This window comes from Rhyacophila brunnea, unplaced genomic scaffold (genome assembly GCF_057557595.1).
Source record: "Rhyacophila brunnea isolate RB1 unplaced genomic scaffold, BYU_Rbru_1.0 scaffold_8, whole genome shotgun sequence".
Taxonomy (NCBI): domain Eukaryota; kingdom Metazoa; phylum Arthropoda; class Insecta; order Trichoptera; family Rhyacophilidae; genus Rhyacophila; species Rhyacophila brunnea.
The window spans coordinates 17,371,080-17,504,726 of NW_028233350.1; the positions used below are offsets into that span (position 1 = coordinate 17,371,080).

General features: G+C 35.6%; 4 protein-coding genes across 8 annotated transcripts; 3 read left to right on the forward strand and 1 right to left on the reverse strand.

Moving 5' to 3' along the window:
• Positions 1 to 2,250: 2,250 nt before the first annotated feature.
• LOC147063984 (G1/S-specific cyclin-D2-like) lies at positions 2,251 to 52,056 on the forward strand. The gene is made up of 4 exons (XM_085958919.1): positions 2,251 to 3,002; positions 9,616 to 9,831; positions 24,491 to 24,647; positions 47,792 to 52,056. The coding sequence occupies exons 1-4, from the start codon at positions 2,769 to 2,771 to the stop codon at positions 48,073 to 48,075; spliced, it is 891 nt and encodes a 296-aa protein (XP_085815045.1). The 5' UTR covers positions 2,251 to 2,768; the 3' UTR covers positions 48,076 to 52,056.
• A 4,098-nt stretch (positions 52,057 to 56,154) lies between these two features.
• Positions 56,155 to 94,492, forward strand: tho2 (THO complex subunit 2-like protein). Of its 3 annotated transcripts, none has more exons than XM_085959001.1 (28): positions 56,155 to 56,226; positions 56,399 to 56,564; positions 59,501 to 59,742; positions 61,528 to 61,661; positions 62,335 to 62,582; positions 63,203 to 63,343; positions 65,457 to 65,641; positions 65,918 to 66,083; positions 66,748 to 66,917; positions 67,904 to 68,127; positions 70,560 to 70,794; positions 71,331 to 71,448; positions 71,990 to 72,277; positions 72,397 to 72,615; positions 73,211 to 73,417; positions 73,749 to 73,997; positions 74,684 to 74,904; positions 76,858 to 77,026; positions 77,463 to 77,661; positions 77,763 to 77,868; positions 78,477 to 78,597; positions 78,720 to 78,861; positions 79,737 to 79,777; positions 85,219 to 85,380; positions 90,913 to 90,970; positions 91,105 to 91,163; positions 91,462 to 91,517; positions 94,174 to 94,492. In XM_085959001.1, exons 1-28 carry the CDS (start codon positions 56,165 to 56,167, stop codon positions 94,205 to 94,207), a joined length of 4,422 nt encoding a protein of 1,473 aa, XP_085815127.1. In that variant the 5' UTR covers positions 56,155 to 56,164; the 3' UTR covers positions 94,208 to 94,492. The 3 variants fall into 3 exon arrangements, with proteins under 3 accessions (XP_085815127.1, XP_085815128.1, XP_085815129.1); XM_085959002.1 differs by having other exon boundaries at positions 78,732 to 78,861; XM_085959003.1 differs by lacking the exon at positions 94,174 to 94,492 and having other exon boundaries at positions 91,462 to 91,599.
• A 7,128-nt stretch (positions 94,493 to 101,620) lies between these two features.
• Positions 101,621 to 114,574, forward strand: ocm (over compensating males). 3 transcript variants are annotated; one of them, XR_015071988.1, is made up of 5 exons: positions 101,624 to 101,687; positions 104,944 to 109,058; positions 110,545 to 110,668; positions 111,625 to 111,779; positions 114,524 to 114,574. XR_015071988.1 is itself a non-coding variant. In XM_085958839.1 (4 exons), exons 2-4 carry the CDS (start codon positions 104,995 to 104,997, stop codon positions 111,679 to 111,681), a joined length of 4,245 nt encoding a protein of 1,414 aa, XP_085814965.1. In that variant the 5' UTR covers positions 101,621 to 101,687; positions 104,944 to 104,994; the 3' UTR covers positions 111,682 to 112,001. The 3 variants fall into 3 exon arrangements, 2 of the variants coding, with proteins under 2 accessions (XP_085814965.1, XP_085814964.1); XM_085958839.1 differs by lacking the exon at positions 114,524 to 114,574 and having other exon boundaries at positions 101,621 to 101,687; positions 111,625 to 112,001; XM_085958838.1 differs by lacking the exons at positions 101,624 to 101,687; positions 114,524 to 114,574 and adding an exon at positions 101,910 to 102,180 and having other exon boundaries at positions 111,625 to 112,001.
• Positions 114,575 to 126,723: 12,149 nt separating this feature from the next.
• LOC147063987 (uncharacterized) lies at positions 126,724 to 127,596 on the reverse strand. Its single transcript, XM_085959129.1, has one exon. The coding sequence runs from the start codon at positions 127,594 to 127,596 to the stop codon at positions 126,724 to 126,726; it is 873 nt and encodes a 290-aa protein (XP_085815255.1).
• Between the last annotated feature and the right edge of the window lie 6,051 nt (positions 127,597 to 133,647).

Below are 133,647 nucleotides of genomic sequence, written 5' to 3' on the forward strand. Positions count from 1 at the left end.
TTCAGACGTGTTTTTTAATTCAAGACATGACACAAAAACACGACCTTGTTATAATATTATAGGTCGGAAACCCATCCACGGACGTACGAAAACAATTTATAGCGAATAATAATAAAATAGAGTGTCTGTCTGTTTGTTAGATTATAAATTTAAAACTACTGGATGAAACTTGCACAACTCATTTTTGGTGCAAGTTAAATTGACTATTGGTAGACTCTCAATAGAAACTTATCGAAAAGAACGCACTTGCAACAATATAAGGTGAGGCTCAGATTACGAAATTATAACAATCATAGAAGTTATTATTATTAAAAAGAAATTTAAAATCCATCGCCATGAATCAACGTTCTGAAGCAGGGTAGTTTATGGCCTGACCGTTGGCGCCGACTGTTCTGAAATATCGAAAGCACGTTACATCAACGTGACAAACTAAAATGCATATTATTATGATACAGACGTAACTATTGAAAATAACCAGTGACGTCCCGTGGGGGTAGGCAGATTGAGCGTGGCTTGGGGGCAGCAGTTACTCGAAGGGCGGCAAATCGACAAGAATCATTAGGTATATGTAGAAATAGGTACATACTCTTAGTAATAATAGAAATATTTTTCCGTTAAAAAATTCACCCCACTGGTTGGAAACAAAATGTATTAATTAACATAACAAGTTTAAGGGACTGTAATATTTTTCGGGGTTCGCGATGTCTAATTTACTTCCGTTGTCCTTGGACGTCATGACCTTGATGACCAACAATGACACGTGCAGATTTTCAAATTATATTTGAATGGTAGGTACATACTTACCTAATTAAGTTATCCAAATATTTTTTGCCAGTCACTCACGAGTTTTGAAAGTTGTCAGGTGTATTTTTAAATTTACTTATCTGAAACCGTCGACTCGCAATATTGTCTATTGAAGTAGATATGGCATTTAAATTAGATTTATTTGTATACCTATATCTTTTTAGTAATGTATCCATAAAACACATTTCTTAGATATTGGAGTCATGAAAGGATGATAAAAAATAGTGTATAAAAAATGGAGTAGCATTTTGGCGCTGCCTAGGGGCGGCATTTTGTCTAGGGACATTACTGAAAATAACTTATTCTTTAAAACGTGATTAAGTTTATCCCATATTTTTCCACACTAGCCTATTATACCTGACCCAGTATGGTAAGCCAGTCCCCATTAATTTTGTGTTTCCTGGAAGCAATATAACATTTCTTTATTTTGTCTATGTGTTTCCCTTTACTTTCCGAAATTGCGGGCCTTCGCTAGTAACTAGGTATATACATATTTAGGTAAATTATTAGGTATGTATTGATTGTTCTGATTATGTTGTGTGATTCTGAAATATTATAATCCAATAATTGGCCGCCGTCGTGGTATTTTATCGGCACCCAATTACAAAATATTAAGTTAAGCTTCGAAATAATATTCAGCAACATAAACATTTATGTATAATTAACTATTTCTTTTATTCAACGAATAATTCTCAAGATTTAAGAATGTACCATTCTAATTATTGAACAAACATAATTTTGAAAAACACTTCTGAGAAAATATATTATAACCAATAGAAAAAAAAAATTTGAAAAAAGTAAGACACCCTGGCAGGGAATCGAACCCTGCATCTCCTCGGTTTACGCCCCGTCCGTGCATTATCCTCTATGCTACAAGGTGTCATACTAATTGCGACAAATTTTAACTATTGTCCTTTTTAATACCTACTCATCAGCGCCCTTCTAAATCAAGCTACTTTGGCAATCGGTTTTTGTTTATTAAATCAAAGTAGATACCTACTACTTCAATTATTAACCGACGTCTCGGATTTCTCCAATATTTTTATGATGTAACTTACTAACTTACTTGAACTTGCTAATAATTTATAATTAACTATTTCTTTTATTCAACGAATAATTCACAATATTTTCACAATATCACAAACTAATATTATATTAGGTAATATTGGGTTGGAGTAGGTTAGATTAGGTTAGGTTAGGTTAGGTTTGGTTTGGTCTAAAAAGAAAGTTATAAAATCTCATGATGGCAACTGCGGTACATTTACCAATAAAATTATCATTTTGGTGAACACAATACCTTTCACGTTGAACCACGGTGAACAGGTAGTTGCAAAGCTCCAGGTGTTATGCAAGCGAATGGAAGGGGCAATAATAATGTCATGTCTGTAGTTCGAAATTATTATTATCGAGGTGGCCACCCTGTTCCTGTTATTCGAACGAAACTCTTCGAACAAACGAAACGTCATTCGCTCGCGGCCTGTTCACGGCGTGGTTGCCTTGCGCGTGCTGCCAACTGCTCACGAAGTAAACAATAACATTGCAAAAACTTTATTGTCAAAATAATATTTACACCACGTTGTGATTGATTACTTTTTTAATTACAAGGATTCGCACTTATTTTAAAGCCTACCTACTTACGCTTCAAACATTCTTTTAGTTGTAGCAATTTCTGTATGTTTTGCAAAAGTCATAACAGTGAAGTTTTAAGATTATGTATTCTTTTAACTAGGTTTGAGTAAAGTGAACCATTTTGAAAAATAGTGATCGAACCAGTAAAAATACTATACTACAAGGTTCATACTAAACATTAACAGTGACTGGCAGTGTTTCACACTGGGATTTCTTTGAAGTGATAAGTTTACTTTTACGCATGACATTAGTAAAGTGATTATAACTTCTTTGACATTACCAATTTTAAAAGGAGCTTTTGGCTTCCTTTTTGAACTGTCAATCTGTGTTTCAAAATGGATCTCTCATGCAGTGAGGATATGGAAACTTCATCAGTGCCCATGAATATTCCACCTTCCTCTGACGTCCTCTACGCACCAATGGACCCAGCGTTTAGCACAGACCCTCGGATTATACCAAACCTTCTTTACCTGGAAAAGTTGTCGATGCCAAACTGCGACTATTTCAAACACGTTCAAGATGACATACAGCCTTTCATGAGGAAGGTTGTTACCACGTGGATGCTTGAGGTATATTTTCCAGGTCTACTGTATTCTGTATTGATATGTATTCTTGTTTGTTTCATTAAACATTTTCACAAATTCTCATGCTTAAAGAGAAACTTTAATGTTATTATCAAACTAAAGCTTTCTTCTACTTTCGATATTTTGATAACAGATAAATTCATTATTCGTAGGTAGTAGGTAACATACTGTCAGCTGTACATACTGTCAGCTGTGTATACTATAATACGATGGCGAATGAATAACATGAAGATAGGTAGGTACATAAATAAACGTATTTTGATGTTTATTTTATGAAAATATTCGATTAATTCCGCGTAAAAGTTGACGTAGGTATCAAAAAACTGCATTAAGCCGCGTTGACACGGTCCAAGTACACTTGGACCGAGTGCCATCCAAGTGCACTCGTATGAGACATCTTCATACTAATTATTCCTATCCAAGCTACTTGGACCGCGTCCTACTCATCCAAGGTAACTTGGATAGGAATAATTAGTATGAAGCTGTCACTTGGATGGCACTCGATCCAAGTGTACTTGGACCGTATCAACGCGCTTTTAGGTACCTAAAAACCTAAATAACAAATCATCCGTTTATAAAAACTTTTCATGTCGATATTCAGAAAGACAGGGCTGACACAACACCATATTTACATAATTTAGACCGAGGGGATTCCCCATTTCATTTTTTTAAATCAATACTTTTTCTTGGTAGGTACGCAATACTTTCGTTTCATTTATGACACTGTTGTAATACATAATTATGTACTCGATGTTAATAGCGCCTGTACACGTGCATGGATTGACTGGCGGCAATAGTGCTCATTTTAAACTATCATGACAATAACTGTTTATACGTAAAAGTGCTGACTGTCTCTCCAATTCATTTAAGACTGAGCGAGACGCGATGTTGTCATTTTATGTTGCTATTTCGTACTTTTTGACAGCTCGTGAAAATCGGTCAGCCTGAAAATTCATTTTTTTGCCGGCAGGTTCGCCACTATCGTTCTACTGCGCAGGCGCAGATCGAATGAATCTTAACTGTCACATGAAAATTCAGAGCTTCCAAACTTGTTTATTTCATGCATGCAATCTTGCCAACTGCAGGATAATACATGTTTACCCATACATTTTCTTACTGTCAACAGTAAATCCATGCACGTGTAAACGGGGTATAACTGTTATATTTATGTTAGTACTTACTTATTATGTCTCGTTAATTCAATATGTAAATGCAATTTGTACAACGTTAACAAAATAACATGTCAATAACATCAATGCTAGTTTTTCAATATAGGTACACCCTTATTTAATTAATGTATGTAAAGTTCATTTTTCTATTACGATATGTATACACTAAGTATAAAATATTATGTAGAATTTAATTTATTATTTTGTTATTCTCTAAAGCCTCCAACGTAGATTTGCTATATTAAGTAATCTAGGCAAAGTTGATTTGCAACCACATGTGTTTTTAAAGAAATATAATTTGACGAGCAAACCCGGATGTATATGCACTGGGTTATTATTATAAGGAACCTTTTATTTTGCACACAACATGCTGTGTGAAATAGTAAATGCGTTATTATTTCAATGTTACTTTTATATTTTAATCTACGGTATATTATAATATTTATTATTGATGGTAAATAATATTATGTTTACTTGTCTTTACATGGTATTTTATAATAATATACATACAAATCGTAATTAGGCATATCAATAAATTTGCGAAATAAAATGTTTTGTGTGAATTTAGACCATTCATTATCTATGATTGAATAAGATGTTGTTTTTCTCAGTGTATCTCTTCAGATAATCTAATCTAGTATGTTAAGATTTATTTGAGTTTATGAAACAAGTGATCGCACAGAAGGCAACCCTGACCGCGAGGGATTCCCTTCTTCCCAACGCAAGTAAAACAATATCGTTGCGTCACCTTGTAATACCTCGTATCCTACAAATGACCCCTGTATTTTAAAATAAACACCTTTTAAATATTCCTTACAAATATTAAGTTTATTGCTTAGGTAGGTACTGTGTTAGTATGTTTATAATGTAGTGATAAAACAACATTTTACATAAACTGCGATTGTGAGTAGGAAATTAATAATATTGATATTATCTTTAGGGATGATAATATGTACCGTGTGAGATACGAGATATTGCATGTCCGATTATTCCGCTGTCATGTATACACCATGCGTTGACCACGTGATCATATAAAATTTGCCATTGTTTCGTCGCATTTTTCTTATACTAATTGTTCTATGTATAAGTTGGTATGGTGACCATAATTTTATTGGAAAAAAATAAAGGTCAAACCTGAAAAGGGTTCATAAGATAATAAATCGAGCGTACTTAAGTATATTGTAGTCATTGGAATCCGTTGTATGATCATGTACAATACAAGAATATTTGACTACTATACAATACAATACACTAATATGTTTTACTAATTCTACTCATGATTGATTTCATCCGGTTCAAAGGGGCATTGTCAACATTATCACCAGTTGACAATGGTCACCGTTTTTATGCATTAACTGATTGATTACTAATAGTGATTAGATTACCTACATCTATTTATAGTCTGAAACATAATATTATGCCTGGTGAAATGACTGACGTAGTGTTCAGTTATATTTCTTTGACCGTATCCTATCATGTTAGGATAAAAATTTATGATAAAACACAATTGATCGTTTTTTGTCTTTTATTGTGTTAACTGTCAATGAATTCCTGGTGGAATAATGCTTTGTACTAATTAAACTAAAACACAACATTATTTAATAAGTAGGTAGGTACTAATTTCAGAGGGACATTGTCATACTACATATGTCATTATTTTTTCAACTGATCTAACAATACATAATATACTGGTTTTCAAACTTTTACGTTTCACGACGCCCTTAGTGTGTAGGTAGAGATTCAAGAGAAAGATTATTAAGAGCTAATTTTACATTTTACTGCTTCTTCTCCGAACTGGTAATCGAAAGTGTTCTTAGCAGAATCTAATGTACGAAGTTTTTTTCTCCATATCAATCTCTGTGCAGTATTGGGTATTTTCTAAATTCCGACGAAATGACGAAAAAATGGATCTTTTTTAAATAACTTTTGAATGAAGTTAAATCATAATGACATAGCACAAAAAATAAAGAACTGTCACTTAAAACAATGCATGAACCCACATTAGTAAGGGAGACTCATTTAAATTTTATTATCGCATGAAGAAAATAGCGCCCAACCAAATGAATCTATGTGGGCGTGCATCACCGGATTGAATTAAGAATGTCTGGAATTATTAGGGTACCCTTTGAAAACAAATATAAAATTCGTCCATACTTTTTACTACAGTTTGTAGTAGTTATGATGGTTATGAGTATTGCGTAAATAATATATTATATATATTCTACCTGCATAGGCAGTATTTCTACCAAGAAATCAAGCTTTCTACCTGTTTCTGTGTAATCTGCCCCATAATACCTACTTTGTGCACTTTACATTCTTACCTGTATAATAATGTGTAGGTACTTAAACACTAGGAGCATGGCCCCCACATCCGGAAGCGGGCCCTCAAGCTAGGATCTTTGGCGGGCCCCCTACCTATCGCTAAGGTTAAAGGCAGTGTGACAATACATTAATATTTTTGAAATTGTGTTTTAGCTCAAATTAAGGGCACCTATTTAGTGTATTATTAACGATTTTTGACACGAAATAATCAAAAATTACATCGTTTTACGACTTTTTTACTATTAAAGCAAGATTGTGATGTGTGTTTATCTTACTTATCTGATCAACCCGCCACGTCGGGCCCCCAGGCTAGAGCCCTGTTAGCCCCCCCTTGTGGGGGCCATGACTAGGAGGATAATAAATTTCTGTCTAGAATATAAGCTATGAACTGAATGGAAAGAATTAAGCCAAAAATGACAACTATCACATCATAATACCTAAAATAATAATGACTATAAACAGCTAATCAAATATTATTGTACTATCGTACACATCACGACATAATATACCTACCGTAAGTCATAGAATATACATACATATTATGTAGTACATTATGTACCTACTTCAAAAGATCGCTGAAAATTAACCTTCCACCTTCCTGTTTTTGTGCTAGATAATTGATTCACATGGTGGAGTAGTGGCATAACACTAATCTCGCGCCTGGAAAAGTGTCTAATAAAATCTATTTTATCCACAGCAAGGGCAAGCAATCAACTATTATTCGTAAATAAATCTTTTTTATTTATTACCCTACTCTGAAACCTCATAATATGCTTCGCTTACCCTCAATTATTATTGCAGTGGTACCAAACTGGCTTACGGTGGTGATGGTACCGCAAAATATTTTCATCGAACAAAAATCCTTCAGGTCGGGTTTAAGTTGGGGGAAAACGCTGATATGTCAAGGGTACCGCGAACCGAAAAAGTTTGATAAGCCTTGCTCTATCGCACATAACCTATTCCAACGTCACTTGGATATAGGATATAGGTAATCATAGAAGATTCAAAATCAGATTTAAATTATTTTCTCTTGGAGACTTACCGTCGTCTCAACAATAAATTCTTTTTATTACTTATCATTTTTCTTGTAGATTTCTTGATTTACTTACAGGTAGGTCACTTACCTTCCTCACTATTTGTATCCATAATTTTATTATTTTCGTCAAGCATCTGTAAAAATACTCGTCATGGCTGCTATTGATATTCGTCGATGTTATGTACAGTAGCAATTCATTCAACAGATAATAAATTATGGTTCGTCTTCAAAAAGGGATGCGATCCCATGGCTGCCAAAAAATGCATACATATTCTTTTTTTTATGTAGATTCGATCCAGTGCAATGACCCAATGAGTCTATTGGCACACAGCAGTTCCTTCTAAAGAGTATGTTGATTTAACATCCACTCTAAAGTTGTTAATATGCTCCGCTTATGAAAGATAATGGTAATCTACTTCATTTCTAACATCAAGCAATAACATCAGGCAATGCATATTATTCATTTGGCCTGACGGATATCTAGATTCTACATACTCAACTCATAGACATACAATTGTTCGTAAACTTTTGCGGTTCGCCGCTACACAAATGCATCTGTAAAATCATTTAATTGAAACAGCGCATTTCTATTGTTGTCAAATTGTGTAGTTTTAACAGTACATGTCATAAACATGTGAGCGCTTTAATTAAAACAACACTCCATAGTAGGTACTACGTTACTTCCGATGAAAGATTAAAATTTACCCACAAACATGTCCAACCTAGTGTATTTTTTATTATATGTGCACAAGTTTTTCATCCATGGCGGAGTACAAAAATAAACAGTTTATAAAGATTTTTAGAAGAAATGTTTTTAATCGGTTTTTACACATTGTCTATTTTTTATAATTGGATTTGTTTAGGGCGTACTAGGCTTATAAAATTGATTCTGTCAATGACAATGGTAATGATATTAATTTCCGTTTTATCAGATTTTCTCTAGGCATAATGTATTCACTTTCAAAACAAATTACGCGTTTCGATATGTATAGGAACTTTGAACCCTTTTTACGGCCATACTAAACACTTCCTTCGGTACGCTTTCCCTTCCTGTGACGTCATTGAAAACCCCACGTGTTGACTGTAAAATATATTCATTGTGAAGGTCGTCGCACATTGATCACTTTTTATGCCATGGAGCAAACAAAAAGTGTGCTGCCAGCCTTGTAATAATTGTTAACGAAACCTTTCTAATCAACTCGGCGTATGTTTTCTACGAAAGGAAATATTGATGCTTGTTATAAAAATGAAAAGAAAGTAACTGTGAAAGGATTCGTCGTTTATTTAGCATTCAATATTTTGCTGTCAATAAATGTATTGTTTTTAAATTTAATAACATATGGTTTTAAATATACAGTGCTTAGAAGGAATTATTATTAGGCTTAAATGAAGTGAATGATTTGCATATTAATGGAGATATTGGACAATAAATACGTGTGTTGCTAATTTTTCATTGTTATAATTATTAAATAAATGTATTTTGTCAATCTATTCACTTGCTTATAATTATTATTAAAAGGATTTTATTGTGACACCCTTGCATTGTAGTTGCAAACTTTTTCTTTCTCTCTTGTAAAAATTCAAAACACTAGTTTACTCACATGCATCCAATATAAAATAGCAAGGCAATTATTACAATATTCAATATTGATACCAAGAACCAAGATAAAACTGCGCCATAATTTTTATAAATCATTGAACCGATTAGGTGAACATACCTTGGGTTTGTTTTTTTTTTAATAGTGTCTTTACTAAATAAGCTGTCTCTAATAAAATATCTTAATACCTACCAGTCAATGTGAATATTATACATAATCATATTTTATATATTCGTAGTAGGCATGTCATAATACAATAATATGTTATGTTATGAATTTTATGATAGAACATATTATTTATATGGTATATATTATGCCCTGTTTAAGCGAAGGTAGTAATTTATTTTTAACTTTATTTATTGTATTTTAGATCAGGGTGTCATTCACGTGTTAATTTTTTTTTTGGTAATGTGTAGGTATTATATAATATTGATTGATGCACCATGTTAATGTTGTGAATACGTCCTATCCAGGTATGCGAGGAACAATCGTGTGAGGAGCAGGTATTTCCACTGGCTGTAAACTACCTGGACAGGTTTCTTTGCTCTCTCGCAATTCCCCGGCATCAGCTCCAACTCCTCGCCTCTGCAGCCCTTCTGCTGGCTTCCAAGGTCCGCCAGGGAGTTCCACTCCCAGTTGTTCTACTCTGCGCTTATACAGATAATAGCATAACTGTCGATGAATTAAGGGTAAGTCGATTTGGAATCCAGATAAACCTTCATTATTTTGTTATAATATTATCTAATATATTAATACTATCGACCAAAGGTACTTGATGGTATTTGAATTCAAATTCTAACGGATTTAAGTTTTGATTCCATAAAATGGAATAGTACCTACACAACTTAAATCCATTAGAGTTATCTAAAATGTTTGGCAGTTTATTGTTTGTCTATGATGAATGGAGGTAGGTAACATAATAATATGTTGGTTTACATTTACATACTATAATGTTATGTACCTACATAATTATTTAAAATGTCTCGTATATTCACATCACCTCCGCAAAATGATTGATTTCGTGCGATTCAACATGCAATACAAATTGACTTTGTCTATTCAGTCTAATCGTGCTAAACCCATTTGCATAGTCAATACTAATTGGTAATTACTACATCGGTACTAATTATTACCATCGCAGTTGTGATGCTTATGCAATTATTATGAACATAATGCCTTGTTTACGTCTGTCTGACCGTCTACCAAAACATTTCATAATGTAAAGAAATGCTTTCACCAAAATTTTGGAACAATATTTGCCTGTTCACTGTGTCAGTCAATGTTTATAAATAATATTACCTCACACTATCGATGAATCGATCTATAATGCGCGTGTTATAATAATAATATTTATTTCTCCAATGTCATTATTTATGGAGTATAAAAAGATAGATGGTCGGAGTATAACATTTCCTCCACTTATCAATACGTGCATCAAATTATCATAGTAATATCATAATGTGATTTAAAAACGATCACTGAGAAACCTGAATACTTGCATGAAATAAAATAGAAACTATGTGCCAAATCTTTCAACAAAAACGTTGTAAACCTGTAAAATTTAAAAAAAAATGTTATAAGATTAAAAAAAAAAAGATTATTGTTCAATTATAGAAAATAACTATTCATGGCGATTTTAGAAAAATACTACGTAATAATTATGCACTTTTACCTAAAATATGGACTAAGTGCCACTCGAATTCCTCAATGCAAGAAATATAAGCCATTTTTATACAACTGAGATTTGGTACTTAGTGCCAATTTTAACAAAACGTACGATACATAGGTATTTACAACGCCATTTTTTAAATTAAATAGAAACTTAAAATATTTCTTTTTAGAGTGTTGATTAATTTTTAATGCATTACCGATGGGACCACAGCACAGATTGATAGTTACTATACAGTACATTTTGAATGTGTGAGTGTCCTACGAAAATGTAACACACATTATGTATATACGTGCATTATGGGTGTCGCAACCTTCAATTACACCAATATTGAATGAGCGTCAGTGCATAAACCGAGAGCAGTTGTCAGAACGAAGGACAAGCTTAGAACGATCTCATATTCTTCCACACTTGAGATCGGTTGCCGGCTACTCCACACCCGATAGGTATTTCAGTTCCCATTAATTCTGTGTTCCCTGGATGGGACATAGATGTATATAAAACCTTTTTTTGGAATATTTGGCACATAGCTGTTTTTAGTATTTTACGTAATAATGTAAATTGTAAATGTAAACCATGTCTTATATTAGATATTATGATCATCCAATTTACTTTCATGCATTAGATTCGAATCGTAGTTAATTTGTGTGTCCGTATTATTACCCTTTATCTTTGGATCGTTTCCTTCCGCCATAGCTCCTTACGTGACCGCAAAAGAATTGTCCCTTATTTCCTGTTCTACTCGACTGACTGCGCAAGTACCTTCGCAGCGACCAGACTATAGCAATAATAATTATTTGACTTCTATACGTACTCACTTACTTCATTCCATATCACAGGTAGGTACGTCTTTGTCACCCAAAATAAATTGTTTCATTAATACACACCTTCTCAATATTTTATTGCTAGGTATTTAGAAATATGACCATTTATAAATATTTTTTTTTAAATCAGCACAGATTACTATACCCCAGTAGCGAAGGGTGGATGTAGGCTGAATCTGCCATAAATAGTGCACATTAAACTTTGTAAGTAATACGTATTTGTTTTTATTGAACTAAGCTACAATTTACAGATGGTGACGGTTAGTTTTTTTAAAAATTAATTAAACTTTGTCTAAACCAAGCCATAATAGTTTTGGTATACTTTGGGCGATACGACAAAATTGTGCACACGTTTTCACTCATACTTATTTGTTTTCATTGGATTTAGGAATACATATTAATATTAAGTACACATATTGTAAGTTCATTTTTTAAAATTCATTAAGCCCTGCGTAAACCAAACTATAATAGATAAAAATATTATTCTATCTATAAAATATCCAAAGTTATGTATGATTTAATTGCATAATTTTATAGATGGACGAGTATTTTTTTAACAGATACGTATGACTGACAAAGTTTAATGTGCACTATTTATGGCTGATTTTAACAGCCTGCCTCCACCCTCCGCCAATGATGTACCCAATAATACGTATATGGCCTAAATTCAGTAAGTATAAGCTTAATTGATGTCAGAAAACATATCTTTTATCATTCGAAATGTTTTGTTTTGAACGCATCAGCGATAATAATATGCAAATGTATTGATGCACGTGCACACTGCAGATTCGAGCACGTGTCAAAACAAAACACCCGCTTCGAAGACAGGAATACCCGCACGAGCGATTCGCTCTGTCGGATCCTTGCAAGAAAGTCTAAATAAATAAATAAAATAATACCTGTGTCAAAATGATGCAACGCGTGACCCTTCCGGCAGGATTCAGGGTGTTTGAGCAGGCCAATTCAAAACCCCACACCGACTAAACGCGGTTTTCCTTTCAAGGAAATATTCTTCGAGTTCAAAGCTTATTATTATCTCGTAATCATCATGGTAGGTACCTCTATTTAAGTAACCCTCCCTCACATAATAAGTCACCTTTTGTCACTCTCTCCTGATATTTCCGACCCTCTTTTAATCAACGACATGGATCCAGGTAAAGTTAATTGCGCGTAAATTGTTTTTATCTAAGCACCTTGCATAGTGCCTATTTCCTTCAAACAAACTCTTGTTAGTTAGTATGTATGCAACAGGTTCTTAATTATGTCCCATACCACACAACAGATTAATAAATATAATTCCGATAGGCTATCTATAGGTACCCCAATACACTACATTTTGACATAATGTTTTGAATGTGTGAGTGTCCTGTGAAAATGAACCACACATTATAGACATACAATAGTGTGTTGCCACTTTTAAATACACCAATATTGAATGATCGTCAGTGCATAAACCGAGAGCAGTTGTCAGAACGAAGGACAAGCTTAGAATGACGTATTCTTGACACCTGTGTAAGTGTATCCCATATTCTTCCACACTCGAGATCGGTTGCCGGTAACTCCACACCCACTTGGTATTTCAGTGCCCATTGTTTCTGAGTTCCCTGTCCCATACTTTCGTTAGCTCTCTTATCCATTTGATCGATATCGGTTAGTTAAATATATAATAATTACAAGATAAAAAGAACTTTTTATATACCACGTTTTAAAATTGTCTGTTGAATCATATAAACTTGACAATTCTATGTAGTAATAAATACTTTTTTTTGTACTTGATAGAAATACTGAATAAATATAGAATACTGAAATGTCATTTTGACATTTCATATTGATTTCCATATATATTAATAATTTAGTTGCTAGGATCCCCTTAGCAACCAATAATAGTGTTACATACAAACAGAATTAACTGAAAATGAATTCAATTCTGCTTAAAGATGGCCAATAGTATTAACAGAATGCATTGTCGTCGTGTTCTGATATATTCTAAAAGTTTCAAATGTGTAGCTAGTCGGGAAGTTAGTTAAAAATCTTCAATCGTCCAATACAAATCTTGGACAAACAAGAAAAAATTTGTACTGGACACACAAGAAAAAATTAGTACTGAACAAACAAGAATACGAGCTAATAAAAACGTGTTAAAAAGTACATAATAGGTACATTGAAATCTCGGAAGAATATCATTACTCCATTAGACTCTTAACTTGCATGGCATCACGGGATATTATATAAAATAAGAATTTTGACAAAAGTTCGCTTTCTTTTGTACGATTACGAGATCGAAACTATTCCAATGCCGTATTTAAAAATTGTAATATTTTTGATCTCGGGATCATACAAAAGTAAGTGAATTTTTATCAATTTATGTACTTATATTGTTTCCTTTATTTTAGTTTACACTGCGGTCATTCCTCCACATATCAAATTATTATGAACATTGTCGATTCCCTTATCTGATAATAAAAGGGATCGGCAGGTGTCGTCCAAGCCGGCCGCTCAATGAATATGTGAGACCTATATTAAAATACATAAATTCTCATGCGCCTAATTATTTAAAGTCATATCCTGTTTCTGGTTCGAATTGTTATTATTACTTGTGTTAGTTTTGATCAGAGTTTCGCACCTTGCGTTGGTCGCTTAATTACATCGGCCATTTTTAATATCGTCATATAATATTAATTGTGCCAATGAAAAATGACTTTCCTAATAATGTCGCAATGTGTATTTCAGTCCACTTTCCCACGGAATGTGTCATTCGATTGATATCTTCTCGACCCTCATTTTTATTGACAGGTTGCATTGTATGGCCTAAAAATAATATGATTTTCCTGGTGTTGTATTTTTACCACGTTTTTCTTAGCTCGTATTCTTGTTTGTCCGGTGGTTGTTAATCCAGTACAAATCTTGCAAACGATTTTTAACTAACTTTCCGACTAGCTAGACATTTGAAACTTTTAGAATATATCAGAACACGATGCCAATGCATTATTTTAATACTTTTAGCCATCTTTAGGCAGAATTGAATTCATTTTCAGTTAATTCTGTTTTGTTGAAAAGTTATTTCGGAAGAAATCCGTAATCCAATTCACTATTATTGGATGCTAAGGGGGTGGTCCTAGCAACTAAATTATTAATATATACGTGCGTTACTATGGAAATCAAAATGACATTTCAGTATTCTATATTTATTTTGTTTGTTGCAAAATAGCAAATAAATGATTTGTTGACAATTGCCTTATTTGTCCTAAATTATTAATAAATAGAATTGTCAAGTTTATATGATTCAACAGAAAATTTAAAAACGTGGTATATAAAAAGTTCTTTTTATCTTGTAATTATTTTTATTACAATATGACTTCATTTCTTATCCAAAAACGATGGTACTTAACTTCTTTTGTACGATATTACCATTTGAGGACATTTAAGTTAATGGCCTCACCAAACCACACCGCCCCGCATCACACGCAGTCTTAATCGGGCGTATCAAGGGACCCTACGTTTAGATGTGAAGCATCGTTTTTTTATGACTCAAGAATGGCTCAGGAGCAGTTGCCCAAGACAGGTCGCCATGCACTCAAGTGTGCTTTGACTGAATTTACATGATCTTACATTAAAACTACCCGTGGGAGATATGAGCACGTAGAGGCAATATTAAAAATTGTAGTAAGTAACAAAAGCTAATTACAAAACTGCCGAACTTTCTAAGTGTATAGGTCTTCACATTGGAAGCATGCCGCCGCGAATTTTCAAAATGCAATAAAATTGGCCTTTGTGGTGATCAGGTCAGACGGTCCGATGGGCCCAACAGCTGATTGAACCGACTTGAGCAGCTCTTCCCTTTCCGTACACATGTTAAGAGATTCCCAGAGGATGTGGTTTGCATCCTGTATTTCTCCGCCACATGGACATGTTGAACGGGTAACAAGACCAAGCTCAAAGAGCCTGCCAGCGAACCCACCATGTCCAGTCAAGAATTGAGTGGTGTAATGATCTGGAGTCAAAGCGGTTATCTCCATTCGCCCAATTACCATTTGAGGGCACGTGCTGTCAGCAACCACGTGTGGTTAAGACATATCGCAGTGACTGGCAGGTGACCATAGCTAGAATCAAACAATGGTGTGTCTGGCGGTGGGAATGTACGCGGGAACGGGTACAACTTTACTGTTACAACTGCGGATCGAGTCGCATGCCTATGTCGTATGCAACGAACCGTATGGGGGCATCGAATTCAAACAGTATGAAAATATAATCTACAGCGTGTGATTACTGATTACCACCGATGGCTGTGGATGCGTGCGGTGTAAGACTTTTGGTTTACAAAATGACAATACAAAGTGAGCTCTACAGTCGACTGATGTCAGATCAATAATTTAGTCAAGAATAACAAAATTCTTACGACACGTAAATAATACTCTATTACAGAGGGGGGCAAACTTTTTGGATGGAGGGCCAAATTCAAAAATTCAAAATGAGCGGCGGGCCGCAAGTCAAATACCATTTTTAGATATACACTATTCATTATCACGAAAACTAAACATTACAAAAAAATTAATGAGAAGAAAGAAACTGTTGTACATTTTTTTTTAAATCCAGGTGTTCATTTTGTAGTTGATATTCTCAAAACTACTTCTAAATGGGCATCGGAAATATTTGATCGTAAAGAATTTTTATTGAGGTTCATGATCGAAAATGTTTGTTCACATATATAGATTGATCCAAAAATAATGAACATTTTTCTTTCATAATCTTTAAGTTGGTCGAATTTGTCTGAATTAAGGACATTGTAAAATTTGGAGATTTCTTCACGACGATGCAATTCTCTTAAATCAGTGTCACACTGCAGATCAATAATCTCAAGTTGTAGCTCTGTCGGTACACTATCAATATCTATTGAAAATGGATCGCGTACTATTGCTAAACTCGTCTCAATTTTTCGGAAGTCACCAAATCTTTGTGAAAAATCGTCATTCAGAGCTTTAATAATTTTACCGTATTCTTCAAATTTATATTCTGGTATATTCAGCAACTTCAACGTTGGAAAGTGGTCCACGTTGTTATTTGATATTTGTCGAAGGAATAACTTGAGTTTTAATTGTAATCCATTCAAACTTTTTACCATACCATGGGCATATATTTTTTTTTCTTGCAACGCGGAGTTAAAAGTATTTAAATGTATCACGATGTTCAACGTAGAAAATAGAGGTTACATAGTGTGAGACGAGACACAAGGAAGACGTACCTACTGAGATAATACATTTACGAAACAACAAATTCTTCAAATTTTAATCTACTGTCAATATTTTTTAAAAAAATATATAAAAAAGTTATTCGTAATCAGAAGTACAATTAATGATGTCGGGCCGCAAAAAAATACCCGGCGAGCCACATGCGGCCCGCGGGCCGCAGTTTGCCCCCCCTGCTCTATTATATCAAAACCATTGTGTAAAAGCCATTTCCGTGACATATCTTTAAATTGTAAATAGTATCTAACGAACTTATTGTAAGTATATCGTCAGTCTTGACTAAGATTAAATTTTAGTCTTTAGCTTCTTCAGCATTAGGTATTCCGAATTATCAATATTTTTCTTGTGTGAAATATCTTTCTATAAAGTTTAAGTTTGTCCAAAAATACAAACTATCACATTTTTTTAAACATGCAGCTAGAGTTTTATCATTATTTGATGACGATTTTTTAGAAACTGTAAAATATTTAATTGTAAATTCTACCGTGTATTGATTATTAAATATGTTTACTGTCCGAATCAAAATAATAGTGGTAGGTACATATTATGTATTGTATATTATTTTATTGTTGACAATGTCGACATGAATATAAATTTGCCAATATACATTATAATGGGAAAAAGATATTCAAATATAAATTAAGCAAATGAAATGCTCGCGCTCTGCAAAAATCCCAGCGAACTTCTTGTGACTGCATTGTGAGGGGTAATTTATTCCCACGAACCGAAAGTAGGAAGAGGAATTTCAATGAAGATTTTTTGCGTTATAATAATTTAAACTGGAGCTCTTTATCCGGGTGACCCAAATCAGGATACGGAGATATCTATGCAGTCTAAAACCTATTGTTAATAGTTAATGCGTACTACATACATACAGTAATGGGGTGAACATGCTTTATACGTTACATCCGGAACTCCGTTGAAACTATCTTATATTTTCATAATTATTGCACATTAAAATTAACTTATTTACCACTTTATAAAATATGTGTGTTTATTTCAATTAATGTTATATAGGTAATGTACTTTTTCGACGTATCAGTAATATATTACTACTGTACACTTTAATTTTAGGATTTAGATTTAGGGATTGTACCTACTCCCGGAATTACGGGACTAGCCTGGTAGATTAATAAATATTTTTTTATACCTGGTATCGTACGTTATATGATTTTTTTTAAAACTTAAAACACAATCACTGCTAACTTTGTAATTACCTTTTAATTACCACATTTAAATAACATGCTAATTATATCTAATGGCCAATTACTCCAGTCGCGTTGTTAGCACCAAATGAGTTAAATGCAAATAATATTAATAGAATTTAAATTATCACTAATTTCGGGATCCCGGGATTGTAAATTCTATTGGATCTTCTAATTATACAATATTGTACTTCATGTACATTCATCAAAACAATAATACATAATATGTTTATTTTTTAAACAAAATTGTATTATTTACTAACATAGGTACATAATAATAATAATATATGCTTACCAGGAAACTCAGAAATTGTTCTGTGATGCTTACCTAACTGACATAATAGCTGTCAATTCTTTGTCACGTGCCTACCTATTTACTTTATTCCTTGTTGAACTAATTGTTTAAATTTAATGATGCATGTGCTTATGACGTTAGCACGACTTCATTTGTTTTTAAACTGTCTACGTCTTGGCAAACTCCTTATTTTTTATGACAAAATGACCCTAAAATAGATTAACTAAAATCATTTTAACAATAATAACACCGTTCCTCTTTCTTTATAATTACTTCAATTTAGTATTAGTTTAAAACTGTTCCTTAACGCTTCTATTGGAAGTCACCCCAGAAAAATTATATTCACGTGACAGTCGATAGTCAGCATTTCGAATGCGATGTATATTTTCTTCCCCACGATATCTTTTGGTCGCCCCATACAGCTAGATACCTTCCTAATTGTGCAAATTTGAGGGCAATTGCAGCTAGACAGACAGGAGGCCTATTCAGGGGGCATTCCCACGGCCCCCTGTCTTCGAGGGCGCCCCCTGCTTCACACAGAGGCCTGCTTGTTGTATCTCGATCATCTACAAGCCATATGCTGGTAGGGTCAAAGATACCTGTACGCTGAAAATTGTATAAATTTTAGTCGCGTAATTAAGTGTGGGACTTTTTTTCTACCCTGGAAGTAATTCGCCTGTTTTATTCACGATGTGTGTTATGTATGTGGGAATAAAATTTAGCATTCCTCCCTCAGAGCTTCTTGTCGTGTTAAGTTAAAGCTTTGGGAACAATTAAGTAGTAAGTAAGTTTGAACCATCCCGCGTAAGGTGCCCGACATGAATAAGTATTAGGTAAATTTTGGTTTGAAGTCAACACGATGATAATAATATTGTGGGTTTACTTAAACTCGAATAGCTTAGAAATCCTAGAAATGTTTACTGTTAACACATTAATTTACACAAATTTAACTCATTGCTCCTTACGATTTTCTCAATAAAAATATTTGCCCCCAACTCAATTGTAACTTAAAAATTTTATCTGCTATGTATTTTTCACATCATATATTTACTTTTTTTCAACGTCCACATAATATAATTGATACAATTATAATATTAAATATATAAACCCGAATGTAAATTATTGGTTTATCTTGATAAAACGTGTATGAACAAAGCACGTGTTATATTATTTATATAATATGGTGAATACCAAGTCATAGATAATCTTATGAACTGTTGTTTATTTTGAAGACAGCTGTTTTAGTTCTTGAGATATAAGTGAAAGTGTCGGTTTATTGTTGAGGTACAAAACAATAATTAAGACACATGAATATTCAGATACTTCAACAATAATTGTCTTCAAATGCCTATAAATCGAATATTCTTTAAAAAATAATGTAGCTATGTAATTGAAAATGTTCTTCTGACGTATATACAGTTATCCTGTTTTTTTTTTTACTATAAACTAACTATAACTATTAAACTTGTATTGTGTTTAGTTTAATTGATTGATATTTTAAATATACCAAGACCTTTCATAGTTTTTAACGGAATTCTTCTTTTAAAGTTACTCCCGTTGAGTGACAACGTGTTTCCACTATTTTCTTACGTAACGCTTTTACTGGTCGTATCTTGTCATCTACGGCGCGTAGGCCATATGCCGTCGAACGGTAAGAAAGAAAATGCCCCCTTTTTCCCAGGGCATGCGAGCGTGACCTCCGGCGACAGAAGGCGACCCAAACGGCAAAACTACTTCTTTACATCATCACTACTTTATATTTTATATGCAGAACCTGCCCTTATAATTCGATGGGAACATATAGGTTTATTAAAATGCCACGCTCTACCTGTGTCTAATGAACGAGTTGGGGCTGTTTCTTATTGAAATATGTAATTGCAGCTTGCGTTTTAGCCAAGGAGGAGGGTGGTATTGTTTTCTTTGCTCCTTACGCCATCATTATGCAACATTTGCCTCCCAAAGAATTCTTTAAGCCCGTATACTATTTAAAATTATTGATATATCAACGATAACATCTATTTTTATTTTATAGACTAACTCTTATTATTATGTGAATATCTATAATCTAGGGATTCCCAATTTTTCATCCCCCCAACCAATAGCCAAGAGATTGTGAAGATCCAACGTATAGGTATACTGCACATTAAACTTTGTCAGTTTGTTATACTTATATGTTTTCACTGAACTAAGAATACAACTTGTAGATGGTATTGCTTAGTTTTTAAAATCCCCAGTACTAGAAAATTTCCTGATTAATGTTCGCACCCTCGTATAATATTTCTAAAAAAGCTTTTAACTGAGTGAATAAAATGAAAATAGAAATTTAATGACTTTTTTATCTTTGCCTTTCATTTAAAATATCAGCCTAGTAAGCCAGGATTTGAGCAAACTTTTTTTGATTAAAATACTCAATAATCCAGATCGCATCCATGTTCATCCTGAAAAAAAAATGATTTCTTTGCGCGATTCAAATAAACGGGATAAAACTTGTCCTTGTGACAACCAACGAACTCATATATGTAACGAAATATGGACCCTCACAAAAACTTCGAAAACATTAAGGTAGCGGGATGGAATTAATGTAAATGCAAGGGATGAGAAAACATGTAAGAATATGATAGGCGGTAAAGTTCGCCAAACAAATGAAATTCTAATTTCTCGGACATATCTCTCGAAGAGGAGATGATTGCTGGACAAATCCCAACCCGACCCGAACCATCCCCCTTCTCATTGCGTACGCGCCTGCTTGGTGATGTTTTCATAAAGTCATGACGCCTGACGACGATGATTGTGTACTGAACATCGACATTTACATCTCAAAATCTTTGATCAACAAAAAAAGTGGTTGGTTAGAACTCTTTCGGTGCCGTCTTCTATGAAATATTGTCGACCAAATTACAACAGTAGGTACATTTCCATTTTCCTATACTGGGCCTGTCGTATCATATCACCAACGCCTTGGACATTAAGCCATTATGTATGTAATATGTAACCCGCCATTAGCGTGGAACCATTAACACCTCTCCTGTATAAATTGCATTACTAATTATTATGGACCATTTAATATTTTTACATCTTGAAACCGTTCCTGAACAAATGTCTACGCGGCAATGCACGTAATTACTACCTTTCATTTAATAATAAACATATCAATGTAATTTTCAATTGTTCGTGAGGACATTTTCTTTGGAACTCGGGCGAAACAAAGTCAAGGGGGCGAGCCGAATTGGAGCCGTAGTTTTTGTTTTGCGGCCCCCGGGTCACGGGGGGCACTCAGACGCTATTCGCATTATTATGCCCCCTATTGCACCATTATTACGTCATTTCATTAAGTGTACTAACCTTTAATAAAATATTCACGTATAAAATATAGCGCAATAAATTACGCTTGTCTTATTATCGATTTCATTTAATAAAACGCAAATTTTTATCGTACTTCCACTTTTATTTAAAATATGGACCGGTTTCATCAGCCTCAGAGGGACATTTTCAACTTGTCTTATTCTTTTAATATTTTATTATATATTTTTGGTGTATGGTGAATATTTTTAATTGCAGACATTTTGACAGAATAGAACCACTTTTAATATCAGCCTCATTTTCACCGACAATTTCATTGAAGATAATAAATATTTTATAGCTAGCCATACTACCGCGTGAGTTCCGCATACAGTGACCAAACTCAGTAAAAAAAACTATATTACATAATTGTTTAATATGCTATGATTATTAATTGTCACAAGTTGTGCAATTAAATTCTTTTTTTGAGTATCGCTTGATGTATCGCTCAAAAGACAAACGACATCTATAAATAGTATGAGTTTATTCGTAAGCAGGTAATGTTAATAAGAAATTGATGAAAATCACTGGCGCCGCGCAGCGCTAAATAAGCTAAGAGGCCATCCATGGACTGAAACCGTATGCGGTTTAGATCCGTGTACCCTAAACTTATGATTTTTGTTCATGAAAATATATTTTCACTAAATGTGTAAGTGTATGGTATAAACGGATACGATCAGATGCTTATAATATAGTTTGTGTAAACATATTTCCAAGAACAGGAAAGATAAACTTAGTATGGCACACGGTTCTAAACCGTATACGGTTTCAGTCCATGGATGGTCTATAAGTATCAAACATTTTCCAAACGGACCGTAAACAATTTGTAGTTTATCCCTTGAACACGAATATTTATTTATAGTCACCGACAACATCATAATGTTGTAGATATAAGTACCAACTTCTATATTATGAAGTCTCGGTGCTGCATGCATGTGTCACGTGATTTTTGCGTGTTTATACTATTACGTCACGTGCTCTTAGCGTGTTGACTTATCTGGCAGTATTGGGAGGAATTGAAAGTTTTTTCTGATTCTCTTTCTCACAATAGGTACTTCTACATTCGAAATGATTATCTTTGTTTATTTACGTAAAGGTTTAATTATTTTAATGTTAATTAAACTTCGCGCGATATCGAACACACACTAAATTATGGGCGTGGGTGAGGGTTTTAGTTCCAGAAACGACCGTGGTGACGTAGAAGACTTGATATAGTAGCCATACTGAATGTGTGTTCATTTATAATAATATGTATTTATTTTTGAACGAAAATTCACGTTTTTAATTTGTCTTAAAGTGTAATCAATTGTATCTATTATTTCTAACTATATGTATCGTCTCTATATGTGTCGTAGGATTGCGACTTTCCGAATCTTTACTATTCTTCTCCCCTCAACAAGTCTTCTTTGCCACTGAATGTTTATTACGGTGGTGAGCAGGGAAATCATCTCCGAGTTTTCCATTCAAATAAAACATTTTTTATCTAGTCGTCAATTGATGCCAGAGATTCGGTCTAGTGTTAAAAAAGTATTTCCATAGTAAGTATTTTTTTAAATCTCCCCCAATTTTTCTTTTCATCAGGGAGACGTCAAATCTTCTTCTTGCCGTGGTCGTATTTAAGTGCAAAAAAGCCTGATTATGCATTTAGAAACTCACGTATTGCTCACTTCATGAAAAAAAACATATAAACAAACACCTAGCGATATTCGTATCTTTTTTTTAACCCATCCGCGTCGTTTGTTATATCAATGGTATCGCGTGTATTGTGGGGTCGCGATGCATAGGCGGGTCTCCGGAAGTCTTGGCAATAGTAATAAAAAAAACCTTTACCACGGAGGAAGTGACGTCATAATGAGAGGTCTGTGGTTGTTGTGAGCCTATTTCTTCGCCTCGATTCTTGACCCTATCGTTGGTTGGCCTTTGGTAGGACTTCTAGCTGCCCCCTTCGGGGACCTGCGTGTTAGTGGGGTCAGGAGGAAATCCCACGTCAAGAAAGACAGTAATTTGTATAGAAAATTAGTATACTTAATTTTATTGTATTACCTACCGCTTCGAACTTTTACACTTGGGTTTCATTTTAAGTCAAGTGAATATTTGACATTGTTTACTAAACATTTAGGCAATGTCTTGGACATCTTTAATAATACATTTTTCTTAGTCATTATTAACTAGCAGTATAGAGCAGTGTTTCCCAAATTACATCATGTCAGTACCTACACCTTTTGAGACATAGATTTTAACCACTTTGACGGCGAATTATGTAAGTATATATGTTTTAATCGTCAACAAACGTTATGCGTTATTAGAACACATTAATGAATTTGAAATACTGATTCACCACATTACGATTAAGTCAATATTATAAATATTGCAACGATACCCCGATACCAAACGGTTTAAGGGGTAGGTACGATTCGTGAACTACAAGACTTCAAAGTCCATCGTTTCTTTGCTGTCGTGTAGGCAAGAATTGTTAACATTGCTCTATATATATATATATATATATTGCAATACCATACATTATGGCTCCGAAGCCGTGATGATAACCTCATTACTCATTCGTTAACTTTATAAACTTGCCAATGTATCATATTACTATGTCGAACTGAAAGTTCCTTCTCTATTTCACTACATATAATAATAATTATGCCCCGTCTCCGTTCTTTACAGCGCTATGAAACCGCAGCCATGACACTTGTTGTAGAATATTCGCCTACCTATATAATATTAATGTCATTTTCTAATCTTATGTTGTGTTTTTTGTTTTCATTAGCAATGGGAAATCCTTCTTCTTCAACGATTGCAGTGGATGACGTTTGCAGTGACAGTATTCGACTTTGTGGAGCATGTCATCACACGGACACAATGGGCCACCTGCCCCGCTGTGGTCAGACGACATGCCCACACTCTTGGAGCTCTCTGTTATATAGGTAGGGATATCATCATATTATTTTACTCTTACACTATTCCATTACTGTAACCATTACTTCTCACTCATGCCCCGTTGTACAGTAGTTAGTAGAGCGCCCGTCTCTGAAGTCCATTGAGTAATACTTCGAATTCTGCGTCCGGCTAAATTTATACGTTTTTCCAATGCATGCTTGACCCAAAGCAAGTTGTTTGAATGGCCGTTTGCACACTATACTTTTAAGATTAGCTTACTAATATATACCGTAAATAGGTACAAAATTTCAATATAAGGGTGGTCGCATTAGCAAAATATGTCAGATACACGAACGCGTATGTTGTAATGTGCACTGTTATTGCAATGTAGGTAGATTTTTCAAAAAATATTTTCTAACTATATATCCACCAGTATAAGTTGTCCGCTGAATGAGGGCGCCACATGCTAATATTTGACATAATAACATACAATACTTTTTATACTGTGATAGCTTAGTCATAAATTTGAACACTGGAAAATTTATATTGGTATAAGTTCCTATAATAAATACTATACAATTCATCTGCTTAGGAAATAATGAAATTTGTATAAGTAGACGCGGGTGTACGAAGCTCATTCTATTCTTTAGAGATGTAGTTTCCATACAAGTAAAGTAAGTGTTAGTTTGCCTTGCTTTTGCAGTCTTATCAAAACTCTTCAAGTTTTCACCATTCCAAGAAATAGTTAACATACTGCCTAAATTACACAATCAATCTATGACGTACCTATACGATGAGCAACTTCATAAAATGTCGGTTTTCAGTTATCCACCCGGATAGTGAGAGGCCATATTACATAATTTGTCACGTTGTCTCAATTCAATACCTACCGTAATTGCGGAATATATCGACAACAGCCTAATTTTAATTATGGTTTTTAATAAACTAATTTGATAAAAATTTTCATTGGGAGTCGAAAGAATTCACATATGTGTCGCTACATTTCAAAATCAGCCAAGTCCGCCTTTAGGTATTTTTGACTTTTTTTGTAAATTGCTGAAAAACTACTGCTTTCTAACATTTCTGCATTATCAAAATGTGGAATTTATTAATTTTAAACATTCTATACTCGAAATAATACTTTCAAAAGCTGTTTTTCTCCTATTCATCTATTATGGCCTTGGCTGATTTTGAAATCTAGCGATACATATATCCGTGCTTCTCACTTCCATAGGTAAAATGTATGCTTCATAACTTTGCACTCCGGCTTTAGGATGAAAATGATGTAATGTAGGTATTCTATAAATATTTTTTTTTACATATATTTGTTAAGTACCTATCTACTACATATTATTATATTAATACAAGTAAAAATCATTTGATCTAATTGTATGCGAGGTAATCAGGCAAAGAGGCGTATCAGTATAGTAAAGAATGCAGAAAAGTGCAACGTTATAAAACGTATACTCTACACTAACCTTTTGAAACTCAGTCAGAGCACACTTGAGTGCGTGGTGACCTCAGTCTTGGGGTAACTGCTTCTGAAACATTCTCGGTCACGTAAACGGTGTGGTGCGCGGTGGCTTTGGTCTGGTGGGGGCATTGAATTCAATGACAGATGAGTCTGACGTGTATATGTACTAGAAAACTGTCGTCCAATTCATATACTGAAAGGAATGTGAGAGTATATCTAAAAACACATCGCTATGCTCTGCATATTTTTTTAGGTAACCGAAGGCAATGCAACACCAAAATATTATTTCTATTCACAAGATAGTGTTCCCTAATTCTGCCAATATTTAAACAATCGTACGTCTCTGTTTTATTAATCTATACAGCTGCTGTCAGTCGCGGCTCGTGCCGTTTGACGTTTTTATCAGTTTTATTGGTAAAGTGACAAAATATCCCCAAATTTCTACACAGGTCGACGACTTCGATTTTTCATCTGTCGGTATTCTAACCTCAAACGTGTCGATGGTTCACGCAACCAATCTATTCACCCTCATTAGGGAGAGGACGTTCCATTTTTAAATTGCCCTGCCACATTTCAATAGTTTGATCAGCCATAAACAAGGGAACGACTAACGCGTCGCCCAAATGATAGTAATTACCTACCTAAAAATAAATACTAATACAACACACTAGTGTTGCAATAAAATCCGTCACTATTCCCAATTATTTTATTTATAAAAAATATCGACAATACGAATGGAATATTAACGAAATGCTTATGAATTTCGTATAAGCCATGAAGCGGATATGTGGACATCTTGGGGGAAAATAATACTCTTTACTATAAGTTTGTATTATGCATCTAACAATAAATTATACACATACGTAATATACAGTAATTATGCACATACGTAGTACGTAATAAAACTGCATAATGTATCGATACTTTTTGATGCAATATGCAACTAAAATACTACGTATGTACTAAATATTTAAGGTGACATTCGATGAAGATTTTGATCAAAATACACTTCTTTGAAACATTAAAAAGTCTGGAATAAATTGGATATTTTTTAATGTATCTTATTATAATAATACCCTCAAATGTATACATACAGTTTTGCATTCTTGATATTGATTAACAACAAAATAATACACATTACCGTTTCACAATACACTAAGTTATTATTGCGATGCTTTCTAAGACAAAGTCTATTTTGTCGTATTATGATAAACATCATTTGGCATAATTATTGCAAATTGATTATCAATTGTGTAATTCTTTAGTTTTATCTATGCTAAATAGACTCGTTATTCTTCAAATATTTTCACTGAAAGATGCATTTGCAGCCTCAAAATATTTTCGTACATACCTACCTACAACTTAAAATAAATATCTCACTTTCCGTGTTTATTAATTTACACACAATTGAACCTTCTACAGTAGTGCATTAATTATTTTGGCTATAATTTACTTTCGGATAATACCTATTTATCGTTGCTTTCTATGTACCCAATCAAATTTTGTGGCTGAACTTTTGAAGTCATCAATAAATTAATTATTATCTACAACTCATGTTTCATTATAGCAACACAGGCGGTCCTCGACTTTCGCACGTAATTGGTTCCTGAAAATGTGTTCGAATGTTGAATGTTCGAAAGTAGAGGAAAGTTAAAAAAAAACATCAAAAATTGTACATTTATCAATGGGTACCAATAATAAAGTTGATGAGGCGTATGTTAGCAATCAGGTGTTTTCTTTATAAACTTGCCAAGAGATAATTGAATACCACCCTTGTATGTATTTGAGAAGGTGACGGGGAGCGAAGGAGAGAAGAGCGATTACATGGAAGCGCACAGGTTTTGCATTATCAACAAAAATCAAAATTTTGAGAAAAGTACGCAATAGCGAATTATGCCAAAGTAGAACATTCGAAAGTCGAGGGCCGCCTATAGTTACAAAATTATTTGCTTCTTATAATATATTATATACTTATCGTACAGAAAGAAATAAAGTTGCACACTATCATTATATCAAAATACTAGATATTATTATATTTATAATGCAAATTTTAATTTTTGATGTCTATCAGAATCTGCTCCCAATAATTCCATGACACACCGCCTCAACTAGGTACCCTACTATTATAATTATTATTACTGTGCATGTCAATAAAAAACAACCCGATACTTAAAAGCACTCCAGGTGCGCCGCGTGTTGTGTAAAGTCGCATTATTTTTATTTATAAGCTGGTGCCTAGCATGGCTTTGTTTATCTAGGAATTGGACGGACATTTACCTTCTGTCAAACTGGATAAAGCACCACTCGGTATATCTGATCTGGTTTTTGGCAAAAGCTTAAGTGCATCTGTCCACGCGAGTTCGTGACCTCCCGTTTGCAAGATGGTCGGATCTAGTATTTTTTCATCGAGGCTTCGCAAAGCTCTGCGTACATACATAATAACGCTCAAGCTTTTTTAATAAAATCTTCTTCACACCATTTTCTCTCCAGTGTTAAAATATATGGTTTATTTTTCCTCATTATTTTTTAAAAATTGTATACTTATATGTCTCATGTTTATTTTTTTTATTTGATAGCTATTTCAATAGATAGCTGTTGTAATCCATCTAATCTCGATAATGTTGTTACATGTGAAAGTTGTGGAATTTAATATTATTTTTTTCGACCATGTCCGATCCTAATAAGATCATAGGGCCTCCACAGAGTGGAGGTTTGTATGTATTAACAGATTTTGTTTTTATGAGAAATGAATGTCAGCCACTTGCTCAACCTACTAGGTCCATACTCTGGGCTCATACACAAATTGAAAAACAATGTGTACTTGCCGGACCTACGGCATTGTAGGCCAACGCTTAAGCCGCGCACTGATATTATTTATACTTAGTAGTATATTGTCAAATTAAATTCTACCAAGTAAATGCTATCTCAAAATAATAACTGTATTCTTCTTCGTCGTATCGAGTATTCAATGGCTACAGTATGTCGCTCCAGCAATTAGAAAAAACAGCACCATTTTCCTCAGCTTGTAGGATCTCGTTGAAATGCAATTCCAGTAAGCATGTTTGTAAAAATGGGTCCTTTGCGTATCATATTGTCACGACTAAAGAATATATCGATGACCCAGTATTGAACGGTAACTAGTCAAAAATTCGACATTTCGCGATATTGGTATCAAAATACTCGTAAAAATGAGCTCTTGACGGTTTTATACAGAAACAATTCGAAAAAAATAATTTAGATAGGTACGTTGAGAGCCAAAAAACCCATATGAAATTTTACAAACTTTCAAACAAACCTAGTTTTGTACAGATCCATTTCGAATTGCTTCCATTTAAAACTGGCGATTGACCATAGGTTTCAATTTTGAATAGATAAATTCTGACATGTATCCTTTTAAAACTTGTCAAATCTTGTGTATTGTAAAATATTCAAAATATTAAAACATGATTATCTCAAAACTACGTGTTTTGAGTTGTTACCGTTTAATACTGGGTCATAGATATGTACCGAAACGTTTTTTAACTCAAAACTAATCGTTTTTTACACAATCTGACAAATTTTAAATATAAATTTGATAATAATTTAGATTCCTACTCTTTCCTAACTACGCATTAGTCGCTACCTAGTTTGAGAATCTCCGAAAGCTCCGCAATGTGCATGATTATAACAGCAGAGAGGTGTTTTATAAAGGGCTTTAAGCTCACCCTCAGGAGCACCTGCCCTCGCCTCCCTCCTCCCCTTTGTCCATTCACCCATTCAGCAACCCGAAACAATATCAAAAGTCATTATTATTACTCCACCCAATATGTATAAAGTACAATAAAAACTGCGTGGCGATACATTGGCTCGCGCCATTCAAGCCACGGTCCACTGTGACGGGTTGGATTTCCACAGCTGTTTCAGGTTTTTTTTTAAATATTTTATTTATTGTTCCATTAAATGGCTTTGTCGCGATTTCGATTCCTCCGAATTTTATTGCACCCTTGTTTTAAATGCCTATAAATGCACCCGTTTATAATTTTTATTATCATAGAGACTTCAATGAAAATGGCTTTACATCAGTAGGTAATGGGGTGACTATTTCAATCCAATTGATTTTTTCTGTACTTAACATGTCATTTAACCAAACTGGACAGTAATTATTTATAATAAAAATAAGTTGACTATTATCGATCATGTTAATTCTCCATTGTCATTTACCAAGTAGGTACATACTCACTTGACAAGCTTTAAGCTATGGAACTATTAAAAAGCACACAAGCTTTAGCCACATGAAAATTGATTGCAGCGCATAGTTCAATCTATTCTATTCTGTTTTTTTTTCTTATCGCTTAGTTCCGTGCAAGAACTTTTAAGTGCATGTCTATTTATTTCTTTTTTTGCCAAAAATAACATATACCTAATTACTACCTTCGCCTGAATATCATCTTATCCCAGTATATCCTTATAATATCCTAATCACAATCCGTGCTAAGAACACGCCAGGCGTGTGGCCATTAAATAGTTATACATTCACTGCTGACCAGTTAATTACAACATTTAATTATTATGCTAATTGCTTCACGCCAGGCGTTTCTTTTTTAGCATTGACCGAGTTAATTAACTGATCAGCAGTGAATGAGTTAGAAATTCTTCCAGCAAAATGTAGATGGTTTACCTACCTAATACCCAGTGTTTATTATCCACCCTTTTCAAAAGCGTAGGTATTACCGTAATTACAGCGCTCGAAATAGAAAATTTTACGAACCGGAGCGCTCGACAGTTTTCTGAAGAACAATATATAGTTATCATAGTTAGAAGACTTAGTTATCAAATTTTATGTGTATTTCATAAAAATAGGTGTGTTAGATTTTTTATTATATGGCCTATCTAGCTCAGACGGTCAAATTATTTTTTCCACGAGACGGAGCGATAATTTTACCGATTTCACGAACAGGAACGGCGCTCCGGTGCGCTACGGTCCATTTCGAGCCCTGTAGTAATTATTATGAATCACAAAAACGTATATGTCAAATCAACATCTGCTTCAGTCGCGTGCGTGTGTTTCCAACACATCTTAAATTAAAAGCCTTTTCTTGTAGCAACGATGTTCTCCGTCAATATCAATTATTACGGTAATAACGGTCCACCATTAAGAAGGAGGCAGAATGTAATTGTTGACATTTAGTCTAGTTCACAGTTAACCCCGTAGGCCTCACAAATAAATCGCTGCATTGTCGTAGCAGCGCCAGGACTTTTACTTCAGGCCGGGTGCTGCGAGTCTTCCAGTCTGCGAGGCCCTTTGTCGCCAAGATCTCCCGCAGCTGCCGACGGGACTCCCCGTTTCTTACGCATTTTATATTATTATTATAAATCTAAGCCATAAATAAAATGCGATCGCAACAATGGCGCGGGCCACGAATCGAAAATGAGTTTACCCAAAGATTAACCGGCGAATCCGGTTGGGAAAATCAAAGTGCATTTGGACGGGGAGCGACAGGGTGAATAATTAAACCCATACTTGATCGCTGACGTCGCATGATTTGCTAAATATTTACGAATTCATATTTAAATATTTGTCACCAATCTAGATTTTGATATAATATCAGCCAATTACTTATATTAATAATAATATGAAGGTGAACACGAAAAACCGGCAGGCACGCAACATTATAACATATACTTCTCTGAATTATTTCTACATTTTATCAATAGGCAGTATTTTATGAATCATTTTTTGCCATATTCGATTGACAAACGGCAAATTTATTTATCTTACTATTACTTAAAGGAATCCAAACAAATTGTTCAAAAATGTGTTCACATACGAACAGAAAAAGCGAAACAGTAAACATGCAAATAACATCAGGCACAATGACAGTAGTGTAGTGAAACAGTAATTATAATAGAAGACGTGACACAATCGAACACTCAGACTATGATAAAATCACATAAACATATTGTGACCTCACGTAAATCGAACCCGGAACCCCCGTATGGCCAGTACCCCAATGCGCACTAGACTTTGAGGGATTATGCACAATAGTATGTTACATAAAATTCAATAAGTAAATATAAAGATAAGATACAACTAACAAGATTAAATTCATTATAACTTTTTTAAATACATTTTTCTCTACATTAATGTTACTTAAGATGTTATAGTTTACAATTTAGCTAACACACAGTGTTTAGAATATATATAATTATTACGTATAATGAATTGGTCTATTTTATAAATTTAAAAGTTATGGGGTAGATAGTATAAATAAAATCTTGAAAAATATTTTACCTGCCCATTTCTTGCGCTTATTTGTATCTCGACAGCATATTTCGCACTCCAATACGATTAGGAAATAATATTTTCCAAGCTACCAACTATAATACATTACACCTAAAAAAATTCACCCAATACCTACACGGCTTCTCGCAAATAAAAATAATATATCGCCGTAATTGTAGCTTGTATTGTGTCACGGGGCAAAAAATCTACCCTCTTTGATATAAAACCAGCCAGTCTTAGGGGCTGTTAACAAAGGCTGTGGCACAATAGCCTCGCCATCTCGGGAGAAATTGAAAGTCTGCCATTGCAATTGCAACCCTCTTACGGCTTTCGTCTGACATCCCTTAATTTTATAAAAACAGGTAACCGGCTATTTTTGTCATGGCAGAAGAAGCATTTTTACTTACACTATCTGGTATTCAGTGCACGTTACACCAGGTAACAAAATAATAAGTATATCGAAATATCACATAATTTTCATATTATGAAAAATATTGTGTTATCTACTTATGCAAGAATATGCAGTTGATGGCCGCAATAATATATAATTACAACAATTATTATAATATTATTTATTTTTATTATCGGTTTTATAATTTATGAAGAATAAGCAAGGTTTAAAAATTCAACATTCTTTATTGACCACACATAATTTCGTCACTGTTCTGGCAGAAGACACTAATTCGAAAAAATGACATAGGTACTTATTGAGTTAGTTATACCAAAATGTTCCTTGTTTCAAACTTTACCGTCTGGAAACCTTCTTAATAAATAAACAGTCTTTATTTTAAAGTCATCCTTTTTACGATTACTTAATAAACTCGCATGATAGACCATTTCAAAAATTTTCACAACTTCAAAGTCAAATTACTCAAAACTAGTATTCTCCAGTCAGTGTTTTCTGCCAGAACATAGACGATTTGGTCCTACATTAATAACATATAATTTAGTCGCCTAGAGTCATAACTCACATTTTGCAATTTTTACATTATTGAGTTAAATATATCAAGTAATTCTAGAGACAAGAAAAAGAGTTAGGTATCAAAAGTCATTTTAAACCATGTGAAAATTGACAAAGTTGACTGTTGGTGTCATGAATAATGAGTTCTCGTCACCAAGGCTTTTCTAACCAATCAGGGAGTTCTATTTCTCAAAGTACGCTGTCAATTTGTGTGTGTCAGGTATGGACCTAATAGGTTGAGCAAGTGGCTGACATCCATTTTTCATAAAAATAAAAAAAAATCTGTCAATACAAACCTCCACTCTGTGGAGGCCCATATGATCCTATCAGGATCGGACATGGTCGAAAAAAAAAATACAAAAAACAATGGTCTGGTGATTTTTTGCGATTATCTCAAAACTTGATTTTTGGAATATGTGAGTTAGACTCTAGGCAACTCAATTATTAAAAAAAAAAACACATAAAGTTGGTGCCGAATGGATCTTGAACCCTCATCCATCGCAATCTGCAATCTTGGCGGTGGAGTAATCATCGATTAAGCCATCAGTAGATACAACTATGCATTTGAGTCGTTGTTTCAATGTTGTGTAATATATTATAGATTAATGGTTAATTATTGTTATGTGACTTATCAATAAGATATTTATTTGAAACAGAATACACGAGAGCAATAATGAAAATGGTATCTTATTCACAAATAAAAATGCCGATACATTCAACGCATAAATAACATCACCGGAAAAAGAAACTGAAGAGAATGACTTTCTCTATATGGCAACGGATCGTCAATCCGTTGAAGACACATCCTGACATGTAATACGTACTTTCAAATCTTCCAGGTGCACTGTTATAGTAATTCTCTTTCAATCAAATAGTCTTCCTTTTGAATTCAGGATGTATCGTACATTGAAAAGTTTATACTTATAGGTAGAGCTTATTCGGAACTTTTTTGTAATACTATTTTCATTATTCGTATCCGTTGCTATTCAAACAATGTCGGAGACATCAACGATGGGACAATAAGTTTCGCAACTTGCATCTATGAAAGCAAAAATATTAAGTACCTCCTAGTACATAATCAATGTTTTTTTTTCCATAACATATTCAAATTAATAACATTGTGGAAAGTAAAAATTGAAATCGATTCTATGTTTTAGAAAATATTCGTACCCTTTACATTCATAATAACGTATTGCTTTAGTTCCATTTTGACGTTAGTATGTAGGTGTGTTCGTCATATATGTAATTTGTGAAGAGTAAGTGCAAAATTGGTGATTTCAAAAAAGACACAGTTTAACTGGGGTTTTTGATCTCATTCGTTTGCTCAATCCACACCATTTAAATAATATGTATGTTTGATGGTTATAGAATCAACAATTATTACAATTTCTTCTCAGTCAACAGGGAGATAATATCAAAGGTCTAAACTCTTATATTGAACAATATTAGTTTCGCATTTATCCTAAATTGACCAAAGACCACGTGGTCTTTTTTGTAATTTCTTCCATTCATGAAATATATAATAGATAACATTATATTTGATTTAAGTTTGATAATTTTCAATTTGAATCATTTAACGCGCCCCGCGTTTCGCCTTTCGCCATCCTTAGGCACTGTGCATATTCGCCAATGGCGAATGTAGGTACCTACAACTGACATGACATTGTTAATCACCGTTGAACACAAAAATGATTAAAATGGAAAAGTACAAAATTTAAATTCAAATTCCATAACCCTCAGTCAATACTATTAATATTGTATCGAGGACATTGTTTTCACATTTTTGGTAGGTAGTTAAACACAACCAAAACTACATTTCGTGATTTTTTTCGGGATGCTAGCTAACTTCCGTACAATAAGCTATTGAATATTAATTAAACGTCCTACTGGCTATTAGTTACTAATCTATAATGGTTGAATGACAGTTTTCAAGCATTTAGGTTTGTTACTTAGTGTAATGTAGATACCGTTAATTTTAGTTATATTTTACGTATATGTGTCTCAATAGGTCTTACGAAATTATTTTTCTTACTTGTGGCGAACACTAAAGGTATCGATATATTTAAATGTTAAAACATTCAACATCATGACACGGACGCACGTTCGTATATTTTTTTAAACTCAACAAAATTGGTAAATACATACGTATTTATAGTTTGTAATAATTGAAGTTCTAGTAACACTATTTGCGTGTTTTCATTAAAATAACAATTTTCCTAAGCCATCGGTTAAATGAGGGCATTTCCGAGGGTTGTAGGTGAATGATACGAGGTGCTCAGCACATGTCGACATGTGGCCAGCAGTCAATTGCCGACTTTCCTGTCTTATCGACCGGGGATCTAGGTTTCATTTGAATAACTGTTGATATCACAACAGACCAGAAAAAAATCGGAAGTAACACGAAGGTGTTTTGTTATTATGTGATTTTATGTTGCTACCTACTAGAATTTATTTATTTAAAAAAAACACCACAATACGTTTAAATATTATTCAAGCATGCAACAGTTGTCAACTAACTAGAACAGATAGTTTTTTTTTAACTCTAAACCCTAAACTTCAATAATATATTGTCAGTAAAGTAAAATCTTTAAATAATATATTTTTTCGTCTTGATTGGAGATTCATTTTGAAGGCAGCTGTCGATTTCGATTACGCTATTATTGTGTAAAACTTTCGATAGGGCCCTTCGCGAACTTTATTGGAATAAGTGTCAAATCGAACCGTTGTTATTCTCCCCATGAGAGTCAACTAAATTCTCCCCGCTAATAAAGTATTAAGTACGTCAAGATGGCAATGAAGTTTCTAAGATCACAATGGATCCGGACCAGGCAGCTGTCGATTGAATTTTCTATTGTGAAACACCCACCATTATTACGCAAAATATTATTTTGGACATTTTAAGACGTAAGAAAAATAGAATACGAAGGTATCGCAAATATTATATGAAATTTTGACAATGGGATATAGATGGGAATTGGACCGAAAATAATTTATTTGATTTGTAATGTATAACAGAATATAATAGACATGGCAATCCCCTTTTATTTGAAATATTCTGATTAGTCTCCATTCAAAGCATTAATAATTTTCATTTATATTTATAAAGTTTTTATATCACTTTGTTTTCTCCTCATATGATCTTTTTTTATTTAAAAAGACACGCGTTTCGTCAACGGTAAATAATGGTACTACCCTCGTAGTCCAGTGCGTCAGGCGCTGATCTTTCATCCGGGGGCTACGGGTTCGATATTCGGTGACGTCGCAATATATTTTTTGTGATTTTCTCAAAGCTTGAGAGTTTGTGATTGTTTCTCTTCCATTATGTACTAATTAAACTACTGTTTCAATTACACTAATGTCATAATCGCGAGTGGCATGTTGTAGTGTCAAAATATACCAATATGTTTTTTTTACAAATATGTCGCCCACGTTGGCAGCGCGGCTTACGCGTTGGACTATAACGCCGTGGGTCCCAGGTTCGAATCGTGGGTCTGGCAAGTACCTACACATATTGTTTTTCAATTTGTGTGTGAGTCAGGGTATGGACCTAATAGGTTGAACAAGTGACTGACATCCATTTCTCGTAAAAAAACAAAAATCTGTTAATACAATCCTCTACTCTGTGGAGGCCCATATGATCCTATGAGGATCGGACATGGTCGAATATATATATAAATAATACCTATAGTACTTATACATGAGTCAATAAGCATAATAGTATCTGAGTTCACTGAAACAATTTATTTTCATGTTCCGACCAACCTACATATTTGTGCCGTTTTTTAAACATGGCAAAAAATCGGATGTCGCATGATGCTGCATATCGTACGGTTGACTTGCCTACTTACCTACGTTTAAGTGTTTAATGGGTTAACACTATGATTGTATTGTGATCATATCAAGCAATTAACTAGTTTTTCTTTCAAGTCTGTATTCTTACATTGAAGCCCTACGACACAAACAGCTGATTGACAACGAAATAATCAAAATAATTGTATTGAATCTCTTGATATAAAAACACTTATCCTGTTATTCCACACCCAGTCTGCTAGTCGAGTGCCATCCCAAACGTCTTTAGCACCACTTTCAGAATCGGCGCATTATTATTACCCACCCCTTTTGGTGAAGCGAAGTAGACGTTTTAAATTTAAACATTTCAAACCCTTATGAACAAGAAATAAAATTTTAAGCGTACTTGATTCATTCAACCAGGGATGCCGCTGATTTGTGAAACACTAAATTCGACGCGTAGACATCTTCTAACCATTGAGTAATTAATATCAAACGAGTATACTCAATATTAGTACCTATTTAGAATACTAATACAATTTATTGAGATATCTTTCAACGATAATCTTAACAATGATAATATAGTTTTGCACTGTAGTTATGTTTTGTCATTCCAATAATTAATTTCCGACTTATATTTTTTTCCTAACAGTATTTATAACGTAAGTTAGTAAAGTTGCTACTTCATAACTTTGCACTCTAGGATGACAATGATGCAATATATTCTGAAAATATATTTTTACATACATTTTCTATTTATTTATTCTAATTTTATGCGTGGTAATCAGGCAAAGAGACTCATCAGTGTCAGTAGTAAAAAGTGCAAAGTTATGAAAAGTATAGGTAAATCATTCTACAGTGGCACCATAAGCGACTCGCGGGTGTATTAGAATTGTTTTCTGAAATGCTTGTTTCTATGCTAGTAAACAATAACACTACAACCGCATGGTGCTTTTACCGTGTCCATGGTGCCACTGTATACTGATTTACCTGTACTCTAAGTTTGGTTTTTATTTTTCGGCGTATCTGTAACACGAAGCCTTATTGCAATGAAGTTAGAATTTCTTTTTAAACCACATTCTTCAGTGTCCATCTGTTTCGTGCGTCTTTTTATTCTTCTCCAAGTGTTTCATCCATAAAAAAGTAAAATACCTCTTCAGTCAAACGTATTATTTTAGCGACCTTATTCTCTAAAAAAAAATACGGCGATCTCAGGCGTATTAGGGATAGCCCTATTTTGCTATTATGAATTATCTGCATAAAAATGTAAGTATACAAACCAAACGGTAGTAAGTAGTTAGTTGTCTGGGGTTTTTCTGTATGACGTATAATATTCAAAATCTATTACAGTCCAACAAACAAGTTTTCTATTATCAACGACGACAGTATTGTATCGGTCAAACATCCTTCAAAAGGGGGAAAGAAGAACCTCGTGACGTCCTATTGCCGAACCTAATTTTATGTCTTGTTAAGCATGCGACTGCTTAAAATATTATAATATGTACTTAACTTAATGTATTACTGTAAATTATTTCTTAAAAATACACCAAGAGCGCAAGTTTATTCGGTATGTAGGTAGTTAAAACTGAATAAACAATAACTCTTGGTTGCGCTATTTATGAGATTTTAAAATCGGGCTCGCCTAGAGAAAATTTAAATTTATAATTATTAGAGCGGTTGGAATTGCATGAGGCAACGTGCAATATTCTACCCCTAGTTGTTCACTATCCGACTTTTGAATTATGTGTGTTTCTTTCATCTTCTTTCGAAAGTGTAAATAACTAGTGTGATTTATTACAATATTGTATTGTGTTACTAACGTAGTCGAAAATTTTATTCCACACAGTGTAGGTACTACCACAATAATTATTTATTATTATGGGTTTTTACTTAAGAAGCTAACGACCTTTCTAAGCAAGAAACAGTTGAAAGAATTTAAATGAATACAATAATAGTACCTACTTAGGTATGTGTACTTCTGAACGTGTATGCACTTTCACCAAAATTCAACTTAAATTATTTCCTAATTAATATAACGTCGAATAAAAATTGAGAGTAGCGCAACGAGGCATGGAAGGTTACATGTAAATTGTACGTAAAACATTTCACCGCGGCACAGTTCGCCGTGAGCTTTCTTATCAGAAAGAGATGACTGAATGAATTAATATGAACATTAATTCAATTTTCCTAGCTGATTTTGGCAAAATTCATGAATTCAAGAATGAAAACCTAACCTAACCTAACAAATAGGTAATCCAGTGTATCGGTTATTTTCAAAATTTGTTTGCTGCTGGTTCCTTGTAAAGTGGAAACTGACAAGAACCGTGTTTTATTTAGACATCAACTTTATGCCAGTACTCTACGACCCAAAGAGGTTGTACGGTCTTTAATATACGGCCATATATTTCCGATATAACATTTCACGGTGAAGTGTGATCGGCGAACCGCATACGTACAAGTTTCCGGACACGGGTATGGAAAAGCGTATGTTGAGAATAACGCGTTAAGGCCACAAAATAAACCAATGGGTAAGGGGCAGAAAAAATTACACGATGTGATAGAGGTGACCGAGCTGATGTAATGACAAAGGGCCGGGAATGTCCGCTGGAAAAATGTTGTCACACAGTGGTATATAAGAACCCATGGATCACTAAACGACCGTCAATCCCGATAGATAGACGAACTCAAATATATACGTCGCAACAAATAACAAAGTACAAATAAAGATCATGGGGAGAGATTTATCCAGCGGTAGATCGAATAGTGATAATGCAAATAGCTAAGACGTTGAATTTTCACAATAAGCCAATTCAGTTGGTTTCGCTGCTAAGTTCCGTATTAACCGTTTTCATACCACCGTCAAATTGATATCTACAAAATAATTTAAACCTAATCCAGACCAAGAATGTCATCTGTACGTGACAACGTTTTCCAGAATACAAAAAATGGACATTTGTATTAGAACATTTTAAATGTTTTTACGTTTATTTTGATATGAATTAAGGATTAAAATTACGACACGGAATTTATCGACATTGTTTCAAATTGCATTTCCATTCGTAATTAAGCAAAAATATTCACAACTACGCCCTAACTGTTCTATGTCTAACTGAAAATCAACCTGTTGTCCGTTAGGCGGTGAGCGGGGCTGGAAAACTAAGGGGCGAGGGGGTAACTCGGTTCTTAACGCCTGACCCTGGTTACCCTTGTTTTTTTATATTAAAAAACTTACATTACGTATTTACGTGAACAGGCCGCAGTGGTCGTCAAATATATTACATACTTACGTGCACTCAAAAATAAATTCTTGCTCACCAAAGATGCCAACCGGTAACTTATTCGAAAACACTTATGAAATCATAATCAATGCGATTTACTAAAGATAAATAATGTGGAAAGAATAGAATTTTCATTATACCGAAAAAACTTTAATTTGTATGAATTAAAGATCAAATCAACCCGTCGGCCGTCACTTATATATCTCTGTATTTAAATTTAAATTATTTGGCTAAATACTGATCGATGGAACTATTCGTACTGAATGATGTTTTGCCTTATGTGGGTCGCACTGATGGTTTCAGCAAATTTGCATCCGTACCAAGTGTTTTCAAGCAATTTACACGTAACTGCTAAAATCTTATATTAAATTAAATTATATATATCTCGTTATATTAAAAACCTTATATTTTCATATTTAGGTATTTTCTAAGGCTGCTAAGTAATTCCTACAATCTACATGTTTTGTGGATGTCATTATTCTTACACGAACAAAATATTCTGAGGTTTTGGTTCATTAACACAGACATAGATAAAATTCTTCTATTTTACCACGTTTTTCTTAGCTCGTATTCTTGTTTGTCCGGTGGTTGTTTATCCAGTTCAAATCATGCAATCGATTTTTAACTAACTTCCCGACTAGCTAGACATTTGAAACTTTTAGAATATATCAGAACACGATGCCAATGCAGTCTTTTAATATTTTTCGCCATCTTTAAGTAGAATTGAATTCATTTTCAGTTAATTCTATTTTGTATGAAATGATAGATTTAGATTTAGTATGACTAGATTTGTATGAAAAGTTATTTCGGAAGAAATCCGTAATCCAATCCACTATTATTGGTTGCTAAGGGGGTGGTCCTAGCAACTAAATTATTAATGTATACGTGCGTTACTATGGAAATCAAAATGACATTTCAGTATTCTATTTTTGTTTGTTGCAAAATAGCAAAAAAAATATTTGTTAACAATTGCCTTATCTGTCCTAAATTATTAATAAACATAATAATTGTCAAGTTTATATGATTCAACAGAAAATTTAAAAACGTGGTATATAAAAAGTTCTTTTTATCTTGTAATTATTTAACTCACATTACATGACCCAAAGTAATGTTGTCATTTGTCATTAGTAATAAATAGTAAATAAATAATTCAATTTTTATTGCTCATGGTTGGTGATCGATACGAAATAATTTACTTCTTCAACTTTCTAGAATTTGTATCTCAACGACCCTCATATTTATGCGACAAGACCAACTGTCCAGCAATTTTATTATTACACATGGTCAAAAGACACGCGGCTCCTGAGTGCACTGACCGTGTCGCTAAATTTCTTTGTTGAATGGATAGATGATATCATTATCTATTTCGTTTCTTTAGTGCCATAAATTATTATCACAATGAATACTGGAAACCAAAAGTTTTTTTTCGCGTATTCGGGACAGCTGAATTTTCAATCCCGGAATTACAGGATTAGTATTATTTTTTAAATCCCGGAATTGGGCAAAAAAGCACAAGAAATTTCGCAACTTATTTATTAGCACGTTTTTGATTGATAATTTAATAAAATCTAAGCTTTGTAACGATGCACATTTTTCAATTTCGTTATCCCGTAAAAGTTTGGAGATTAATAATATTTTTCAAATATTTCAATCTTTCATTTAGACCGTATTTTCTGGTGGTGTCGATTAGATTTCAATAAGTATAATAATGTTATAATTTTATAATTAATACAAACTGCAAATATCAATTATTATTGATTATTTTTCTATTTTACACATATTATATTGTTTCGTATTATTTTAAATAATATAATTGACATATTGAGTTCAGATTATTTAACATGTGTTTTTCAAATAACCTAGCTAAATATACAATATATATCTTTAAGATAAACATAATGATTATTTTCAAATATTTAATCAGCTGTCATAAAGAGTAGGTAAGCGAACTACATTATTTTTTCTAGCTAAATTTATCAATATATTGTGTAAATAATTAATTATAAGTGAATACGTTATTCAATTATTAATATTAGGATCAATGGTATCTTAAATATATATATATATATTTAAATACTGTAACGCATTACTAACAATGGCTTGACAAGATTGGATGGAAGACTTAAGAATTTTTTTTTTTTTAAATAGATCGTATCGCATAATAAGAATTTACTTATGAAATAACATATAAGTAATTGCTTGAGTTTATGTATTTTTTTCAGTTATTCAGTAAAAAAAAATGTGTTTCGATGTCAGTCAATACATGAAAAAATCCAAAGTGTTAGGTACATCAACAAACAGTTGATATTTATGTAAAATGCCAGTGTAAAATACAGATGTGCAACGTAAGGACAAAAATAAAATAAACACTAAATTTGATTATAAAAAAAAATCAACAATCAACCGCACAATAGGCAGCATCACACATCACATTTATCATAATGTAACAACATAAATAAAAAAGAGAATAGTGGAGGAGTCAATGAAGGACAAAAGTAGAATAAACGCTAAATAAAAAAAATCAACAATCAACCGCACGATAGATAGCATCACACATCATATTTATCATAAAATAACAATATAAATTAAAAAAAAAAGGAGAGAATTATTGAGGAGTCTTATTTTTTGTAATCATTCTTGATTGTTATATTTACGAAACACGTGTCCTAAAAATAAATAATATACCTAGTATTTAAACATTATATTTAATTACGTACCTACCTACCTAACTTACTGTTCAATAAATTGAAATTGTTGAAAATGATTGTTTTAACTAAATATGAAATTATTACGGTGATTCAAACTCGAAAGCCTTCGAGGAAAATTGTCTTGAGCGTCTATACTTCTTTTCGTTGGCGCATGGCGAGGCGCAAAGAGGGCGGCAGGTGCGCCGCGATAGCAGCTGCCCCTTGTCGTCCTGGCGCTCCTTACCCCGCGACCCCTCCGCGGCGCGGACCTCATTGTCTTGGCGAAACCGGGCCCCAGAAGTCGGAGGGGGCGACGCCCTCGCTTTTCTTTGCACCCTGCGGCTCAAGTACTCCGGTATACGCCGGAATTAATTGATATCGATAAGTATTAGATCGAATACATATTTTATTGTTATCGCGATAGGGGACCTTCATATTGTATAAATAAACATTTATAAAATTCGTTGCATGAAAGAACGTGTTTTTAAAACTATGAATTTGTATTGTGGCTTTTTGGGTATGGTCAATTCACGTGGAATTGTAAATATTATATAAATTAATAACCCCCAGGTTTTCGCGTTTTAAAATGTAACAATGAGATTTAAAAAATATCTTTCAATAATAATACACATCTCGATTTCGAAACCCTTTAAGTGGTCAATAATTTTATATCACATTTATTTATTTTATTTTCAGATGTATCCGTTTACTTTATAAAATATGTTCTTAAATGCTTTGTGGCGATCTATTTATTGAATCACATTGTTTTTAGAATTCGTTTGTATTTTTTATACTTTAAAAATCGTTGTATTCCTGCCCGTTTCTTCATTGCTGACGTCCGTGATACTTCTCGCAGCGGATGAACTCGTAGACGAGTATCTTACCGGTGATCATAGCTTCAGGCCAGATGTTCATTGCTAGAATCAAAACTCGGGCATCGGGAATATACCCGGCAAAGTGCAAGGATCCGCGATAGAAGGCGTGGTAAATGCGGTGCTCGTTCGCACCGGCTAACTCAGTAGTGGCTACCAGTTAGTTAGTCTCCGTGCCTTTCTCTCCCATGGCACTTTTTTTTTATTAAATTACGTCTTTCAGTAAACTCAGTCAAAGCTCACTTGAGAGCGTCGCGACCTCAGTCTTGGGTATCTGCTGCTGATCTGGAATAACCCGCTCCCAGGTGTAAACGACTACTGATGTTGTAGTGGTTACCACCGGATACTTATTACCCAATCGTATCTGAGCACAGAGTAATGTGTTGCATGTGACCATTTTCAGTATGTCATAATTTATTATAATATGATATAATTCAGAAATTTAGCTGGTTCTCTCTTCCTCTCTTCCGTTCTCTTCCTGGCTCCTTCCTTCTAGTATCGGTGTCCCCAGGCTGTCTCTCATGGCTAATAAATTTAATATTGTCGGCAGTGACTATTTTATAAATAGACTACATATTCATATCTAATATTTCACGCTACAATTTTTACAATATGAGCGACATAAATCTGCGATACACAATATAACTCGGATTCACAGAGAGACCGGATCCACGTTTTTATTCTTCCGTCCGCGCTGCATCCAAAAATCGACAGGTGCTCGCATCTCGCGGCCGCGTCCCCGTCTCGCCGCGACCCCCTCATTCTCAGATAAGTTCTGTTTATCTCGGATTTGAACTAAAGACTCCGAAAAGTTGTCCTCTCTATTGAAAAAAACGTCGCTTTTGTTAACCGGCTGACACCTGGCAAAAAGCAAACTTTACCTCGGCAATAGTCGAATTTAGGTAGATTTTCTAATATTCTCGTGTTTGTATTATCGAGAACATGTGAGACCTTTGATATTATTTCATACTTCTGTAAGTAACTATATATTTATAGATATTTTGTTAGAATGTGATACCGAACATTTTTTTTAAAGTCAGTTACTTTTTACTGACGCGACCATTATGACGTGCGAATTTATTGATATTACATTGGAATGTTATAATATTATGCTATACACACAATAGTAAAGTATTTGTTAAGATTTGATAATTTTATAACACTCACTATACCAGCGTTTCCCAAAATGTGTGCCGCGAAATATTACAATATTTTCACTGAACCGTTTAAAAGTTTATAAAATGCCTTTTGTTTTGTCGTCACAGGCTCAGTGCTGCCTAAGTACATACTTATTTAAGCTGGTCCTACACACTGTTCAGGACTTAGGCCGACTGCACAACCGTCGTCCGCGAATCTTTATCCCGAGCTCGCTTTTTCCAGTCGGTCACACGCAGCCTCTGCGTCTTTTCCATTTTTATTAATCATGCAACACTAAAAGTAATCATAAAATAAAATTCTACACGTGAATTATCAGTTATCATAGCACATAAAATTGCCTCCCATACCTACATATTTTTAAATCATAATAATCATCTTTAAGTAAAATAGCGCGCGGGGTACTTTTTTTTTTACTATACTTACTTTACTAGTCGACCCGCCATCCCCTTGTGGCGACCATGATTTACCTACTATCCAACCGCGTAGCAGAGGTTTAGCGCATTATCCTTATCGGTGCGTCACAGGCCCGAATCCTGCTGGCTGGATAAAATGAATGTATGTGGTTTTACAAGTTAAGGCAAACCTTAAATACTCGTAATTAGTATCGACTGGAATAAAACTTACTTACATGGTTAAATAGTCACCTGTCAACTACGAAACAATCAAAATTACCAATTATTTATTCCACTTGTTGGTATCACAACACGCGGCGATGTTTTGATCGGTTTGCCGGTAGCGGGGTCGGGGGCGGAGGGATTGTTTGGCGCAAGGTGCTTCGCCCTCGCGGGCCACCTGTCTCCCAGCATCTGTGCCCTGCGCACCTCAATTATTTTTATTAAACCCGATCGGCTACTCACCTCCATCTCACAACCAACACATGTTGTTTCGTGGATCTATGTACCTACCTGTATTTCCGACACACCTTTGCATTTATCTACCATTAATATGGTAGATAAATTTGCATTTATCTACCATTATATTGCATACTTTTGCAGGATCTCTGTAAAATATACTTATGTAGGTATGTATTCTAAATTCAAAATTGCTTAAGGACCCACATGCCCAATGTAGGTCAAAATGGAGATTTTATGGTATTTTCAAAGCATTAGCCTGAACATTCCTTAAACGTTGTAGATAATCTCTTCCTCATTTTTCTCATGTAATTTTCTTTTGTAATTTCTTTATATTTATGTTATTCTTACTCTATGGAAACTTTGCTGGTTGCAATAACTTTTCATTATTATATTTTAAATTTTTGTAATCAATATGTAACTGTTTGTTCAATTAATAAATAAAATAACGATAAAAAAAATATAATTTTGAAGCCTGATTATCCTTTATATTTATTTTAAACATTTGTTGACTGCATAAAGTATTTTTATTACATAAAATAGTATTCTTTTAAACCTCTCGATCTAATGTTTTGGAATATAGTCATATTTCAGTACATCCATGTGCAGTGGTGTTAAGATTTTTTAGATTTATTAATTTTTAAACGCATTTATAAAACCGTTGGTAAAATTGTTGTTAACTAGATAGAGAGGTTTAAAAGAATACTATTTTATGTAATGAAAATACTTCATGCAGTCATCAAATGTTTAAAATAAATATAAAGGATAAGGCTTCAAAATTATATAAATAGATTATCTACAACGTTTAAGAAATGTCCAGGCTTACGCTCTGAAAATACCATTAAATCTACATTTGCCGTTAATATTTCGATTTTTATACCATCAAATTTGGTTAGGTAATATTTTTGTTGATGTTGAAAGCTAGATTCGTGAGTACCTACCTACATTCAATTAGAGTTTTGACGATTCTTTAGCTGTCCTCACGGGTGCCGAACTGCAGACCCACCCCAAGTGGCTCTGCCCCCCCCTCCCTATACATAATGCACCCTCACTTTGAATATTTAAAAAAAACATGTGATTGTTACAATTAAAAATTATTTTTTTTCATAAATCTTGTTTCGAATAAACAAATTTAGTCATCGCCAAGGCCCAAGATGTTAGGTGATGGTAGTATGTATGCCGTGTATGGTGTATTCTATGACAAAGTGACAACTCCGCAATCTTTTTATAATTCTGGGTATGCTCCGCATCCACTGTATATATGGATCGCTCGCCACTTTAGCTATCTACTACGGATCAGCTAACCGAAAACCTATGAAAATGAATATAAAAATGCTTAAAACAATGTTTCTTATACGACAAACCATCATTATGGAATATTTATATTAACAATCACAAAAAATTACAAGCAGCATGTGCTATGCACATTCTAACCAAACATCAATACATGCCACCATTGTGTTTGTAGCCACCATTTGTATCCACCAATATAGTTATATATATTGAATTTTTTCTACGATTGCCAACTCAACCATATTAAAATCGTTTTACTGTTGTAATACAAAAAGTTCCCTGCTACTGAATTTGGACTGAAACCACTCTTTGGCTAAAACAGTGTTTTATCTTCAGTGGATATTTTGACCGTCCTGGAAAGCAAATTTGGAATTCATAGATGCTGTACTGCCTCATACCAAATGATTTCTTCCCTTTTCATAAGACTGATTTCATTGACATCAGTCAAAGAATTATTATTTTATTCTCTTCTTCTTATTGTTTATCTTTACACTTTATTATTTCTCCCAATCAGACACTCACTAATCGCCATTTTGTTAATTGAATTGTATTTCTCTTCTTTCCAGAAACCGACTTCCTACATGTGAGTCCATCTCTTACCGCGGCAGGATGCATCGTGGCTGCGGCTCGTGGTCTAGGAGCGAGGGTCACCATCGCAAACGGAGAAAGAGAAGACGCTCTAGCGTCAGTGTGCGACCTCACCGGAGCCTCCGAATCTGACACTAACCACATCGCTTATCTTGTTGAACAGTTAGTCACCAATGGAACGACACCGATCAAATCTCTCTGCCCGAAAAGTCATGCCGATCCACCAGGAACACCCACCGATGTACAAGATGTATTATTCTAGATGTAGGATAATGTCACCTATGTTATGCTGCCAATGTAATGTTAACTTTTCGTCTCAATTTTTTTTAAGACTGGTCGAGATGTCTATCATCTTAAAAAGGATAACTACTCTTACCTAATCATGTGTTTGTTGTTAGTCGAGCACACATGCCGGTATTTCTAATATTTTTATACTGGGAGTAAAGTCATTTCCAAAGTCTGAACTGTCAAATTTAAAATAACCATTATTGATTTATATCTATTTTCCACTGTCATAATGAATAATTATTATAACATGCATGCTTCATTTACCAGTTGGCAGGGCCGCTGTATGAATTTTTTGCATTTTCTGTATCACAGATTTATTTGTGTTTAACACATTAAATAAAAATAATGCTGTGTACCTATACAAAATAGTATATTGTGTAAATTTTGTCCGCCATGACAATATTTTACCTCATTTTTTTCATAGTCAATTCTACTAATTACAGCATTTTACATTGATACCAATTTAATCAAAATCACTCCATTCTGCCTTCAAGCTCTTTTCTCATGTAGAAAATAATATGATCCTTTTTATGGACAAAAATGATCCCACAGTGATATAAAACAAAGTTATCATATTCTACAATTCTACTTGTATAGATATAAGTACTTATGTTGAAGGGTTAATCTGACTGCTCCTAGTAATAATTTCTTTAATACTCTACATACTATCAGCAACTCACCTGAATACCGACATCATTCATTCTGGCATGCATGCACGTATAGGCACAACGTTTACATCATGTTCTATGACACAATTCACTTTTGCCTAATCAATTCTTAGTTTTGCATGACTTAAATTGACAGCAAAAAAAGTGAATTGTGTCTATGGATTATTTTGACTTCGTAAGTCATAATATTGATATTAAATAAAATTTATGTCAATTTTTATTCACCGACTTGGCAAAACACTTAACTTATTTATTACAAATTTGGTACGTAAAACCATATTCACCCCAGCTCTTGTCTGAGCGCTTTTACAGTTATATCGAGATTATATACCGCTGTTGTCAGTTTTAATGTTATTGATATAATTTTTATCTTCTTGTTGGACCCGCCATTGTTTTTTTTTGTGTGTAGGCTAAGTTTCATCTTTCGCAGACGTGGAACTGTGTATTATATTAGAGTACCTTTAAAATAGTGTTTATTCGAAAATAAACCGTGCGATTTTTATTAAGTGGTTGCCATTGTCTCGACATTCGACATGAAACTAGTTTCAATTTTTAGAAAATATTATATGTTAAGTAGGCATAAATTTGTATTTTATTACATTAGTTTATTTGAGTTAAATTATTTTATTATTGGAAACCCCTTAATGCCCCCAATGCATAGATTCAAATGTAAATTAAATTAACATATGTAATATTCCAAATGCTGCTATGAGGGGAGCCGTTATTGGGTAAATAATATAATTGTAATTATGCTAATTCCTAGATCTCACATTGTACAAGATTTAAAATTATTATTTATTATATTAAATTTCAGAGTCCTAAAAATCTTGATATAGATACCTATTAGTTAATTATAGTAAATTGATTTTTTCCCAAAGACTTGGAAGCAAAATCGCAGGTATATTAGGATTTTAAGAAGACAAAAAAGACATTGAAGGGCATTATGAAAAAACATTACTTTGCTCATAATTTTATATAATTTTCCCCACAATATTTAGTATTATTAAATAAATACTTACATACTACATATTCTTATATTCTCTGTACTAAACAGATATCTTCTCATAACATAATGATAGTTCATCTTTCTGTTCTTCGAAAATACTCAATAAATAACAATAATAATGTATTTAATACTTCATAAGTTCACATTTGTAATTTGTAATACCTTATATTTTTAATGGTAGCTTGTTTTATTCTGTATTTATATTCTGGAAATATACATACCTCGAGAAGAGTTGACTTGCTAAACTAAACAGTTTTATAAGTCTTCGGAACTGTATATTATCTAATATTTATCTGAAACTTCAATCTCATTCTTTATTATATAATTATCTGCCAATCTTGCCAATAATTAATACGTATATGTTAATTATACTATACTTGAATTGTGACTATCTTGTGATATTTTATACACAAGATATTCATCCGTTACAATAAAAAAATACATTTAGTTGAAATTGCTCAGTGTAATTCTTGTTATAATATAATTTTATATTTGAGTCGAAATTACATTCATCAAAACAAGAATCAGTTACAGTAAAATCGTCAACTTAAACTTGTAAGAGAAAGTGAAATGACATCAAATAAATTTTTTAAATCACCATAGAAAAGGATAGGATTGATTGATTTATTCAGTTACACACTATTTGAAACCAGACTGAAGTGTGCCGTAATAATTTATATTTATATTCTTTTTTAAGTTACCCTCCTTCATACTAATTGGACAACCTATGTATATCCATTTTCTTAGAAGATTAACAGATATTTGCACAAAATATTTAGTTTTGTATAGTATTCATATTTAAACATGGTTCATTTAAAACCATCTTTAGAACAGGTTGTGCTTAGATAATTTTATACTTGTAAGTACTATATAACGATATTAACTCATTTAGTGCTGACAACGCGACTGGCGTGTTCCCATTAGATACTATTAGCATGATAATTAAATGTGGTAATTAATTACTAATTAACTGGTCAGCAGTGATTTTGTAAACAGTACTTATTAGTATCGCTCTGACATTTCTGATCTCTTTAATTTTAATAATTGAAAGTAGGTACATATAATAGCGAATAAATATAAGGAATTGACAATATGATTATATTAAGCTAATCTTAATTATTATAAAATGTACAGATTCCTTTTTAATCCATTAATAGCTAGTTATTTTCAAGCATTTATATTACCATAATATAGATTTAACAAGGTCAACATTTCCTTTTCTACTTTGAAGAAGTATTTTATTCAATTTAATGTAAGTGCAAATACTTTTTTATTTGTACATAGATTCAAAAAACATTTCATTTACAATAAATCTATTCAAATTATTATACTACTATGAAACCTCGAACTATCAATAATTATTGCCATACAATCATTTTCTGTTTTAATAAAAACATTCTGTAAACACTGATAAAATAAATCTAATTTTAACGGTTTAGTGCACTTTTTTTAAAACTATAAATGTTTAAATGAGTACCTAAATAACAATTTATTAAATGAGATAATTTTCACAATTTATTCTTACCTAAATAGACATTTTAGAATTTAGATAATAGTTTGAAGTTCCATTGTGTAAACTCAAGTTTTACTGTAATTTATACATAAATGATAATTTTTTTTACATACTACATACTTAAGTCTCCTTTACTTGGATTACAAAAGTAGAGTTGTGTAATAATTGTTACTTTGCCATTTCCAAAGCTGTATATTCTGCAATAATCCGTTATGATATCGCTAGATATGTTAAGCCAAATAGTTTAATTGTAGACACATCTAAAATAATGGTCTCAGTGTCAGTGTCACACTTTTGCGACAGTTTCTCTAGTCTAACTGTATTATTATATTTATTATAATTATGATTGTCGAGTTGTATTTTTAAGTTTTATTTTTAAAACGAAATTACCACAAATCGCGCACATGCCGTTCACAACTTATTTTTAAAACTTGATAATTACCAAACTAACTGGCTGACATAGTTCCAAATAAATGTATGTTGTAAAATGTGTTTTTTTACATTTTCGACATATAAATAATTAAATGACGATATTCTCACCTACTTTTAAATGTGTATTTAGCAAAATAAGGGTTGTTTGTTATTCATAAAAGAGTAATAAGTATAATACGCATATTATGCCATTACATGTGCCTTTAAGATCCGTGTCTTATTACTTTGATAGTATTTCTGTAGATTATTGTGGATTATTTCTACTTTCTGTTTTCTTATGTTACGATTCCCTACGAAAGTTAACTGTGTCAAACATTTGTGTTGTTTGTGAATACAGTGCACAAAATAAAAATTAAAAAAATATTTTTATAATACCATCTGTGTTTTTATCACTCCACTTTCCTGATTTCCTTTGGCCCTCCTGTACACAAATGACTTTTAGACATGTACTAAAATGTTAGTTGTTAAAATATAGTTTACAGTTGAAAACTTAATGTTGGAAGCGTTATACATAATAATAATTTATAAAATATGATAAGTATTATGTTGGGTACACACACCTGTGATTCACCATTTTAGTATATAAGTGTATATATTTGCCACAATCAAAGAGATTGGACTCCTCCCACAGAGGGAGCACACAAATGTCAGTGCGTACTCGTTTTGTGACCCAAAGTTATATCTCTCTGAAATTAGGTAAACTTTGCTGCAAATAGGCCGTACTCGGACATAAAAACACCCCACTGAGTATTTTTTTTTTATCAATACTTCAGCTTACAACGAATTCAGCGCTCGAAATGGACTGGAACGCACCGGAGCGCCGTTCCGATTCATAGAATCTCCAAAATTATCGCTCCGTCTCGTGGAAATATTAATTTGACCGCTTGAGCTAGATATGTCATATAATAAAAAATCTAATATACTTATTTTTATAAAATACATATACAATTAGATAACAACGTTAATATTTTCATAAAATTATCGAGCGCTCCGGTTCGTAAAATTTTCCATTTCGAGCGCTGAACGAATTTATGATAAACGTATTTTCATTATAAAAAGTTTCCGCAATAAAAACTTTATAAGGATTCAGGGTAAGAAAGAATAAAGCAAATGGAAGTAAGTATTTTATTTTTGATAACACAATATTTTGAAAAATTAAACACAAATCAGTTAATAGCAAATGGGTAATCTTGGAATAAAAAATATGGTCTTGTTTTTACATATTGTTCTATATAAAATAACATAGTATTATTGTTTAGATAAAACTGTTAAATAAAAAACATAAATAATTACACAGTTAATTACAAACCCAAAAAAAAGTTTATTGTATTACCTACCTATTTACACATGTGTATTTTATGAAATAAAAATATAACGGGTTCGTTTTTGACATATTGTTTATAAAATTACTTGTTTATATAAACCTATTAGACACAAAATATAGGTAGGTATGTTGAAAATTTGATTATATAGTTAATTACAATATTTTGTCTATTTAACATAATATTATCAGAGAAGCCCTGCATATATAATATGAACATATTCATACAAAAAAATCGAATATTGATGGTATCGAGGACTCTTTCAGCCGGATAATGTGTCGACCTGTGATAAAATCATTTTCCAAGAAATGCTTCTCACACAGTAAAGAATATTGAGATGGCACCCAGCTCTCCTGCCCGACTGCATCAATCCACAATTTCCGAAGAACTTCATTTTTCGGAAGTATCAAATAATTTAATTTATATAACATTACAAAATTGCTACATATACTCCATTACATACTTCATATAAATACAATTTTTTGTTTGGTATTCTTAAAAATATATTTAACTCTGAAATGAAATATAAAATCTAAGCACTAACAGTTTTTACTTTGAAAAACACATTGAATATTTTGGGTTCAAAATAATATTATGAATACGGCCCTAGATTTTTCATAATAAACAACCATTTGACGTTTGATGTAAAAGTTGTGAATTGTTATTGTAAAAGATCTTTCAGGAAAAACTATCAATGCATAAATAATTAATATTATGCATATTTTTCCGAAATGCTGTTACTCATTTGTATTCTTCCATTAATAAACACTTTTTAGCCGAATAATAACGTAGAATAATACAATCCTCATTTGTCACTAAACGTGAAAAAAAATGTAATATTATTATTATAAATACCTGTGAAAAGGTATGCCGGCACTTCTCCTGGCTTTGCATCCTATTGTACTGCAAGAGACCATGCTTTTTTACTTAAAACGTAGACGAAAATATCTCACTTCTTTCAAGATCGAGAGAATAACAATATTATATCCGCCATGTTGATTTACGAGACGAACTTGAAGCTAGCAGCTCCAGTAATACCAACTGTCTTTCTCCGATTCGTAGTTTTTCGTACGTAAATGATGGCATGTTCCCTCTCCAGTCTTCAATCTCTTTGGCCACAATACAATAATTTATTATTAATAAACCTTTTTTAATACAGGTAACATTCTTTATTGAACATACATAAATTGGAAACACCTAAAGGGGTTCGTAAACAAGCAACTTTTTATGGCAATTGTGCTGCCGTTAATAGTTCCGCAAAACACGAAAATAGTAGTCTACGTTGCCGAAACATTCCATCTATAGCCCATGCTTTCTGGTAGCATGGTTGTTCGATATATATCGAATGCAATCGAAAATACCGCAATAATTCCTAGATAAATCTATTTCCTTCTTGCTCTGCTCCATATGCGCGTCTCTGTTTGACCTGCCATCGACCTAACTCACCCCTAGTAACTCCAAAAACATCGTAGTGACAGCCGATTCGACAATACATTATTATAATTTTTCGTCATGTCGCTATTAATATTATTAAAGTGTTATTATTAATCGTCAATCACTACTGAACAAATGGCAGGGTATTGGAGCATATTAATGAGGTTTATTTAGGTCGTGAGTTATGGAACTTGGAAACCAAACTATATAATGATTCAAATATGAAAAGGCCAAGCTGCACAAACGTCTGGATCTGGAACAATGTGAGCAATTGAAGAGTTGAACACCCTGAATATATACATTTAACTCCTGTATAACTCTCCAGTTGCCAAAAATCGAAGAGTGAATGGTAGTATTGTAGTAATCAGTTTTGCTTTCTTATCTACTTTCTATTTCTTTGCACTAATTATATTTCACAAATCGCGAGTGGAGAACTACAAGGTTCTAAGTGTTTGTCCTTGGAGAAACAAAAGTAACAATGAGGCAGCTTAGAATACTACTTCATTGTTGGGTTTATTTTTTCAAGGACGAACAGTTAGAACCTTGTAGTATTCGGCTCGCGAAATACCTACTTAAGTACTGGTTTATATTACTTATTGTTTCATGTTTGTTTAAGTGGGACCGAACACTGTGTATTCGTTTTCAGACATCAAGGAAGTCTATTGTACTGAACTAGGCTAGCTAGATCTATAGAAATGAATAAACTCAATTTAATTATTTGATAACTGAAGGTCGATTAGCGCCTTGTATAGCAGACCAAGCAACCCCTTTTCTGAGATTTGTATGATAATGTTTCCTGTGCGCTGTGATAGTAGGTACCCGAGTTGTACTGGACACGATACCTATACGAACAAGTGAGGGAGAAATTATTCGAGTGCCTACGCACTACGCTATATATTAGATAGGTATTTATTTTAGATTTCCAAGGTTAATATATTTTAATCTAAGTACCTACTTTTTGGCTAATTTTATTTAAGCATGTAAGTACCTAATTAGATATCGAGGGCATACTGACAGAAAGCATTATCTCATTAAACAAGTTCTGAGATAATCGCAAAAAGGACTTAAATTTTTTTTTTTCAAAGCTTTGTCCCACGTAGATTTTTTTATGATTTAAAAACATTTTTTCTACATACCTTTATGGCAAACACAATATACGACATGTTACAAGTCCTGTATTTTGTATACGCAGAACGCATTAGGATAAATGTCATTATCATGCTTTCTATCAGAATAAAAAAATAACAATATGATTTTATAATGTTTCTATTTTCTCACCATTATATCCTATGCCTTTGTGCGTTTTATCAGGATGTAGAGCGTAAAATTATATACATTTTGGCATTTAAAACAGAAAAACAGCAAAAACTGAAATAATGCATTCTGTCAGTATACCTACCCTCGATATTATTGTAAATTTTAAAGACCTGAATTTATATACCTAATTATTGTGGTCTAATTTATTTAAACAGTTCTTTTTGAGAGGTTTGAACTCTTGCCATTATGTTCATGCTTGATTTTGTAAATGTGGAAATTATGGAAGTTTTATTTAGGAAATCCGTTTCTCTCTGTGATTTTATTACATATTATCTATTATCTATCTAATCATAGATAATAGATCTTGCTATTATCTATGACCTTGCGGTTGGCATATGTTGGCAACACCATACTGACTTTTGTTGTTAAAAATGGCTGCCGGCTGGAGCCCGGAAATATGGAGTACATGGGATAAATCTGGGAAAGTTGAATTGTTAGTATAAAAAATAAAATAATTTGACGTCTGAGACTAAAGAAATTCTTCCAATCTAAAATTATGCAATTTCTGCATATTCAGTCATATATCTATTGCTTTCATCACGTGTGTCATACACTTCCATTGGTTAATATTGATCATTTTATTTAATTTCAACTGTTTCTTTCAGTTTAAAATTATTTGAGGCAGCAACAAAAGATGCCGGAAAAACGCCGTTACTTAGTAAAACAGGAAAACTGACCGGTATATCCAGAGCGCTCTATGAGTTGTTCAGCCAAGGAGTACGCGGCAATCTCAAGAAAGATGCCGTTGTTTTGGTGCTTAGCGAATTGAGTGTAAGTTTGTGTGTATTGTTCACTACTAAATTGTGTAGGCTCCATTTCGGGTGCATCTGATAAATTACGCATAGTCCAGCTGGCACACATAAAAACAGTATGTAAACAAGAAACGTCAACAGTAGCATGGTACATAATTCAAAACAAGCCCTAACCGGAGATGTCATATCCTATGTAGGTACCTACTACCAATATTTGCGAAATATTACTCATCACGGGTCATTTCTAAGTTTTAAAGTAAACGGTAGCCTCTCAATTATATGGTAAATTCAGAAATTGTTGGATGGGTACATGCATACTGTTAAAATTTAATATAGGGTCTGCATGCTTATTGAACTATAGTAATATGACTATTCTTTATAATATTGTACTAAATTTCGCTTTAACAGTAAATGCAAGCTATAGAACTGCATATCACAGATATTTTGAATGCCCATTCTGTAGGTATGCAAGTAAAAAAGATGGCGATTTTAACAAATCTAACATCAGAAATGAAATTTCAAAAGGTCCCTCTTTGTCTATATACATTGCTGGCACCAATTTCAGTCTGTCATTTTCTTGTTTTTATTCGCAACTTTAATAGATTAGTGTCACTAAACAAAAATCAAGCTGTTCATAAAAAGCAAATTATATGGAAATAATACAAATAGCATCTGTACACGTCCATGGATTTACTTGCACGAATAGTGTGTATTCTAAACTATCGCGATATAACTGTTTACACATAATATGTTGACTATCTCTAATCTCATTCTACACGCGTAAGTGAAAGGCTATGTTGTCATTGTATAGAGCTATTTCTGACAAGTTCATAGATATTCTGTGCGGCATAGTTTGTATTTCTTCCGGCAGGTTCGCCACTAACGTTCTACTGCACATATGTACCCAATATACAAGTAGTTACCAATTATTTTGTGAAAATTCAGAAGCTTCCGAACTTTTTTAACCATGCATGCAATCTAGCAACTTGCATGACAATACGTGTTTACACATGCATTTTCTTATTATGGCTGCGATAATACGTACTGTCAGTAAAAAATTCATACATGTGTAAACGGGGTATAAAATTACTTATAATTATTGTGTTTTTTCGTATAATGGCTTAATGCAGACGAGCGTTTGTTTTGGCGTCAACACAATGTGATTCATACAAAAGTTTCTCTTTTGCTATAGCGATAAACGTGTCATAATTTAACAATGCATAATATTATGTCTGGCACAACGTTCCCTCTAATTTTTCTATTGTGTGTGCGGATCATCGACACATCTGAGCAGTCGGTCCGTCAACCGGTGCGGTAACCCTCCCCCCCCACGAATACATACATACAATTTTAATTAAAACTTATATTCTAAGGTATTTATTAATTTCAGTGATTTTATATAATGATAACACTAACAACGAAAAATTGTCTTGTAATTTATCCTGTATCAATATTTGATATACAAAATTAGCATTTTTGGCACAGATAGGTGTTGCTCATATATCCGTACTTTCATCAACAATTAATGTATGAAACCGAGACTTCCGTAATTTGTCAAAAAAATCTTTTTTAATTACTGCAATGCATTCGACAAATTCAAATGCATAATTTTTACTTCACCAGCTTTCAGAGAGGCATTCCAATTTCAATTTATCGCAGGATTTCTTCTTAATGATCGCATTTGAAATATCCCATTCTATCCTTTTTGACATTTTTATGAGTCGAAGAATTGTGCATGTGAAAGTTTCGTGCATTCGTGCAAAACTAAAATCTGGCAAAGGAAACTTTCTTTTACAATATTTTTGTGTGAGGACTGTGCGTGTGATGAAAACATGTGTGCGGACACATTTTGGTAGGTGTTCGCGCGCACACACCTTACAGGGAACATTGGTCTGGCAGTGATCCATGTTGTAGCTGCGACCGTGAACGTGGCTGCAAATTTTCGAACGCCGGCCAATGCATCAATCCAACGCCACATTGATGCAGCTGCAAACCGGGTTACTACCAAATGTATGCTTGGCTTGTGTCTGTGAACAGAAATATCCCTTCATGCTTGATGTTGAAATTAATGGTTTCGGACAGTTACTTTTTAACTTGAGTAAACTATACCGTTTACTGTAAAATTACCAGCCTTTTGAGTGCTCACTCCGTAATTATGCCGTTTTCCAATAAAGTTTATTTTAAAAGTTCTAATGGAATACCTTATCCAAAGGCTCTCTATAGTCAGGTCATGGTGTGAAATTGTGAGTTCCGGTTGTAGTGCTATAAACATCCCACATGAGCATGAAGTTAGCTAGTGTTGGCAGAAAATATGACGTAGTTAGAGCGACACCAAGTAAGGAGTTAACAATCCAATAGGATTCACTTAAGAGCAATTAGAAATAATAGCGGTAACAATAATTTAATTTACCCTCTATGTAATTCGTGCACAGTAGAAGAAATCGCAATCTGCGCCATTTCAAGGTTAAGTTGTTCCACTATAATTATTGTTTATATTTCAAGTGCAATCCAGTACCTTATAAATGTTTGCAGTGAATAAAAAAATATAACATCATTTATATTAATTGATGTGTTATCATTTTCAAATCAGCTCTACACTCCGATGAGGATCTTCAACGCCTCAGAAGAAGTTTCTTAATTTAATTAATCTACTTTAAAGTTACTACATCTTTTTCAAGAGAAATGGATTTTAGCCACTTGTTCAATCTATTGGGTCCAACAACATGTGCATCTATCAGACCCCGCATTTGAAAGCGAGACCCACGATTCCATTATTGAACACTACGTCTCGCCCATCGCTGGCGCATTCATTATGAGAATATGAAAATCATTTTCCTCGTGCAAACAGTTAACAGCATTGTATTTGAAGTGTAAACAATAGCTATCACTATTATTGTAATTCACCATTTCATGTTGCATAATGTAGTGGCGTATTAATGGACACACTTGAAACAGGCTCTTCATCCCGACCTGCCGTCCATAATCCTCGATGTCGCTTGCATCATCGACTCGGAGACGTGCTCCGATGGTGAGACGGAAAGCAGAAGTAATTTCTGCTACATCTTAAAAGAGGCCGACAAGTTTGTCTCCGAGAAATTGCTGAAAGAGAGATTAGAGATAGATACTCTGCAGGATGTTGGAACTCTGAAAAACAAAAACTTCTACACCAAGTTTATCAAGATAAAAACAAAACTATAGTGAGTATTATAAAACTATATTGGTTATCTTTATTTTTGTGGATCCATAACAAAGTACACTAATTATTTTACAGCAGAGGTAAGTTCCGGGAAAGTTGGCTGTAAAGTGAAATGTCATTCAACAAATCATTTATTTTCATACCATTTCCAAAGATTCGGTTTTTATTTCAACACCATATTTGCATCGCAAAAATAAATTCGTTCGTCATGTTCAAACAGGATCTTCTTTCCTTGTTTGGACTGAGTAAGTGGTTTAGACAGATCCTTTAGTGCAAGAACGTAGTGGTCGCGCGGGGGCAGCGCGGCGGCGTCTTGCGAAACTCAAACGTATAACCGTTTGTAAAATGTTCATAGACAGTGTGTTTTTTGGGGCATAATACACACGGTTATACGTTTGAGTTTCGCAAGACGCCGCCGCGCCCGCCAAATGACTACGGACGAGCACTTAAAGTCAACTGTCAGTTGAGTAGCTCTAATCACAATATGGCATTACGCGAGTGCAGAACATCAACGTCTTAATTATTTATTTTTGGCAAAATAAAAGTAACAATGAGACAGTTTAGAATACTACTGCATTGTTACGTGTGTTTTGTCAAAAATAAACGCTTAGAACCTTGTACTATTAAGCGCGACCCAAATTAAGGTGCATGTCACGGTGCTTGTCGCCTACTGTCACGGGCTGCCGCTATGGGGAAAAAAATGTGTAATGTCATTGTTCTTGGTGTTTAAAATGTTATCAGACTGATGCTACCATCCCGTAGCACATTTTGAACCTTTAAACGAACATTGTCAATTGGCAAAATCTGCCGTAATTACTAAAACAACAATGAGGGCACTTCACGTTGAACTGCACTGCATCGGCACCTGCATGACGTTTTGAACGTTTTTATCATATTCCACATGGCTGCACTTTTCGAATGTCATGTCAAAATCACGTTTTTTTGTTTTTAGCGGTTGGCACTGTATTTTCTATGAGAATGTTGTCTATCATCTATGGTCTGCAAGTTGGGTTCTATTAAAAATATTATTTATGGATGTCATGTCAAACATAATTTTAACGTACGCACACATAGAAACTGCATGAACTAATTGAAATTAGCATGAATAATTAATAATAATTCAAATTAGTAATACATTATAGTAGGCACTCTTCATCAGTGCCATTCTTCAGTGATTTTACGAGATGGTGCAAGTTCAAAATATTCTGCAAAATGATGAAACCATAGACTACATTTTCGCCACGACAGCGTGACAGTAGGCAACATGCACCTCAATGTGGGTTGCGCTTTAGGCTCGCGTTTAGTCGAAGTATTTCCAATTGTTTATTTTATTTGTTCACTTTTTTATGAGTTAAAGTGGCCATATACTGAGATATAAGTGTATGTATGCCACAACAGATTTATAAATAAAAATGTAAAAGCCATCACCATGAATTAAGGTTTTGAAGCAGGGTACTTTATGATCGTCAGGTCGTAAAACCCAGATATAACAAAGTGTGCTGATTGCCCTGAATATTGAATGCACGATGCATTTACATGACAAACTTTAATGCATATTATTACCATACAGACGTAACTATTGAAAATAACATATTCTTTAACTTTAGCACATGCCAAGTTTATCCCATATTTTTCCGCACTCGACATCCGTAACCTGTGACTTTGACGGAATGTAGTAATTTATAATTAATTAGTCTAATGTTTTGTCTAATTTGCACTTAATTTATTTAATATTCATTAGAGCTTGGTACAACTGCCAATTAAAAGGATTATTATTTTTTTCTAGCTATAAACAGCGGAAGTTCAATTTATTCAGAGAGGAGAGTGAAGGCTATGCCAAGCTTATTGTGGAATTAAATCAAGAAATTACAGGGAAAATAGATTCTAAAAGTATTTTAGAAATCATAAAATCTTTAATAGGTGAGTAACATTTGATTTGGGTTTTAAATCATTTTTGATTGACTTTTTCCGCATTATGCATGTTTTTCCATAGAGGCAATGCTGGAGCAGTCACAGCATAGTTTCAATATGGTTGAAATACATCATAACATTTCACACATCTTTCATTTGATAAAAACTATTACAAACTGTGTTATGTACATTACAGTAGCAAAGAGTGTAGGGAAGTAGATGATGGGCAATCGAGAAAAAAGGACTGGGACAGTCATACTTACGGGGATTCAAGTTGAATAAGGTTTGTTGTTTTGGTCCCGCGGGGTGGGCTGGTCACAATCTAATTATATTATGGTTCACTGGAGAATCATACACAATTCTTTATTATTAGGATGACATCACCGTATGCTTCCATCTTTTAATTCGTCGGAATAGGCTGCAATATTTCATTGATTCAATGTAGATAAACAGATGTCACTGTGCACAATCTTAAATTGCCAATATTACATATTATGTAACGTGAATAGTTTGCTATTTAGTTTTCGCCACTGATATTTTTTAAGTTAAGCGTTAAATAATTGTCTAGTATAGAGTCTTTTCCATTAGCATAATATATTAGTGGTAAATAAGATATTCATTCTGTGTAAGTGATACATATTGTAATAATCCATTCATGATTGATGTTATTGTTAAAATATAGGATGCTTCAATTTGGATCCGAACCGTGTCCTAGACATCATCCTGGAGTCTTTCGAGTCTCGGCCGGAGGGAGAAGATTTCTTCGTGCCTCTGATCCGCTCGTATATGGCCGATCCGCGCATCATATGTGAGGTTTTGGGATTCAAGTTCAGCTCGCACTCAGAAGACAGCACTCCTCGCGGGCTGTACATCATCACGGCTCTGCTCCTGCAGCATGGCATCATTGCTCTTGATGATATTTATCCCTGGGTATGTAAATAGTTTTTTTTACAATTTATTGCTACGTAAAGCATTTTTGGAACAGCAGTGTGCGATACAATTGAATTTCAAGGAATTCGGTTTCATGTCTATTCGTTCATTGGTGATAAAATAATTTTAATACACATTTTATTGATTGAAAATATCGAAATACCATATTATGTTGGATGATTTAAATAGAATATTACATAATAAACTACCTTCCAAATTGCTTTTCTTCATTAAAATCTTTTTTTTTTGAATTGTACAAATTTCACATCTTGGGTTTTTTCAATTGTTATATTATTGATACAGGTTATGTTATATGCTACATCCCTCAATAGGGATTGAATGAATTGTTACTAAGGTAGATAAATCACCATTTCTCACTGTTTTTTTCCCCATATATGAACAGACTTTTTTGTGTTTGCGTCAAAAAGAGGTATATTCTGTTGTGCAAAGTGTCAGCCCCTGAAAAGAATTGTAATTATTTAAAATACCCTTAGAATGTAACCTAGTTCAAGATAGGAATGTACTTCAAAAAAATATACAAGGACAGCATTTCCTGTTCTAGTTAGTACCAAAGTACATAATATTATGTAGTTATTTTTATCTTAGTTTTACTTGTATAGTTGAAGCCGGATGACTCCATCATGTGGAAAGAGTGCGAGCGAGAAATGCGAGAGGCTCATGAATACGTTCGCCGGCTTTCCATCATCTGCACCAACAAACAGCCATCAGATGCCGAACAGGAAAGCAAGGAAAGTCCTCAGGTAAATGTTCACCCGTCCTCTTAATATGTAGGTACCTTATATTATTATAAGTAAAGAATTTCATTCTCTTCATCATTTTAGATGTCGAAACTATCATCTTTGTCTTTTTAAATCCATCCATAAATGATTTTAAAATTTAAAAAAATAGCAATTTAAGGAAAATAATATATTTCATTATTTTCGAGGAAACTTTAATTTTAATGACTGCTTCATAATATATTACAAATTGTTGCAATATTTGTTTATTGTGCCTGCAGTGGAATAGTGCACAGAAGTCTGTAAATCCATGAGTCACAGGTTTGAACCCTGCGACTTGGATCAAATTCACAACCTGCTGTTTTCAATATGTGTGTTTGGGTCCAGAGCATGAACCCATTGGGTTGAAAAAATGGTCTACAACCATGATATAAATTCTATTTCTTAAATCTCCACACTCTGGGGATGCCTATACTTTGAGCGCATATGAGGCGCCCAGTATCGAAGTGGGCCAAAGGCACTTTTCAGCGTTGTTTACATTTTAATGCCAAAAAATTCTTTATATCAATGTCTACCACTCTTATAATTTTCGTGCATGAAAGACGGGCAGAACCTATGCTAAATTGACTTTTAACATGTGCATGAATATCAAAAACGGCCAAAGGATTGACGAGCCAATCACAGGCCTAAAAATATAAAAAATCTAATGGCCGCTATAATACATCTTTCGTCTGCAAGACCTGTCATGTACAGTACACTCTCAGTAATCCGCCACCCCATAAACCAGACAAGTGTCCAATTAGTGAAAACGGTGGATTATAGTGCATACATACAAAATAATATGGTAAAATGGGATACATATTTTGTAAAAATAGTTTTTTATTGAGAAATTTGTACTATGTAGCAACTAGGTATGTAATGATGGTTTTCTTTATAATCAAAATCAAGTAAGTATTTATTAAATAAGCTAAGTTTATTCCTGCATGTATTAAACCCTTGGGCGGCCAACCAATATTGTACATTTTAGCAATCACAGTAAATGAAGCACCGCTATCTATCTTTCGTAAAATTTCCAATTTTTGTTTTAAAGTTAATGTGTCATGTTTACGCTTTCGAGAAGACTCCATTTTGTTAACTTATTCAAACAAAGAACTTGGCAGAAGAAACAAATAGAAACACATGCGACAGTTGCTAGAATACACAGCGGACTAACCTATGGGACTAACTGAAAGAAAACGATAATATTATTGACTCAGGCTAAATTTAATGGTCAACGGACGAATGGCGGACAACTCATAAGAGTTGTAAGTCATAATATTGGCACGTGGCGGACTATTGAATTTTACATACGCATACCGGCAGATTATAGAGCTTGGTTTTGTGCTTTCAACTAGTAAAAATAACAGCGGATTGTAGTAGTTGTCGGATAAGCGAGCGGAGGATTACTGAGAGTGTACTGTATTACAAAAGATCATCATTTATTATCAAAAACGGCCAAACTGAATAGTCGGTATTAAAAGTGGCCGAGAGCATATTTTAGATGTCAAATTGAGCTTTGTTAATAAAGTTACACTTAAATTTACTATTTAACAGTATTCAGGAAAGGTTATTATAGTATTAAGAGAAATATAATACTTAAATATGCATTGTCAAAAGTATAACTACAGTTTTTCGCCCTTCCTGTAACAAACATCAAGGTACCTTTGGCCCACTTTGATACTGGGTACCTCATTTGGTAATTTAGCTTAATTTACATTAATGTACCAATGTACATACATATTTCTCCTCCAATTTCTTTTTCTTTCGACCATGTCCAATTCTAATAGGATCATATGGGCCTCCACAGAGTGGAGGTTTGTATTGACAGATTTTGCCACTTGCTCAACCTAATAGGTCCATACTCTGACTCATACACAAATTGAAAAACAATATGTGTACTTGTCAGACCCAGGATTCGAACCTGAGACCCATAACGTAATAGGCCAATGCTTTAGCCGCGCGGCCATCGTGGGGTTTCTCCTCCAATACATAAGTAATAATATCAGTTCACCATTCTGCATAATAATTATGTAAAAATGTATTGATTAATTATGTATATTTTAATATAATATGTAAATCTGATTTTAAATTTGAATAGGAGCGCGTCGTAGACATGGACAACCAGAAATTGAACCTGGGCTCAGCGCTACTCGAAGTTGGATGCTGGAGTGTGTTTAATTCTTTGGCGGCTCGCTTGCCCGAGTACTATGCATCTTCACATCCACCCGCCGCCAAAGCTCTCTGCGGTATACTACATGCCACAATTGATTTGCTTTACAGAGAGTAAGTATTAATCATCAATAATAATGCTCGATTCTTTTATACATATTTTGTAATGGCAACATCTTGTATAACAAATTGAAAGCTGTGGAAACAATCACGTTGACTCACAAAGTTAGAAAAATGTAATCTCTGTCAGAAATGTATTGACCAAGGTTATAGTCAGTCAAATAATGATGAATGAAGGTAGTTTTAATTCCCCAGTAAATTATTTTCGATTTACTTTGGTAACATTTTATAACAATTGCTATGTTAATATGTATTGGTTTCTTTCAACAGATATTGCCCGATTGCACCAAAAATTAGATCAAAAGTAGTGAAACCTTTGAAGAGCAAACTGGCTGTACCTCAAGCAAAAGTATTGGAAGACCTCAAAGATGTTGTTGTTCCCGGTCTAGCATCCTTGGGACCCGCACTGCATATAGATCCTGTCCTCATGTACAAGGTATAGCAAAATGTTATAACTGAAAATATTGAAGAAAATCTTCTTTAGACGGAGCCTAAATATATAAAAGTGAAGCTGAAAAATAACTCATGTTCTAATGTTTATATGAACTGTGATTCATTTCATATTCCCGGGTCAAGAACTGCTAACGTTTCGACACAATTTTAGATTTACTGAATCATTCAATTCCATAAATTCTATATTGTTATGCCTAGTTTGTGATATAATATTATTCGGCTATTCTGAAACATAAATTATTATCAAATGGCTTTTTAAATATGGAATTGAATCATGATTATTCTTGTACTATTCGAGTTCGTGGATTCAACAATTTATAATATATTCATATATTTGTGATATTTATATGAATTACACAAATATGTCAAAACGTCATTCGTATCAAAAAGCGAAAGCACAGATGTTGCTTGTAAATAAGTCACCATATTTCAATAATTCCAATCTACCATCTTATAAAATGTTACTTATGCTCTGGCTATCAAATCTACCACACTAAAACATTCCAGAAATCAATTGTTTTATCAATATATAATACCAACTCCTCTTATTATAGTCAGCCTTTTTTTCATAATCAATTTTCTGTTTCAATTTGAGTTCAGTGATTCATACTTCTACTATGTAGTCAAATATCTCTATTGTGTTCCAGGTTGTTCGTTTATGTCGTTCAGCGAAGGGTGTGGCGGGTGATCCTCTCCACCACGAGATCTTGTCAATCCTTGATTCTGCCGTACTGCCCGCCCTTTCTTACATGGACTGCAATTGTTGCATGGCTGAAGAAGTCTACAGTCTATTGAAGCTGTACCCTTACCAGTGCAGGTTAATTAATGCAGCATAACCTTAGTTACCTAATTGGCGTTAGAGAGGGTCCAGATATAAATTAAAGATAAAAACTTGTTTAAAATATCTTGAAAATTTCATTATTCATCGTTACCTTTTTCTGATATGAAACTGATGACATATAGTGAAATCTGCATAATCGACGTTCCATTATATTGGGGTTTCGCAATCAATGGTACAAGTGTTCAACTGTAATTTTGAAAAATCGTTTCATCATTGTAATTAACACAGACAAGGCATAACAGAGCGGGAGATCTGTTTGTCTAACTGTTAATTTCTATTACATTTCTCTGTGTTGTTATTTTCCTGAAATTCATTCCAAATAGCACATCGCATATTATAGACTATTTCGCAGTCTGTTTTTATGTGACCCCTTACCGTGAGGTTTGATAGTTTTGATACAAAACAAGTCAGTCGGAAGAAGAGAAAGAGGCACAATATTGTTGATTGTAAGTAGTCAACAATACCAACCTTAATAACAAGCGCATTTGCCCTGCACATGAAGGTAAAATTGCTCCACTATAGGAAATGAACGTTTTTCTCACATATGGTGTTTGCTTTGCGATTTGACCGAGCATGAATTTTAGACAATTTTTATACATATGTATGAATAAAATTGTTATTGTATTTAGTTTTTGGCTGTCACAGTGTATTCTTTCTTCTCATTCTTTCCACCACGTTTGAGGCTCGTTGCAGAGGCTATTCTCAAGAAATAATGTACTATTAGGTGTATGAATGCGAATGCTGCTCCATGAGATCCCAGATCAGACATTGGATTTTACCAAAAGAAGCAGAAGCGATAACGTTTTCAGACATAGCTCGTCATCCCTATAAATATTGCTGATGTATTTCAATAGCTTCCTTTACCAAGTGCGAACACTACCGTTTGTTCTAGCAAATAACAACTGAAATTCTTGAGCCGTGTTCATATAATATATTATAAACATGAAACTGTGTGCCTGCAGGTACTGTCTGTATGCCCGCTGGAAGAATGAAGCACCGTTGAGGCATGCGGCCTTGCTGCGGCGTCGAGCGGATGCGCAGCGTCAGGTGAAGGCCATCATGAAGAGGGTGAGCAAGGAGAACGTCAAACCGCAGGGCCGTCTCATCGGGAAGCTCAGCCACGCTGCCCCCGCTTTCTTTTTTGACTACGTTCTACTTCAAATACAGATATATGACAATCTCATCGGTAAGATGCTTTTTCAAACGGTTTCACCATTACAAGAGAGAGCTTTATGAAAGTTTAGTATTAAAATACTCATTAGCATTTCTGGAATGTTTTCAATACGAATGACATACACAATATTTGAATGCTCATTTTAATATATATCTTAGTAATATCTGCAACATTTACTGCTGAATCTGCGAACCTCCCTAAAGCCTCAATGACATTGAGCTACTTTACAAGCTGCTTGTTGGCAAATTTACAATCTGCTTGTAAACTCGCCCAGTGTCATCGAACAAGCTAACAAGCGGATTATAAACAATCTACAATCTAGAGTTGAAAGTCGGTCAACTTTACACGCTGGTGTGTGGGCCTACTGCGTCTGCGCAGTAGAGCGATGGTAGCGATCTCCCGGTAAAAAAATGAACTACTCAACACGTCCTGTCAAAATAGTACGAGGGTGGGTCAATAATTCCTTAGAAAAAAGCATTAAAACAGTTTTGATTTTTGTATTTTTTTTTTATTTCTCAACATAATCTCCTTGGAGCTCAATACACTTGGTTAGACGTTTCTCATTTTTTTTTAAACCGTCAGAAAAATAAGTTTTCGGAAGGTCCTCAAAATAAGCATTTGTCCGATCGATGACTTCTTCATTTGAAAAAAAACGTTGTCCACTTAGCCATTTTTTTAAGTTTGGGAAAAGGAAAAAGTCACTGGGGGCTAAATCTGGCGAATACGGTGGGTGGTCGACCAATTCGAACTTCAATTCTTCAATTTTAGCCATTGATCGTAAACATGTGTGAACACGGGCATTGTCCTGATGAAAGAGGATTTTTTTCCTGTTTAAATGAGGCCGTTTTTCTTCAATTTTGTTTTTTAGCTGGTCCAATAAAGATGCATAATAATCCCCTGTTATTGTTTTTCCTTTTTCCAAATAGTCAACGAAAATAATTTCACGTGCATCCCAAAATACAGTAGCCATAACCTTACCAGCTGATTTTACGGTTTTCGCCTTCTTTGGACATGGTTTGCCTTCGCAATCCACTGCTTTGACTGTTCTTTCGTCTCGGGAGTATAGTGGTGTATCCATGTTTCATCTACAGTCACAAAGCGACGAAAAAATTCATCCGGATTGCGTTGCATGAGCGACAACAGGGCTTTAGAGACCACCACCCTATTGCGTTTATTGTCGACTGTGAGCAAACGCGGCACCCATCTTGCAGAAATATTTTTCATGCCCAATTTGTCATGTAAAATAGAAATGACGCTACCTTTTGAGATCCCTGTAACCTCAATTATCTCACTCAACTTTAATCTTCGGTCACTTAACACCATATCGTGGATTTTATTGATCATTTCTGGTGTAGTCACCTCTACAGGACGTCCTGGGCGTGGTTCATCCTTTGTTGATGTACGACCACGTTTAAATTCATTTAACCAGTTATAAATAGTTGCAAGTGAAGGAGCAGATATGCCGTGAACTAAATCCAACTCATTTTTTATTTCCTTTGCTGTTAACCCTTTTATATTAAAATGTTTAATAACAGCTCTAAACTCAATTTTCTCCATTTTCCATTTTTCCATTTTCCACAAGCAAATTTTTTTTTAAATGTACGAGAAACACAACAACCCGACCAATCTGATTGAAACTTCGCAGCATACTGAATCGGTAGTGCCGCTGCATGAAAACAAACCGCTTACAGTACTAGTCGCGCCACCTGTCGGCTTTTCTAAGGACTTATTGACCCACCCTCGTACCAAAAATGATGGTTTCAACTCACTAGCTAGTTGGCTTCTGAGCGAGTGGAAAGTTTTTTGTGTTATCATCACAATCGCATTAACTGACTCGCCCGCTTTTAAATTCGCCAACAAGTAAGCTCAATGTCATTGACGCTTAATATGTGAGTGATTACAATTTAATTCTTCTATCTGAAAAGCCATTTTACAATTCATCTTTTACCCAATTGTTTCAGGATAATTTGTTTCTCAGTTTTGTTCATTACTGCGTATCATCATATTATTCCGTTTAAAGTTAAAACTACACCAATTCAACGATTTCATGAATTGGGAATAACAATACATAATAATTTATTGAATTGTCGTGTTTTTAAGAATCTACAATTGAGTTAAAATGCTTGCAGCTTTTAGAGATAGATACCGGCAAAAATAATGACGCTTGCTGACAAATGAATCCATAATTCAAAATGAGTTGTAGCCAATCTAGACAGTTGACTTTGAGTCCTTTTTTCAGCATTACTTTCATATATTATTTAGACTCTTCTTCAACGTCTTTGCTTTCTATAATATGTATAATAATTATGAAAAACGTATTTACATCATTATGGATAATTACATTGCACAATCTAGTGAAAGACAAGGCTAACTGATATTAAATGAAAAAAATTTAATGTCTTATAAATAATACGGGACATTATCATTTAATGTATGGTTTATAGGTCCCGTGGTGGAATCACTCAAGTATCTGACGTCCCTGTCATACGACATGCTAGGCTACTGTCTAGTGGAGACGCTGGGCGGGGGACGGCGTGCCCGTGTACAACCGGACGGCGCTAGTGCCGCACCCTGGCTGCAGGGCATTGCTGCCTTCTGTGGAGCCGCCTGCAAGAAGTATGCCATCGATCTAACCGCCCTCCTGCAGTTCGTCGCAAACCAGCTGAAAGCGCAGAAGAGGTACACCTCATTTGGCTTCCTTCATCCTGTCTTTTGATATCTTGTCACAGTCAAAATATTGAACATAAAATTCTTGAAAAATATTTTCTCCATAGTCATAAGACTAATACATTCACAACATGACATGAAAAAATACAACGAAAAATATGTCAAATTATATATCATATACGATGTATGCATGGATGTATATAGTGCCATAAATAGACCATACACCTTAAAATTGATAAAACAACATACTCCAAAATACACGCTCACACAAGTGGAATATCTCAATATCCGAAGCAATTTGGTTGAAACACGGCTATTGCCTTCCAAATATAGCAACAATGGCAGAGGTACATAACCCCGAAAGAAATAGGCTGCTAGTCGAGTTTAATATTTGTGGTTGCAAATGCTTTCTGTTTTGATATTTCATTGAAGAGAATCCTTGCTGGCAAATGTAAGTGCTTCCACGTAGGCTAATAAATTTCTCTTCATTGTATCATTGTCAGACGTCGGTTCCCAGAGTGATCTAATAATGTGAGTCTCATTTTCAGCCTGGATCTTCTGATTCTCAAAGAGATCGTTCAGAAGATGGCGGGCATTGAAGCCGCCGAAGAGATGACTCCCGAACAGTTAGACGCTATGGCTGGCGGAGAATTGCTCCGTGGAGAGGTAAAACTACCTCATATTTGGTTTCTAAAATAGATATTATTACATCACCTTGGTGGTAAATTTACATATTCCACATCTGTAAATTTCAGATTGTGAAATTTATCACATATTTTTACAGAATAAGTTCCATAAATAATGATATTTTTAATCGTTCAAAAATCTTATATAAAGTCAGTTCACTGCCGATACAGTATGTACAACTTTTATTCACAATCACTGCCCACAGCCACACACCGCAGACTGCATTTTTTCCATTCTATTAGATTGCGATGTCTGCACATACTACTGTACAATGGGGGCATATGACTCGTGGAGTTCGAAATTCCCTCAATTAGCTGGGGTGACTGACCACTCTCACACTTTCCACTATTTTACCGCTAGTTGCTTTGATTCTAGCAATGAAACTTTAACTTACAATCACAGGTGGGGTATTCACCTACCGTTCGCTACGATCTGTCATATCAGTTCACTTTTAATTTCTAGCTAAAAATAGCTTGATCAGGTTAAAAATATTAAAATGAATGTTTTGCACATATTACAGGCGGGTTACTTCAGTCAAGTGCGCAACACGAAAAAATCGTCTCAACGCCTGAAAGAAGCCCTGGTGAGCGGAGGCGACGGCTTGGACGTTGCTCTGTGTTTGCTGGCCGCCCAACAACGTCACTGCTGCGTGTATCGAACGGGCGGAGCAGAAGGTACACAGAGACCGCATCTTAAGCTGGTGGGCCGCCTGGTGGACCAGTGTCAGGATGCTCTCGTTCAGTTCGGAGCTTTCCTCGCTGCCACGCACACTCATGATGAATACGCCCAAAGACTCCCGCCTCTTGAGGTGTGTTATCTTATCCTTGATTGAATTTCTCATCTCTGACCGATTGCATATAAGCATAATAGACCATTCACTTTTTTTATTACAGACATATTATAAACACATTTCTGGATAATTTTCAGAGCATGCTTTGTGAGTATCACATCGGAGCAGATGTAGCATTTTTCTTGGCGAGACCAGCTCTCTCGTGGAAAGTGGATTCCCGTTATGAGAAACTGAGGCGAGAGGGGTCAGACGGAAAGCGTGCAACCACCAACACCAAACTTCTGCGGTACGCGGAGGCTGCCGCTTCAGCCATGGCACCTGTCATTACCTCGGTTGCCACCACATTGCCTCCCAAGGTAAATTATTATCTGTTTGCTATAAAAATTCTTATTTTTAACGCATTTTGTTCTGTGTGCCCTACCAAGTGTATGACACACCCCTGTCTTGGGTAACTGCTCCTGAGATATTCCTAATCCCAACCCTCGTAGTTCAATGCGTAAAGCACTGAGGCCTATCTGAGGGTTATCTGGGTTAGATTTCCGGTAAGATCACTATATATATATTTATGTGATTTTCTTAAAGCCTGGGTGTTTGTTTCATTCCTATTACTACACAACGGTTTCGCTACACTACTGTCATTGGGTCTTATGGCCCGTTGAAGTGCTAAATATTTTATATAAAAAATACTGATGCTTCACATCGAAATGAAGGGTCAGTGGTCCTCCTGATCAAGACCAAGTGGGGCCATTAATTTCAATGATCTATCTGCCCAAATTATTGAACCTTTTATACATTTTTAATTACCCTAGGTACTGTGCAAAAACCATGCATGCATTTATATCATTATTCCAATTACACTATTGAACGTTGACATATATATGAATTTATTTTTATTTAAATTCTTTCTTACTAATCTAATTCAACATTTTCAACATTTGTGGTGTTATTCAGGTTTGGGAGGACATATCACCTGGCTTTTATGTGACATTCTGGTCGTTAACAATGTACGACCTGCACGTCCCGGTGGAGAGCTATGAGAGAGAGATGGAACGTCTGCGTGGTCTGGCCAATGCAGCCGCAACTGAAGGCGGAACCGCCGCCATCGCCAAAGGAAGGAAAGAACAAGAGAGATATCAAACGCTCATGGATAAACTGCAGGTAAGGATTTGTTATCTCACTAGAATAAAAGACGTTTAGCTGATGACTTCTCTACAAATATAGCCTAAAGAAATGTAAATTAAGTTGAAAGAAGAATTCATGGTCTACTTAGTTACATTTTGCATTGGGAATTCATTTATAGCAAACTTCACTATTTCTGTCTGTATCAGTCAAAAACTTCAAAAGTTTCAATGCAATATTAGATTCACTAAAACAGTCAATACCATAACTTATTATTATTATTCAAGAAGTTGCCGAATCCTTATAGTTAGTTTTAGCTTTAAATGGCTTAATCGAACGATACACGCTGATATGTGTGCATCATGTGCAGGAGGAGTGCCGCAAACAGCAGGAGCATGTGGAACGTGTGATGCACCGCCTGCGGCAGGAGAAGGACGGGTGGTTCCTGTCGCGCTCCGTCAAGTCAGCCAAGAATGAGACTATCACGCAGTTCATGCAGCTGTGCCTGTTCCCGCGCTGCATCTTCACGGCCATGGACGCGCTCTATTGCGCCCACTTCCTGCACACCATCCACTCCCTCAAGACCGCCAACTTCTCCACCCTACTGTGCTACGACAGGGTCAGTTCACCATTCTACATTTTTTTTGTAATTGGCTCTACAAACCGGTGTGGTTCAAATGGATGTTAACCACACATTGAAAAAATATGTGAATTTTGCCAGACCTTAACTCTGCATACATCTCACATTCAGTACATGAAATAGTGGCAGACTTAAAAAATGCATGTGGCATTTGTCAAGTCAATTGTATTGCACACAGAATTCAATCAAATAATGGCATTGTATTTCAATTATTGATACTTAAGATAAAATTAACATGAACTTCAATTGAAATTCAAACAAAATACTACACTTACATTTTTTCAATTCGGGCCTATTTATTGGTGTTGCCACTCACTCATCCGCCAGGCCGCCTTACGTTTAAATTAGAAACATATTACCATTATGTCACATGAGCTCATATGCTACGACCATCAGAAAATTCAATAATAAAAACTGACAACCTACAACACACGGGAATTTATAAACGTTTATATTGTTACCATGTCAACAATATTAGAAACGTTTTAGAATCTCTGTCATAAAGGAGTTTGGTAAGCTCATTCATTCTCTGTTAGTCCTAACTCTTTTTGTTAATGTGATTTTTTCTATCCCTATGAGAATTCAAATACCCCTCACATGGATATTAAGATCACCAATAAAATAATATTGGATGATGAAAGGTTATATATGTTTTGTGTGTACAGCTGTTCTGCGACATCACTTACACGGTGACGTGTCTGACTGAGGGCGAGGCAGCGCGCTATGGCCGCTTCCTGCGAGCCGTGCTCTCCACCGCCATGCACTGGCACTCCGGCAAAGCTACTTTCCAGAATGACTGCGCTGATTACCCTGGATTTGTCACCAAGTTCAGAGTTTCCAATCAATTTTCAGAGGCTAACGATCACGTGGGATATGAAAATTACAGGTACCACTCGGAAATTTATATTTCTTTCTATTTTAATCAAATCATGAATTCCTTAAATTCTTCTGTCTAAAATAGGCAACTAATAATCAAAATGATTTCTACAGTAATGAAAAAGAAAAATCAAATAAATTACTATCACATCTAATTATGGACCAATTAGTAACAAGAATAAAAATCAACTACAGTATAACCCCTATTTTACGTTTTTTAAGGGACTGAAGAAAAAAAACCTAATTGGAGGGAAAATGTAAAAGGGGGGTATTGAAAAAAAGAACATTTAAATTTTGTTTCTAAAAAAATAACCTTTTATTAAAAAACAACATTCAATTTTTTTTATTTTTTATTAAAAAAATCATGTATATTAGTTTGTTGCATTTTTGTTTTTTTGTTATGTAAAGACCAATCACCGTGCGCCGTTCTAAAGACACGGAGTTTTCCCTCCAAACACCTTACGCCGTTCGAATGCCACGACCCAATCATTGTCAAGCGCGCATAGCTCGCATATTTTGAATATTTCCGACGTAAATCGCGGGAAAGAAAAACGTAAATGCGGGTATTAAATGTACTGAAATACATCGGGACTGAAAAAATTACACGCAATTGCCGGGAAAACGTGATTTCCGGGCACTTAAAAACGAGGTTATACTGTATTTCAATATTGAAAATATTGTTACCTATAAAGTTCTGTCTTATAAAAAACCAGCCACTAATGGTACGTTTACATCTGACACTTATACCGTTATACTTATTTTATGTGTCTGACATAAAATTTCACTTCCTGTTTACACCTGCATGGATCTGACATAAAATTCTCGTATACTTCTCGTTGAAATAAAGTCTCTACACTTTATTCAATACAACATTTGGAATAAATATATGCGGTGTTTACAAATGGCATTGTAACTTATTCGGACACTTATTTCGTATACTTCTCAAAAACGTTATATCAGTTGTCAGTTGTCAATATGGGAATGTCAAAAAAAAAGAAAATAGCAGCGAGTCTTTTGCCAACAAAAATGAGGAAAAAACGGCTAAATGGATGCGGGAATGAATTCGGCTACGAGAAGAACTAGGTGCTTTCCGTTTAATGTTTAAAATCAAAGATCCACCTCAATTTGTGAACTTCAGTTTGCATGATTGGACCTTTTGCCAAAAAATAAGACACATAATTTAGAATTGCCATAAGTGTAGAAGAACGATTAACTGTAACATTGCGATATCTAGCAACTGGTAAGAAGTGAATCGTCATTGCATATTCAATATATTATCGTAATACGACTGCAGTTGTGGGCCAAAATGAATTAATACCATTTGAAGTGCATTTTTTTCTTCACAGACTGCATCAGAATTAATCGTATGTGCCGAGAACAAGCGATATTTTATTTTCGCACAAAATCCATAGAACATGGCACATCCGGTTTATTTCTCACTATCTATGATTTTTGACAGATCGCTACAGTACATTTATTTACGTAAGCGTTGGGCATACATTCACGATGTATGATAATAATTATTTGTCAGTCGTTTTAGAAATACATATACCTATGCACTTCACTACCTGTCAAACTATGAATAATGTGTCAGGTACTTGACATAAAAGTAGACGGTGGCTCAACTTCGGTGATATGTCGCTGCAAGTTCGAACTTGTCGTAAACGCGGTGTTTACATTCGCGTATATAAGTAGATTGAATAAGTGACAGGTGAGTGTGTCGCACACGCGAAATAAGTGGCTGGTACAAATATAATTACTGTTTACACTTAGTGAATATGGTGTCATACGATATAAGTGTCAAATGTAAACGTACCATAAGATTTGAGATATCTATAATAATAAACTTTTCTTTTTAATTTTCTTCTGAAGATGTGATTCTAATGTTTTTCATATTGTATGAAAATTAAATTGATTTGCGTTATATATTCAAATATCTAACGAAAATGTCTCGTTGTTACAGGCACGTTTGTCACAAATGGCACTACAAGATAACAAAAGCGATGGTGGTATGCCTTGACTCCCGTGACTACGTTCAAATAAGAAACTCCCTCATCGTCCTCATCCGAATTCTGCCGCACTTCCCCGTGCTCGCCAAACTCAGTCAGATCATTGAGAGGAAAATAGACAAGGTAACAACTAGATCACCTGCTTTCAGATTGACTTGACGTCTTATTATATACTTCTGTGAATGTTTCTGTCCTGAATGGACCTTAAAAAGATTTAATAACTAGATTGTAATGTTATTGTGTTTGTTATCCGCATATCCCAATGTCTCAATGTGTCAATTGAGACATCTTTTACGTGGCCAGACTTGATTTCATTGAAAGTTCCATATGCCATGAAGTATTAAATTATAGCCGGGCATACTTATTGATATTCCCATGACTTTGCTACATTTTGACGCCTTCCTTATATCCTTTGATCCATTATAGTATCATTATAAAACACGATTACAAATCAGCCAATATATTGAAGGACAAACTACCCCCTACAGTCAGTGAAGGTTTATAAAATTTATCTTCCGAATAGTGTGTTGAAATAATATATTATGCTTTATTCAAATAGGTACGAGACGAGGAAAGAAACCAGCGTCAGGACTTATTCATATTAGCAACCAGCTATAGTGGGCAACTGCGAGCCAGAGCTGCCAGTATGCTCAACGAGGCTGACTTTCACCAAGTGACTGGCGTTAACGACGGCTCCGGCGCTAACACCTCTGCTACATCACAGCCTTCGGAATCTGCTAACGGAGACCAGCGACCGGGTATTCAATTGTTTATTGCATATAATTATGAAATCTCTTACACGGAAGACATTTTTGCTGCCTCATCTTCGTGCAGTTGATTTAGTATTCATTATTTTCAGAGAAGGAACTGAAGAGGGAGGCCAGCGGCAAAGAGCGCAAATCTAATAATTCCAAAACCGGAGAGGCTGGCGGAGATAGGGAGTCAAAGAGAGATTCTAATCAACAGTAATAACTTCTTCAAATTATACCTATTCATACTTCAATATGTAATAATCAGTTACTCCGTCATTTAGTATTTTTAAATGAGCTTTGAAACCAGTCATACAACAGCCAATAATTGAAATAATGCGGGCATTCTGCAATATGTCGTATTTGCAAATTAACTAATATTACAGGAGAGCCAAAAAACTAAATTAATCATTTATTTTCTATGAAGCTAAAAGGTGGTTTATCAATGGCATTGAGGTTATGTAATTTTTATAAATTTAAATCTTATTTTTCCCTCAATCATTAATCTTAACTGTGATGCAGATAATCAGATTTTTGAACACCTATGACCAATTATAATACACACTATCCGTGGTCCTCGACTTTTGTACATGATTGGTTTCTGAAAATGTGTTTGAAACTAGAGCAATGTAAAAAAATGTATATTTTAAAATATTTTGGACAATGAGGAAATAAATTCATTTGCAGCATCTTTATCTGCGCTGTATCTGACATCTTTTTAATTTATCGTCTATTCATGATAGCAAAGATCTCTTCATTTCAAATTGAAGATATTATATTTCCACAATTTTGAAGAAAATGTATAAATACATTTGTGTTTTAAGGTCTAGGAGTGGAACAGACCGTCGCTCAGGTGGGGGAGAATGGGGAAGCAAAAATTTATCCCGTGAAGAAGATTCATCCCGCAGAAACAAAGACAGAACTTCAAATGAACGCGTATATCGGGTTTGTATCATACTTATTGCATATTCACCTCTATTGAATGTCACAATAAAAGTGACTTATACTTGAAAAAGTTATTTACCAAGATTTGACACTGTTTCTTTACCGTGAATGTGATGTTTTAGCATATTATGCAGGATGACCAGAGGTACTTGGAAGCTGTGAGCCCACCCGCCACTGCCGCCGTCGAAGAGATGTCTTCGCTGTCCAGCAACAACAGTAATGGATCTCTCCGAGGACTGCACGCGCAAGATTCTTCCGACCGCGGTAACTGCCACTATGATTTTTTTTATCTCGGGCGTAATTTAGAATTAATCTCTTTCATATCCAATTCTCAAGTCTATATCTTGTGTAACTTTATGACTACCTGCAGAAAGACGGCCGCAGCAGCATCATGGGAAAGGTCAAATAGTTACTCAATAATACTCAGTAGCTTAACTGTATTCCGGGCATAACTGTAATAAAATATTTTAATGGGTTTTAATTGATTTTATTCTTTGTATTTAAATCGTTACGTATAAGATTAATATGGTCGACCGTTTCGTTTACCTTGAGTCACTGAGAAAATGAACAGCAGAATCATGTCACGCTTCTGTCTATTAAGACACTTTTAGTCCCACTACTATCTCACTGAATTAAAAACCCGCCTTACAAGGCAAAAGCTTGCCCCAGAAGCCTGGATATTAACTCTGTGGAATGGATGAGTTCTGCAAATTTTTGATAAAAAAATTTTGAGCTACAGTCTACAATGATTGCAGCAGTTCAATCAACGAAAATTGAGAGATTGCTCTGGCTAAGCCATGTTCACTGTATGAACGACAGTGAACTGGTAAAGGATTAATGTCACGCAATCTAACACGCCGTAGAAAAATAGACAACCCAATAATTTTGTTGGCCGGATGGAGCTACTGACGACTGCTGTATACTTATGGTATCAAACTGGAATGGGCTGTTCATAGAGACAGCCGGAGAGAGTTGTTGAAGGAAGCCAACTTGCCATGTGTTGTCACGCTGCTGATAATGATTAGTGTCCAATCTATCTACAACTCCGTATGTTGCAACAACCACTCCATACTTCTATGAGGGTTAGTTAATGATTGTTTTTTCATTTTGTGATTGATTTGTTTTGATGTTGCTTACAGAGATGAAGAGACGGAAGTTGGAAGAGAGTTTGTCAGTGAAGGTTAGTATGAGAGGAATTCGCTCGCTGACGACAGGCGAGGCTTTTGGAATGGAGATTGGGCTGACCTGAACCCTCAGCACTTCGCATCTTTCTTCTGAATAGATTCACAGTGTCGGCACGCTGAGCGCCGGAGTCTGCGTTCACGGACAATCGTTAAACGAATGTAATAATACAATAAACATTGCGTTAAATAACGAAAGTATTTGCTAATGAAAGTGATCAAGATATATTGTTTTCGACGTGGAAGATTCGACGCTGATGTTGAGGGATCCCAGAAGAAGAGCGGAAATTTTACTGCTGCGAAGAAGACATCATGAGTGCTGCTGCCAAAGAGAGTGGAAAATATATTTGAAAAAAATATGAAAGGATAAAAGGAAACAAGCATATTTCGGACATATCTATCTTACATATTTACCATTTCCAATAAAGATGATTAAAAGTTAATCAAATATCAAAAAGATGAAAGATAAAGAGATGAAATGAATTTTATGAAAGCTTTTTACTGTGGGGTTAACATTCCTGGACCGCTGAACAAAATTGAAAATCACTATAAAAATAAAAAAGGTATCAATGATTATGACAATGCAGCAAGTCAAGAAACAAATATAAAACTAATCGATTCTTCGGATTTACTCACACCGGCTATTTCTGAAAGATATTGGAAGCATTATGGAGTTCGACCGCATAGTTTGTTAACTGGATAAAGCAATATTATGTCCATTACCTAATTAGATATTTATTTATTCTATCAAGATGTCAATAAAATGATGGAAAATTGTCCCATGGATTGCAAGTTAAATAACTCCCGATTTATAACATGTTTCGAAAAGCAGAGGTAACAATTGGATAATAGCGTTACGGACCAACAATCAACAGAATGAGCGAGGAGTTCGGAGGCAGCTAAGGGAGAACTTTGATAAATCTTTTGAGTGGATTGATAATGGCGACATAACTAGGATGGTGAACGATGTTCTTCAAAACTATATTACTGCACAGAAACAAAAAGATGTTAGCCTACAGAAGAATTATTGATATTGAATGAAATATATCTCGCAAAGAAAAGATTCCAACACCACTTCAACATCACTTCGGATCAGTAATAATTGTTTATTAAAAAAGAAAAAATAATCAGCTGAAGGATGAAGCGAGTTATGAGACAGTCAAATAAAATTACATTCAAATACGAGAGGATAAACCCAGCATTGGATACTGACTACTGGCTGATAAAATAAGAAGAATTGAAAGTATAATATAATGTCGGTTAATGATGACATTCTTCTAAAAAATAACTGTTTTTTGACATCAGATTTTTGGAAAACAGTGAAAGAGAGAAAAGGCTATGTTTGGATATGTCTATATAAACATTACTTGAAGAATATAGATATATATATATAAAACAATGGAATGAAATAGATGACACCATCCCCACTATGAGAGACGACAACTGGAAGTATCTCATTTAACCACCACCAGCAAATCACTTACGAAGTGTCTGTAATTGTTTGAAAACACAAATAATTAATTCAACAGAACACCACATCTTGCGAAAAAGCAATCCGACTCTTAGATGTGAATATTAGAATATTATCTAACGGAAGCCCAAGTTATCATCGAAAACTTAATATACTCCTTACCAAATACAAATCACGACAGATAATGGCATTCTTCAAGGCGTCAATCAGCATTCGCAGGAAATATTTTTTAGAATAATTGTCATTACGTAATTACCTCGTTAAATTTAAACCAACTATAATTTTAATAACGGCAGTATAATTAATCGAATGCTATCAAATTTCTCATGCTCATATAAATTGTTTCTTTAAAAATAATCATTTAAAAAAAATACAAATATACAAATTCCCTAAAAAAAATTTTTTTAACTATCAAATGTTGTGTAATAATTTTCATTCTAAAAATAATGCCTAATAAATCCAAAGAGAATTAAATTTTAAAACAGTATGTATTAAAACCATGAAGAACAACATAGGGTTTTTGATGAAGAAAAAAGTGCTAAATATTGACTTTAGTATACCTATATTGTATTTGAATGCAGTTTTATGCAAGTGCACATATTAAAATTTACAAATGTGGTAAAATCAGTGAGTGTAAAGTGACTTAAAAAGGATCATTCAGCCCAATCTTCTTCCATACTGCCGATTCAATTTATTTTATCATTTTCACCACGTGAGTATCCATTTCCAATCTTATTTCAATAGTACGTCCCTATTTTCATTCGTAGGATAATACAATCCCAATCTTTGGTATATGGTAATAATTTTCATTAACAACTTGCCCCAATTTTAATGGTACATAATAATATGTAACTTTCAAAACTTACTGAGCAATAGTTGCCAATTACGATTACGTAATTTTTGTCAATGACATTATAAAATTTACATTGACAACATTTGACAAGCGTATTGTGTTGATTTACGTTTCACAAGAAAAATAGGAGTCATAACCTAATTACATTAGACTCACAATTATCCTGTGCGATAAGGAAAAATTTACAGATTAAAAAACCCCAATAAAGATTGGAAAATTTTATCATATCACACAATCTCATCTGCATTTATCGATTTTTTTTAAAAAAGTTTTACTATCCCAATTGGTGTGACCCAGGATAATTGAGAGTCTACTGTATTTGACTAAAATATACTAATGTATTGCATAATATGTTTTTGAGTCTGACAAATTGAATCATTAGTATGTATTAATAATATTATGTGCGATGGTAAGTAGGTGGCCTTTAATTATTCACTAACTATTTTTTAAATTTGCTTAAATCATGACGAGATGTTAACTTGATTCATTTTCAAATTAAGAATAATTCAATTTTACCACAAATTAGTTGCTTCTATAATAGACGTTATTCAAGTTTATTCATATGTTGAATGATCACCATCTCTATAAATTCAATGATGGGAGAGTGCCAACTCTGATGTATTAGTATTTTGAATTATTATTCATTATTCATGCTAATTTCAATTAACCTTAACAGTTTATACGTGTGCATATGTTAAAATTGCTTGCAATATTGCATCCATAAATAATATTTTGAACGGAACCCAACCAGCATACCATAGATAATAGACATAAACACCAGACAAAGATAATAATTTAATAGAAAGCCACTAAAAACAAAGAACGTGCGAATTTGACATGAATCGAAAATGTGTAGGCATGTAGGAAATAATAAATACGTTCATTGAGTCATGCGGTTGCCGATGTATTATTGTTCTGGCGATTTCGGTAGGTTTTGCTAACTGACAATGTTCGTTTAAAGGTTCTAAATGTGCTACGGGATGGGAGCATCAGTCTGATAACATTTTAAACACCAAGAACAATGACATTACACACTTTTTTCCCCGTAGCGGCAGCCCGTGACAGTAGGCGACAAGCACCATGACATGCACCTTAATTTGGGTCGCGCTTAATAGTACAAGGTTCTAAGGGTTTATTTTTGACAAAACAAACGTAACAATGCAGTACTATTCTAAACTGTCTCATTGTTACTTTTATTTTGCCAAAAATAAACAATTAAAACGTTGATGTTCTGCACTCGCGTAATGACATATTGTGATAAGAGCTACTCAACTGACAGTTGACTTTAAAGGATCTGTCAAAACCACTTACTCAGTCCAAACAAGGAAAGAAGATCCTGCTTGACAATGACGAACGAATTTATTTTTGCGATGCAAATATGGTGTTGAAATAAAAACCGAAGCTTTGGAAATGGTATGAAAATAAATGATTTGTTGTATGACATTTCACTTTACAGCCAACTTTCCCGGAACCTACCTCTGCTGTAAAATAATTAGTGTACTTTGTTATGGATCCACAAAAATACAGATAACCAATGTAGTTTTATAATACGTCATTACACACTTTTTTCTCGTAGCAGCAGCTTTCTGTGACATCACATATCGTGATGATAATGTATTTGAAGCTCATGCTTATGAGTAGAGCCTCATGTGTAGAGTTAGGATTACCGAAATATATTTTTCTTTGATTAACTATGAATCATAGGAATCAAAACTCACGTCACCTGCAATTACACCACTTCCAAAATAAATATGTGAAACATTATTGTCCATATAATGTTTTTATTATATCTGTACCTATACAGGTAACCATCGTTCATTGTGACCCCGGCAAGTGCGAATTTCTTATATCACATTTGAATTTCAATTATATTGTTTTGCCCCACACTTATTTTGACACGTACCATATGCCAAGAAGAGTCATAATTTAGTGGAATCTCTCACGTACAACCAAATTATTTAATAATTATCAATAAATTTTATGTAGGAAGTACAGACAAGTCAAACAGGGTAAAGTATGCACATTGTTTATTTTGTTATTAATTTTGTTTAGTTTATTAAAAAAGTCTCTATATTCTAAATTGTTGTTTTTAACCGTGTACAAAAAGTATCACCCTGCGATCAACAGGAGTTACCTGTATGTATAATATGTAGGAAAATATATCCTCTATAAATAATTTTACTCTATCCATTTATGATGTCATCAATGAATTAATGTATTTGATTAGTGGATAGTACATTTATTATATAATATATCTAGTGATTTGAAAATTGTTGAATCATGTGACATTGGTTATTATTATAGTCAAGACTCAAGACTAACATGTAATAACTGCTTTGAGATGTTTATGATAATTATTTCAGTTACTTTTGCACAATATGTAAATCTACAAAGAACTGTGTAGTGGGAAGTAACTCATTTCATTACGTTAACCACATTAATTGAGGTAAATAATTTAAACCCTTGCTAACCTATACCATTATTTGCTATTTTTAATTATAAAACACACTCCCAGTTTATGTTTTACAAATTAACATTTACACATGAGAGTTTTTTATCACCATGGAAAAGTCTATAAAACAAGATATATTATGTTTTGCTTGTAGTGTAAACTAAAATGTGTAGGTGTTGAGATTCAATTGCCATTCACTCCACCCACTAGGATTAAACACACATCGACAAAACAACATGTGAATGTCTGACGTGGGTTTGAACCTGCTACCCACAAGTTCATAGATCAATAATTGATTAATTCATGACATTCATATATTGTATTATACAATTCAGTTCTATATTTTATGTGTTCCACACATATATACAAATATAGTAAATATCTACCACTGAAAAACTATTTTTTTTTTAACTTAAAAGATTGATATCAACTAAACACTAAATCAAGAGATAAAATTTAGCTTACTATTGATTGGCCATTTTTACTGAGTTGCATGTTGCACTATAATATTGTTATTTTGCATTTAATATTCATACATTATTTATGACACTATATAATAGATAATTCGGAAGACATTGTTATACTGTTGACATACACAATGGAGACCCTCACAAAATACACAGCGTAATACATTTGCGGACATGCTTGATTGTGTCTGTTGCAGGGGAAAGAACGTGATTCACCGCCGACCGAAAAGCGCAATCGCAGCACGGGGAAAAGCGGCACGGTCATCGCAGGCAACACCTCTTCGCAATCCCGGAGCAAACTTCCCAGAGCCCCTGAAGATAGAGAGGCTCGGAAAGAGAGAAAACTCGGTCGAAAACGGGTATTTATTTCTCATATTATGACATTTCATTATTTTTGATGTTTGAACCATGTTGTCATCCCGTAACTTTGTAACTCAACATTTCATCAACAAATTTTAGTGTAACCAGAAAAAAATAATAAGAGATTGCCAATAGCCAATCTCATTTCTCTGAGGTACACAAAACATAATAGTAATATTAAACCTGACACTCCCAACGATAACACGTAACAACGTAAACATTGACATTCTACTTGATACCAGTACAATGCCAAGAAAGTTGCATTATTCACTCTTATGCACACAGATACAATATAATCCATAGAGTAAACCCCAAGTGGACACATTGACGCCAGTAGATGTGTTCATAGCAAAAGTTGGGAAATGCCAAACTGCCAGCAAGTCCCATCTGCTGGCCTCCGCGGCGACCTCCGGGCAATGCAGCGTAAGCTGTAGCTAACAGCAGGGGGCGAAGGGCGAGTGACTGGCGCCATAAAACTGGCCTTCTGGCTAAGGAAAGGAAATCCCCGACAGAAAAACCTGGTCGAGCCGACCTTCAGGGCCATCGTGGCTCAGGCCTCGGGAGCGCTGGGCTAATCACCTTGCCTCCTTAAACGAAACAGATTAACAAAACACCTACACAGCAGCCTCGGACGACAACCGGCTCTGTAAAACGACGACCTTGCATGGAAATGGACAATGAAACAGGTAGAGTAATCCTCTCTAACAACTCGAGAATGGGCATTGGGACATATAATATTCGCACCCTGTGTACCCCCGGAAAGGACCTGCACGCCACACGCATCATGCACACCTACGGTGTGGACATCCTAGGGCTGAGCGAAGTGCGCTGGAAAGGAACCGGGAGAAAGTTGATTGAGGGTTACTCTATTGTCTACTCAGGTCACAAGCAATATGCTCGTGAAATGGGAACCAATCTCGGAGAGACTGATACGTGCCTCCTTCAAGACGCCTGGTAGCTCCTTGACCGTCTTTCAGTGCTACGCTCCCACTGAGGATGCCAACGCGCAGATAAAGGATGCTTTTTACGATTCTCTCCACGCGGCAGTCTCCGCCATCCCCCGAAGAGACCACGTGATTGTAATGGGGGATTATAATGCGAGAGTACGAGCAGACCCGGTGCTTGGCCCCACGGTGATGGGACGACACGACCTCGGTGGCCAACGATAATGGTGAGCGGCTCGTAGAATTCGCCACTTTGAACGAGTTCGCAATCGGAGGCACTGTTTTTCCCCACAAAAACATTCACAAATATACGTGGACGTCTCCTGATGGACGCATGAGGACGCAGATTGACCACTTCTTGTACAGCTTGAAGCACCGAAAGGAACTTCTCGACGTGCGTACTTACAGAGGCGCCGATATCCATAGCGATCATGAGTTACTTATTGGAAACATCCGAGTAAAACTCAGTCGCCAGGCGAGGCCTCCAAAGCACGAACGAATTGACGTTGAGAAGCTCCGACGCCGAAGAATTCGGATCGACTTCGAAACTGCTGTACGAGATAGTGTAGATCGTATCTACGAGCGGCACAAATCTGAATCCGACTTCATTGAGGCGGACTGGAGCCTCATAAAGAGTGCGATTGTGTCGTCGGCTCGTACAGTACTTGGTACCAGAAGGAGTGAGCAGCCAAAGTGGATGTCTGACGAAACGTGGGTTGAAATTGGTGAACGAGCCAGGCTGAAAGCCCTGAGAGACGAGGAGACAGACCCCGACCGAACCGAGGACCGCCGGACTGACTACCAGACCCAAGACAGGGTAGTCAAACGATCCATGCGGTTGGACAAGCGCAATTTTATGAACCGACTCCCGGAGCCATTCGTGGTCCCAGTGGAGCAATAGAGTCTGACGCAGAATGCGTCAAGAAGATTTGGAAGAATCATTTCTGCGGAGTGCTGAACCGCCCACCCCCTTTGAATCCCTTTGACATATCTGCGGAAGCTTTACTTTTGGACATTCCCCGAGCGACCGACATTTCCGATTGCCCGCCCACACACACCGAGATAAAATCGGCTGTGAAAAGGCACCGGGGGGAGACGGGATTCATCCTGAATTCCTCAAGTACAGCTTGAGCGCAATCCTGCACCGTATGTTTCATCTGAAGACAAAGGTGTGGGAAGAAGAGCGCTGCCCAAGGGACTGGGTGAACGGTGAAATCATCACACTTCTTAAAAAAGGTGACCCTCTAAGCTGCGACAATTACCGAGGCATTACGCTACTCAGTGTTCCGGGAAAGATTTTGGCAAACATCATTTTGATGAGAATAAGGGACCCAATAATCCACGTCCTCAGGAAAAACCGAGCCGGGTTTCTACCTGGTCGAGCGTGTGCAGACCAAATCCACAACCTTCAATGTCTTCTCCACCAGAGCCACGAGCTGAACAGTCCGATGGCTTGCTGCTTTGTGGATTATGAGAAGGCTTTCGACAGTCCGCACCACCCCTCCTTCTGGATGATACTGGGAGCATACGGGATCCCTCCCAAGATCATTGCCATAATCAAAAGCCTGCACGAGAATAGCAAATGCTGTGTCAGAATTGGAGACACTGTCACGGAATGGTTCGGGGTCACGACCGGAGTCTGACAGGGTTGTGTCCTTGCACCTTTTCTCTTTATCATTCTCTTTGACTTCATACTACGGAAGTCAATACCACCCGACCGAGGCATACCTGTTACCCCCACGGTGAAGCTATGCGACCTGGAATACGCCGATGATGCTGTCCTATTCGATAACTCAATCGAGGGCATTCAAGAGACAATCGACAGGTTGCATAACAACTCCTCTCGGTTTGTTGTGCGTTGGTTTGAAAATCAACGTGAAGAAAACCAACGTCTTGTGCAATAGCACCTGTCCTGATCCAGATTTCCCTCTGATTAGCGATGGACAAAACATCGAGAGCGTCGACAGCTTCAAGTACCTGGGGGTACACATCACGGGAGATGGCATTTTACAGAAAGAGCTCGCTATCCGAATGGGAATGGCTGGAGCAACATTCAACTAGATGCGAAATGTCTGGGACTCACGATTGTACTCGGTCAAAACCAAATGCCGTCTATTCGACGCTTGCATTCTGACGGTGCTGCTTTACGGTAGCGAATCATGGCACCTTACGAAGGCTCAGAGCAACCGTATACTGAGCTTCGAAAACAGATGTTTGCGACGAATACTGGGTGTGCGGTGGTATGACTTTAGGAGCAACGAGGAGATAAGAGAACGCACCAAGCAGCCTCTCATCACGCTGAAAGTGAAGAGGCGACGTTGGACCTGGCTCGGCCACGTGCTGCGAATGCCAGAAGAGAACTTTAACCTGGCTTGCCTGTTCTTCAAGCCGACCGGATTCCGGCGACCTGGAAGGCCGCTAAATACAATCTACAGTGTATACGGCGGAGCTATGGGATGCTGGTTTGACCTGGAACGAAGCAAGAATACTGGCGAGTGACAGGGATTCTTGGAGGCGCCGCGTGGTGTCCATATGCTCCAGTTAAGGGGCGGATATGGCCAAAGAAGAAGAAGAAAAATTTCAAAATATTCACATCAGATTATCGTAATTGTACATCAGATAAAAAAACAATAATATTTTATTGGTGTTTAAAATAGGTACAATCCATTTTAGAGTATTTCAGTCCAAAGTTATTATTCGTTTAACACCACAATAACTATTAACTCAATGAACTCAACAGTATGGACAATTTTTATAGTAGTATTTATTATATATAAATATACTTTAATGTATGTGGGTAAGTGCTGTGCAATATATGTTTTCAGCCGTTCAACAAAATAATTTATTTTCCAAGTTTTGGGAAATGGGGAATAAAATCCAACGGGATGCAAAGTAAATAGAAGACATTTTGTCTTGTTTGCCTTTTGTGAAGCCAACAAAGTGCTGATTGGTTAAAAAATATATTGGAATTTATCCCGATAAGTGTGTTGGAAATGGACATCCTGATGAAGACATCACTTCAAGTGACTCACTTAAAAACATAGGGTAAAGGAAGTTACCATCAAAATCAGAGTTGTACGATTATTTTACGTTATACGGAAAAACAGCATTAAATTTGTTACCGTATATTTTATTATAAACATGGTGGTTTATCCAATAAAGTTTTTTTGTTTAATAACCCATGTTCTCAAGTCAAACTACTTTTATTCATCAGAATTAAATATTTTCGATAACGGATATCTCCACAACAACCAACTGAAAAGTTTAACTGGCAATATCTTTGAACGCCGTTTTCAGGATAATGCTCGTTTTCCAGATATGGGCTCAATCGCAGAGGCAATGATAACGATGAAGTACTCTAAAATGTCCTTGTAAAAATGAACAAATAATTTCAACTTTTAACCTTTTCCACTCGAATTTTTTTTTATAGGTACATACCACCCACTTGAGACTTTTTTCCGCACAAAGCATAATTTCAATATAAAACATTTAATTGGTGAAAAAAATGTAAAAAAAAATTTTTTTTTTTTATTCTGTAAAATAAATTTATAATGAATATACTGTACTTATTTTTAGTTTATTTATAATTCTTCATTGTGTGGTATTTCACAAAGCAATCTCCAATATGTAATCCTGGCTTATCACAGAATCGTAATGAAATAGCGGTATGTAGAGAACTGGCTATAAAATGTAAATCGTCCATTATGACTGTAAATATGATACAAATGAATTGCCTTCAAATACACTTGTAATATAAGCGGCTGTCTCGTAAATTTCCTAAATTAGTTTCGGGCTCATAACAACTCATTCCCAGTGCGGTACACATTATCAAAAGATTTCTCAAAAAATAATAAATCGATACGTAATAATTTTCATTTGACTCATTAGAGTATTTCACATTATATAGGTTCCGAATCGGCATAATATACTAGTAAGTATTGTCATCAAAAACAGTATTCAAAAATAAAACTGTAAACTATACGAGACGCCCCTGCGCAAGCGAGAACCAATAAAAAATATAAACACACTTCAAAATCATGCGTGACAAACACTTCACTCTAGTCTGGGAACGTTCAATAAATAAAATTTATGTGACAAAAAAACATTGCTTGCAAGCGACGACCTACGAATAAAAAAAGAGAAGATTCCGATAAAAATACTATGTTGAAATTAGGCACGCAGTATTCTTTTGCCGACTTCTTTCTCAGATAAATGTAATAACCTATTATTATTCATTCTAACTTGATTGAAATCGCATTATAAAAATTTATGAAAATATTACAAAAAATGACTTTAGAGGCGGTGCCGCCGCTACGGCGGCACTCGAGTAATACGGCAAACTTCTAATGCCGCCGATATGGCGGCACTCGAGTGTTAAGGGTTAAATGGCAGAAAATGTTACGAATAGTGAATAGGTTAGGGTGACAATTTGTATTTAATAATTTTAATTATTGTCCCAATTTGAACTCTACATTGACTGGGAATAAAAAGAATTAGAAACCTCACTATAGATTTTCCAATTTGAAATGCATATTGGCCATTTTGTGAAGAAATTTAATATTGAAAATATATTTTAAATCATTGCAGGACCGAGCAGAAGAGGCATTGGTTCTTGAACAAAAAAAGCGTCGAGAGGAATTAAAAGGTAACAAAAAACCTACAACAATTTAAATAATTTATGCTCTTGGCATCATAAGAAATGCATATTATTTGTAGTACTAGGTGTTGATAAAATATTTTTTTCTTTCAAAATAGCGTGACCACTTTTTTATATTTCAGGACATCCAAACGGTGATCAAGATGATCACCACAATATGGAAAAACACCATCATAAAAGGGTCAGTATCATAATAATTATTTTGTATGTTCCTGTAAATGACCTTACAGTTCGCGAGTGGAGAACTACAAGGTTCTAAGTGTTTGTCCTTGGAGAAACAAAAGTAACAATGAGGCAGCTTAGAATACTACTTAGAACCTTGTAGTATTATGCTCGCGAGTTGTCTGCCCGGGTTTTTGAATTTTACTTCAAAAGGTTTTATACTATTCACAAATTTATTTACAATGGAATTACGAGATATATATATAATATATGTTGTAGGTAGGTTTATATTTAATTAGTGAATATTTCTGTTCTAGGAGAAATCCCCTTACCGAGACAGATCACATGAACGACAAGAGCCAAGAGACAAACAATATCCTTTTTAAATCATTCTCTAAAGAGAAAATCAATTTTTTAGTACATATATAACTACAGGTAACCCCGTTCATCGCGGAGGATACGTTCTGGACATGGTCGCGGTAAGCGAAATTTCGCGATCAACAGGGGGGATTCCCTTGTTTGGCCTCTTCGTTTACATATTGTGCAAAATTTGCAATTACTTTCAAGTAATGCATTACAGCCACGTTTTACAGCATTCACTCGATCGTGATCTTCGTCGTTCTCTTCTAACAACTCCATGCATTGATTGTGAGGAGGAAGGGCCTTTTCAGCGGTTTTAACACTTAACTTTTGCACGGGAACAGGTTCGGGGACGTCATTTTCTAGGGACGTGTGGCAGTCCATTTCCTGCAGCTCTTCATTAGTTAAGGGTTTGCCGTGTGATTTTAACAAAGTCTGAATATCATCGACATCAACACCTTCGATGTCTCCGGATAAAAATATTCTCTTGATGATATTTTGAATGTCATTTTCACAATTGCAGTGAACTTCAACAATTTCACTGAACAACCTTTTCCAAACACCCTTCAAACATGACTGGGTGACTTCATTCTACGCTTCGTCAATATTTCTGATAGCTTTCGTAATATTAAATTGTTTCCACCAAACCCGCATGGCATCTCTATCACCTCCATCAGTTTCTTCAATGAGTTGAGAGAAGAAGAAGAGGAAATAAACGTACGTGTTGGCATTTGTTTGCAATAGAGTCCCGTCTCATCCACATTAAAAATTAAATTTGGTGGATGATTTCCACTTTCCACAATTTCCAATTTTAAAAAAAGATCACGATATAACGAATCGGCACTTGCCGGGGTCGCGATGAACGGGGGGTTACCTGTACATTAATAATATACCTACCTATTAAATTTTGAGATGTGGTTTATTAAAATAATGTTGGCACATATTCCTATATTCCAGTTTTTAAATCTTAACCGCCGTATGCATATAACATCAAATTAGCTTCAATCTAAATACTGCCAATTTGCATGCATGAACGTAAATATTAGTGACGTCACAGCCTTGTTAGTTCATGACGTCAAACGCGTGACACGTTAGTATTAAGGCCATTTTTTTTAAATATTTATTCCCGTATAATTAAAAAAATTGAAATTGTCATTAAGTGTGGAATTAGTATTATCATTTATACCAATACCCTATGACACTATTATTACCAGTGTGATTGTGACTTTCGCCTTGTTTATTACAGTTTTATTTCGATCTTATATCAAAATAGGGGAGCATTGTACTTATCTAGATCTGTGGTAGCCAAACCATGGCGCATTGGATGATTACAACTGGTGCATTGATATTACTAGCCAGCCCGATCATCTAAATTTAAAAAGTACAAGGCAAGAATAAATTATTTCCTAACTTAGTAAATAGCATCAGTTCATTTAAAATGAAATTAAAACTGTTCATCTCTCATTTAGAAAATTAGGATTTGAGTCAATCACTTAGGATCATGTGAACAAGCGTTTTTATCCATAAAATTGATTAAAAGCAAAACAAGGTCGGGAATAACAGATTCAAATTTGAAGAATTCTCTGCTGCTCTCAGTAACAAATTTAACACCAAACTTTGAAAGACTAGCGAAATACAAAAGCTCTCGGTGCTCCATCCCGCTCATAGCTCTCTCTTTCATCACTTCCAACAACTGTGGTCCAGAGTTATCTTCACCAAACGAGACTCTCCGGCAACTGTAGCTGCGGGGTCCACGACAGCGATCACCCTCTCATCCAAGAGATCATTTCTGACTATTGTAGGTTGGTTGGTGCTCCATTAAACGTGTGTTTTTTGAACTGTCATAAATTAATTAATTAATTGCGTGATTGAGTTATTCCTTTTCCTCCCCTAAGCAGAGCAGATCCTACCTTTATCCCTATTTTCCAACACCAAATGTGAACGTAAGAAGGTAGAAAAGGTGCTTGAGTTGTATGGCGCATCTGAACTAGTCTGAAAAAATTGGCGCATGGTATGCAAGAGGTTGGCCACCCCTGATCTAGATTCTAGACCATGGATCAAAATTGTACGTATTTTGTAAACAGCACGAGTAGGTACTGTTTTTAAAGTTCGCAAATGTTTTACAGAGTCTTACATAATGAACGAGGGCCTCAAGAAAACATTTTTTGTAATAAATCCATAATTACAGATTATATAGTGACAGGACTGATAGGTAGCCATTTTGAATATTCAGTGATGACATCACATTGCTTTCGTCAGACAGTAGATCAAGGTAAATAGCAGAACATCGGGTATTTAGCTTGTATTTTGGAATTTCATGCATATGGCAATGAGTCACTAACAATAAAAATTTATGTGTTCTCTGAATACGATTACATAGTGTGCCAGCTTCGCTAAGGGCTATTTCTAGGTGTTAGTGTATTTTTACTGTTCTATATCACTTTACTAAAAACAATATAATGAATATTTTGTTACATAGTTCTCTTGTCCAAAATGTCGAGAGTTTTTTTTTATTTCTAATCTAATTAATTTTTCTTTCATTAATCTGCGATTTAGCAAAGGAATCTTCAGTAAAAATTTCTGCGCTCTAGAGCTTTCCATTTCGGAGCCTTGTGTTTTATAGTATTTTTATAATTATTAATATTATGATCCTTAACCGATTTGAATACTAGACGGTCCAATGACAGCAAACTCCGCAGGTGATTATGTGCAGACTTCACCACTGACCAAAAAGGAATCGTTCCGGCTCAACATATTTTTTGTCTCCTATATTTTATTATTTTTTGTTTTTTTAGTAAGAAATAATTTTATAATTTTCACACGAATTTCTTGGAATATTTTTACCGCCTCTTATTTTTTATTATGATTTTTGAAATTACCTAATGTGAATTATAATAGATAAGACACCTGTCGGTGTACAAAAGAAACTGTATTTTAATTTGACTTCTAAATATATTATTATCCCTTCATTTCATGGAGGATGCCATATGTTGTGTTTGTACTTATTCTTGTCATTTCATATCCCTATCTGACAAAACACACATCACCTTCCAAGAAAAACGATTATGTTGAAGTATAAAAAACATCTGATTTGATGTGATAACAGAAACCACCCAATGGAAGTAGATAGGTGTTAACTATTCGATTCTACTTCTTCAACGGCAATACAGCCTAAATCGAGTCATTCCTCCACAATGCTCATTTATCATATATATTATTTAAATAACTGACTTATAAATCAAGAATATATATGCAATTTCCGTAGAATGAATATTATGTGTGCGGTTATATATTTTTTTTTGTATTTCATTATTATTACGAGTCTTCGTATTTTTAGTTGTTCACAAATTCCTATATGTAGTGTGTTTTGCACAGATAAATACAACTACATAATGCAAAAAAACACATTACTTTGGGGACCTTGTAAGAAATAACAAGTACCAAGTAATGGAACTGATAATTAAAGGGATTTAAGGCCATTGGACCTGTTTTTTCCTGTCTTCTCGGAATCGCGGAAATGATAAGCATGTTTAAAACGAATTGATACACAATAAACTCTTTATTTATTTAAAATATAATAAATAGTATTCAACTAAAACGTTCTGTGTCATTAAAATTTTTCGAATCGCTTTACTTTTTAAAATAAATGACAAATAGTAAGTCCTGTTTTCGAAATTGGTCAAAACGACTGTCACGCCACAATGAATGTTGAACTTAATAATAGTTTTGCAGGTATATATTGTATGAGAGAAATGGGTAAAACAATACATTTCATTGATTAACCCACGTACTTTTTTTAATTTCAGAAAAATAAAGATTTTAAAGCCATTTTAGTTTGAGTATACATCAGCCAATTTTGAATGATTTTTTCTCACAAAATAATATATACTGCACAATAAAAATATTTTTTTATTATAATATAACATTTCCGTTATACTATAAATAATAATTTATAATAAAAAAATAAATAAAACCCCATAAATTCGGTACAATTAGTGACGCTATATTACCAAAACACGTCGTACATTTTCATGTATTTATCCTGTTTTCAGACAATTTAGAAATATAATTATTTTGCAAAATTAACAAAAAGAGATCATTTGATCGATTAATCCATACAGTTTTTCCAATTTTTTATTTCTAACGTTAGTAAGATCTGGAATTTCAACGGGTAAGGACGTCTTTTTTTTCCCCAAAATTTAGTCCGAAGCAATATTACAATGACGTTCCGAAATGTTCCGATAATGTTCCGAAATCCTCCGCGGCGACCAAAACGTACTGCCGTCAAATACACGTTATTATAATAATGGTTTCTTAAATCTTGATTGTTGCGTACTAAATTTAAAAAAAATTGTGCCTCGACAAATATTCATTGAATTGCTTTCTTTTATGAGTCATGTTTTTATAATTCAATAAAAACGCAATAATAACAGACATCTTTTATGCCATCTTGTGAATGTTTTAAACTTATAATTTGTAATGTTAGCTCATGAAAAAATGAATAACTTTTGTATTCATACACACCGATATATATAAATAATATACCAATTTGAAACACCTCAGAAACATACATAAGTATTAGATTTTTTTTTGAAAAATATTTGGACTGAATTTGAACCTACAATATGATAGGTTCAAGAAAAGGTGTCACTTCACAAATTCAGCATATCAATAATATGAGGTTCTTATTTGGAGGTCTATTTTTATTATTATAATTTATTCTACCTACCACAAAAATGTTTATAAAATATGTTAGAAAAAAAAATATTATTAATTCAACACTTTTAAAACCTCTGATTTCGTATCTACTCCTGGAGACGCGCTGAGCGAAGCGATGATTTTTGTTGTTTTTTTACTATGGCTAATTGTTGAGGCGCTTACATCAAATTTGATTCTTACGAATGAACCCATAGGCCTTAAGTGCCAATAGGACTAAACAACATTCAGTTCAGTTACAAGAGCGCAAAGGATGATGTCCGATTCGGTTGTCTCAAGGAACACCGCCGCTCAGTGATATTTCAACGAGATTTTTATAGGCAACACTAATTTAAAATTTTAAGGGAGATAAATATATTGTTTAAAGCAATGATACTCAACCTTTTGTTTCTTCGGGCCAAATACATATATTTGTAAAGTAAGGCGGGCCGCATCACTACTCTGCCCTTCCTAGGAAGAAGGCAGTAACTCGTGAATTTGAGTTATGAATGCCATCCGTTAGGTAATTTTGAAAGCTATATATTCTGTTCACTTTAAAATCAGTATTATCACTAAAATACCGTTAAAATTCTTAGTGAAAAAATGGACATCTGCTGAAATAATACAAATTTCTTAGCAAAAAGCCAGTAATTGCACCTATTTATTGCAGTTACTGCTTGTTTATTATTACTTTATTTGTATTTTAACATCATACTAATTAAAACTATCACTGCTTTTTATTAATTCACTGTATATAAGTTAAAAAAAAACACATTATGTCAGAGTGTGAGATTCAGTTACTGCCTTTTTCCTAAGAAGGGCAGTTAACTGGTGTGATGAAAAAAATCATGAAACCCCCCCTTTTTTACAAAACATTTTTGAGATTTTAAAAATTACGCGTGTTTTTTAAATTAATTGTGTGCAATAACAACACTCTTATACCAGATCTGATGTGGACCATAATGACAAGTCAAAATGAATCTCTATCGCTGGTCTAAAGAGATGATTGACCACACCACCGTAACACGAGGTGTACACATTACATTAGTGCTACTTCTAGTCTACCTTCAAATACTGTTAGCTACATCTAATTCGCATAGTAATTATTTTCAATAAAGATGTGTCTATGAACGTAGAGTGTAGTTAATAATAATGTTCTCCCTATTCCTAGTCTGAATAGAGGTTGAGTAAATGGCGAACAACCAATCTCGTAAGTGTTAAATAAAATATGTTCCACATTGTGACGATTCATATGTTGCAACTTGCAACTTAAACTGAAATGGTGACTTTCCAAAGGGAATCGAACCGAAAAAAATATATCCATGCGAGTAGGATTGTATGAAGAATGCTTGGTATCATCATTGCAGGATTATTTTTTTCAATGTGAAAATATTTTAAAGCTTCAAATTAGAGGCGTTTTTAATATACCTATATAGTAGAGGGGGGACCTGGTATTGTTAAAAGACAAATTTTATAACTGATTTTGACAGTTTTTCCCGCTGATTATGAATCTGCCGGGTGCCACTCTGACACCCTTGGTAAAATGACGACCAAAAACCGTTGGGTGATATTTCAATATCCGTTATCCTCACAGAAATTTTATTCGGAGATGAAATAAAGCTCGTGAAATTCTACACAAAAAAGGTATCTTAAATGTTTTTGGTAAATTTAACAGTTTTACCACAATTTGAAAACTTAGTGTTAGCATTTAGCTGTTTTCTTGATTTGTATTACTAAAATAAAGCAAACAATCATGTTTGATTCTTTGTATCATCATCATTACCTAGTCTGTTTCAATACATTGCTAGATGATGATCTCCTTAAGTTCAATCCACTCTTCTCGGTTCCATGTTCTTACTGCCGTGTTCGTAAAAATTTTCATTTCGAGTGCTGAGTAAACAAATGTATCTTGAGTTGTGTGAAAAAACTTCAGTATTCTGTAAATTGTATTGTTCATGTAACATTATCTCAAGATACAAGTTTTATAATATTTATAAAAAAGTCTTTTATTGTGATATTGGCTTTTTGTAATTGTCATAATGTTATTAAGTATATTTTGAGATACATATGTGTTAAGTCATTAGACGCTAAAGACGCTCCTAGCGCATAATGATCAGGTGGCCATTCAATATAATTAGCATGCTATTTAAATGTGGTAATTAAAAACTAATTATCTAGTCAGCAGTCAATGTGTTAATATTCTTTAGTTGAAAAAGACCCAACGATATGTGAAAACTGATCAGCTGGGGAGGGAGGAGGCTATCCTTATAAACGGTTGCAGCCTGTGAAATATCTAATATTGAATTTTAAAAATTACTTTGGCCACACTCCTGCAATTGACCATGCAGGCACACATACAAGGGGTGGTTTTCGGCTCCAGACCCCCCCCGTAGAAATGGAAAAAAATGTCAACGGGATATTAGTCTGCTTCTTTGCTACTACCTCACGATTAAGGATCGTGACCCGAATGACTTGGCTGTCAAACTGCCTTTTCAACGGGTTAGCCCCACTCAGCATTTTACGACTCGCTCGCAAGGTTTATGACCACTTGTTACTCATAACTATTAACTCATAACTCATACTTACAGTGTAACTATCTGAAGAACCAATGTTCGCTTTAATATTCCGATGTGGGATGCCTATAAGACAAAACAGCACAGATGACACAAATGGACACTTAACGACGCTAATAATAATTATGACTTTAGGCCATTCGTGGATGTGGGCCACTTCTGGATGCAAGAGCTCGCGCCAACACGTAGGTGAACACCCATAGTTTTGCCTGCAGGACAGGTGATTATTGGTAGAAGTGTGGAGTGTCAGGTATGATGAATCTACCTAGAAAATACGGTATTCTGCAGTTTTACAAAGAGAATGTATAAGTATGAGGTGGGATTAATATGGAAGTCGGTGGCACCTGCTACATTTTGTTATCTGTGTGGTCTTAAAAATCAGTAAAAAATTATAAAGATAATTTTACAAAATGGACAAAATAAATTTTTCTGCGCCTGCGACCAAGTGATAAATTTGTTCAGGTTTATCCAACCTTCTAATTGCATGCACAGAAAGCAACAATTATTAATAAAGTAAACAGGACAAAACAGTTTCACTATTCAGAGTCGTATATAATCCATAACCCTTATAATAAATTTGAAGGTAAGTACGGTGACGTCCCTAGATAAAATGCCGCCCCTAGCTAGCGCCAAAATGCCGCCTCATTTTTTATACAGTATTTTTATCATCCTTTCATGAGTCCAATATCTAATAAATGTATTGTATGGATACATTACTAACAAAATATCAGACTAATTATTCGCAAATCTGCACGTGTCACTTCTGGTCACCAAGGACGTCGAAGGGCAATGGAAGTAAACTAAATATCGCAAACCCGATAAAACCAGTGAGCTGATTTTTTTAATGGAAAGATATTTTCGTTATAAATAAGTTTATGTAGCTATTTCTGTATATTCCAAATGATTCTCCTCGATTTGCCGCCCTTCGAGTAACTGACGCTCAATCTGCCTACCCCCACGGGACGTCACTGGGTAAGTAGGTACTTCTACCTACATCAAGGTGAATAAGTCAAAGTTCATAATTTATTATACTAGGGATGTGTTGTATTGATTCCTCTGGTAGGTATCATAAGAAGTGTCAATTTTAATGATCCTTTGGAATTTAATGATGGTGAAAACATTAATACTTTTTGACAACACTAAATGTTGCTTCCTGAAATTGCCACCTCTATGATGTTGCACAGACCCGCCCCGCCGCAAGGAAACCAAGAAGCAGCCCCCCCTCACTGCAATCTTAAAATAAGACAAGTCATGGTGTTTTTAATGTGAGATGGAAAATAAAAATGAATAAACATTTTTTAGTCAGTTACTAAACCATTACCTAGTAAAATAGGTAATACCTATTCGATATTGATAAAGAAATATGTTTTGAAACAATTTTTTTGTTTCGAAACTATTATAATTGGATTCTATTATTAGTATTAATAAGTCAAGTATTAATAATTCAAGAAAGTATCAATACTTTTTTAATGCCCTTAAAATCCACCATTATAAGGCAGCTCAAATTAAGAAATATCTTTTCGTTTGTTTTAAGTTCAGACACTAATAATATTGTTTCCAATAATTTCTCAACATTGATAAAGAACGATATGACGCATGGCCCCCATAAAGCGGGGGCTGACAGGGATCTAGCCTGGGGGCCCGGCGTGGCGAATCGACCAGATAAGTGATTTAAACACACATCAAAAATTCTCTCGAATAGTAAAAAAAGTCTATTTATCTTCAATATTGGTATTATTTAAAATTATGTGGTTGTACGATACAATGTTTGATTGTGTATCGATACTCACCATTTGGAAAACGCTACTGTAGAGCGTCACACTGCCTTTATCTTTAGCGATAGGTAGGGGCCCCTTCAAAGATCCTAGCCTGGGGGCCCGCTTCAGGATGTGGGGGCCATGATATGACGTGTACATAGGTAGTTACAATAAAAACGAAACAATAATGCGGTCGGTCGATAGTGTGCGTGTGTATGGGGAGCCGTGATAAATGCCTGGCAGCCGATGACTGCGTATTCGTACATAAATACAATCGACGTACCTTCTGCATCATTGTTTCGTTTTTACTGTATCTTTACATCAGTTCATATTTCCGATTACTTACCTACTATAATAAATATTATAAGTGAGAAAATACCTAGGTACCTACTGAGAATGAATAAAATCAACGTAGGTGGGTACTTTACCTACCTACCTACTAAAAACTTTCGCTTTTCTCATGAGAAGGTATGTGAAAGTAACTACCTACCTATGTAGTTCAAATTACGAAGGAATTGTTCAAATACTCAGTATAGATACAGGTAAGTAAAGTTGAGGTAGGTACCTAAGTACACTATTTTGTAATTTTATTGTCCCATTGAAAAACGATAATCGAATTTTCCAGTCAAAACATATTGTGGTTTTTACAAATATTATCTATGCTATTGGCAGCTGAATGTTGAAATTGACATAACCTTGATTTATTATAAAGGAAAGTCAAATACGTTTATTTTAAATAATTATCCGATCCCTATTGTTAGACGACATATCATAATATTCCAGAAACTTTATTTTGAATGGAATATGACAATAAATTATTGATATCCTAATAATATTAATTGTAAACAGCTGATGAAAAATCAATTATTGTACAGATAACAGCTGACAACACCAAACACAAATTTTAAATTAATTTTACTAACAATACTACCTATACCAAAGAGATTGAAAGACTCCCACATCCACCATAAATCATTATGATTCGAAACTTATAACAATATTTTCATTATTTCATTGTCATGTTCATAGAGTTGTCTGTCGCATAATTATTATTATTTGCTATAAAATAATAATCTTTTTTATAGCTTGGTAATACCAATATAAATTCTCAACCATACGAGTGTCGATTTTATTTTCTCTTGTTTCACATTTCTTTAGGTCAGTAAATTGCTTTATATTAATGTTTCTAATACCTACCCGGAATAAGATAATATATTCTTAAAAGTGATATCTTGTTGATTGTGGACCAAATCACGAAAATAATATTCATTCGATTGTGTATTGTATTTAAAGTCGTACATTGTGACAGTTGTTCGGCAGTCATGTTGTCATAGACAAACATATTTCCGTATCCGCAAAACTTCCGCCATCTTTATTTTTCCATGTGTTGTTACTCGTTCAATAGTCTTTATTTTTAGTTGCCTACTATCGTAGTTAAACATAATGATTTTAACAAAATAAGTTTAATCCATATACTGTTATCAAATGTCGAATGTCTCTTACATCAGTTAGGCGTCGTTTATTCAGATTTAAAAAAAAATGATTGAAAAACCAAATTCCAAAATGGCGTCGGCTTCGAATAGCATAGTTACGTAGCGTGGTCTGTTGGAGAATCTTGGATAAGCTCCCATCAAGAAAGAAATCTAAAAATGTAATAAAGTTTAGTATTGTGATGTTTTATAAATGTGTTTATGTTGGTACAGACATCTGAATATCCATAAATAACCTTCGAAACCAGTTATTTTTTGACGTTTATAAAATTTTGAGGTTATACATGCTTGTAATCTATTTTAACTAACCTAGTGTCAGCTTGCTATATATTGACATGTATGTCATGGCGCTGTTTGCGATTTAAGTGTTACGCCACGCGCTTTTTGCATGCATTGCAATAGCAACGGTTTTAGTTCCACAAACGGCCGCGATGACGTGTACGTCTTGATATAGAAGCCGGACTATATTACATACCTATCATATTAAATTTCTAGTTTATTTTGGTGCTGCGCCCAAACTCAAGTTATACAAAAAATGAAAAAATCGTAAACTTATAAGTACCTATCTACCTAAGTAGAAATTACTATTTGCCTACTAATGGCTGTCTTTTTCCAAAATTTATTTATATCTACCTAATAGTGTGCCTTCATTTCAAAATAGGGTGACCATGAGTTCCACACTGAACGGGACACTACATTTTTGAACCCAATTGAATACCAAAGAAGTTGAAAAATCCTTTTTTTATTGAGATGGAACCTAAATATTTAAAATTTAAGCAAAAAAAGATTTAGTTAGCTACAAGTGACTTGGCATAGTAGGTTCATTTACAGAGAACTTCACACTACTACTTCTGTCCAACAAGAACTTCTTGGCTACGTGTTAAAACTGTGAACTACCAAGCTCCTCCCATTTTTAACCGCACTTCCATTATAAACTAACAAGCTCCTCCCATTTTAATTGGACAGTATATTAAAGAAAATGATATTAACACACCCAGACACGATTGGTTTATTTATTAAAAGAAATAAGTTTTCATTTAAAAAAAAATCGCAAGCCGTAGAATATGCTCGCAAAAAACTTTGCGATCCTTTTGTAATGAATTGGTACTATAACTTGTCTTATTAAACAGTACAATCATAAACCTGAATTTAAAATATTGTCAACAAAGCATATAATATAATGACAAAACAAGTTTTTCCCATGATCCTTCAAAAAGTAAACTCGTTAGTCGCATCGGATTTATGTTAACTACCGAATAAAAAATACATCGTTTTTGTTTCGGCACATCACTAGGTCTTCATACATTAGTATGAAACACTTACCCCAAAAAAAATGTTTTAGTCCATTTTTGCTGAAATTCTATACTATAGTTTTAACTCAAGACTCAATATCCATTAAATGAAATACCTATTACCTTTATATGCATGTAATACGTTATGGTTTTGAAGTGCTTTTGGAAATTACACTTACCCCAATATTGGGGTAAGTGTAACAGACTGACTAGTAATCAAAAAATGTCATGTTATAGTAAGATATACAGTGGGTTCCTCCCGTACATATTGTAATGCTTTTGTAGATCTACGGTAAAGTTTTCAACTGTTTAAAACACACCTATTCATCATGAACCAGGTTGAAATTCATGTCATTAGATTGCCTTTATAGTGCCTATTTTTTAAAAAGAAGTTCTATTCATAGTTATTTTTTTATTAAATGTAAGGTCTATAATAATTGCTGACTGAAATTGTATGTAATTATACTTTTTTCTTCAATATTCTATTCGATATTCTTGAGCCGTAATACACTTGGCCATTATTATTTAATTGAAAAATTCATGTTAAATTTGTGTAAAACTGTTTATAATACTGTGATGATGAATATAAATTGTTGATGAATGGAAATGTTAAAAAAACTCCTAAATCTTGAAATGGCTTCACTATATAGAATTGAATCATTAGTATTCACGAATTCTGTGCAGAGACAAACATGACAAGTTATTAAATTTGTAGAATGATTAGATGAATAATTATGAATACGTCAAACATTAAATCGAAGATGGCATATTATGTATTTGCATACGTATAAATTTACAGACACGTAAAAACATTCCACAAAAAGTTTTCAAACATTTTTAAAAACAGATCTTTAAATTCAGTCTGTAAAATAACCTACAGTCGAACTCGGTTATTACGATCTCGGACATAGCGAGATCTCGGATGTAATGAGGAAACGTTCGTTGACATTTGGCTTATGATTTTCTCCATACATTTCTTCACTGTTATAACGAACAACTTATCAGATATACCGAGCAAAAATAACATTTCAACCCTAAGCAATAAAATCCGATCGGACAGGATGCCGCCGGGGACAGATTATGTTTATGATACTAGTTAAGTATCTAATTGTCGTTTACGCCGACAATAATGAAAAAGTATCCACGCACATGGTTGAAAAATCCAACGTTTGTGAAGTCCGTAGGTACCTACCAGCGATCATTACAGTAAACAACTTCTTTTGTAGTTTATGAAGGCCATGCTTGTTTCGGGGATTTTTACGATGGTTTTCAGATTTTTTATTTTCGACTTTTTTTGTAATGTGACCGCTAATTTAAAAATGCCTATTCTCTGATATAACGAGCAAATTCAGTCGGTCCCATCTTCCTCGTAATAACCAAGTTTGCCTGTATTTTAACAAATGTCATTGGATATGTGTAGCTGGGGTCACTGTTATTACAGACACCATCTTTTTTTTTCTTCAATTATGTATGTCACATTATGTTCTTAAATAATGAAATATCCGAAGACCACCGAAAAAGGTGCTCTACTGACGTCCTGAATATTTAATTTGAATGCCTACCGATTCAATGACACTAAAAACGATAAAGTATCTTCATTATTAATTGGTTCTTTGATGTTTATATTTACAGATTCTTCGGAAGCTCATTCTATGTAAGACCCGATTAACTAATAGGTGCAAAATGGATAATATCTTTTTTTCCACTGGTAAACTGGATGGTTTCCAAAGTTTCATCAATAACAAAGACTTTGAAAGTCTTTTTCAAATTACTGCATCACCGTCAGTAAGTAAAGAAAACAGTTTGCAAATTACGCCCGACAGCATATTCAACCCATCGACTTCGTACAAGAGTAATTCACAAAAATATGAGACGCGCGGAGGCAAAGTGTCCACCGTCAGCGGAATAAGGCAACAGTATGAATGTGAGCAGGCCGAAACGTTACCCAAATGTCTCGCTGAAATAGAAAAGTGCATTGAGACCTATCTCATCTCAAATGAGTCAAATAATATTCTAAAATCTAAAATTGAAACATACCTATTGAAAGGCAAACCACTGAACAGAGCGAGTTTTAAAAATATTTCAAAGATGAATTTGTATAAATTTTTGTATAAAGAGCAGTATCTCGAAGTTGATGGGAAAAAAATACTTCTCTCTGGAAGTCTCGGAGGAAACATCAATCTCGCTAAACACGTTGACATCGTTTCAAATAAGAAAAATCTCTTTGATAGACCGATACTTACCGCTCCCATCGCTGGGAAACGAAAAAGCAGTCTACTGTCATGCGGTAGCACCAAGTTTAAGCCCGGCCCGCTCTCCAAAAAGCCACGCCTGAATTGCATGGATCCCCGTGCGAAAATTGAACTGATGGAAGCTCCCGCCGTCTGCTTGGAAGTGTATCCCAAGGTAGGCTCCAGACTCGACTCCACTGCCTGTTTTTATCTCGGCAACCTTCTCAAATCGGACGCGTCGATAAGCGCAGACTGGGCAGAGTTCGCGTCCTCTCTTGTCGCTCAAGACAAATCGTCGGATCCATGTCCCCCTTCCGCTCACAGGTTCGTTTTGCCATACGCGAATAATCAAAATAGAATACTGATGCAGAAAGACCTCGATTGGATCGAACGCTATCATATCCGAACCGAAGCAGACTGTCACCGCACCCCGGTCGATCTGTCAGAGTTGGATTGTGAAATGATAAATTTATCAAATTACAATCCTTTGGATGATGTCGGTATCACCGTGAAGTCCGTCATCGAAGATATGGCTCGTGCTGTTTGCATCGGACTGAGTCAGGACGGTCTGTGGAAGTACGACCCCGACTATGTTCCTGTTGAGAAGACTTCTTTCGAGATAGTGAAAAAAGACAAGTTGCCCATTAAGAGAAAGTACACCAACGAGCTGAAGCGACTAGATGTTACCATCATCGACTACAACGAGGCTGGCGAGGTAGGGGAGGGATGTTCTAATGAACACTGCAGACTGGGGTGTGTATGCGCCAGCCTACGGGCCACCCATTCCCTTAACGATCACTGCGGCCTGGCCGCCTGCATGCTCCGGTGTGTCTGCAGCTTCGGCCGGGACTTCTCCAGTAAGGCCTACGGACCTGAGCGCAGTTCCAATATATCCAACTTCACAGTGGCTAACCTGCAAAATCACATGAATAGGTTTCTGGCCAAGGAGGAAAAGAAATTCCGCCGGACGGTCATCCGCTCTGGTGATGGGACGGTCGCCATTGGCGCATCTCGGAGGGGATCCCGCGTCCCTCAAAAGTACCGAGATTTCATTCTCCCCGACGCTGATATACGGGAGGTAGCAGATCGAAGGCAAGCCGGAGTGACCCTCATGCGTCTCCCAGATTGGCTGAAATTAGAACCATTGTGTATTGTGCACAACCTATACCGATGCTTTTGCAGGAACGTTTTTACAAATGGCCTCCCGTACGCGTTCAGCCACAGTGTCACTAAAATGAATAGGGGCACCGTACACGAGCCGACGCTTGCTCGCATCGAGGCCGCTCCTTCATCCAAACCATGTAAAATTGTGTCCCCTGACCGTCATGGAGTCGGGGATAAGGCTTTGTTCAGCCCAAAAACAGTTCCAATTGCATCTAATAAGATTGATCTCACCAAAACGTTTCCCGCAAAAAATCCTTCTCCGGGATCTCCTCTTTCGGATAGCAGTGACGGGGAATATACTGTAAATGTTCCATGCTCACGGACCTCCTACAACCAGAGGTACATATTGAGGAGTAGGAAAAAAATGTGCAAACTCCAGGAAAAGAACGCCCGACGCCGACGGGAAGAGGAGAGCGACCCTGCGCGGAACAACCTGCTGGACTTGCTCATTGACCGTGCCTACAGCACCGTCACCATCACAGGGGTGGATCCCGATCCTCTTGATCTGTGGAAGTCTTCACCGAATGGGGACATGCCAGCCTCCTTACGACAAACTGACCGCCCCCTGGAAACCAGCGGCGATGAAAAGAAAAATAACGTTATCTGTCCCGCTGTCACCTCGATTCCACTGAGTGAACAGTCTTGCTTGACCACGTCCACTTCGATTGACAGGAATTGCCTCGAGTTTCTGTTGAAGAATCCCACCCTGCTGAAATCTAAAGTTCGGAATGAGAACCTCCCAGCTCCCGCGGTCGGCGACCTGACCATATTTTCATGGGAGACATTGATTTCTCAATTTTCAACCGGTACTGTGCAAGTTTGGGGGAGTGCCAGCCTGCCGTACAAACTATATGTGACAGATGCCAACGCCCCTTGTCCGCACAGATGCATTGCTGTCAATAAAAACAATGCAGAAATATTTAAAGACTATCCACCCATTTTCAAAGATATTTTAAGTTTCGACGGATCCATAAACACTCTGATCGTCTTGTCAGGAACGTCGTTTGCCTGGGAAGCGGTGGCGAAGATCCAGTCCAACCCCAGAATTCCCTCTTTGGAAAATAATTTGATCCTGTCAGAGAACCTTGGAGAACAGATGAATGCGGATGGAAATCGTGAAAGTAACTTACCCGAAATCTCTTCGATACAGGGCAATTACACCGGAGCCGATTCCGAGAAGGTGATACCTGTCGGTGCCAAAGTCCATCCGCTCTGCATCCACAAATTTAAGTGGTTCAATCTGTACCGCGTGAACGATTTTGAGATTCTCACCGTGAGATCCAGGAGGATATCCTTAAATAGGGAGAAAATAAAGAAGGCCATCGAAATCAGTCGCAGATCGGGGAAGATAGTGTCCATCGTGGGGCAGGTGCAGCTGCAGAAGCGTCACGTCTTGCCGCATTTTGGTGTGTATATAGTACCTAAGAATAAAAACTTCATTTCAGAAGAGTTCCAGAATAGTATTATAATAGGACCATATAGACTAGACGAGAAACCCGGAATACACACATTTGCGAAAGACAATCCTGTTCCCGTTGTGCATGGTGGCGCCTGGCTGAAGGATGCCATCAAGTACTCGAGTGACACTACTTTCGGCGGACGGGTCAGTGCCGAAAGCTTTCACGAAACTGGCGGAGTCATTAACACCGCCAATCTTAACGGGAACATCCTCTACGTCAGCCTGTCCAAGATGAACGAGACTCCGTCTTTGAGCTCCAATATGGTCTCCAATCCTCCAGTCACTAAGGTTAGAGTGACAGACACAGAGCAGAAAGCGATGAGATACAGGTTGGTAAAGTGTCTCAAAAACGGCCAGACGTTGCGTATCCTAGCGCAGAACAAAGGTAACCCTCCGATCTCACTGTTGAAACCCGCCCAAAACGATGGAGAGCTCGATGCACCATCTGAATCAGAGACAAGGGAGCAGCTCGACGACGATCCAAAGGATAAAAGCACCAATATCAATGACCTTGTTGAAAAGACTGCGGAAAGTGAAAGAAATCCTTCTCCGAAATTGGGGAATGCGACAGAATCAGAAGGCGAATACACCCAGATCGAAATGCTTGATGAAGAGTTAGAGAAAGAGGAAGATGTGAGTGAGCGAGCCGAAGGAGAGTCAGATGTGGACGACGTCATATTCCTGCCGCCTGTTAACGAGGTGCTGGAAATATCTGATTCGGAAGGGGATGAAGCCTGTCCATACAAAACTGTGTGGTTTATCTGCGACAACATTCCACAGTTGGGCTACATCCGGGCGCACCTCCAGCCCGACTGCTTCGTATCGATCCCATTCAAAAATCTGGGCCCTGTGTCTTGCTCTTCTCCCATAGCGGCCACCATAAGGATCGACAAGTGAGCCCATTTTAATATTCACATTCTTCTCACACCTATTCTTTTCGACCACCTCTTCGTTACATGTTTATAACCCTTTTTGGTCTCATAAGAATCAGATTCAACATTCATTTTATTCCCATTGTTTCTGTGTCGAGTTAAACTCAACATTGCATCGTTTTTTTTTTTTATGTCATTAACTCATGCCGGATGTGGTGTTTTGGCGATATGATTCTTCCGAACAATGAGTGATTGTTAGTAAAATGAAATAACAGTCAGAATATCTTAAATTACAATGGAAATATATTTTTCAGAGAAAATCGTGAATGATTATGACCATCAATGATTGGTGGCCATTAGATGTAATAATTAACGTGTTATTTAAATGTGGTAATTAAAATGTAATTAAAAGGTTAGCAGTGATTGTGTTAAATCAATCACACTAAAAATGCCTTCAAATATTTAATTACTAAAATCTTAATGCCACTCTTGTTATAATCAATCTCCTAATATTATAGATGTACTCATATAAAATTATAGTGTTTTTGGCATACTGTACTATACAATACAATATACAGTGATGGCGAACCTATGGCACGTGAGATGATTTTGCATGGCATGTTTTATTTTGAAAAGAGAAAATAACACCAAAAAAAATAGATAAAAGTGTTACAATATATTATATAATATTAAACAATAATGACAATATAGCCATGCATATTTTCTTTGATTTTTAATATTATTTTTACCAATCGATACGCAAACGGAAACAAAAAATGACAGATCTAATTGTATTAAAAATAGCAGGCAAATAAATACTCTTCAAGAATTAGCATTATGTTTAATCTAAATATATAATTGCATAGATTGGTACTTAGGCTTTATGCGTTACAAACAATAATATCACACTAACCACATCAGGCGGCGGGGATGCCGCTCCGCAAACCTCCGATTTAGATGTATTTACAATGCTTGAGACCACTGTAACGAGAGATTGCCTCATCTGATCGGAGCTATGGGCTTAAAGAAATACGGTACCAAACAATTTCATTGCTACCCACAAAAATGGCTGTAGTCATTCAATTATAACAGCTGCTTGTTATTTTGTGTCAAACATAATCGCTGAAAATGGAAACCGTTCAGTGATGGGGAATATATGAAAGAAGTGTGGTTAAAATGCTCCCATGATCTCTTTGAAAATTTTGAAAACAAGAAACAAATAATCCAAAGAATAAAAGATATGCCTTCGAATAGAAACACAGTGAAACATAGAATCTCAAGAATTCAATTGTATTTTTTAAACTTGAAACATAGTTATAGAATTCTTTAAAACTTTTTTTTTCATTTTTTACCGCACGAAAAACTGCTCGCACGTCAGGCAGTTGAAAAATAATATTTGGGAAATTTTGGCTCGCGCACATAAAAAGGTTCGCCAACCCTGCAATATAATATAATATTTGCATAACACTTTGCATTTTAGGTAATTCATAATGTGTTTTATTTCTAGTTTATTAAAAAAATACGTGGGCTTCACACGGACATATCTGAACAGCTCATGGCGATTAGTAACGGAGACAAAAGACATCAAACACTTGCAGCCGTTTGATGAAGAAAAATTCAACAAGACTTATGTAAGAGGAACTGTTTTGTTTTACCTAAATTAACGCATATAGATTATAGATTATGAAATCGCAAACCATTTATGAACGGTGTGTGTATGAACAAAACAGTTGTTTACTCATTACATTTAACATTACTCTAAACTGTATATAAATTAATAGACAACTTTGCTAAAGAAATACGTTGCAGAAAACTGAGGCAAAAGAAGGACTACCTTCAAACTGGAACTTGTTTTAATAATTTTTATAAGTAAACCACAGAAGGCTCCTTCTGTAAGAAGATTCAATTTCTTTCCTTATAAACAGGAAACACAAAAATAATGGGAAGTAGATTAACAAGGGTGAAAATACAATAGCAAGTAGAACAAGGGTGAAAATACAATAGCAAGTAGCTATGTAAAAAAAATCTTGGAGCAAAAAATATATTGATGGTGCTATAAAAAAAATCTATAGAAAAAATGAAAAAATTTACTCTTAACGGCCGACATGACCAACGTAGGTCAAAATGGAGATTTTATGGTATTTTCAAAGCATTTTTTGAAGCCTTATTGTCCTTTATATTTATTTTAAACATTTGATGACTGTATAAAGTATTTTTATTACATAAAATAGTATTCTTTTAAACCACTCGATCTAATGTTTTAGAATATAGTCATATTTCAGTTTATCCATGTGCAGTGATGTTGAGATTTTTTAGGTTTATTAATTTTTAAACGCATTTACAAAACCATTATTAAATTAATGTTGACATTATATAGTGAAATATTAATGTAGAATGTAGAGGAAGATTCGAGAAATGCTGCAATTGCCAATTTTATCGTAATTAAGTAGGATGCAGGTGGCTAAATGTGCATTGGCCAGAATCCAATGGATGCGGGTCTGAGTCCTGCCCGGCACAATACTTTATGTTTATTTCTGAGTTGTTTCCGAGTTAGGTATATATATTCATGAGGGGTTTTTTTTTTCAGATCATTTCCGAAGATGGTTTTCAAAAGAGATCGAAAAAAAAAACTTTCACCCTTTAAACGATGATGATTACTACATACCATGGTTTTCTAAAATCATTTGTCGTTGTCGACTACTGCTAAATGGAGACCTCCCATTGTTATACGCATACTTCTAGGTATGTTTTCGTTAGCTGCCATGGACTTTCGCCAGCATAAATGGAATGTTACTGCTTGATAGGCGGCCCCACCATTTTGTGCCTCTCATTGATACAGTTGATTTTCATCTTCTGTAGTTTTTTGTGATCTGCGTGTATTATTTCGAGTATGCACTTTTGGTGCTGTGTTATGCTACTTTTTAGTTTTACATATTAATTATTGTAATAATATTGTGTGCGCTCAAAAAAAAAGAAGTTATGTGGAGTGATTTTACTTATGCAATGATCGCAAATTGAATACCTGTGTACATTCGAATGGCAGTCGTTTACTCATATGATGAACTGCTTGAACAAATGCACCTAGCTTCAAGTACAAGCGGAATCACCATTATACACGTTTGCTACAGTTTTGTCGTTTAAGCATAAAATAACTAAAAGCCGGTTAAAAAGATTCATTTGATATCGACATTGTTATATATTTAATATTTTTGATTATCTTGTGCAAATTGTATATTGTGCTTATTGCATTTAAGTATTTTGTTAAATATTCCTCGACCGGTGACAATTGCCCAAATGTAAAAATTTACATTGTTCTTTCTTTCTCGTTTAGTAGATGGGAATGATCTCATCTTCTTTAGTATTTTATGTTATGTAATCATAACCATATTATTATATTACTTAAGAATAATACATTCGTAATATTAGAAATGTAGTAATCGGTTCAATATAATCTCCGTTATGAGTTTTTACCTAATGTATGTCACATTTTAATGTTAGAAAAATTGTACAGAATTTGTTCAATTCATTATTTTAGTAAATAAGTATATTATATTATATTCAATATAGAAGACTTTAGAAATTAGAAGAATTAGGAGCCATAAAGATTGAATTATAATATTCCATCATTACATATCTTGACAAAAAATATTTTTTAATTCTCCTAAATGTTATTAATGTAATTTTTATTGGTATAATAAGAATCCATCCATATTCAGAAGAGTATGGTATTTTATTTTCATGTGATTGTGATTATTAGCTACGAAAAATGTATTTTATTATAGTGTTTTTATAATAAGCTTTATAATAAACATATTATGCTTTTGTACTTACAGCTTATTATGAATTGTTTTATTGAATGATGGAATTCAAAAAAAAAATATCTAGCCACGTTGACCATGATCGTGTTTCTCTATATAAGTTGCACCAATGTTAATTTTTTAATGAAATCTCTATTCGCCTGATCTTAATGGTACTATGATTAATTTTATTAAAACAGGTTGGCAATTGTAATTCATTCAACACCTCCTACGTATATGGTTGGAACTTAAATGTTGCGATTGACACCACAATGTTATTTTAAATACTTCAAATGTAATTTTTTGGTTATACCTATAAAATATTGTTTGAATATTTGTTTCTTTCAGGTATCATCGTTTTATTATCTATTTTTTTTATGAAATTTCAATTATTTATTTGAAGTTATTGAAAATTTATGAAATTTCAGTTATTAACAATTTTTTCTTTACTTTTTGAAAGGTAAATTAAAACATAATATGCATCTCTTGCGATTCCATACAGTTATACCTTTTCAATGTCTCAATATAAGTCGTAAGTGATAGAACATACTATATACACGGGACAATTATTGGGGTATTTATAATAATCTGAAGATAAATCAGTATTTGGGATTTTTTGTTTAGGCATTCTTGATGTTAATTTACTATTATAATAATTATTATTAACTACCTATATTAACAGTTTAAATTCTAAGGTGATTATCTTTTGGTCACATTTTTCCTCGTTTATATAGGACACATTCCAGGAATTTACCATATTGACAGCTTAATCTGCAAACTGGCTACCTCCATTTGGGCAAATTATTCAAAGGAGAAAAAAATTAATAATTCAACTATCGAGCGAAAATTAACAATTCCAAAAAAAACCTTTTTTTTTGACAAATAAGCTGCACTATGAATTAATACAGTAATGCCGGTCCATTTAAAAAAAGGGTTTTTTGGCTGCAGCTATTTTCCTTGATACCTCATAGGAGGCTCTCAGACCAGCCTTAATGCTCTGCGACCAGATTCTTGTGTCATCAACCATCTTTGGTTATTGAGCTCGGATGCTAGTTTCGAAGTGTCTCTTTGACTTGCTGGGTTTAAGAGAAGTGGATGCCAGCACATCAGAACACAAAACATACTGGTTTCTCTTCCCCGTTCGACTTTATTACAGTAAAACCATATTTTAAATATGAAACGTCATATCTCATTATCTTTTTTGGGGGCATTATAAATCTGAAAAAAAAATGATAACGCTCCCGGTAAAACTAAACGTTATATCTTATACCCAGAATGAATGTCGAATAAAGATCTTTATTCATTTGACTAAATAATACAAAGGTATAAAAAATATATTTGGGATAAATATGACTCACCTGTTACGTCTTCGGGGCTATAATTATTAAAATATAAATAGTATAAATATGAGTTATTCGCAGTCCTACTGAAAATGCTTCGCGGACCCCAGTTTGAGAGCCGCCTGGTTTAATGTCTTCGAAATACAATATAATTTTTCACTGTTAATTTTATACACATCTTTGTATCCTTAAAAATCCAGTTCCGTAGGAGGTGTCGATTTTATCGTCTTTATTTTCATTTATTAGTAATATGCATGTAACTATTATTTTAAAATGATTGAAAGAAATGTTCTACTTTTGTACAAAATATAAACATGATCATGCATGTAAATAAATAATATGTTTGCAGAATCTCTGAAGAAAACCTCCACTACTACATAGAGCCTATGAAAGTTAAACAGAAAAAAGGATCCATGACCTAATGCAAGTCATTCTGCATTGTGTATTCATCTGTAACAGAGTTCACACTATTTCTGTCCGCAACTGTCAAAAACAGCAAACTTTTCAACACAATTCTAGATTTACTCAAATAGTCAATTCTATAAATTATTTAAGATGTAACTATCTAAGCTAAGATCAATCCTGGAACTTTGTACGAATTCGTTATGAATGGATGCTATTGTTGTATTAATGAATTACCACATAAGTTGACCATTTCGAATATGAACTTTGACTTGTACCAGAACTAAAGAATTCACATTATAATACAAATGTAACCAGAATTGCAATAGGGCTAAAGGGTCCAGAGCCTCAAAACTGGTAGCGGTCTATAGCCTGACAATGTCAAATATTCATAAATATACAGCGAAATTCACAGAACTATCATGATTTAGAATATTAACATAGATACTTGTAAATTTGCAGATGTCATACGTCCAAAACGTCAACTGCTGTCATGTTTCAATGCACCAACTTAGAAAATATTATTGTTTTCTATGGTTTTAGGTATCTAATTTAACCACACTTCAAATATTCCAGAGAAGCTATCATGTTCTGTAATACGAAGAATTCATTAGGTTCCCTCTAGTAATAGTCCAAGCTCTTTGAATGTACATATGTCACCAAACAAAACCTAGATAGTATTCTATGTATTATGGACTGATATCATTAATAATTATTATTATCGGTAACTCGTACTGTTATTTTAAATATTATTTAAATTTTTAATCAATAATGTTATGTAGTATTTATTTATTTCAATGTTTGTTCCTAAAAAGCCAAGCCAAATTCAATGTTAATATTTTTTTGATTTTGCAAAAACTCTATTCAATACTTTTAAGTACCTACTTATATATTAATTTTAAAAATATATTTTGGTATACTTTTCATTTCAATGTACAGTAAAACCTTGATTTAACGGACAAAATTTCTTGTCCATATTCCACGTGTAAACAATGTTCAATTCATGGTCATCACGTGATCATACAGCATTTCACATGGTGATTGGATCTGTTGTCGCTTGGCGTCAGTGTTGCCACCTTTTTCTATGATGATTGTAGTACCAAGATGTAAAAATTATAGTATATTTGAAAAACCATAGTACATGGAACAGTTTTAATTCTTCAAAATTATTGTATTTTTACCATATTTGACATTAAATTATAGTATAATTTACTATTTTACCTTTATCGCAGAATCAAAATTATAGTATAGTTTAATTATAGTCACACCGCGTAGTGTGACTGCAGCAGTTCTTTGTAGTATAAAATTTTAATTGAGTTTGGTTTTTAAGAACATTGTTTACAATATATTATAGTCAAATAATATTTTTAATTATATGTACATATAATTAAAAACAGGTAATTCTTCAATTTTTTTCTCGCCTGAGTTAGTCCGTTACATTGAAGTTTTAAATTATATAAATTTCTATGGCGGATGTAGGGAACGTATTTCATTAGTGTTTTAATTTAAAGATTAATGTCAAATATACCTATTTAGAAATATTACGATGTGGTAAGAAGTATCCTCGTATCTCAGTTGTGTATTTTATCATTCACCTTATTATGCAGGTACTAGGTTAAAATATTATAAAAATATGCAGCCGTAGGTGGTTTGATATACTTACCACATAGAACAGAACAGGGAACACGAAATTAATGGGAACTTGCATACCCTACTGGGTGTGGTATACTAGACTACAGTTCTCGAGGAAAATATCTTAAACATGTATAAAAGAATATTATGTTGTTTTCACTAGTTACGTCTGTATACACTATGCATTAAAGTTTGTCACGTTGCACATTCAATATTTCGGTGTGCTTTGTTTACCTTTGATTTTATGGCCTGACCGTCTTAAGTACCCTGCTTCAAAACCACAATCCATGGCGTTGGATTTTACATTCCTTTCTTATTAATCTGTTTTGTGTGTGTGCATGTTATTTCAAACTGCCTATGGCTAGTAAATAATTTATATTAAATATAAAAATGTGATTACTTTATTAAGCAATAGAAAGATATAAAATATATTTTATTTTAACATCCAGTACTTTATTTGCCAAAGTCTTTTATAAAATATTTATCCAAGTAATTATAATTCATTAGATTGTGTATATAACAAAACTTATTCTCGGTTACAATGTTTGTATTATGTATGTACAAAGAATTTTTTAAATTAAATGATAAACATACTCTCGAGTGATGTAAATTAATGTTGAAAATTTTTGTTTTCTTGTAATATTGTCTAGAAGGAACACAATCCCATTCGCCGAATATTAAAAATATAAAAATGTACTCGTTCATTTAAACTTGCTTAAATGGTCATGAGTGCAGTCCCGTTGTGCGTTATCCCTCAATGATTATATCCATGTATCAGCAAAGTGAATACCTACAATATTAAATTATGTAAGTAGTCATCCATACAATTCATTTATTTTGTATTTTTTATCCGTTTACGGTGACTTTGGAATTGGACTGACTAATCGCATTTTTACGTCCAGTTTACTGAGTATGAATATATTTATATGCTTTTTGCACATTAAAGGTAATAACGACATACATCTATATAGATAACAGACGCATTCGTCGCCAACATTGCGAGAACACGTAACTCGATATTTTGGCAAAAGTAACTTTTCTTATTTTTTACAATCTCTTGTATCATTGGCACATTTTTGTATTAACACATATGTTTATTTTCAACGCGGAAAGCATTTATTCATATTTTCAATACCAAGTGATGTTTTTATTTTATTGCAACACCACGTAAGTTGGCAGATTGCTATGGCGGTGAAAATTTTGTCTACATGTAATTCAAAATTTTGCAAAACTCTTCAAAGAGAAACTGTCAAGCTTTTTCTGAAGATCGCAGAAAGAAAATATTTTCAAAATTTCAGAGAATGACTTGGGATGAAAAGAGGGTGTATATTATCAATGTGGTAACGAGTAAGCCGAAAAACAGAGACTACTAAATGAAAATTGCAGGCGCGGAAATACAAATGAATATTACTTGTACAAAAAGAACGTTCAACTTCAAGATTGCAAAAATATGTTTTTGGGGACATTAGGACTACGGGAATGGGTGGTTCACAACTGGATCAAGAAAAGCGAGTACAGAATACAAAAAGAAGTAATGAACAGTGTATCTGATCCTAATAAAAGTAATAGATATTCAAATGGTAATGAAAGACGAATGCATTTATCTCAATGGCTGGATCGATTGCCAAAACTGCCTTCTCATTATTGTCAGTAAGAAAGCAGCAAAATGTATTTAGAAGGCGACTTCAAATCTTTATCTGAAGTATATAATCTTATAGAACAAAGTGCTTTGAAGAAAATACTCAACCTGTAAGTGTTACACTATTTAACAAAATATTTCGTTACAAAAACATATCCATATTTATTCCACGAAAGCATCAGTGCGACTTATGTTTTTCACATAAAGTTAGACAGGCTGATGAAAATCAAAAGACAAAAAAAGTGCATTAGATGGTAATAGCATTGTTCTGACTATGGACATGCATGCTGTGCATTTATGCCCAAAATTACAAGCAAGTGCATTATACTATACAATGAAATTAAAATGTCACAATTTTACCATCTTTAATTTGGCAACAGCTCAGTGCTCTAACTATAGTTGGCATGAAGGTGAAGATCATGTAACAGCTCCATGTTTTGTCTCCATTATAATTTTATACTTGAAATCACACTGTTTTGAGCAGAAGTTACCGATAATAATATATTCTGATGTCTGCGGTTATCAGAATCGCAATTCTGTTCTGTCGAACGCTCTGCTAAATTTTGCTGTGCACAACCGTATAAAAATTGAACAAAAATTTTTGATCAAAGGTCACACGCATATGGAATGTGAGTGTTCACAGCACAGTTGAAAGAAAAATAGAAAACAAAGAAGTTTACTTGCCTTCAGGACTTCTTCCTCTCAATAGGTAATAATATTTATGAGAACCTAGAGAAGTGCCGGAGCACTCCGTCTTGGAAAAAAACACCCTCCGGCTCCACTACACTACTGATTATTGGTTATAGTCTTCCAATGGTGTTACACTCGAATTAGTTATTAACTAAAAATGTGGATTTCAAAAAGATTATACATCATCCAACCTCTTTGGTGGATTTTAATATTGAAGAAACGAAATAAAATATAGAAAATACTATAATTTCAATCGACGATACTTCCAATAATGTGCATTTCTGATATTGATGTATTATATCAAGGGTAGTCAGCCTGGTCCCTACCGCCCACTAGTGGGGGTGTTCCAGCTTTCATGGTGGGCGATAGGGGTTGTAAAAACATTTTCATTATGTTTTCATAAAGTTTCCCGTGACAATTTAAATTTCAGAAAATATACTATTTGTAGTTCGCAGAAGTTTAGTTCACACAACATCATCAGACTTCATGCTTCTATGTACATATACAAAGTATTTAATAAAAAGATAGATTTAATCACAGTAAGTTATTTTATAAAGATTAAATCTTTATAAAATAGCGAAAGTCTGACATAAAGTATTAGCCAAGTAATTATTATTATATGCTTTAACTTGCTGTAACTCTGCTTTATAAATATTATAAAGTAAAGTTACTTCCCTACTTTATAAATCACCATTACTGTGGAACCGGTGGGCTGTTAGAAAATTATACTACAATATTATGAAAACAAAATGTTGATTTCTAAGATGATAAAAGAATAATCGTCATCAAATCGTAGCTTTTATCAAGTAGCCCTTCGGTCTAGTTTAATTTATGAGCTGTAAACACTTATGGACTTATCTATGACGACTTTCATTACCATCAGTGTTGCCAACCGTACTATAATTATAGTATTTGTACTAAAATTTTCGTCTGAGTACTATGACGATATAAAATACTATAATTTTGAATATCGGCAAAAAGTACTAAATTTCGAAATTTCCGTACTATAATTTCGCAATATAAGAACATTTGAAGAACCTGGAAAAAAAATTCTCGATAAACCTAAAAAAAGCTATTGACTAGTTAAAAATGAAATTTCTTAAGGGGCCGCTGAAGAGCTCGCCGTTCAAATATAATTCAGTATAAAAAGGACCTCGGCGTCGTAACTACGTTAATTTAAATCGATCTTTTCGCAAAAATCACTAATCATCGGAGATTTTATTTCAAGAAATATTATTATTATTACTGATAATTTCTGCCGCGGAGCATTATTATTTTTTTAATGAACACCTGCTAGATGTAAAGCCGATCAGAAAACAGGGCTGTCAAAATAATATTAAGCATTCATATTTTTTAAATGTTAATTTCATCATAGTTTTTAATCAAACCTGTGCAAGTACGTACTGATAACTTGGGTGGATTTTGTAGCAAACATACTATTGATATATATACGGGTATATTATTATTATAACCCAATTCAAATTGAACATTGGTTGATACTCAAATACTATTATAGTATGTTTATGATTTCGAGAAAATAATACGATGGTATAATTAATCCATATCAATTATTTGAAAACATTACATTCGCACTTTGCACAAAATTACAAACACATTCGAAGTTTGCCGCACACGTACAGACCACGTGATATTTGTTTACGCAAAATCGTCGCTTTTCAAAATGGCGAATTTGATTACCAGATTTTACTGCGATGAATCAGTATGTTCCTTTTTGTCTTTTTTTATTCGTAGGTTTGTTCACTATGTACACCGAGAAATTTCCATTTATAAACTCGGAAACGATTTTTACAGAAGAGTTTTGGAATATAATGCAACCAAAACTGGAAAAAATTCTATCATCGGTGTTGACTTCCTGAATTAGCTAACCCCAGGTCCATGCCACTACGTGAACCACAGTGGATATTAAGCCATTTCCACACTGGCAACAAGTTGCTGGCAACCTCATTAAATTTTACGATACTTACCATAATTGCTTAAGAAATTTTACGATAATTATCGTAAAATCTAACGAGGTTGCCAGCAAATTAACTTGTTGCCAGTGTGGACCCGGCATTAGATGCACAAAACTTAAATAATATATATTATAAATAAAAATTAAAAATTATAAATTATTATGATTTATGTCTTCGACAGCCCTGATGAAATAAATGTGAAATATAAGTCGGATCAGTCATAGAGCAAATTTATTGACACAAACAACTTTCACACGACCTTTTTATATTAACTAGTAGACCAGTTATTATGGACCACATGTTAAAAAATCATATTTTCAATTCTCAAGGCCAATTCTGTAGAACGTCCTCTTAAATTCGTTATTAAACGTTTTTGGTCGGAAGAGGTACCTACTGACACGACCACAATATGCGCGCCTTCAGCTAGCATTTTTGTGACGATTTTGTGACGTCACAACTGTTTTGGTCCGATCGTGAATGTAGATTCCACGTCGAAGAACGCGGCCTACCTTGAGACAAAGCTAAAAGAAACATGTGGCAAGTCCCATAGTTCAGTCTGAGTGACTTACAGCCACTCAGAGTGAACTATGGATGATTTTTTCAGGCAGACCAAATGGTCTTATAAGAAAAATGTAAGTAATTAAAAAGTCTAGAATTTAAGGTTAAAAGTAAACAATATTATGTGAACAACTTATGCGATATCATTAGCTAAATGCTGTAAATTAAAGCTAATTTATAACTATAATCATCTTTGCATTATATAAAATCATTTTGCGCACGTAATATTTTGAATCCGCGCGAGAAAATAAAATTAATAACGTGATCAATCTATTTTAGGCAATGATATGTCATTGATTTTAGGCAATGTAAAATTTTCAGTAGAATGATGACATTTTTATAGCGTACGATTGGCTGAATGTGAAGACATTTCCGATCAATGGGCGACTGGTATAAAATTAAACGTAAATATCATCATATAACTGGACTATGATTCGCCAGAAATGTCATTTTTCCGATAGCATCCAGGCTATTGAGTTAAATTGTTTAAGTAATAAAAGAATGGGAAAGAATAAGCCGCAGGCGAATGTCCGATTCCTCTGCGGACAAAAAGTTGAAATGAATCATCGAGTTTCAAAAACCACTCTGGAAGGTTTTTCAGAAAAAAACTGTTGTGCATACACATGAAGCATTAAATGTATTCTTTTTTTTGTAACTGTCTTCAGATTAATTTGTATGCAGATAACTTTTAACATAAAATATATTCGTTTAAATATTGTGCAGAATGGTTTTTTTAAACTTATTGTCGAATAGATTGCATCTCACCTTTAAGAACAGAGTGGTTTTTGTTACTCACTTTACTAAAATAACACAGTGCTAAAATTCCAGTGGCGCGTCATGTGTTTCAATTTTTTAAAACATATTGTATAGAATTATTTATTTAAAAAGAATTAAATCGATGATTTTATGGCAAAAAACGTTTGGGAGTTTTCACATATGCTAGACTAAAACAGGCGGGAGTAAAAAAGTTTCTTTTTGTAGATCAGAAAATAACACGAAAAATTAAAGTATCTAAACTTAATGAAAAAAGTCAGGGACGCCTATGGATTATTCACCAAAAATGCCGCGAAAACACGGATTGAAGTGTCAAATTGTGTTCACCTTTCTTTGCATTGCATTCTGCGTTTCCATGCATCTGGGTTCCTTGAACGCTTCCTTGGGATTCCAGGAAGAGAATTCGTACTTCGTAATAAATTCGTATCTTCCATTATATACGATTGAAAACGACAAAATATCAACAGCAAACTTGAGCGATTTACCTCACCGAGTGTAGATTTAGTACTGCGGCAATATTGCATTTTTGTATGAATCGCGACTCCTGATTGGCCGATATCACTTTAAATGCTTTTTGAAACTCAGTTCGCATACGGAGTGGTTTTTGTAAGTGACCCAAATATTTAAAATGATTTCCTGACGAGATTTAATGCAATTTGAAACTCTCACCCGGATAACTAGATAGATTTTAAGGTAATGAATAAAATGGCATCCAAAGGTAATTTTCGTAAAAAATCGTCCAGAATGGTTTTTGAAATTCGATGATTCAAATATTCACTCGGGAAGAAAAGACGAGATTTAACCGCGTAAATAGCGGTGCATTCAATGCATTTATTTGTTTTCCGTGAGAAAATCCTTGCCACGAATTGAGTTCGAGAGGCATTTAAAGTGTAAGGAACTTGTAATTATTTCGATTACTCCGCGTTCGACGTAAACAATTGCATCACTTTACGATGACATTATTCATCATCAGCCGCGCATGGCAACCAATTTCCATTACCATTACGAAGACTTAAGTACTCAAATCAATAATCCTCAATCTAGAGGACGGTGACTCTCACCTCATGAATTTGTGTGACGTGTGTGATAAGATAAATAAATACAAAAATAAACATAAATAGATTTATAAAGTAAAATTAAGTAACTTAAATAAGTTTACATAAATAAATATTGTTAATAATTCGTTAGTAAACAAAATATAGTGTTAAGATATTTGATAAAAATTAATTATAATAAATTTATTTTATGAAAGAATAATTCAATAAATAATAAAAAATCATAACTACAAAGACTTGTAGGGGTTGTCGATGTGAGGGCCAACGGTGTTGTGATGAGGAGAGATGAGAAGTCGTTGTCGTGGTTATAAAGGGTGTGAGTTTATTTAAATTGCGTAAGTACATGTGTACAATTGTTACAATAATGTGAATCACAGCACAGAGAGATGTGCTTCGGTCGAAAACTTACAATCGAATAATTCTCTTTTTATCAATCATGACGTACTGATTATTATTTTATCAACTTTTAATTTATTATGTAATATTAGGCTATTAACTAATTAAGTGAGAACAGATATACAAAGATTATTGTCGCGGTCATTGATTTACAAAGTTAACTATAATTTGATACCTACATGGAAATGCCTATTAATTCGATTTGTAATATGTAATATCGCCATATAACTCCCATAGCAGTAATTACGTTCTATTGTAATATGATTACAGATTTATGATGGCTTAAATTAATTACAATTGTTTAGAGCTTAATGAAAAAAAAATAATAATAAAAATAAAATGACTAAAAATATTATTTAATTAAAACACTTGTATTATTAATATTTCGTAGCACTTTTGAATATGCAATTTTGGTGTGGTTTTCATCAGTCTAGACGGTCAGGAAAGTGTTGTACATGTCTGCCTGTACGTGTGACGTAATCGTGCTGGCTGATGTTTTCTGGTGCTGGATCGTTCAGTGCCAGTTTCTCTTTGATGAGTTGTCATCCTCCTCTGCCATTATGTATGCAGGTTTGAGGCGGTCTACAGTGACTGTGGTGTCCTTGCCTCGAACTTGAATGACGTAGGTCCGGGTATTCCGGTGGATAACTTTGTGTGGGCCAGTGTATGGCGACTACAAAGGTCCTTTGACCGTGTCATCTCGGAGTAGCACATGCGAGGTCTTATCCAAATCCTTGAACATGAATGAGTGCTTCCCGCCGTGGTGCGTTGTTTTGGCGGGTTGCAACTCATAAAAATGTTGTCGGAGATATTTGACGAAATTGGCTGGTTCACAATCGTTGGGTTGCTTTGACCATAAGAATTCGCTCGGTAACCGTAGAGCTCGGCTGAGGTAGTTTTGAGATCTTCTCGCCAAGCTGCCCTGATTCCCATCAAAACTATGGGTAGTGTCTCTATCCAACGCGTGTTTTGATGGCATTTTATAGCTGCTTTCGTTTGATGATGTAATCTCTCAACCATGCCATTTGCTGCGGGATGGTAGGCGGTGGTGTGAATGTGAGTTGTACCTGCCAGACGATTTAGTTGTCTGAACAGCTGTGACTCAAACTGTCTTCCTTGGTCCGTGGTGATTCGGACTGGAGTTCCAAACTGCGTGATCCATCCGGAGTAAAATGCTCGTGCCACAGTCTCTGCTTCTTGGTCTTTCAACGGGAAGGCTTCTGGCCATCTAGTAAAGCGGTCTACACATGTTAAACAATATCGATATCCCTCCAACGGTGGTAGGATAACAATGTCGATGTGGACGTGCTCAAATCGAGTTGACGGTGGCACAAACGCGCCTAATGGTGCTGACACATGGCGTGTAACTTTATTTTTCTGACATTGAATGCAACTGCGAGCCCATCGCTTGCAGTCCTTTTCGATAGAAGGCCACACGAAACGCTGTGTTGCGAGTTTTGTGGTCGCGGTAATGCCAGGATGTGAAAGTCGGGGTATTGCGTTGAATGCAGCTTCACGGAACGGCTTGGTGATGAAGGGTCTTGCGTATGCAGTAGACACGTCACAAAAGATAGCTACGTTAACTTCCGGAATCTGCACCTGTTTCAGTTGTAAGGAGCGTAGGAATATCTTCAGCTCTTCATCTTTTTGTTGATCAGCTGCCAGGCTTGCGATTTTCGGCAATCGTTTCCACTCTAGAAAGAGCGTCAGCAACAACGTTGTCCTTGTCAGAGATGTGACGGATGTTGGTGGAAAATTGTCCGATGAAGTCTAAATGCCGAAACTGTCGTGGAGAACACTTCTCGGCTTTCTGCCTGAAAGCAAAAGTGATGGGCTTGTGGTCCGTGTATATGACGAATGATCGAGCTTCTACCATGTGTCGGAAATACTTGACTGCCATGTAGATCGCTAGAAGTTCACGGTCGTAAGCTCCATACTTCTGCTCGGCTGGGCTGAGTTTCTTGGAGAAAAACGCAAGTGGTTCCCATTGATCGTCGACCAATTGGTGGAGTGCTGCGCCAACAGCGGTGTCTGAGGCGTCACTGATGATAGCTAGCGGTGCATCATTTTTCGGCTGAGCTAGCAGTGTTGCGTCAGCCAAACTTTTCTTGTATGCTTCAAATTCTTGTAGTCTCGGGAGTCCATGGAATATGCTGCTTGCCTTTCATGTTGCCCTGGAGAAGTGTGTGCAGAGGTGCTTGAGTACCTGCAGCATTGGGTATGAACCCTCTATAGAAGTTCAAAATACCCAAAAACCGGCATAGGCCCTTGATATTCTCTGGGCGGCTGTACTCCCGAATGGCTTCTACCTTGTCGGGTAGTAGACAGATGCCATCCGAAGATACGAGGTATCCAATGAACGTGACCGTTGAGTTGCCGACGTCGCATTTCTTCGAGTTTACCACGACTCCGTACTCCTGCAAGCGTGTAAAGAGCGTTTGTAGGTGTTGGAAGTGTTCCTCTTCTGAGCTTGAAGCGATCAAGATGTCATCGATGTAGGCATAGCAGAAGTCCATGCCTTCGTAGTACTTCGTCGATGAATCTTTGGAAGGTTTGCGGAGGGCAAACGACATATATGGAAACTCGAAGAGGCCAAAAGGTGTCGTAATGGCAGTCTTCGGTATGTCTTCTTCGGCGACTGGGATTTGATTGTATGCTCGGACCAGGTCGATGGTGGAGAATACCTTCCTCCCGCGGAGAGCTTGGGAAACATCTTGGATGTGATGTACGGGATACCGATCTGGTATGGATCTGGCGTTCAGACCTCGGTAGTCACCACACGGACGCCATTGTTCGTTCGATTTGGCGACCAGGTGTAACGGCGATGCCCAACTCTACCTGATGGTCGAGCGATTCCAAGTCTCATCATATCTTGAAACTCCCTCTTCGCAATCTGTAGTTTGTCCGGAGTGAGTCGCCTTGGGCGCGCAGCCACTGGTGGTCCCGGTGCTGTATTGATATGATATTTTGTTGTGTGATGCGGCGTTTTGACTGTGCCATCGGGACGTGTGATATCTGGACCTGCCTGAAACGGTTTGGATCAACAGGACCTCTCTCGTACTGCGGTTTCCGGAAGTGGTGAGATGAGTGATTTGGTCTAACAGACGTTTATTCTTGGCGTCGACTAACAATCCAAAATGGATTAAAAAATCAATTCCAATTATGCGCTTATTAACATCGGCAATGACGAACCTCCAAGTGAAGTCTCGTCATAGGCCCAAGTTTATTGACAACGGAAGGTTCCCGTATGTAGCGATTACCGTACCGTTCACCGCTGACAGCTCGTATGTGGTTTTTGTTAGACGTCCCGGAACCTTAGAACGTGGGTACACACAGAGATCGGCGCCTGTGTCGATTAGAAATTGTATTTTCGTGTTGCGGTCGGTGACAAATAGGCGGCTTGGCATTGGGCTGTATTCGCTAGCCGCTATCAGTGAATGCCCGGAGCGTTTCCCTCTTGATGGCTGCAGGGTTGTCTGCACTTCTGTGCGGCTGCTCCGAACATATGGTGGTACCAGCATTTGCCTTGGGTATCTTCTCTGTTGCGACTGGATAAACGTCCACTTGTACGGCTTCGTGAGCGGCTGTTGAACCGCCGGTCGTGGTTTTTTGCCCGTGGGCGTGAGTTCCGGCTGTGGATGCCGGCGATTTCATCTCGGATCCTTGTCATTTGCTCCTGCAATGACAATGTAAGTTTCCACATCCTGGTCTCAATCAGCGCTTCCATTGTTGCCTTCGAGATTGACGGTCTGGCTGTGGCTTCCACCATGGCATCAGCAAGGTCCGCAACTTTGTCCAGATCTGTGTCCTTTTGGGTGGCGAGCACTACCTGCATGGTGTGTGGCAACCTACCCATCCACAAGGTTCTCAGGACTTCGTCGGAGATGGCGGTACCGGCAAGCGTCCTTAAATGCTGTAGAAACTGTGATGGTTTCCGATACCCCATCTCTTCGTGTTCTAGAATACGTCTTGTTTTTTGCTCCTGAGTAGAGCTGGGGCGGCGAATCAATTCCTTTTTCAAGAGCTGGTATGCTCCCTCGTCTGGTGGGCGTAATATGATGCCTCGCACTTCGGACGCATACCGTGGGTCCAATGCTCCCAGGATGTACCCGAACCTAGTCTCCTCTGTTACGACTCCTGATGCTGTAAAACTCCTTTCTACCATGCAGAACCACATCTCTGGATCCTCTGGGCAGAAGGGTGGGATTTGTACAGCGACCCTATTGACATCTCCGACGGCCTTTAAAAGTTCGCTGTTACTGGTTGCGGCGGGGCTGTGGGTGTCGTCGTATCCTCTCGGCATTGTCTTGAATATGTTGAATTTGCGGTTGCATGGAACGTCGGGTTCACCACTGTAGGAGTCATCTCTTCTCGTCACAACTCCCGGGATTTTCCCGGGAATTTGTGACTTTTAAGTGCATCGCCTGACATTACACTGTGACAATTTATAAACAGCTTTACTCGCCATAAAAACGACGCACAAAAGCTGCCAGTGAACAATTCGTGCTGCTGATACTGTTTGAGCAATCGATTGTACTTTATACGACATCATATTAAATTATGTGTTTTCCCGCGGTTTTTCGCCATTTCCATTTTCGTTCAAGAATCTTACTCACAAAAGCAACTTTGTACCCATCACGATTTGCTGCAAATTCGCCACTGATCAACGTAATTTGTGCGTATGAAGTTAGTGTCACCAATCACGCAAAGAACTATTAAGCTGATTGAAAGTGCGGCCAACTACATGAAGACAAGCGAGCGATTAACAAGATAATCGTTCTTAAATCACCTGCAAACGAACCTCATAATCGTAAACAAATAGTCTCAATTACATTGAGCTTCTTTACGAGCTGTTTATTGGCGAATTTACAATCTGCCTGTAATGTCGCCCAGTGTAATCATCGAATAAGCTAATAAGTAGGTTGTAAACACTCTACAGAGAAAAATTGAAAGCCGGTCAACTTTACACGCTACACGCCTGCGTGTGGGCCTACTGCGTCTGCGCAGTAGAGCGCAGTACCAACCTCCCGGTAAAAAAACGAATACGTTCCATCAAAATAGTCGCTGGCTTGTGGCTTCTCAGCGAATGGAAAGTTTTGTGTGTAATCATCAAAGCGCAGTAGCTGAATCGCCCGCTTTGAAATTCGCCAATAAACAGCTCGTAAAGAAGCTCAATGTAATTGAGGCTTATCAAGCGCCCTCCACAATTCCAAAATCCACGCCTACTTCTTCACTTTTTTGCTTCAGTCGCATTTTGGCGGCCGTCCAAAGCAAGCGGTCATTTTGCTCTGCCCACACCCATTAATTTTTTCCAAATTCACTTTGGACTTGTAAAATTTCTTATTTACTTACATCTAGCCCATTTTGGACTTAGAATATTTCCAACTTTTGTCACATTCTTCCCTGAGGTCTGCCATACCCTCAATTGAGCCCCTGACCATTTTTGTCAGGGACCATTTTTGGACCGCGGGCCCAACATTGACCTTCCCTGCCAGGAAGTCAAGGGCCCCCATCCGGACCCTGCCTGTGTGCCTACCAACTCACCAACTCCCACTTCAACTTCAATAAAGTGTTAAACACTGACACTGCTAACTCGTCAATTTACCGACCGTGTCACCACTTACTAGACTTATCACTGCCCACTACCAATACTAGCCGGAGTCTTGCGCCATGTAACGCACCCCACCGCTTCCTCGAGAAGGCTCTGACCCTCCCATCACCCGATCCCTACTGGCGTCCACATCTGGCCATGCTCCGATCTCGACATCTCGCCCGGCAAAGAACAAGACACGTTCCCCTAAATCACCCGGACGAAAATCGCTGCCAACATCTTCCCCGGACACAATAAATGAACCAGAGCCAAAGAAGAACAAACCTAGAAGCCACCAACCCGACCCGCGAGACCTAGACGAAGCTTTCTTCTCCTCCTCTTCAATCTCAGATGATGATTACGAGGAGGCCGGCAACTATGGAGACATACACACCGACCAATACGACTCCATTTACCAGGAAGTATCCTCTAATATAAATGAGCTGATTGTGGCCTTCAGAGGAAAACAGGCTGGAGCTAAGGAGCGAATCAGCAACGTACTTCTTAACCTCTCGGAAGCACAAGGCCAACTCAACCTCGCTATGTCCAAACTCGAGAAGAAAGCTATTGTTCTGGAAGCCAAAAACAGACATTTGGAGGGGTTTCTAAAGGACAGAACAATCAGGGTCAACATACAAAAGATGGCCATCTCTGACCTTCATACCCAAAAAAAGACGCTTAAAACTATCCAACATAATGCACCGAACTACGCTGCGACATCTACTCCAGCGACCACATCATGGGCCACAGCCTTCGGCCGAAAAAGTCGCCCCCTCATCGCCTCCTCTGTCCCTCAAGTTCCCGCTCCTGGCAACACCAACAGCCAATTTCCTTCACTTTTTCCTCTCGCCCCCAGACCGGGCGTTCTTTTCTTCCCGACCGGCTCTGGGGAGAAGAAATCGGAAACCACTAAGGAGATCCTCAAGAAGGTTTTCGACCCCAGGTCTTTTGGGGTCCAAATTACCGGGATACGAAATGTAAGTAACGGTGGCGTTATTGTCCACCCCCGTTCTGAAGTCGAGGCCAAGGCTCTTGTAAAAGCCATGGAGACCTCGGAGGTTGCCTTACGAGCCGAGCTCGCCGGGAAGAAGCAACCTCGAGTCATAATATTTAACCTCCCATCTACTCTCACTGATATTCACCTCCGGGAAGCTATCTACACCTCCACCAAGGAGCAGACCGGCCTGCCAGAATCCGCATATAAGGACATCAGGCTGAGCCACAAAGCTGGGCCTAGAACAGGCAGATGCCACTTTGTGGTTTTCGCCCTGGCGGCCATCTGGTCTGCTCTCCTGGCAGAAGACAGGCTGTACATGGGGTGGGAATCCTTCCCTCTGAGGGACTACGTTGGGGTAGTCAAATGTAATATATGCCACCTCTACGGACACGTGGCCAAAGGGTGTGCGAACAAGACCCTGACATGCAGCCACTGCGCCATCTCCGGCCACGACCGAAAGGACTGCCCCAATAAAGGAAACCCACCAAAATGCGTGGCTTGCCACAAGCATAAGCAACCGTCAGACCATCCCACCGGCAGTCTCGAGTGCTCAGAAAGGCTACACGCTGAGCTGAGCGAGAGGGTGACGGTGGACTACACTGCCACGCGATGATAACCTTCGCTCAGTTGAACGTCAGCCTGAGCGACGCCGGCTCGGCGAAGTTGATTGAGACTATGCAGTCCGCGGGCATGTCTCTGGCGCTGGTCCAGGAACCGTACCACTGGGGCTCTGAAAAGGGCCCCAAAGTCACTTAAAAGGGATTCGGGTGCGCGGGCCTTGTCGTCAGTGCCAGATGTGCAGAGCCAAAGGCCTGTATATTCGCTCTTGACCCCCCGCCTTGGCGTGCTGTCGCTCTTGCACTTGTCAACTGAGCTAGTCTCGTGCGCGGATATAAGCTTTCCCGGAGGAGGCAGCCTGGTGGTTATCTCCGCATACTTCAGCTTTAAGAGCACAAAGGAACACGTGGCATCAGTGCTCGACAGCATTTTACGCGCAGTTGGTGACAGGGATGTCATCATCTGTGCGGATGCCAACTCGCAATCCCCCCTCTGGGCGCCCGTGGATATCCCCCTGTGCGACGCGGACGTCATCGAGGAGCTAGTGCACCAGCACAACCTGGTCCTCCTCAACGACCCCAACAGCATGCCGACTTTTGTGTCGCACGCAAACAGCGGAAGCACCCACATCGATGTCACCCTGGCCACTGAGTTCGTCGCGAGACGAATCAGCGGCTGGAGAGTCCATGTGAGCGCTTCCATGAGTGATCACCGGTTGATCACTTTTGAGCTGGCCGCTGACTACTCGCACGATGGCGTCTCTGACGTATTCCCACCCCCGCCTACGCGATTTAGAACGCGCGACGGGAATTGGGAAAAGTTTGAAGAGGTGCTTTCCAAAAAGCTTGACAGGACATCTAGAACCCGTTCTCCGGACCTACACTCGGCCGCCTCACGATTGACTGCAGACATCACTGGATCAGCCGAAGCTTCACTCGGACGCTGAAACCCAAGCCACCAAGCCAGTCGCCGTGGTGGACGCAGCATGTTTTGCGCCTGCGTGACTTTTTCAGAAAAGCACGCAAGGCCCATCAACGTGCACGCCTGCGCAAGCAACCACCTGCCTCCATCGATCCCCTTGCAACCATGGCCAAATCCACCCTAATGGAATACAAGAAAGCAATCCCTCAAGCCAAGAAAGACTACTGGCGTAACTTCGTCACCGTTGAGGGAGGTTCGGACCCTTGGGGTCCTCCATACCGCGCATTGAGGCTGGGACTCAGACCGATGAGCCTCTTGTGCGGTATCGAGAAACCGGGTGGCAGATTCATCAGTACTGAGTCTGAAACGGCTGCGGTCCTACTCGAGGCTCTCATCCCCCTGGATGATGTATCCAGGGATGATGATGCCATGAGGATGGCCCGCTTCGAGGCTTCTCTTCCCATCGACACGGATCACTCATCGTTGCCTTCCGAACAGGAGATCAACCACATCGTACGCACGTTGATTGCTGGCAAAACCCTAGACCCGGACTGCATTGAAAATTTACTTGTCAAACGCACATGGGCCATTGCCGCGCCAGAGATTACAGCCCTCTTCAGTGACTGCATCAGGAGCGGCATGTTCTCCGACTGCTGGAAGAGGGGCTTACTTAAGGTAATCCCCAAAGCTGGCAGCCGGGAACCGTCTAGCCCCAAAGCCTACCGCCCTCTAACACTTCTGCCCGCTCTGGGCAAAGTGCTGGAGAAGCTACTGTGCCGCAGGATTGAAGCCCACCTGGAGACACACTGACCGCTTTCCGATAAGCAATTTGGATTCAGAAGAGGCAAATCAACAGTCGACGCCATAAGGAATGTGATTGCCATTGCTGAAAATTCCCGCCGTAAATACGTCCTAGGAGTTTTCCTGGACATTGCAGGTGCGTTTGATAGTGCATCCTGGCTTCTTATACTCCAAAAGCTCCGGCTGAAGAGACTACCAGGAAATTTGTTCGCGTCAATTCAAAGTTATTTCACCAATAGATCGATCGAGTTTCGAGTTGGATTAACCACAATAGAGAGGAACACCAGCATGGGATGTCCCCAGGGCTCAGTCCTAGGGCCCCTTCTCTGGAACGTACTCTTCGACGATCTCCTTAGAATTCCGCTTCCAACCGACTGTACTGTCATCACCTACGCAGACGATGCGCTGCTGCTGGTCCAGGCTGACAGCAGGGCGAAGATTGAGAGCACCATTGGCGAAGCCTTAGCATCAATTGAGTCTTGGGGTAGATTAACTAGACTATCATTCGCATCTTCCAAGACAGAAGCCATTGTCCTCAAAGGACCGAGACGACTTAGCTGTTCGAGACTACCCACAGTCCGATTCGGTGACACGAGAGTAAAAGTGTCAAAGATCGTCACCTATCTAGGCGTCAAAATGGACACAATGTTAAATTTCCTACACCATGCCGAAACCCAAGTCCACAAGGCTGGGGTGGCCTTCCAGAGGATCGGCCGCATGGCTGGTGAAGGATGGGACTTAAAAGTAAGGGCGCTCAAGTTCGCCTACGGCGCCATTTTTATGGGAATCGCGGCTTATGCCGCCAGTCCATGCGGAGAGGAAATACAGGATGCCAACCACATCCTATGGGAGTGTCTGAGTATGTGCTCCGAACGGGAGGAAATGCTCAGGATTTTGCTGCCTGTATGATTAGCTTCGTTCTTTTATTTAATAAACAAGTAGCTTCATTTCTTTTTAGTAATTTCCATGTGCTTTTTCTCTCCCTGGCACTTTGCATTATAGTAAACTCAGTCAGAGCTCACTTTGAGCGTAGCAATCTAAGTCTTGGGCATCTTCTCCCAGGACACTCCCAGGCCAATTCTTAGATGCTTCACATCACCAATTGACGGGTCCCGTGATACTCTCGATTAAGACCGAGGGTGGTACGGGGCGTGTTTGGTGGAGGGACTTTAACTTCAATGGCCGTCACATCGACGACCACTACAGACTTTTAATTTGAATAGATCCGCGATCTATATTACGAGAGCCACAATACGGTTCGTAAGCTCGGTGACATTGAATTCAGATCACCAGCTGCTCTTTGACGTTTCACGTAGTAACTGTGAAATGATTTCAAATTAAATAAATAATATCATTAGATTCTGACGTCATCCTATTATCGGGTGGCGTTTTTAAATCATCATATTGCAATATTAATATGGTGTGTTCTCAAGTGTCGTTTAGAGCTCTACTTGACTACCCTCTCCGACCTCGTGCTGAGCTAGCCT

Bases quoted from the DNA above. Each gene is read 5' to 3' on its own strand.
- LOC147063984 (XM_085958919.1), top strand. From the start codon at position 2,769: ATGGATCTCTCATGCAGTGAGGATATGGAAACTTCATCAGTGCCCATG. The intron at 3,003-9,615 runs GTATATTTTCCA...CGTCCTATCCAG, and splicing joins TTACCACGTGGATGCTTGAG to GTATGCGAGGAACAATCGTG. The intron at 9,832-24,490 runs GTAAGTCGATTT...TGTTTTCATTAG, and splicing joins TAACTGTCGATGAATTAAGG to CAATGGGAAATCCTTCTTCT.
- LOC147063987 (XM_085959129.1), bottom strand. From the start codon at position 127,596: ATGCCGAGAGGATACGACGACACCCACAGCCCCGCCGCAACCAGTAAC.
- ocm (XM_085958839.1), top strand. From the start codon at position 104,995: ATGGATAATATCTTTTTTTCCACTGGTAAACTGGATGGTTTCCAAAGT. The intron at 109,059-110,544 runs GTGAGCCCATTT...TTTTATTTCTAG, and splicing joins GCCACCATAAGGATCGACAA to TTTATTAAAAAAATACGTGG. The intron at 110,669-111,624 runs GTAAGAGGAACT...TTTTTTTTTCAG, and splicing joins AAAAATTCAACAAGACTTAT to ATCATTTCCGAAGATGGTTT.
- tho2 (XM_085959001.1), top strand. From the start codon at position 56,165: ATGGCTGCCGGCTGGAGCCCGGAAATATGGAGTACATGGGATAAATCT. The intron at 72,616-73,210 runs GTAAATTATTAT...GGTGTTATTCAG, and splicing joins CCACCACATTGCCTCCCAAG to GTTTGGGAGGACATATCACC. The intron at 79,778-85,218 runs GTTAGTATGAGA...TGTCTGTTGCAG, and splicing joins AAGAGAGTTTGTCAGTGAAG to GGGAAAGAACGTGATTCACC.